The following is a 144,179-nucleotide window of genomic DNA, read 5'->3' on the forward strand; positions in this document are numbered from 1 at the left end:
ACAAAGGGATTAAACAGATTCCGCCCCCGTGGCTAGCGGGAGATGTGTTTGCCCAAAACACATATCTAGCTTGCCATGGCACATATGCATTATACTCACTGCAAGGCCGCTTCAGCAGCGGAGCGTTCTGTCGTTCATGTGCATATAGTAACATATAGGAATTTAGGTTGAAAAAGACCCTATCTCCATCAAGTTCAACCTTTCTAACTATCCTTTCGACTTTTGCTCCAAAATAAGGGAAAAAAAGAACAATTTAGCTATTTTTCGGATTTTGCCACGGGGGGGGGGTATGTAAAGTTCTCCTTGGATCAATAAGCTCTAAAAACATTAATGTTATGTTCTATCATTTACAATCCCCATTCTTTGAAAAATGTTATATTAATTATCTGTTATCTTAGCCAGCAGGTAGCTTTGACAGTGCTGACATCCACTTGCTCATACTAGTGACCCCGACAAAAGATGCTATGCTACGCGTCTAGTTATTGGCTGACCTATTGGTTTTCCTTTCATTTGGAAAGCAGCAAAGTTCCCATCCTGACAGCACACTACTCAGCAGCTCAGCCTTTCAGGCAATACAGCTGATGAAGACATAGTCTTGGTACCTTGCATTGGATCCTACATTAGCCACTTTAATGTTTCAAGCCATCTGGGCATGTTTTAACAGTGTAGGCATTCATTCAATATCTGTGATAAAACACATTATTTTCGCCTGCACGGGAGGAGAGTTTCCTCACACAGTGTGTGGGTGCCACAGCGGTAAGCTGCGGGCTCGCAATAGGTGGCCATTGGGCCACAAAGACATCTGTGTGGCCCCAGTGCTGTCTGGCTGGCCCCAGGACCAGTGAAATCTGCAACAGAGGTAAGAGAGTTTAGGGGCAGAAAGGCTGTTTAGGAGGGGCAGAGGTGGCACGGGCAGGCTGCTTCAGGGGCAGAGGCGCATACCACATCGATATCTGGCTTAGTGTATAGTGATAGGGTTATGCTGCGCTACCGTCAGTGTCTGGCTCAGTGTATAGTGATAGGAGTTATGCTGTACCCTATCTGTTCAGTAAATGTTATTTAAATTTCATTTATCTATAAGTTAATCATTTATTTTTCAAGATTTCTAGTTTTTTTCCAGTTTACATAGTTTAAAAGTTTGTGAAATAAATATTCTTTCCAACATTTATTGTGGGGGGTGTTCCACATACAGGATCCGCCCCGAGTGCCAAATACTGTAGGTACACCCCTGCAAATTAGAATGTTTTAACCCTATCAAATGAACGCATACTTGAGATTGTTTTGGGCAAGAATGGTCTAATGGAATTCCTGAATTGGCAGATTAGTAGGAGAGACAATACTTGATGTGGTGTTTGAATTTCTAGCAGCAGGAGGTAGCTATGACTTGCCAGCCCACATTGTTTGCTGTTCTCACATAAGCCCGGCCAGGATGTATTATGAAAGTTGACAGAGCTGCTGCCTCTCTCTCTCTCACCGTAAGGTAACATTGCTCTTATGTTCCAGAGTCGCTGGAAAACGGAACAGTGCGGAGGAACGATAGGTGTGTGTGCAGTATAGCGTTCCGGTAAATTAAGACACTGTATTTCTCGATTAAAATGTACGAATAACCTCCATCCTCAGCCAAGACCATGGTGATGACTAAGCAGCATGAAAATTGTAGCATGTAGCCTTATCATTGTTGCTGGACTACAACACCTATGACGCCCGGTGAGACCTTGGCTTGGGACACGATGGTTAAAGGCTCATGAGCCACAGACCTGTTAAGTACATTTGTGCTAATTGTTACAGGTGTAGATCCCTGGTGTCCCTGCATCAGAATGATCACAGGATATCCCCCCCCCCATTCATTCATTCATTTATAAGATCCAAGAAGCCTACCCAAAGGAAAGTAAAATATATATCATTTATATATAATGTATTTCCTGTGATATGATTTGGGTTAAGTAGAAAAATAATTCCAGTGTAAAGTGGAGCAATCAGCAAAAACATTTCATTGTTTACCATGGCAATTGCCCCACTGTTTGTCAATCCAATGAATCATCTGTATAAAAAACAAAAATCTAAGGCAACAGCTCCATTGCTCCCCAGTTAGCAGCTTCATCTTTGGAAACAGGGCCCCATAAACCCTACAGCCCCACACATATGGCAGATAAGCAGATTAATTGTAGAGTGTATGTACACAGAGTCAGACGTATAGACAGGACAGGGCCAGCCCCACCCGGTTGTAAAGGTGTAAAAGAGGTCAGGTGGATGTTACACAATACTTCCTCCCGTCTTAACTCCTTCACTCCCAGAGAACACAGCATACCCCTGCAATATGTAGAGCGCGGGCATCACCTGTGCTTCCGGTGTGACGGCACCCTTTCACAGGAGTCACACTGTTAACGGTGCATACATGTAACACCGGCAATGCTTTCACAGGGCTGCGCGGATGCAGCACGTTGCTGTTTGGTGCTGGTACTGATGGAGGATAAAGTGTCAGTTTGTGCTCCATTCGCAGTTCCTGCACGGAGAAGTTGTCGGCCTGTCAGCCGTGCCGCCTTTACACACGGCTGCAGGAACTGCTTCTAATCCGAATTCCCGGCGTAAGCAGGCCCTTACCTGAGCACAAGGAGCCAATAGGCGCTCAGCTCGGAATTCTGAGCCGGTGTCAGCCAATCAGCGTGCGGCAAAACAAGGGGCACCCAGTATTAGCATGGAGTGAAAGAATTTACCTGCACAGGTAAAGGTTCCTGACCTGGATCGGTCCCAGCACACCCCAGTGTCACCCTACAAGCAGGGAAGGGGCTACACAGTACACTGATCCACTCATCCTCCCAGCCTGTCCAGCCACCAGCGGTGAAAGGGGGAGGGCAGGAAGGAGGGGGAGAGGGAGGGGCTGTCTACCTGTCTCTTACCTTTCTAGCTTGGCTAGAAGGAGAAAAAAAAAAAAAAAAAAAAAAAGTAAAGGGGGGGAGGGGTGGAAGAAGAAAGGAAAAAAAAAAAGAAGAATTACCAGTAGCTCTAGTTCTGCCATCTCTTTCCCCTTACACACTCCACACACCTTTACCTGCACAGACTTGAAAGTCCAGTTCCACCAGGGAGCTAGGGAGAAGATAAAGGGAAAGTTCATTGGATCAAACATGTCACAAGAGACGGACAAGTAAGTGATCATACTGGTTTTGGGATCTGGTGGCAGAAGTCGGGAAACTTTGTATTCCTCCCTCTCGCTGTCGGACCTGATCAGATGGAAGTCAGTGTGGGGATCCTGCCAGATTCCTGCTGCTCGGTGCGATCTCTGCCTGTAGAGATCCCGTTCTTTCTTCTCCCCGTCTTGCTCTGGACTCTCTTGCCCGGGGAGTGTTCACGGAGGCCGGCCTGCTCAGCGCCGAGTGCCGGGAGAGGGGAGACTTTGGCTTTTGTGCGCCTCCAACAAAGGGCTTTTTCTTTTGCTGTACAAACGGCCATATTCTAGGATCTGTGTCAATGTGGCAGGGGAAAGCAGGTGGGCTCCATATAAAGATCAAAGCTCCCTTAGTACATGTTTTAAGATTATTTTTTTATAATTTTTAATAAATTAGTTTATTTAATCAGTTCTTTTGCAGACAATGTGTTGCTTGCATGGGATAAAATATCTTAAAGCAATTGATTTTGGGCAGAGGGTTTTAAATTTGTTTAATCCACTCTTTGCAGTTGGATGGAAACATGATGGACATAAGAAATCAGAGAAGACCAACCATATTTGTAACTTGATTCTATATATAAATATATATATATTACAGTCTTAAATTCTAATCATAATTTTTTATATAGCGCCATCATATTCTGTAGCGCTGCACAATTTAAGGTCATAAATGGGTAGTTTTCTCTGGAGTGGAAGCTTCCATATCATTTTGCTCAGTGTATATAAATGTTAGTGTCAGTATCGCAGTGCCATGTGATTTGCATTGTGATCACCTGCGGATAAATGTTATTGTATAAACCTAGAGAACAAGTAATCCAGGACTACATGTTCTAATTACACCCCCTGCTACTCTCTTGTATGTGATCCCGACACATTTATTGACTCTTGGCTGTCCCTTTGCCAGTCATGGCATGTCATCCATCAGTAGGCTGGACTTACAAAGTAAAGATTTCAATAAACTGATTGAATGCCCCCAGGCAAAGAGTCTTAGGATTTGGAGACAAGTCAGGACATTTAGTCTCTGTAGACTTTCCACCTTTCATCTGTTATAGGTCTTTCTTGTTTTCTTTTCCTACCTATTGTCCTTTTGGGAGCTAATTCAATACAACCCATGAGCTCTTGGTGGACATAATGTGTAGATTCCTGGTTGTCTCATAACATTTATCTATGTTTGTCTTAACATCACCAAAGGTAACATGTTCACGTAAAGTTGACTTCTGTGAATTTTCTGTTCATATAGTTTATCTTTTTTATAGTCCACCCATTTGTGCTATAAAATGCCCCAAGCATCAACAGACTCCTTTCTGATATGGCAGATTCTTAATGCAGCAAGCTGGGACAAGTGTATACCGAAATCACAATTTCAAGAATGAGAAAGGAGCAAGGAAAAGCTCCCAGGGTTGAGACTGTGGGATGAATCCGCCTTGGCTCATATGAGGTCATCAGTAACTCTTAGGGAATCTTAATACTAGTTCCGTTCCCCCTGTGTAGCTTTTGCTGCAGTCATACCGTAGCGGATACAAAACCTCTAATCATTGTTTTTGACCTTCACCCAGTCCTTCTGTAATGTATTTTATGAGCAGCTGCACAGAACTCAGTGCTGGAATAGTTGTCTTGCAGTGTAGAGGGATAGGCATTGAGCCTGTACTCTAAAATTACATGATACAATTCATCTTGGTCTGGCTCAACAAAGATGTTAGTAAAATGTATTTATTTTGCAACCTTCAGCAGAGGCCACATTACCAGGAATAGGGGAGAGAAATGTGATGTGTTTATAAGGAAAATTTAATACTGTAGAAGCAGAAAAATCAGTTTGCATCATTGATATTTAAAAATAGTATCCTGGATGCGACTGCCCATTTAATGCCTGGTTCAGTTTGTCTCTACAGACCTCTGCTCACCTATAGACATCGCCCTGCATAGGGATGCTGGAGTGCCGGCTGCCCCGAATCCATATGAATCAGTACAGCTTTTATGCCCTGCTAGGGTTGTCTGAAAGAGATACTTTTTATTAGACCAGCATAGAAAGCAATCAGGGGCGTAAATAGAAGCCACAGGGCCCTGGTGCGAAAATTGCCACAGGGCCCCCCCAACTTTGCAACTTGTCTGCGGCTTTTTTGACCCTTGCCCCCCCCTTCCAACATATGCTTTGGCACACAAATTACACACACTTACTCATACTCACTAACACACATGTACACATTCATTCTGACACACACACACTTACACATCAATGCTCACATACATACATATACAAACACATTTACATACATCCCTCACGCCCCTGCTTACCTCTCACTGCTCCTGCAGCTGTATCTCTGGCTGCTCTCACATCGTGCAAGGAGCCTTGGTTTTACCGCAGGGTCAGGTGACATCACGTGACCCCGCTATGCTCCTGTCTCCTTCCGACCTGGATCGGTGCAGTCCAGGTCAGAAGTGCCTTTCTAAACAATTTTGAACCGATACGAGGGGATGGGAAGAAGGGGTCACAGGGATTGCACCGGGCCTCCTAGAGGCACGGGCCGTGTCCCAACTGCGACCACTGAGACCCATGTAGTTACGCCAGTGAAAGCGATGTAGAGTCACATGTTTTAAAGACATCAGAGGTCTTTTCCTCAGATGGAATGAAGAAGAGACAGCTGAGGTTCTGAAAGCTTACGTAACTATATATTTTTGTAAATTGGCCAAATAAAATGTGTCCACTTTGACTACAGACTCCATCTTCTCATAGGCTAATACAGCAATATTAATTTTCTTTGTAGGCCGTTGGATCATTTTTTAACATCTGTGTTTCAATTAATTTTAACGATTAGTAATAACAGCAATCTATGTATTGCTGAAATGGCTGCTAAATGTTATTGGGCATTTGTAGAATATTGTATTCTAGATATCCAGTCAAATAGTCATTTCTTTCTCATGCTATAGCAATGTCTCATATCTATCTGTATCTCAAAAAACTCACAAGTCTTATAAGTTAACTAAGTTCCTGATTTGCTTCCCATCTGGTAATTTTTGGATACGCTGTAGCTTCGAGGAGGTGGGAGTTTAAGTACAGAACTCACAGGATCCTGCAGAGTTTGGCCTAGGCTCACGTTTAAGCATCTGTTGAGCTTAACTATTTCTGCTTCAGACATTACCTCTTCTGATAGCTTTGTCTTTCAGCCCAACAATTCAAGAATGTACAAGTTTTGCCATGAAGCAACCTTCAGCTGAAAGCAGGAATCTGTTCTGATCTAGATCTGCTTAATGTTCTGATGCACTTGATATTGGAGAGGTCAGGTGAAGCGCATAGTAACGTACAGGCCAAAAACACATTTAACCAACTACCCTTAGTGGCATTTATTTACTAAGCGATAATTGGCAGTTCAGTTTACAGGACAGTTGTGGATTCAGTTCCCTTACTTTACTATCCATTATGAAAAGCCAACGGTGACAAGTTTCTTCGGGATGAAGGGCTGTGATGGCCCATTTAAGTTTAATAGTATGTATATAACTATACATTATACAGGGCCAGACAAACTATTCCTGCCGGAGAAGCTCATGGAGGTTGGCTCTTAATTTTTATTGAAGTCATTGTGCTGAAACAGAACATAACCTCTCATGTCAACTTTACTGTCAACTGGAACTTGGTATGTCATTGAGGGCTGGAACCCAAGCCTGGCTCAACAGGAATGGAGGACCACAAGCCAGCTTGGCTAGCTCACCTACTCCCTTTCTGTTCTTCGGTCCTCATGTGCATCTGGAAGGGAAGGACCCTGGTATGCACAATATCCAGAGGGCTGTTTTTCTTATGCAGAGAATTGCAGGTGCATTGCATAGTCCTCTGTAGCAGACGGTGGCCTCCAGGTTTTAAGGAGCTCCTGGGCTTCTTGTTCTTGGTACACAGATGGCTTTACAAAGCTGACACTGTTGATAATGACCTTTATAATTCTATTTGCAAGACACCTGCAAGTGTTTTGTCATCTCATGCTTATTTACATCATAATACCGTATAGCAGACATAAGTCAGTACCAACATACCAGTTTGTGACCCAGCAATTTTAATCCAAAAACAGGGTTCATACATGGGGAAAAAAACTGAAGGTTTAGTATGCTGGGCAGACTTTACCATGGATCTGCTTATGCCCTGTCATGGCGGCCCCAGCCACCTCTAGCCATCTTCCGGATACACTTTATTTTATTCTTAATGGGCAGATTTGGTCATATATAGGTCTGCAAAAAATTATACTATCTGCCCAGACATTTTTTTTGTTTTCACATTTTTACATAGACTGGCCAATAATATTAAAGATCAAACACAAGTTTACTTGGCTGTTGTTTATTTAAAAGAATGTTGTTTTTCCCAAAGCTATTTTCTGTATTTAAGGTTTAATCCCCCAGTACTTATTTTTGTCAACATGAACTTAGTGAAAGAAGACTTGTGATAGGGTTCCGGAAGTCAATATTTGCCCGTGCAGCAGTGCGCGGTGTTTTTATGGAAAATTTTGTTAGGAATGATCAGTCTATGGTTTTCTTTTGCCATACACTATAAGACCAATCATTTCGTAATTTGGTATTAAGAAAAACAAGATGGAGTGATATCATATCCACTTCCTTCGTTCAGTACTAGCGCTAGTTAAAGGAGCACTCCAGCTCTATCTTCATGTTAAATGTTGAAGTGTAGGAATTCTTTAGTTATTAGAGTTAGGTGACTTCTGTCTTATTTAACTCCTCCCAATCCTCTTCTATTGAAAGTAGTGAGCATACCTAAGTATGCTTCTACCACGTGTCCAGTAGAAATCCCATTCTAGTCAGTAGCAGCAGCCTGTCACATGTAACATGTATGTGGTCTGATTCTGAACACGGATGTTTTGCCAGCATACATTGGCTACTACTATAATAATGTTTTAAAACTTTTGTAATTAAATGCAGCATTAGGAACACCATTCCTAGTCCTGTTGAACGCCCGAACCCATCGCATCTTTCAATCAAGGAGAGTTTTTCCTGTTTTGTAATTTTGATGGAAACATTTAATTGATTTGTGGAAGAAAAAAAGATACTTGTTATTGTCATAAGCGCTAAAAACTTTGTCAAGGTTTCTTTTTTTTTATTTAGATTTCAGAGGAAATACTAAAAATAACAGTTCTGCTAAAGTTTATTTGTTTATTATAATAGTACAATTCATGTTTTGTCCATGTGGCACGGGATCTTTAATCACATGCATGGAAGTGGCTCTTGTTGGGTCCCCCGGCAGCCCGCAGCGGAAGTCCTGCTTCTGTCTGCAGGTGGGATGAGCCACAATGGGTGACATTATCAGAGGGCATTAGGTCCACGGCCTGGAACAGTGTTTTTTGCTGGAATGTAATGTTAGGTCCTGAAGAGGTTAACATGCATATGGTGGCTGGAGTGCCCCTTTAAGCCTATATAAGCGTTTAATGATATTTAAAGAGTTAAGTGAACCACTGGTAGATGCAGACTGTCATTGTTTTTAAATGTTTGTGCCATATGATGAAATCTAATAATAATCTCCATGAATCATTAAACCGGTTTTATCTTGATCTATTAAGGCATACTCTTTAAACATGTTAAATCTGGTTTATTTTGACCCTTTTTACTACAGAGAACATAATTGGCAGCACTGATTAAAAGAAACATCTTTTGTGTTTTATGGGCATGTCAGGAGCACAGTATAATGAGGAATACAAGTCAACGCTGTTAAATAAATAGCTAACCCAAAACCTGCAGTTAGTCGCAGTGCTGGTGAAATGATCGAATGTAGTATGATCGTCAAGTGGGAGTCAATGAAATTTGGCCTATAATGACATTTTTAACTCTGTATACCTGCCAACTAAGGGAGAGTTGGACATTTCAACGCCCTCATTCCACCATTTGTTATGAATCAAGAACGGCTGGTTTCTGTGTGCATTAGTGGTGTTTGGGTTTTGGGGTTTGTTGCACTAGACAAGGACTTCTAGGGCTGTAGAATAATGGGATGCATTCATAGTCAGAGGGATATTGGTGAGGAAAGAGCAAGCACTTTGGGTGTGTGTTGTAAAGCTGACAACACTAATATTTATACATGCTGGAGCTCCTTATAGCCAGCTGGCTCTTCTTCTTTATGTTTGAGAATCTTTGGCTTTTTCTTTTTTAAACTAAACCTTCAGAATGACCTCCTTATATTGACTAACGTGAATTTTTTTATTTTTTTCTCAGGGGTGAAAAACCCAACAAAACATAGTGTAATGTATATAATATGTGCCTTTTATGAACTTCTCGTACCTAATGTAAATATTATTTTTAAACACATCAGTTTTAATTTCTGAATAGGACACTTCTCTCAATTATTGGTTAGTACCCCAAAATGTATTTCCATTCTACTTTACCTTTTTCCTCCGGCATCCACTTGCATGCCCTGCTTTTTTGTTATCCCAATGTATCGAGTAAGGTGTTGAACTTTTAGGGGTTAAAGGGATGCAAATTGAACCAAGTCTCCTAGGTAAGACAAAGCATCAGTGGTCCCTCACTTTCTGGGACAGTCCTGATTAGCAGGTTTATGTCCTAGCTGCTGGACGACCTGCAGATGTCCCGTTTTATGAGACTGCATGCAGGTTTGTCTTAGTCTGACCATTCTAGTCTTGTTAAACTCCATAAATATATGTATTGTATTGGCAAAGATAGTTAAATATGGCTTTTAACGTAAGAGTAGACATTCTTCGGAGGTACAGATCAACCAATGGTAATGATGGGCATTCATTTAAAAGCACCATGCAAGGAAGTGGTTGGGCAATTGCTGTGTTGGCTGTCTCTGCTGTAGCACGTTGGTGTGCACAGGAGTAAAGACGCTAATTACATTGCCTGCAACGTCAATTAACTAATTTAGTGGGGGTTTTTTTTTAGATATTTTCTTTTAAAGTCCAATATTTGGAAAAACGCCTGGCAAACTACTATAAAAGTGTTGGGAACTATTCCCAGATGGATATTTAGAAAATCATCATCCTTACATCAAGTCTATAAAACCTGCTATATGAAGACGTAAATACATTGTTTAATGAAATAAGAGCATGTTATAGCGCAAGCAAAACTCAGCTGTGCTTAGAAATTAATCAGAAAATGAAAGAGGACTGAATTCATTTGACTTGAATTTAACTGCAGTGTATTTTGGAAAAAATGAAATACATTTAATGTGGTTCCCAAATGTGCACAACATTTGCGCATGTCCAAACATTTCCAACGGCCGACGTGGGACTTCTTTTTGCGAGTGACTAGCTAGTTTCAGAACCTTATCAAGATGTTTTATGGAAATTTGTAACTTATTTATTTCAAAGACAAGTCTACTAGAATGGGCTAAGATAACAGAGCTAGAACACATACGACACTGAATACTCCACTGAATAAGACATTTAGTATGAACCCGTATGTCATCCATATATTAATGCACAATACTTTTTAAGACTGAATTATGTATTTGCGTGTAAAATAATTAATATCCACAATGAAATAAGCCAGTTGTGTTCCAAAAATATTTTAAGAAATGTTTAACCATTTCCAGACTGAATGTAAAGGGAGCTTTAAATCTGGGATTTGGCACAAAAACTATTTAGGGATTAACCCCTTGATACGAGTTACTTAAAGGGGCAGCAGGAACAGATACAAGACTACACATGATTTACTTACTATGACGATGATTACTCTAAACTACGCTCTCTCTAAGAAGCGTGTCTTCGTGAAGATTAAAGGATGAGCTGTGAGGATTAAAATATGTCTTAAATCATGAAATCTGTACAAAAAAGCTTTAAATACCAGCAAGTAACTGAAAACAACAATTCTTAATTTTGGCTTTAATTTGAAAAATATAAAATATAATGGATTTTTTTTTTTTTTTTACTAAAAGCACTTCTGTTTTTTTTGTTCCTCTAGATCCTTTTACACCCCATCCCCCCTCCTTTGTCGTAACAAAAAGAAGAGGGATATCACCAAATTTGAGAGTCTGCTGAGACACATTGATTAAGTGAAATTCAATAGTTTCAGGGTGACAACCCCCTTTTTAAAGTAACGTGCGGTTTAAACAGTGGTAGTGAGCTAGCTGTGTGTATGACATCATCAAGCGGGGGGGCATAGAGGCGTCTGAACACAATGCAATGCAAAAAAAAGAAAGTCGCACAATCATACGTGTTTTCTAATAAACTATCCCGCTATCTGATGCCATGTGATAAGAATGTTTAAAAAAAAAAAAGCACATTTAGAGGAGGGACATTTATTCATCTATTTATTTATTTTTCTCCTGCATGTAGAAGTCCTCCAGCAATTTAACTTTTCCAGAAATTAAGCTTTGACTGTAGTTAATAATTAACATTATTGGAATTGAATTGTGTTGTAGTAAAGCAAAACAAAGAGGATGCTCGGTGGTTGCGTGTGTGCAAAACAAAGCAAAGTTTACATTCAACAATACCGCACCTGCAACGGCGAGTATACGAACGTCAGGGGGTGATACGTTTTCTACCGTTTACTCTGTTACACCCAGAGCGAAGAAACTGTGGTTATTTACTTAGTTTCGAAAATATTTTAGTAGGGAGAATATATCGAGGTTTCTCTTGGGGAACAGTTACAAGGTAACGTATGTAAAACAATACACATATATGTATTTCCTCTACGATCAGCTGCTTTAAGCTTGAAGCAGGCAAATTATTTTTGAAAACCGGGGATCTTTTATTAAAATCTTTTTCTTTTTCTTTTCTAATACACAACCTTATATTTTGTCTGCTTCTCTAATATGCGAAACAGAGTAACGTAACCCGGAATTAATAAGCCACTTACAATGGCAGGGCTGAGCGTTATCTTTGTACAAGAGATCATTCTAGAGAAAGATGCTAAGACAGGTGGCTTTCTCCACAGTTGGCGTGAAAAGTGACCGTAAGAAACTCAACGCTCCTTCTCTTTAACCAGTTTGCCCAACATAACCCTCTATTGGAACACTGCACGCAAAAAATCGTTGCATAGATGTGTGTGTGTGTGTGTGTGTGTGTGTGATCAACACAATGGGTAGGGGAACCCAGGATTCTTTGTTACGTCTGTGTTTGCTGTGGTTTATCCAACATCTATTTTTATTTTCAAGTATTTTAATTTATGTGTTTTGTGTTTGCTTTAAGACACACGATAATGTTTTTTTTTTTTCTCTGCTGCTATCTTTAAGTAGTTTTTGTATCTGATAACAAATCCAACAACCTAGCATCAGCCTGGAGGCAGAGGAACTCCCCTCCTCGCTTGCAGTCTCTCACAGACTTATGCCACCTCCACCCCCTTTGACTTTCTACACTTTCTCAACTCCTCACACAAGCTGCAACACGATAACGGCTTCTTCCTAAATGCCATTCCCCACCCAAATCATCGAAAACGCAACAGCCAGACGTATCGCTAAACTCTGTCCCACTCCCTTCGATGCAAAATTCCCATTGCCTATGTCGATACTTGTTATTTGACCTGCATAAAAAGATGAACACAGACTATTGAAATGGTTAATATTTAAAAGAGTGTCAAAATCAACACATTTTGAGTTCCCAGGAATGGTATACTGTGGTATCGTTCCTTAGAAAAGGGGAATTAGATGGCCTTAACTTTATCTTATCATAAAGAAAGTCCCCCCCCCCTTAATTATTGTTTTTTTGTTTTTGTTTTTTGAATTTGATTACTTTGTATATGCTGCCTATCTATGAAAGGTACATTACTTATGTATTTTTGTTTGTGTATTATGTGACCATCAACAATTTGTGAACAAACCTACTTATAATTCCCCAAAAATGCTCTTAAAATGTTTGTCTCTTTCACATTATTTTTTTTTTAAATAGCTTTCCAATGTGAACTTTAGCAAGCTTATAAGGTGCGTACAAAGTTTCAGGGCCGACGTGGGGACGTTGGGGTCACCTGTGTAGGGTGACCACATTGGCCATGTTTTACGGGACACATATCATTTTTCCATATTGCTGACCAGCCCAGATAAAGTGCTGCCCTGCAGTATGACCGATGTACATACCTGGGAACTTCTGGGCTTTGGCTACCTGGAGCCTTCCCTTGCGGGACGCGACCAGGACTGCACGCTGATGTCGGCGGGTGGTCCGGCTGACGGCAGCGGGAAACACCCCCGTTTAAAGGGGAAATGGGCGGGGCGGGGCGTGTCAAACCCGGAGAGTTCCCAGGTATGCTGATGTTTAACTCAGGGCTCGACAAATCCCAGGCGCCAGGTCGCCGTGGCGACAGAAAATTTTGTCCTGGCGCCTAGGTTTTGTCAGCCTCTTACATCCAGAAAAAATTGTGGATGTAAGAGGCTGAGTCACCACACGGGGGCGCTGCTGCTGCTGTCTGCCCAGGAGTCTGGGCAGACAGCACAGCCACTCAGAGCCCGCCCCCGAGCCTGAGATCACTCCCACGGAGTGATCCTGTAGGCTGAAAACGCAGTTGCTGGAAAATCAGCACTCGTGTTTTCAGCTGCCACAGGCAGCTTCAGGGAAGGGGGTTGTGTGTTGATTGGGTCCCCACACAAGTGTGGGGACCTGACCCAACACCCCCCAGCTGTCTGATCGCTCCATGAGAGCGACAGTGCAGCGTTAACCCCTTCAATGCCGCGATCGCGGCATTTAGGGGTTAATTCCCGTTTTGTACGGGGCTCTGCTGCTGGTGGTCTGCCTGGAAGCCCAGGCAGGTCAGCAACAGCAAAAACGAGCCTCCATAAGCCCTTTGATGACTTCTGTAGGCATGGAAGCCTACAGCAGTCCTCAGAGAGACCCCCCCTGCAATAGCTGGTCTATAGACCAGCAATTGACTCCCAGCTGCCAGAGGCAGCTTCAGCGACAGGGGGAGAGGGTTCTTTGGTCTCCACATGAGTGTGGAGACCAGCCCCAACACCCCCCTGCTGCCTGATCGCTCCCTGAGAGCGACAGTGCAGCGTTAACCCTTTCAATGCCACAATTATGTATGACACATTCGTGGCATTGCAGAGGTTAACATTTGTCCCCACAAGCTTGTTAGGACTAAATATCAGTCAATGCTGTGCTCCAATGGAACATCAGCATTGAAAGGGTTAAAATAATAATAATAATAAAAAAAAAACCCAGCACTGACCTGAAAGTCCAGGGTGCTTCCAGGTCAAACGCTGTGAGTTTAGTAAGTGGGCTGATGATGATCAGATCACTCCTGACCAACTGTTAGTTTAAAAAAAATCCTGGCTACTAACTTTTTTACCTGGCGCCTAGATTCACAACAAATTTGTCGAGCCCTGGTTTAACTGACTAATTGTTCGCCTTCCATGAGTCTATACAACCCCCCATACTGAAGGGCAGCACTTTACCTGGGCTGGTCATCAATATGAAAAACGTCCACATGTCCTGGAAACCATGGCTGACGTGGCCACCCTGCACCTGTGTATCTTCCCCTACTATGTGTTGCTTGATCAACTGAATAACTGAGGAAAATAAGCATTCAGGACGGCATTATGGGAACGGGTCATCGATTCTGGACACGAGCCCACAAAATTGGGACTGTCCTACATGAATCAGGACAGATGCGAGGCATGGAAACAGGCAGGAAGGCCAGGAGATTCCAGCCTAAGATAAGACAGCTGTATCAAATTGCGAGAAATCACTTCTATTAACACGAGGATACATAAATTTTTTGAGATACCTAAAAAGTCATAGTTTGAGACCCCTGAACAAGTTTCTGGCATAACATTCCAATTTTCCCATTTATTAGGATGCTTCCAATGGAATTGCATATTATACATGACCTCAATGTCCTCTTGAAACTCTTTTCTATATTTATAATGTACATGTTCACAAAATTCATTACATTTTATAGTACTTGGTACAAATGTCCATTCTTCGTGGTCTGTGTAGAAGGTTCTTGAACGCTAATAAGGTCTCCAGAGTTTGACAACCTTCTAAACAGCTGGTATAGTCCAGATAGTAGAGATGTATGCATAGATTAGAGATAGGTCAAAGTCATTTGTGTTACTTGTACACTCCGCACAGGTCTCGTGACTTGGGTTTTGTCCTAGACGCTCTTGCATGAAGAGTGGTTGGAGCCTGGGCGTGAATGTGCTGCACCTTTAACTGAGATCAATATGACAAATCCTTTAAGGATTAATGATAATAACGTGTAACTGGAAGTCTAAAGCCAATAATGGGAACATTTCAGGGGGAGTGGAGGTAATTACTCATTTCAGACAATTTTTTTTTGCGTGGCGGGGGTTGGGGTGGCTGGGCAGCTAGAATAGTGAATGATGGCGGTGGTAGTAAATAGAACAGCTAATTGTCATTTACATGACATCCTTGCGTTCACACACGCATGAGTGGCATAGGGCCACAAGGTAGCTGCACAGGACAAGTGCCACCATTTTTATATATGGCGCTGTCTGGGCTAAGCTAACCTGGTTTATTAAAAGGGAAATAGAGGACATTTTATTACCCCTCCCCCCCAGCTTGTTATAGGCATGGGGGCAGGACAGATACAGGACAGATGCACTGAAATAAAAATGAATGTACCCACAGTAAGGAAATATTTTTAAAACTTGTTTTGTCTGAAAAATGTGTTTAAGGGTAGAATTCAATAAAATAAAATTGCCAGGGTTAGTAAGAAAAAAACTTTTGATCTTATTATGGGGGGAAAACCAAAAGAGATCTAGGGGTCTGTTCCAGGAACAAATTGAAACCAAGAGTGTCTTAATCTGGACATAGCATGAAGAAGAGCACTTGGTGACCTCAAAAGCTCGCAATCTATTGTATTTCAGTTAGCCAATAAAGATATCGTATTTATCAAATGTGCTCTTTTTTCTTTCTACGACTAACACAGCACAACTATATAGTGGATTTAAGCATACATTAGATTTTTTTTTCCTTTTCATGTACCCCAATGAGTCCAAATATTCAAAGAGTTTTTGACGGTTACAAGGGGAATTTGCATCTGGCTTCAGTTAACCCCCAGTTTCTAATTAATGGCATCCTTTATTTACATGCTTGCGTAACGTTGTCTTTTGTAAATGTTAGCCTTCTTGGAAAAGCCCAACTGTACACAAAACTATGTGACATCGTTCCAAGTTTAAAGCCAAAAAATATTTAATGTAGCCTGCCGTACTCGAGAAATGCTAAATCGCTTGCAGAATAAGAACACCGATGGACCTCAGTATATGTAGCTTGGAGGAGAGAAGAGAGAGGGGAGATGTGATAGAGATATGTAAATACTTAAAAAGTACAGGAGGGGAAATGTTTAAACAAAAATTAAAGGCTCAGATGTTTAGATGTAATGTAAGGAAGGTGGTAGATAAATGGAACAGTCTCCCATCAGAAGTGGTAGTGGCTAATACAATGAGGGACATGCATGGTATAGGCATACAGCGATCCTGAGCCTACGACCAAGGCCAAGAGATGATTACAATTTTAATCCTTACATCAGGAGAAATGAGCAGACTGGAGCCGAAAGGTTGTCGTTAAATGAGTTTTACAAACTAGAACAATCTTGGTGTCACTTGTGGAAGTTGAATCCATTTCCGGCCAAAAAGAGCATCAACTTGATCCACTTTATAATTAAAGAAGAAACAAAGCCCTTTAAATTTAATGTAACTGTTAGGGAGAATTCATTCCCCCGACCTTAAAGCTTAAAGATTTTACTCCTTTAGGACAAAGCACAAGAACAACACAAACATTTAAAAAGGCTTTTCAGTTTCTATGGCAACAACCCATTTGTGATGTCACGTGGCGAGTGCTTCCAGCAAAATGATGTCAACGTGTATAAAGTTAATTATTTCTGGGACAGGTTCAGGCATTCAGCAGTATTAGGAATGATACCTTTTAATGCTACATTTAGTTACACGTTTTAGACTTGAGACGAGGCGGACCAGCATCCACAGCCAAATAACTATAATTAAACTGAAATAAACTATTAAAAAAATAAAACTATTTGAATTCTTAATTCCAAGAAAAGCTAATATAGATAGTGTAAAAATGACACTGTTGAGAGCTTGCAAAAAATCTGGCCTTTGTGGGTAACTCATAACATCACATTTCCTTTTTGATGACTACCTTTTTATAATTTTGTTCATAAAAATATTAGTTTCAAGCCTGATATTCTGTGGAACACAAAGACGGGGCAGCCTTCAGCGTGAGACCTTTGTCTGATCATTTTTAAGTCCGAAGTTGTAGAAACCCTGATGTTGCACCCTACCAGTTTCAAGATAAGTGAGGTCTACACAAGAGGATTCCTTAAACATTATTTGCTCTCGTTACAGTCCAATCCCAGCTTGTAATGTTTTTCGTATGCAAACCACATGTATCTGATTGATCCCTTGTTTCTCGAGAGGAAATAAATTACTATGGATGAAGCTACAACATCTCAAGATAATTTATTATTGACCTTTATTCACCTGGTCCTACAGCATCTCCTGAATTCAATGAGATCCTTAAGAACCAGGGATCCTGCCCAGGTCATTATGATTGGAACTAGATTTAGAGTACATGTTTTATTTGAGATTAACCCTTTTTTGATTACTGAAGGAAAGGTCTGAGGATTCTTGAGTTAAACCAGAGGGACAGCTTCCTACTCACATTTGGAGACAGTGCCGGGTCTTATACATGTTGGATTTGATCTGATACGTAGCACCGGAATTTCCTACAACCTTTTCTTAAATTTTAAAATCAATGATCGGCTGGATCACTGTAGTAAAAACCTTTTGTTCAGCATCACTCGATTACAGCCTGGCGTCTTTCATTCATGGGGTAACATGCCGGAAGTTACAGTGATATCGCTATCGTTAATAATTTAAAAAGGAGCAAGGATTGGAATGTTTTTTTAAAATATTTGCTTGTATGTGCTTGTCTGCCCGGAGTAAGGCAGAGAATAGCTGCATACATCCAACTCTCGAATTGTTGAGATGAATTGTGGAACTTAATCTGTGAATACGACTTCTGGGTTATGTTACCCCATGGACAAAATGTGGCAGACTGTGTGGAGTGGTGCAGAATAAAAGTTCATGTACAAGGTTACAGTGACCTAGCTTATTATCGGTTATTGAAAGACGGCCCATGGATCACAACTGTCCAATTTGAATATTTGATTGCATTACTTAACTGTCTGCCCTGAATCTATCATCTACTATCCATTTTATTTTGTGCACGCATTTTGTTGTTCTTAATAATGATTTGATTATTGTGCTCCCCGTAACCTGCACACAGGATAATTCATATACTACATACCGTATATTGGCTCATCCTCCTGCCTCACCAATACATTTCCCAGCATTAATGTAATGATCGTAACTAAACTCACTGTTGCCACCGTAAGCGTTATCAGATGTGTTATGCATTTCAAATTTTCTTTTTTTTGTTGTTGTTGAATTATAACTGTATTCCAAACAAAGGTAGTTAAGACTGTCTGAAAGTATAGGATATTGATTTGCATATGCACGTTTTTACATGATCCTGCCTTTTTGCAAGAGGCTCAAGATTCCTTTTAATGAATCGTTGTTAATCATTTGCATAGAGATTAATAAAACTGCCATATTGTCATTGAAAAGGATTATCTTCTTGTATCTATCCGAGACAAAATTTGCATCACCCAGGAATGACTTTGAAATCCCCCCCTTTGCTTCAGCCTCACACATTATGTCACAATTGTTCACTTTTTCTAATTTTACATTACACTACAGTATTACATTTATTTGCTATTACAATTGACAACAGTTTCAGCACACACTAAGACAAAATCTATCTGAAACACGCACACAAAAATAACGCCACACATGATAAATAAAGGGGGGAATGAAATAAAAATGTTTATCCCCCAGCCCCCCTCTTGTTTAAGGTGGTTGCCATAAGCCTGTGCACAGCTATCCTCCTGAAGCATCCTACTTGTCCTGGTTCTCAAATAGAACAGAAAGGGTTCCTAGCCAGCCTGGGAAATTCCCAGCTATGATTAAAGTATACTATATAGGTATATATTTGTGTATATATCATTTATAATGTACATTTTTATCTAACTGTAAGTTTCATATGCTTTTCTAGTAAAAGGCTTGTGGTTGTGGTTCCCAATGAAGCAGCTTTTAATACCCTACGGTCCTACACCAGTGAAGATGAGGCATGGAAGTCCTACCTGGAAAATCCTTTGACCGCAGCTACAAAGGCTATGATGAGTATCAATGGAGATGAAGACAGCGCCGCTGCTCTGGGACTTTTGTATGACTATTATAAGGTAGGATACATGTAGATTCTCTTCCATGTGATTCCCTCCACTGGGCAGACTTAGCGTTTAATCTAATATACTAACCATAGTGGCTCAGAAACAATATTACAATCTCTTATGGGTGCCTTCCAACACTTCTAATGGCTGAAGAGGGACATGTTTGTTTTGGGGGTGCAGCTGTGGAGGGGTTTTAACTATGAGACCTACTGAAGTTTTTTATACACTCGATTGTTTAGGAAATACAAATTCGATTTATAATTGCATACAATTAGAATCCACTTATATTTCCAGCTATAAAAGATTGGGAGAATGATCTTCAGGTAATAATACATAGGGGCTGGATTAATGCAATTAGGCAATTCAGTATAGCCATAAACCTCAGAGGTTGCTTTGTGGCCGACGATAAGAAATGGAGAGAGGCATTTTGAAGCAAGAACATTCTAATAATGTATTAATAGGATTAAAACGCCTAGAAGAGGAAATGTAATAATACATGTATCTGGGGAATGGGAATGTAAAGATAGAAAAATGGTCTCCGCTGCACCTAAATATTTATAAAAATAAAAAGATTTTTGTACAGTATTTTATTGTGTTATATGTAATTTGTTATATAATGTCTAGTAAAACGAAGGGAAAAGGAAAAAATGATACGGGACCTATTGATAGCTATGTGAAAGAGTAAGGTATTTAAATGCAGACGGTATTTGATGACATATAATTATTTTAAAACATTTTCTGATGTTAATGTGCACATATTGTGACTTTGTAGGAATTTACTGTAGCATATTGTGATGCAGACCGAACATTCTCTTTAGCTTATATGTGACAACATATACCTTCACCCAAGCTATATAAATCTAACACCACACAAAATGTCATTTTTAAAGGAAATGAGGCACATCTGAATGTACAATTTATGAATATTTAAAATTGAGGATAATTTTTTTTTTAAATCCCCAGATTATGTTCTTGTTAGTCTGCATTTCTCATAATTTTAGTTAGTAAATAGTAACCGCAGTCATTTTGCTGTGGTTTACGTGGGCAGACGCTGATATTACCTGTTGCATTATAAGTGTATCACATACATGTATTCTGAGTACTCTTACATATTCAACAAGTTGGACGTTTGTTACGTAGTTTATCACTCACCATTAAACTTTTTTCTTTTTTATGCAATGCTTACTTGTATAAATAATATTGTATTGGTTTCAGGTCCCGAGGGAGAAAAGACTTCTGCCTTTAAACAAATTAATTGATGTACACAATGAACAAGATAAAAGGTAATCGCTTAATACCTTCCATACATGAAAATAATATATCTGGCACCAATATCCTCATTTTACTGACCAATTCTTTGTAATAATATCTAATAGTATGTTTCATATATCAGCCCTAACACGTATGGTGCATTAATTGATACATTTATTGGCTAACTAAAGTATAATCAATTGCAAGCTTTTAGATTTAGACTTTCAGATTTGTACGAATATTAATGAAGCTTTGTTAATTTGTACGAATGTCCCGACCCCAAACGAAACAAACAGAAAGCAGAGAATTTTCATTTGTATTTTGTTGTTTTTTTTGCACTCTCACTCACGCTTTCTCTCCCTATCTTTGCCTTTTCTTGCTCATCTGTCATTCTTTTTGGTCCACTTCTCCCCGCTATCTGCGCAGTTAACCTGGCCTCCCGGATCACTTCTGCAAAAGCTTGTAGCCTCCGTAGACACAGCCTCCCCCGATTGGACTGACGGGGAGAAGCTGTTCCTGTGGGGTGCTCAGTGCGCTCGCCCTTTTGCTGAAGTACTCCAAGAGCCCAGAATAAAGCAGATGGATCCACAGAGAAAGAACCAACTTCATTATTCTGGCTTGGTGTAGTACTACCGCAACATGGCGGAGCCACAGTGCTCATCCTCTTCCTCGATTGGAGAAATACCACACCAGGCCAGAATAATGAATATGGATGCGCAGGGAAAGTGAAGCATTTTCCATATTTCGTGTGAACCCAAAGGGCAGAAACAATTTTTTGGTGTTTGGTCCATTCGCACACGTCTTCTGTCTCTCTTCTTCAGACATATTATCTACGTAGTCTCGAAAGCCTGTAATCCATTATATTTAGTTATCCAATAATAGTAGCATTTTTACCAAGTGTGCTTTATTTCATTCTAGAACACTGTACCACTGTATACCTTTTATGTACATTAAGAGGCATTTTGGACACTCATATACTGTCTTCTGCACCGATTACAAAGCAAATGTATAGGATTTAAAGAAAACAGGAAGATAGTTTGTGATGGCAGACAGCGTACCCCATCGTTTGCGTGCCATTGTGTTGAATAGTACTGGCCATCAAAATGGGTTTTGGGGTATTTCGGCAGGTCTTGCCCAAGGCTGTAGACCTGTATTGTATAATCCTACAATTAATGCGTATGCATATCCTCGTAGCTTCTTCAAGTTGCAATATTTTTCTTGCTGTAGATATAATAATTACAGTCCCTTCCTATCATACTGAGATGATAAGGAGAATCATAAAACACATGAAAGCTATTCCGCTCATTGATGGAACTGAAAAAAGATACAGCGCTCAGTTTATCAAAGGTTTTCAAAAGCTTAACAAATGTCTCATTACCGGTACTGTTCTGAAATACAAACAAGCAGTAATCTAAAGACTCTTAAAGATATATGAGCACCTAAGATGATCTTAGACCAGGCGGTTTGTAAAAAAGTAAAACGGACTTTCCTTTAATGCTAAGCTCTGCTTACCAGTATTAAACTCAGATAGTCACAGGTAAAGACCATTAGTGTCTTATACTTGTTAAGTTTACTCACACGTACATTAGAAATACATAATTTGAGAATGCTGGTAAAACGTCAGATTATATTTCTGCTCATGCTTACTTTGGGAGATTTTATATATTGTTTGTAATTCCCTTCCATTGTATGAGAATAGTTAATATGGACCACAGCACAGCATTCTGGACTTTCATGTGTTGGAGGTTTCAAAGGATTTCTATTCTTGACTCTTTCTCTGATGCTATTACTGTTTCTATTTGTTGTTTTCTAGAAATTGTCTTCCAAACAATGAAACCCCAAATAACCTGAGTCCTGGTGAAAACCGGGTTCAAGTTTTGAAAACGGCTCCTGTCAACCTGTCCCTCAATACAGAGACCGCGGAGTCTACCAAGAGAGAGCAGTTCAACAACACCGTGCCTGAAAGCCCCACGTCTGCTCCGGCATCCGCAGTGGCTGTGGTAAAGGCGGAAGAGTTCACTCCGGTATTTATGAGCTCTTCAGTGCCATACAGGGCAGAAAGCGAGGAGCCTAGAGGAGTTATCTTTGAACAAACTCACTATGGAGTCCATAATGTTACTACCCATACAGGCTACCTCAAGGATGACCAGCGCAGTACTCCAGACAGCACATATAATGAGACCTTCAAAGAAGGAGTCACTGATGTAAGAACTAGCTCTTCTCCTTTTTCAGTTAAAAGTTTAATTATATTTTACCTATTGCCCTCAATTTTGAAAGATGGGTGCTATTGGGGTTGTACTGCCTTGTAAGCAGTTGCCCTGCTGGAAATGTTGTACAGATCAACGATCCAGACCATTATCCCATCGGACCACGCAGCAAACAGCCCCACCAAAAAGACACATTCGCTATCACAACCAAAATATCTCAGTATTTGTTCATCAGTTTTATTTCAATTTTATTAACTCCTTATTGCCCCCCCACAGTTAATTAATGATATTTTACCACTAATGATTTTACTAATATTTTTTACTTGTTATTAATGGTAGTTTCTCTATATAAAAAAGTGCGTGTTTCCTATTTGATATTCCTAGTAGGAATATTTCCATTTTTTAAATAAGTATTTATTATGAAGTTTTTTTTATTGTGTTTGTAGAAATATCGAAGCTCTTCAATAGGAGCTGAAGAATTCATGTATGATCAGACAGCGAGGTATGTTTTAAGATCTATATAAAGAGTTCTGTAAATGCTGACATTAATAAAATTTGCAGATTTTATATGAGATTGATGTCAGTGTTTGTCAAATTAATAAAAACTGATGTATTTATGGTATAATTACAAATCTGAAAACACTCTTAGAAAATGTGTCAGATATATAATATTGGAATCGAGATGAGAAATGGAGACGAATAAAATGCCATTTATTTTTATCAATTAGATCTGTTTCCACAGTGGATTTATAATCTTTGTAATCTTTATAAATCTTTCCCTTTTTTAAAGAATTTATGTCAAACTTTATTAACATCCATGACTTAACCAAGCACATTTCAGATTTTCTTACCATAGTTTAACATTATAATTTTTGCAATAATTAATTGCAATAAATTTTTGCAATAATATCATTTATAAACATTTTTGCAACAAATATCCAATGTTCTTAAAATATTACTTGACTGATATAAGCATCACGGCCTGGTGAAGATAGTATCAGGCGTGAAGATAGTATCAGGCTTGCTACGGATACTTTGCCTTCCCCGATCATGTCTGCCAATTAAGTCCCTGTTAGGTAATAAGGAAAATAATTTTTTATATAAAAAAAGTAAGGAAATAATTTTCCTTTTTACTTTTCTTAATCATTTTCGTTCTGAATTATTATGAAATAAAGTGAGATACCAAAAAATATAACTGCTGGTCGTTCTTGTTTCCTATGCTCACCATGTCACCACTTTCTGTTTCGCCATCTGAAAGTCAGGTTTTCTTGCAGAAATGGATGTGAAATTCCAAAACTAAAACTAAATTCCAAAACTTATGTTCTGCAGAAGACAGGCAGTCATTTTGTACAGAAGAACAGTCACGATGCCACATTTGTTTCTGTTAATGCTTTTTCTTGTCCTCGTTTGTAGCACGTTCCAGTATACTCTAGAAGCAACAAAATCTCTGCGCCAAAAACAAGGAGAGGGGCCAATGACTTATTTAAACAAAGGACAGTTTTATGCTGTGACGCTCAGTGAAACTGGAGCCAACAAGTGTTTCAGGCACCCAATCAGCAAAGTGAGGGTAAGTATTTATATTTTCAAATGCCTTTTGGGGTAACTTGTTATAAAACTATATTTATTGTTGGCCCTAATAGAATATTAGTTTCCAGGATCTCCTGAAATGAGCATAGGTGGATCAGGCAGTCTCCCCAACTTTCATTTAGATGTTTTACTGCCACGAAAGAGCTGATTGTGTGATAACCCGGGGAACCTGCACTGTAGGGAGTACTTTCAGTATATAAAGAAATATAAAGAAACTCTGCATGATTATTTGCAGTCATATACTACTTACCCATACCCGTTACACTCTGATACATTCAGAGTATGTTATTGTGTGAATTATGACTGCTTTATCTTTATATCTGAATGCTATACCAGTGCTTTACATACACACAATATATATTGTGCGTACCCAGAATTCCTTGTGGTTGTGGCAGCACCATGGGATTTCTGGGAAAAATCTGGTAGATGTGGATGAGTGTTTAATAATGCTTCCACTATATATATATATATATATATATATATATATATATATATATATATATATATATATATAATGTGTGTGTGTGAATGAATGAATGAATCTGGACTTAGCTTGAACCATTTTCTGCTGGAATGTTAATCCTCATGTGTTAGGTTATGTTACCTTTCAAACATTCCATATATCAGGGAGTGGTTGTCGTCTAGAAGAGGATTCATATAAAATAATTTGATGCCAGTATATCTGCAGGTTATTACATGACTAGGTGGAAGAGGGAAGGGTGGGGTATGCCGACTAGGTGAACAAAGATTGCAGCAGCTGCTTATGGGCAACACATGATTTTTTTTATTTGCTTGAACAAACACCCACCAGATAATTTGCCTTCGTAATAAATACATGCAAAGCAAATGAAACTGAAGCTTTTTTCTGACAATTTTTTTCCAATATGGCTGTGCTATGCTATAATTAGGTGTGCGGATGCATACACGTAACAAGCTGCATTATGCCCACAAGCAAAGTGATGCAGTACACTGCATTTATGTATATAGCGCCAGCAGATTCCATAGCGTTGTTACAACCGAGTCTGTAGAATAGAAACAAACTGAGTAAGGATGCACCAGCCGATGGATCTTTGTTAATAATGTGAAAAAAAACAAATACTTGATGCTCTGCGAGAAATGGATTGTGGAGCAGGGAGCCTAACTGGACAGGACATAAAGTATAATGCACCTGAGCAAAGGTCATTTGTAGGTCAGTCCCAGAGTGATCAAGCAGTAGTCTCCAACAGGTCGGTCACTGGCACCCATTGTGTATTATTATTAAATATAATAAACAGGACATATAGCAAGTGGTGCATAACGTAACAGGTTAGTAGGTCCTGCTCAAGGTATCTTGCAGCACCCCAGACCGACGCACTTCATGTCTAGAGAAGAAGACATAATATACGTAGCTTTTCAACCACAACTAACGCTCAGGAAGGAAAAAAATCTAAATAATAAATGAATAAATTGTTTCAAATATATCCATGTTGATACCTTTTTATTGGGCCAATGTAGAAAAAGATGAAAGGCACATAAACTTTCTGGACCTCAGAAGTCTCTCCATGATCTGAAAGCTTTTGTGACTTGAGATCTTTTCCTACATTGGCCCAATAAAAGGTATTAACTTTAACTAAAGACTAACGACTCCATCCTCTCTTGGGCTAATATGGCTCTATCCATAACCACTTATATGCACCTGGAAACGCTCAAGGTTTTGTCCGGAGACTACGGGTCAAACTCTGCTTCTCCAGGTCTACTTCTCTGAGTCTGTCCCCTCTCCCTCTCCCACCCTGTACAAATATAAGGTGGTTGGGGCTAGTCCGGCCCATAGTTGAATAGACCACACCCACTGACAACATCCACCCCACCCACCAATCTCCTTAGGCTACCCAAAGAGATGGGACTCTGAAAAGCCGGAGCCTAAAACTTCCGAGGTCGTCTTATATGGTCGATTCCCCAAAATGTTTCACAGCTTACAAAGGAAAAGGGTATCCATACTTTGGAAACATGGGGTTAAAACAGAACAGGTCATAGTCTGATGGAGCAGGCAGTTTACCCATAGGTATATATATATATATATATATATATATATATATATATATTAAAAAAAAAACTGACAACACATCTGTATACTGTATAAACATACTACTTTTTAATACATTAATTAGTATATTGTGATGCATTGGAAAGATATGCATAGTATAACTATATATATGTGAGGCCGTACTGTATTGATACACGTTTGTTAACATATATGTTTACAATATTTCTGCACAGAGTGTGATAATGGTTGTGTTCAGTGAAGATAAAAATCGGGATGAACAGTTAAAATACTGGAAATACTGGCATTCCCGACAGCACACGGCAAAGCAGCGGGTACTGGACATCGGTAAGTAAAAAACAGGTGGGATTAAGGGAAATGTCTAAATTACACAGAGAACCCGTGGCCACAGAACCCGTATAAATTGTGACTTGCGAAATGGTTATATTTATCCCCTGGAAAGTTCACACATTCTGCAATATCGAATCTGCCTCTGGCTTACGCTTTTTAAAATTAATTTAATCATTGGTTCTCTGGACCCAATACTTATTTGGTTCACATTCTGTGCTCCTCAGTTCTATGTATTGAACCCCTAGTGCCCCATAGTCAGTAGGAGCAGGGATTTCTTGGGAGAAAAGAATAATTGATAGACATGTGGGTAAGAGTGAGGTGTTCATTGCATATTTTAATGGTAAACCACATTACGCAGATTTTGACAGAGGTAGCCTCGACATCATATTCCAGCGCGCAGCATGACATGCCGGCACTGCAACCGAGATAGAGGCCTCGTGGAGGAGACAGGGGGGCGCTGAGCGGTTGCTGAAAACTTAATGAGCGACCGCTCTGCTCCCCTCTCTCCCCTCTATGTCGGGGAAAAAAAAAAAAGACGGCACTTCAATTCCGAGACAATGCATTGTCCCGGACTGAGGCTGCCCGGGACTTAAAGTCCCATACCGGGAATGTCCCGGGCAATCCGGGACGTGTGGCTTACTCCTATACCATCAAACAGCAAGCTCCATTGAGAGTTTCATCGATTGCTCAACTTGGGGAAACGATACCATTAGAAGGTTTTTGAAAATACTATTGTGGTTATTTAAGTCATAAAGGAAGCAAAATGCATGAAGCTTTGTAAATTATTTGTGTGTTTTACAATGTTTGCAGTTGATGACACACCTATGCCAGCGGCACCTGAAAAGTTAAATAAGAGAGACTGATCTTGAAATAACTTTTCTCTAAACAATATCTGAGTGTTCCCAGTATGAAACTGGAAATCCCAGAGCGATGTGACGTCCGCAGCAAACAAAGCACCGGCCCTGTTTACATTACGTGAACTGATTTCTTTCATAGGTTCTCATACAAACATTGACTATTGTATGTCAGAGGCTAAAGCAATAATAGAAATATGAAGCTCCACCTTTGTGTGCTGTTTTACACGTTCTTCGTTTTTTTCCCTTTCTTTGCCAATGACTGAGCATTGTGAGTCTCTTTTTGTCAGGTGTATGAAATAATCATTCTGGACAATACCCACAAACTGGTATTGCTACTCAAGACTGATACATAGTAACTTGCTTTGTGACCTCTCCTTTCTTCCACTACAAACAAATACAAGATAAGATGCTTATGTTTCTTAGCTGTTGTTTTTTTTTGGTGTGGTTGTTCATATTGGTAGATTAGTAAAAATATATGCTTCTTCCGTTTTCAAAGTACTCTTCTGCATGACTGCTATGTGACATGCACTTGTCATCAACATCAGCAAGAGGTACTAAAGAAAAAAAAAAGTATTCGATCCATACAATATGGTATAAATCTTATTTTGATTTGTTATTTTGTTTACTAGTAAACGGGTTAAAAAAAAATACCATCTGTGCCATGGATGTAGACAAAAAGCACAATATGTTGACGTCACTGCTCTAATCTTCAGCACTGCCATATAGGCTTAACCCAGAGCGACGGCAAAAGATGCCCCCTCCTCATAGTCCTGCTATGTCTGCGTGCTGGGAGATGACATCATATTCCACCACGCTGCCTTTTTCTTGGTGCTGAGCACTATGGAGGCAGTACCGACTTGGCATGGTCCTTGATAGTGTTAATGTGCCAGTTGGGGAGATTAGGGATCATTCCGTAATAAGAGACCTTTAAAAAGTGCCGCTACTGAGAATCTGATCACCCAATAGGGGCAGAAATCATGCAAATTCTGACAAAAGTTAAGGTACCTTTTCTCCAAGGTATATTTGTGAATTGGATTATAATAGCTATATATTGCTTATTTTAGTGTTTAAAGACAATAAAACAGTGTATTGAAAATGTAGTATTTCAGAAAAGTTACAAATCAACTTAAAGCCCTTCACGGCCATGGGATGTATTATTATATATAATCCTCTTGTTTTTGCACCGGTGGGGACATTTTTGGCGGCTCAATGACAAGAATAGGTCTGGGAACTTAGCCAACTGTTATCGGCATGATGAAAAATCATTTCAGACCAGTGATTGGTTGGCATCAGCAGTTTTGGAACATGCAGTACAAGAATTACCACAAACAAAGAGTAACTAAAAAGATACTTGCGCTGCAAAGATGTTATTGTACTTCACTGTAGGGCCGAACTGGTACCGAACTGGTACCAAGACAGATGGCACCAAAGAGTGGTCACTGAAATGTTTTATCCGGAAACTTTGAATGACCTATCCGTTCCATGTCATTACAGCCTGACATATATTTTGCCTGTGATTATAAGGAGTGCTAATTAATGCTTGTCAATAAAAAGTGCCAGTCATTCAAATAGCCTCAAAGGGAATTATATCCCCTTTTCCCCATAGTGACGGGACCTTATTACAAACATCTAACTTTGTGCCCAAGATCACCCATCTGGTTCCCTATATCGATGGACTACAACTAACAGCTTGGCCTAAAAAAGACAAAAAAAATTACGGCTTTGATTTTTGGTGCCCAGCAGAATTGTAGACTTGCAGGTTCTGGGTGTACATGACTTTTTATAGAAGGTAAAGTGGTTATTACACACCTAGCCTTATTTCAGGTCCAAGGTATCCAATGAAGTTACCCTAAACCAAAAGACTGTGTTGCCATCCTTCTGTCTCAAAGACAGACTTGGAAAAGGGACTTTATTGATAAAGATATTAAGTTTTATATTTGGCCATGACACCACAGGTCGGATTTAAAAGGCCAAATTAACTATTTATTAACTTTGCCCCTAAAACTACCTTGACCAGGATTACAGCCACAGTTTTGATAATGTATGAACATGCACGCTTACTACACTGAATTGGTTTGAGATCTCTCACCCCCAGAGCTATGGGAACATCAAGGATGATGAGCTTCTGTTGAACGGACTTTTAAAGCAGCCACCTGGGTGACTGTCGGTCATAAGATGAAACTGGAGGCTCCTGGAGATGTTACCTTCAGTCATTATGCGCTTCTAGCAGTTGTGAAGTCCTTGGACAATCAGCTTTTTACATCCCTGGTGCTGTCGCTGCCTTGTGCTGTCATACGGATGTAACATTCCACCTTTAATGTGTGGCCTACCTTTAAATTTACTTCTCTTTAATCCCTAATATCTGAATGAAGCTGAGGCAAACACAATACGAAAGGGTGTTAGAGTCATTCTAGCTGTACTATAGATTCGCAAGGCTAATTCGCTCAGTAGGAATGTTTATGTAATAATACAAATGGCATTAAGGTAATCTCATTAAACCTGATTTGTAATACTGTTTTGGCAGCAAAAGTAAAAACCAGTCAAACTAGTTAAACCATCGGTGTCTTTCCTGAAGTATAATGTGTGCATGGTGCCCATGTCTGTTATGTTTGTCCCACAATCACTCAATAGTTTTGAGTAAATGAGTTACTTTATCTAAACGCTCAATGCACATCTTACCGTTTCCCAAACACCAGATACAATTTTTTAATACTTTGTCAATACTCAGGTAAAGATACCCAATACGTTATCTTTTGTTTATGTAGTACTAACAGATTCCTCGATTCTTTACAATGCGGGGGTCACACACGATATTGACATTTAAATGCTCTGAGACAGAATTTGCGGTTGACCCTTGCTCCGGAGGTTACAATACGATCTCTGCAGCCACGTGGTTGAACAGACTCCATAATTTTATGTCACGCTACATACAGAAAGAAAGAGCTCCTAGAATTATACGCGCACAATAAAAAGCTACATTTTAATGTGGAACCTTATTACTTTGACAGCGATAATAATTCCAGACGTTTTTATTGACTGGTCTTGCTTCAATCCCACCAATTCATTGGGCCAGCTTGTTGCATCGCAGTATTGACTGCAATTGATTTCTTAAATCTACTACTTGTTTGAAACATTTGTGAATGGCAATGATAAGACCTCACGATACAATGTAAAAGATTCTTTAAACGCTGTAATATGTCATTAAAGTGCATATTTTTCAATTACAGCAGATTATAAAGAAAGCTTCAACACCATTGGCAATATTGAAGAAATTGCATATAATGCCGTATCATTTACCTGGGATGTCAATGAAGAAGCCAAGGTAATTGTCTTTTCTAAAGTGCCTAAAATTGATTGTGTCAAGAAACCGGGGTATATAACACATCTATGTACGTACCAGGGTATACCCTTGAATAATATATTTTTAATTCAGCCGTATGTGTGAAAGAAGGCAGTACTTTGCATACTAAATATTGCATGCAGAATTGGGAAAAAAAAAGAGAGAAAAAAAAGAACTGTATAAATCCAGATTGTGAACTCCAGGATAAATTACCGTGCTTTGGTGCTGAGTGAACTTTCCCTGTGTTTCTCATCTGCATTAGATCTTGAATCAGAATCCGACTTGTAACTGGTTCAAACCTGCCGTACTGCTGATGCCTCCTTTATAGTATGTACGGTGTTATCAATTTCATCATGCAACGGCCCATAAAATCTATGGGTGGGCCGCTCCAGATATATAATACCGGCCGGTGAAAGTTATGCTGTGGGGAAGCTTAAAGTGATAGTAACATGAGTTACACTCCTATTAGTTTAATGTTACTAGTTGTATTACTAGTACCAGATTAAAAATGTTTTCTTAAATATTTTGTGAGCTCTGCATGGACCCAATGGGAACTCTTTTGCCTTGTACTGGGCACGCCATCTTGTAAGAAGCAGCATCACACAGGGCCCCTGACTTTTTTTGTGATGGTGAATACCTTGATTGTTGATTGCTTCCTAAGCGTATTTTGTATTGAATATGGTAAATGTGACCAGTCTGATCATGTGGGGCCTACGCAACTTGGTGTTGCTGGAAACTACAATATAGAGGTATTGCAGCAACACTGTGCATTGATTGCTTTCTAAGCTCATTTAAGTCCATCCAGGGTCTGTGCCATCATTGCCCCCCAAGCAACTTGTCTGTGCCTTCTTTGCCCCTTGCCCTCCTTCCAACATACATAGTTCGCAAATTACACACACTTACTCATACTAACTAACACACAAGTTCTGCCAAAATAACTTAACTTCTTTAATTTCCTTCACACACCGGCTGGGAAAGAACCAGTGACAGAGAAATGTGAATTCTGCAGTTCATCTTTCATAGGAATCAGTGAAATTGGTAGAAATAAATCTACCTCCTCCTTTTTTTTTTGTTAAAACCCAACATAACCTTTTGATAAGGACCTGTAAGAAGTCTGAGTTGGAGAATTCCCGACAAAAGATAAACTATTCTGTAAACCGCAACAGGCAAAGCTCCAAAAGCATAAGTGGGGAGCACTTGCTTTTGTTTTGCTAGTAGACATTTTAGTGGTTTGGAAAGACACCAGTAATGGGAGTGCTTGTTTTTAGTAATATTTATAAAAATTGCCTGCCAAGTTGCATCACCGAAGTGTGTTGCATAAACATGGATTCTGGTGCAAAGTTTGAGAATTACACGTTTTATGGCGACCAATTGAGTATTTCTGCAGATTGATCCATTCCATTGGTTGAAATATTATCAAGATCACTTCTCAGACTTTATATGAATAATACTTAATGATATATGTAGGTATAAGTTTTGCTATTGATGGACAACTATTTCTAGTACCAATACTGCAAAACTAGACCTTGACATTAACTTCAATTGGTAAAAGTTAGCAACTTTTAAAAAAACCTTTACGTCACGTTTACTTTACTTTACGTTTTGTATTAGACATCATTCTTATTACCACCGAATGTGCAAAACCTTCCCAGAAATAATCCTGTAAATCAAATAATTACATGATATTTTGCCTTATTATATATCATGTATAACTAGAGCACCATATATACATAAACTAAATCTTGAAAAACTCAGCTTTATTGGAGAACAGAGAAATATGTTTACACTCTGTTGCTTCATGCTCCACCCAATGTTGAAGTTACGCAGCTTTTTTTATTGTGTAAATACAAAGGCCAATGTTTACTCATTACAGCAGCGCAAGTTGTTATTATACTTTTTAATTTCATGGTGTATGTGTTGTTTAGAGTGGCAATCTGATACTTTTAGTTTTACGAAACCAGGATATAAAACGGTCTACTTTACAGATTAACTATTACGACTTTTAGAAACTCCTTGAAGTATGACCTTTCTAAATCAACAACACAAGTAAATAAGGAGAAGAAGAAATAATGGAATGAGCTTTGCAGCACATACATAAGCATATCACATGTATGTATGTGTGTGTGTGTGTGTGTGTGTGTGTATATATATATATATATAATATATATATATATAATATATATATATATATATATATATATATATATATACACCGTATTTGCTCAATTATAAGACAAGTGAAAAATACCCCTTGTCTTATAATCAAGGCAGTCCTAAAATCAGACCTCAAATAGAGGTTTGACTATGAGACTAAGATCCAAATCCCCCACAGCGCTGCATTTTTGTTGTTCAGCCAGAATACCGAACATACAGATATGGCGGCGGCAAAATCTTCATGTTCGTCTTTGTTTATTAATCTCCCTGGTCCCTTCCCCATCTAGCCTACCTTATCTATGCAGCATCGCAGGGGTTAATGAGAGCGGAAATCCATAGGTTCACCGTCAGGAGTTAAAGGCCTGTGCAAGTGACTCTATTGGTCGGCTGCAGGGGCCTCCAATGGCATCAACCAATTGGTTGATGCTTGAGGAGGCCACTGCTGGTGACCAATAAAGTTGTTCTTATGGCCCTTTAACTCCTGACAGCAAACCTACGGATTTCCACTCCCGTTAACCCCCGTCAGGAGTTAAAGGGCAATAAGAACTCGGGCGGAAGGCGGAACTTGGCCTGGTGAGACCATGGTCTCCCCGCTCCAAGAGTTAAAGGTCCGTACGAGTGAATCTATTGGTCGTTCGTACAGACCTTTTAACTCTTGGAGCGGTGAGACCAGTGGTCTCCCCCAGCTAAGTTGTGGCACCAGGATTTTAAAAGTCTGTACGAGTGACTCTATTAAGTCTTTCATGGATTCTATTGGTTGCCAGCAGGGGGCTCGTAAATGTAATTTGGAAAAGGCATGCATACACGTTTTTATGCAAAAGCTACACCAGCTTGACATCTCGAGGTAATAATTTAAACTCCCTTATATAATAACGATCAAATCCCCAAGGAGGAGGAAACAATTTTTCAGTCCTTGAGTCAGATCATTTATAAAGTTCTCAGGTATGTCTATATTTAGTATATGGGGACCCTGGTTAGTGGCTGATTACCTGGTTAAATAGGGAATGAGAAATGTAGCTTCCCTGCCTAGATAAGAATCCATGAAAGACCCAAAACTGGCTGCCAGCAATTCTTAACACTAAAGTCCAAGTTATCTTGCAAATGATTACATTTAGTACTCTCCAATACTCTATCAAGCCATATGTTAAATGCCTACACTTTGAATGTATGTCTGGATAAGAAAATGTTGTTTTTATTAGAAGATGTGAAAAAGCTGGTCAAAATTGACAAAATATGGACACTACCAAGCTTAAAATTAATTTGTATTTTTTAAGTATTTTGTTTAATTCACTCTGCTGACCAAAAGACTTTATGTAACTAAATAAATCATATCATATCCTATGAATGCAGAAAAATCTTTATGAATGTAAAACGTTGTCCTTAATATTTTCTCAGGGAAGGCATCGTTTCATAATTGAGCCTTTAACAAGATGGTTTGAAAGAGTTTGTCTTGTTTGCACACCCAAGGAGAGAACAGGAGCTGAACATGATGGAATTCAAATTTAATATTTTATTTTTTTGTAGAATATCTAATTATTATAGACAAACGCACACCATCCAGCAACAACAATTCTGATGTATAACATTACCAACAGGAGCTGTGCACCATATATAGAATAATTGTTCTACTACAATTCCCATCATGCATAACTGAGATTGAGCCAAAAGCGCAGACGTGTGCGCGTGTTTTCACGGGTTCATTACCGTGTTGGTAAGCGTTTATAGGTAAAACTTCCCGCTATAGGCGTGTACGGTGCGTGCGGTGCTTAAAACGCAAGCATTTAATGGAATGTGGCTGTTTGACCTGTAACCATAGTGTCCGAATACTTTAGGTATCGTTACCAGGGTGTGGCACAGCTTAAAAGATGCTATAAAGAAATGTAAACATCTGTAAGAGGCTGTTGCGTTGTTATAAAAAAGACATAATAGCCTGATTGTCCCTTTAGAGTGTTCATAAAACTGCACTCGTTACGTTTAAATAGAAGAAGCTGCTTTAATCTGTCTCCGAAAAAGCATCGTCGGAGTTTGAGGTTTATTCTGTCTTCATTAACTCAAAGGTTCAAGTTTACTTACAAAGATACAACATAGGATACGTTGTTTGTGCCACACCATGAAGCATAAAGTGGTAGCTGCTGTAAAAATGGGGTGTAAATGTGCTTCTGTTTCTCTAACATGGATACATCAGAAAAGGAATAATATATGTAGTATGAAGTGTCTTTACTTTCTGCTGGCACTCGTATGAGCCCTTTCTTTTATTTGGATGGTCACCTGCAGTTGATTCCTAGTTGGTACACTTTCCACCGCTGCTCCTGAGTCTTTTGTTTCCAGTGGGTTTTTATAGTTTTGGTGATATGCGCTGGAAGGATACTGGGTACATGTTCATCTTTTGCCTAACCGCTCTCTCCAATACCCTTATGATGTGACCTAACCCCAGCCAGAGCAGGTGTGGAAATCATATGAACCCCGGGAAAAAACCCAGGTAGGCAACACAATCATAGAACACTATTCCGGGCACATATGATCTATCCTTTTAATGGCACATAATTTACAACCCAATATAAATTAAGTATGGGTTGTTGAAGGGTAGATGGTTTATTCCAGGACAAAACAGTGATATTTAAACTACCGGTATTTGGAAAAAAGAAGCAGCAGGTGAAAGGCTGTGTGTGTGATACTTGTGAGCTTCTGCGAGGCTGCATGGTGAGGGATGATGTCACATATGCCCCCCCTATTCGCATACTCATGTTTATCTCTTGAGAATGGGAACTGGCAACTCACTCACACATACTGAGTAACTGGTGAGTGAGGACTGAGGAGTGTGCATCTGTGTCTGCTGTATTACTTTGTACTGTATATAGTACTACTAATACAGTGGATATAAAAAGTCTACACATGCCTGTTAACCCCTTAAGGACAATACTGTTTCTTACTCGTAGTATATTGTGGGACAATGGCTCTTTTAAAATATTTCAGTGTTGCTGTTTAGCTGTGATTTTCTTCTTTCTCATTTCGTGCTCCCACACATATTATATATTTGTTTTTTTCAGGACAAACAGGGCTTTCTTTAGATACCATTATTTTTATCATATCATCTAATTTACTGTTTAAAAAAATGATAAAATATGGTGACTTTTTCTCACTTTTTAAACAAAATACTTTTACTCATCTGCAAAAACCAACAAAAAAACCTGCTAAATAGATTCTACTATTTGTCCTGAGTTTAGAAATACACAATGTTTTTATGTGTTTTTGCTTTTTTCTGCACGTTATGGGGCAATAAGTACCAGTAGCATTTTGCTATTTTAAAACCATTTTTTCCCCAAAGCTGGTCATTCTGCCCCATGTGCTATTTCTTTGAAGCCGGCCAATGAAATTTACCCCATCAGACCATATATTTTAAAAAACTAGACACCCCAAGGTATTTCAAATGCTGGTATTTTAACCATTTCCATGCACTAGTTCTACCATCAGCCTTTGTCAAACTTTATGGTAGTAAAAATATTTTTTATTTTTTTCACACACGTTGTACTCCAGGTATAAATTTACAGCTCCTGGTATATGTTACTGCCAAACAACACCCCAATATGTGTTCAGCAACATCTCCTGAGCGCAGTGATACCCCACATGCATGGGTTTGTTGGGTTATTTGGGAGGTTAAAGGCCACCTTTTGTGAGGTGTGTATTTTTTTTGCCATTTAGACATCTGATCCTCCTGCCCCATGTCCCATATTTGGGACATCTTTGAACCCGGCCAATTCAGTTTACCCCATCAAATCATACAGTACCTGCATTCAACCTGCAGGAGGAGCTGGAGAGTTCTCAAGAGGGTCTGGATAGACCCTCTGTGAACTCATTCAGTTTTTCATTGTTAATGCCATCGTGTGAATGACGGCAATGTCATTTACATGATGGCACTTGTGGTTGCTCTTCGGAGCAATCACAAGGCTATCGGGGTAGGGGGCTGTGTTGCTACGTGCCGCGATATCAAGGCATGTCAGCAACACAGTTTATGCTTAGAAAGGGATCCCGTTCGCTTCCTAAGCTGTTTTAGCCGGGCGCCACCGTGATCTTTGATGATCGGTGCGTCGGCGGCCATTTCTCTTCCGGGGAGGGCTTTCCTCCCCAAATCCACGGTCAGCCTCATTTGCGAAAACGCAGCGATTGCGACGATGCAGATATTTAACGGCAGCCAGTACATGTACGGGCATTGTCGTTATCACGTTGCACTGCAACCCCGTACATGTACGGGCTTTGTCGTTAAGGGGTTAAGATGCCAGGTTCTTGTGATGTTAAAGAATGAGATAAATCGTGTCAGAACTTTTCCCCCCTTTAATGTGACCTATAATGTAGACAATTCAATTGCAAAACAAGCTGAAATCTTTGAGGGGGAAAAAAAAAACAACTCACAATAACCTGGTTGCATGCCCTCTTATAACTGGGGCTGTGGCTGTGTTCAGAATTAACCAATCACATTCAAACGCATGTTAAATAGAAGTCAAGGATTAAGTTCCAAATACCAGGCAATTTTGGCACAAAACCTTTAGGGGTCCGTTAGGAAGAGGAAGTTCACTTTTTAGCTTGACAACAAGCCAAACCACACATCCAAATCCACAAAAGCATGGCTTCACCAGAAGAAGATTAACGTTTTGGAATGGCCCAGCCAGAGCCCAGCCCTGAATCCAATTGAACATCCGTGGGGTGATCTGAAGAGGGCTGTGCACAGGAGATGTTCTCGCCATTCATACATGAACTAGTTAATAAAACCATATAATTTCCACCTTATGGTTTTATATAGCTGTGAGTGAAATATGTGATGGAAAAAGTTAATCTTTTATAAACTTTCTTTCCACAGATTTTCATCACTGTGAATTGTCTGAGTACAGATTTTTCCTCGCAGAAAGGGGTCAAAGGACTTCCTCTCATGATTCAAATAGACACCTACAGCTATAATAATCGCAGCAACAAACCAATCCACCGGGCATACTGCCAGATCAAAGTGTTCTGTGATAAGGTAACTTCTCAATATAATCGTTTATTCCTTAAAGTGAATGGTTACTCTTGACGGAAAATTCTCGTAAGCCAAAACTGGAATCTCTATTTTAAACCTACGAGGAGGCGGAAAATTCCGTTTAATTATCACGGGTTTGGGATTTGGATACACATCCCCATAACTTTAAACCTACACTTGATATTAAGGTCAGGATGACTTGAGGAAGACATTGTGTTACTATTTTCCCATAATCCTCGGTGTCTCCAGGACGCGTCTCTTTTGTCTGGTGACTCTTTGATACCATTGCTGTCACATCTCTCTGTTTTCTGTGGCTCTTTCCCCTGACCACCTGGCTTTTGTTCTTTCATATATAATATTTCATACATTTTCTGTCTCTCTCCCTCCTGGGCAGAAGGTACACCATTATTAACAAGAGACTATTGCCTTTCCAGTTCTCTTCACCTACATGTCCTTATTGTGTAGTATTTCTTGACCTATTAATTCTGCTAAATAAATGCAAATCATAGTTTACACCTGTGTTTAGAAAATACAATAATGTGACTATTAAAATGTAGTCCTAACAGCTTTAATAATATTTAGCAACCCTTTTGGTACTATGTACAAAAGGTGGTCTTATCATCATCGTTACCAGTGGAATAGTTCAATCCAAAAGAGGATTCTGTTGGTTGCTATGGTGATAAGACCACTTTTCAAATTGTACAAATATGTGTGAAAATGACACACATGGCTCTCTATCTCACTAGAATCGATTTTATTAGGTCTTATGTTGCTCACATCTTCATATAAACCAGAAAAAGTATTCATTTTGGGAACTTTAGAAAGTAGTTTGCAACCAATGTGGTGCTCCGGCCTACTGGGCTGTTACCTCTTATAGGAAAAAGACTATGCACCAGAATTGCCCTCTTTTTTTATACATAACCCTCTATATTCATTCCTGCTTAAAATACAATTTTTTTATATGTATTTCTACACTACAAATGTCAGGATTATAGATCTGATGTCAGCACATCTCAGCCAATCAACTGCAACCAGTGGCCTGACGGATCTATCCGTCATTCACATAAATGCATACATAAATACATAAATCACGCCACTCACGTAAATGCATACACCAAGAGCCTTTTTTCCCCCTGTGGTTATGGATTTTAGTTTCTCTTGTCGGTTCTTGTTAAATGTGTATGTTACTAATAATATTGGGGCGGTAGGGGTGGTTTTTTTGTTTAATTAAAGCATGTATAACATTATTCAGAGCAGAGTGCGTTTCCAAGGAAACATTACATCAAATGATCAGCAACAGATTTTTTTATGTAATTTTCAATCTGTTTGATTCTAATAAAAGAACAAATTCATCTTTTGAAACAGAAGCAAAAGTTTAATTCCACAATTAAGATTGTGAAATCTGTTCGCCATTTTAAAGGATTTTGAAGTTTTTTTTTTACATTTTATTTTAGAAAGCATTACAATCTACTAGTAGAATCACAATTACTAAGTTAGCTCGCCTATCTAACTGTGCGATGCGATGAAGTGCAGCGTCTGTCTTATGTATAGGCCGTTTTATAATTGTATTCCTTGTTATTATAGCTTCCCAACGGAGTCTTAAAAGAAATCCAAATAAACCTTAATAGGTTATTTCCATCTTCCGTGAAACGCATCAGATCTTTTAAGAGTGCGGCTCATGTAGTATTTCAAGCAACATAAGAGGGGCCCCCTAGTGCCAAATACAGGGAATAAGCCATCTAAATAATTAATATCCTCCCAACTTCATTGGTAAAGCTAGGCTATTAAAGCATACAAGCTATTATTTCAATAATATAACATGATGATTAATTTGCTGTTCACATCCGTTAATATTTTTAAGTGGGCATCCTTAACCTAGAATTAATATGTGACTACTTCATATTAAAAATGCTAAAAACCGATTGCCCAGAGACTACACACTACCGTCAATGGTTCGTAATTTTACCACCGGTGTGTTGATCTTAAATAAGTCCTTATTAACTATGTGTCTGACCATTTTGGAGTCCCCCAATGCTGCTCATTCCCCCAACCTATGTTTAGCGTTCATTCACTCAGCAGGAAATGTCCACGAGATCTGTGTCCCTCCATCGGGTTCCTGACAGGCTTAACATCAAACCAGTTCTTAAGGTTGCTTTGTTATTCGCTAATATACACAGATAATAAATAGGATTTTTTTTATATATATAGTATTTTTTTTCCATTTTTTTTTTAGGGAGCGGAAAGAAAAATCCGTGACGAAGAAAGAAAACAAAATCGAAAGAAAGGGAAAGGGCAGGCTGCACCAGCCCAGGGCAATAACTGTAAGTATCATTCATTTCTATGCGCAGGGTGAGCCTTGAGATGCTTGCCTAGAGCAATAAGACGCCGTGAGTAATGAGAGGGCTGCATGGTCGCTGCCATTGTATAATAAATGGCCAGCATGGCAGGTGCCAGCTATAGCAGGGACGAGGCTGTCTAATGGGGGTCTGGTAGCCCCTGAATTAACAGCAGCCAGCGTTGCTAACAGTGTAAGAACCTTCTCGCTGTGACATTGAGATGGATTTAATTGAACTTTCGGCAATGTCGGCGAACGCTGTGTTCCAGTGAAACAGCCTGATAATTTTCATCAAGACACCGCAGGAGGGATCTCACGATGTACAGAGAATCTGTACAGATCCCATGGGGGTCTCTAAACTGGTCTCCCTTCCAGCTGGTCACATAGTTCAGCCCTGATTATGTGTTAGGCGGTTTTAAGTCTCGGAGGTAATATGTTCTCATGTCATTCAGGTAAAGGGAGTTTCATACGATGTTGACAACTACATTGGATTAATAGTTTTAATAAAAAGTCCGTCCCATTTATTTCAAGAAGGGGGCTTTTTCACCTCTTTATGATGAATAGTTTCCAGTTTTTAATTAGTAACAAAAATAAAGGTATATCTTGACTGTAAATAATAGAGAAACACAAGACAGCTGGTAGCCTACTGGCAAATCTTAATATGTAGGGGTCCTGTTCTCCCAGGGTGTGGTAACATGGCTCGTAAAAATGTGTTTTGGCCTAGATGTTAAAATCTGATTCATAAAGGAATCCATAAAATTAGTTTTTTTGCTTAGAAAAGATTACTTATAATATTAACAGCAATCTTCACTTCTACAGGTAAGTTTGCTAATTGGGTTGGGGTTCGTAAATACACCTCTTTATGATCATGTTTTGCTTCAACAAAATGCCCCATTTTTAAGCAACTATATTTTGGAAATCTAGCAACTGACGGGAAGTTATCAGCTGCATCTCTACAGAAGAAAAGTGACGTCACCTTCTTCAAGACAATGGCTGACTTGGACTCTCAACCCGTCCTCTTTATCCCTGATGTTCACTTTGGAAATCTCCAAAGGACCGGCCAGGTATTATCACATCTTTCCACGCCGTGCAAACACATGTCTGTATTTAACAATCATTTCCGGTATGAATAAAAGTATGTACAATTCTTCTAGCTTACCCAATTTATTTGGCATTTGTCTAATTCCCGGGAGTATTTACCTTTGTGTTATCTGCAAAAAAATACTTACTTATAAAAACATTTAAATATTCAAATTGAACCACAGCACAGATCTCTGAGATACCTTCTTATTAACCCGACTCATTAATAGTATCCATTTACTACATACCCAATCTGCACAATATTAGGTCCCAAGTAATTTACTGCCTATCAGATTCATCTGGATTATGCTAGAGATGATGTCATTATCTGAAATACGTTGTTATAGTTTACGCTGCTTTTAATCTTACCTTTCTTTAACGTAATTTCAAATTATAGATAATTATATCAATCGCTTATTTAATTTAACCATCAGAGTAATTATTTTTGTGCTACTTTATCAATATTTATCAACTTTATATCGAGCTACTAGATCAATGCTGTAATAATGACATTACTAAATCATCTGGGTTTTTTTCTTCAATAAGAAGCTTATTTGTTAATACTTGTTTTATGTTCTATGTTCCCACAGGTTTACTACAATACAGATGATGAAATAGAAGGGTGAGGTCAATAAAATAATTATCGCTTGGAAATCTTTTAATCGATTGCTGCCATTACAATTCACACTAAGCATTTAGCCGTGCCATAGTTTTCTCTTTTACCCCCTTTACCCCATCAAATCATTTCAGTGTGTGTGTGTGTACATATAACTGTATGTGTGTGTATGTATGTATGTATATATATATTATGTGTAAATTATGGCAACAACAGCTCAGGATTTAAGGGTGTTAATAGACTTCTATACATTTTTCTTGAATTCCATGTAATTCCGTGTTTACTGTTATTTAGAGTATAGTGATGCTGATTGATTGATGAAGATCGAATAATCTAAACCAATACTGCAATGATTGTACATACTACCTTCATTGATCCATACCCCCTTATAATATGCAATGTAATAGTTTTAATTTGCCAATAATCTATATTTTTGTTCTGTTGTGTTTCTTTAATTCATGTAATCTTTATTTTCAGAAGCAGCGTTTTGGTGAAAAGGATGCTTCGTCCTTTGGATGATGAATATGGTCCAACGCCACCAAAGCAAACCAAAGAAGGCCAGAAGAAAGGTACGGTACTCACATTTTAACTGAGTCTATTATATTCCCATGTTTTACAGGTTAACATTCAGACGGAGCAGCCATATTAACGTGTTAACCTGTTCTCAGGATCTGAATGATTAGTATTATTGCGCATTACATTTTCCTCCCTTCTGTTACTGTGTCTCTTTGGTGAAAGCTGATTGGCTGTAACCGACCTAGAAAAAGGATACACATTGATGTGCTAATTCTGCCACCAACATGTGCCACGGACTGCCACCAGTCGCAGCTATCATGGAAGGGACTTTTAAACTAAATCTCTCAATTACAGTGACTGACAAACCAAATGCACACGCTATAGCTCGGCAATGTATGTAGTTGTGTGAAAAATGTGTCCATTCCCCCTACTGGCCTTTTCATATTTGAATAACAAGCGACTGCGCCATATAATTGTGTATAGAACTTTCAACTATCTACACCCAAGTGAAACAAACAGTAGGATTTATTTATAATGAATCATTTGAAGTATTATTAATAATATAGCTTCAAAAAAGTTACTGAGAGCTTTCTACAGTACATATACAGTACAAGGGTACCACAAAACTAGAATTGACAGCCTAAGACAAACCGATACATTAGGTTAAGATGGCCGAAATCTTTTTTTTCTTATGAAAGTAACTCACTTTTGGTGGAATATCTTTTTTTAAATTCTTATTAATATGTTTCAGTTCTTCTCTATGTGAGGAAAGAGACGGATGAAGTCTTTGATGCCTTGATGTTAAAGTATCCTACAGTGAAAGGACTGTTGGAAGCTGTAAGTAGCTTTTTTCCCCCCCGATATTTAGCAGTACAATGGACACGTATGGCATATACGTATGGTATATGTTTAGGGGAATTAATCCACGTGCTGGTGAGTTTTATTTGAGATGCAGTAAGATGAAAAATCTCATCTTCATCGCATTTAAAATGCAAGGTTGGTTCAACTCTTCTTGCGGGAGAAATCTTTTGGGAGTCTATTCACTGACGGGAGAGAGGACAGGAGAGTTGTGATCAGCTTCTTGACTGTTCTATACATTATAAAGGGTCAACCCCAGCCAGACTTATATAATGTATAGTTAACTCAGTATGATTTTATCGAAGTCCGCTCATGCATTACTACCCCCAGGTACTTTAACTCCAATGAAACTAGTCTTTAATTCTAGTATTTGTATTCTTGATTTAATCATGATTTTGCCATGTTACAGGTAGAGGGCAGCACTATGTAAAAGAACCGATTTAAACCACGTTTGTTTTTGTTTGAGTGATTTAGGTTAAAAATGCATGTATCGCTTCTTGAAGAATACTTGAGAATGAGTGGGAGAGCACACTAAGTCATTCAATAAACAGTCAAATACGGAAAAAGTTAGAAATACGATATGCTTGACCTTAGAAAACCGCAGTTAAACACACAAATGTGTAAGCTTACACCCCACATTGTTCTTTTAATCACAATATCGACTAATGTTTTTATTGCATGGCGCCTGAGAAACACAGTCGGGGTTATTTAATTCTGTGCAAAGTACGTGATATTGGGCATTGTGCCTCATTGTATGCCTCACCTCCCCACTCACACGCTATGACAGGAGGGGGTTAAACGGGCCAAAGTAATAACAGTGGGTGACAAGCTGACAGGTTGATGTTTGGAAGCATTGAAATGTAACAAATAAGCAAAAGTAGAGGAAATTGGGAACCTTTCCACAGCACTGTATGTGCATAGTCAAAAGGATAACACAAATGCGATTAAAGGGATTTCTGCTCTGTGTTTGAGTGACAGCAGCGTATCTGAGATGTGATTGCAATGGATTTTCGACACTTCCTTTCAGAAAAGTAACTATAGTATTGAAGGAGTAGTTTGTTGCGTTCTACTGAACAGAAATTACATGGAACTCCTTTCAGGGATTAAAAGGTTTTTCAGTGGATACGCTCTTTAATTTATTGATTGGAACCTTCCAGTATAAGTTATTTCATTGATGACTTGGCCTCAACTTCCTGTGCCAATAATTAGCATCTAATGTTTTGATAGTTGCCAATACGGCTGATTCTTCTGTCCCCTTCAATGTCTTCCTTTTCTAGGAATACAGAATGTTTGAGTATGAGTGTATGACCCTAAAAGTCACAATTGTGAATAGAAATAGCCGGAAATAGGTTTAAAGTCTTGGTAAAGTTCTGTCCATAGTAAAGCATCTAGTCCACCCTGCCTTAAAACAAGTGATGTGCTGTAGGTAGATCGCAATATCCAGTTTCCATTGTTTTATACTGATACATAAAATGCTAAAGTGTAAAATCTCAACCCTGCTGTTCAACATGTATTCCAGATATCAGAGAAATATGGTATCCCAGTCGAAAAGATTGCCAAAATATATAAGAAAAGCAAAAAGGGGTAAGTAAATATATTACTGCGCAAATATGAAGGCATCTCCGTTAATACAATCAGAGTCAAGCCAGTATCTTGCATTGTCTTGTTTTTCTTTTTTCTGTATTCTTCCTTTCTTGGTCCGCTTCTCTTGGCTATCCGTTCTGTTGACCTGGTCTCCCAGAGCGCTTCTGCAAAAGGACGGAGCGCGCACGCACACACACACACACACACACACACACACACACACACACACACACACACACACACACACTCCTTTGATTGAAGGAATTGGGAAGAGGCTGACGGATTAGTGGAGAAAGAGAGGTGCAGAAACGCTCTCCACAAAAACAGCCTCTCCCCCATTCCACCGATCGGGGGGAGGGTGTGTGTTAAGGCTCCATCCTTTTGCAGAATCACTCCAGGAGGCCTGGATAATGGAGCAGATAGCAAGGAGAGGCAAGACAATAAGCCTAGCTATGTAATGGAAGATGGGGACATAAAAGTGGTTGGGGGAGAAGATAGGGAGAGTGTGAGTAACAGTCATGAGTGGAAAAAACAACAAAATACAAACAAAAATTCAAAGCTCTCTGCTTTGTTTATTTCGTTTAGGGTCCCTCCTCGTTTACAGACATTTGCACGAATTAACAAATCAGGAAAGTTTTGTGAAAATTAAACCTTTTACGAATCCGAATGCATACGTCTAGAATGTAGCAGATTTGTACTTTTATTCTTGTGTTTCCTGTAAAGCATATTTACCTGCATTATGTTTATTTATTGAGCGCCAGCAGATTGTGTAGTGCTATTACTATAAGAGGAGAGAAAAAAAATAACAATACCCTTAATATTGATGACTTACAATTTGACCATAAGATGAACACACAATGATTTACTGATATTTGTAAGGTTACAATCAGACAGAAGGAGGGACGGAACATTAGAATTTAACATGCTGTGTATTTGAAATGTTAGTTTCTTATGTATATACATTAAGATTTCTTGCTAAGCAGACAGGCCTTGATCTATCTGTTCACTTGACACAACCCACCTACACACAATCACTTTGTGTAATTATACGCCTCAAATAAAACTGGAAGAATACAGCCTTTGTGAAATGTTTGTCGAAGCCAAGGAAATTCAACTGCTGATGTATCTCTTTAAGGTGAAATACCTCGATACGGCAACAATCACACACCATAAAAAGCCACATGTGATCTTTCAGTCCTCTCTGGGGTACATTGGCCATGGTGGCAAAACAGCTATAAACCAACGTGTTAGCTGCCGTCGTGGCATCTCATCTGATAAGGAATTTAATGTCGATATTACCGCGTATATCAGTGGGGCTATCCATCTATAGCGGCCCCCATGTCACGTCAGTAAAAGACCCTTGTTGTTAACATATGCCCTCCTTTCAGTGTCTACCTATGTAGGGTACAGGGTACACGGCCCCTAACAGTCATTATTTAGGAGACAATGGGTTGTAAGTGTTCTATGGGACTGTACTGTACCGTGATATACATCATGTTTGAGATTCCCTTAATGGTGGAACACAATTGTCTTGTTGCAAGCAAAAAAAGGTTCTGACTTTTTCAGCACTAGCACTCAACGTTTCTATGCAAAGCATTACTATGTAATGCAGTAGACTCCCCCGGTACTAAAATAGTCAAGAGAATTCAAAACATATTTGTAGAATTCTAGTATAACCGTACAGTCTGCTGCCTTGCATGATGAATCATACAGATTAAGTGGCTGGTGAACGCATCAGCTTTTCAAATGAACAGTTGTTTACTTATCCAGAAATACAATGTTTTGGTCACCTCCTCAGACCTTTTTTCAAGCACTGCTCACAGAGAGAAAACAAATAGATTATTGGCAGACAGGAAGAATTTTGGGTTCATATCTGCTTTCTAATTCTTCTGTGAAATATGACCAAGGCTATAACAAAACAAATGTAACATACAGCTATGATGCAGATACTGGCTGTTCATCCATGGTGCAGGATATTGGGAAAAGCAGTATTAACTTTGCCACTTTGCTTGAATAACCTTTTATACTGGATTTACTACCCCTTTACTGCTGACATCATATCCCAGGACCGTGCTTTTAAAGGACATACAGAGCATGCTATGGGTGATGTGTCAGCTAGGCATAGTGTAAATGGGCCAGTTAGGGAGATCAGAAATGGGGCTGTCCTCACGGATTGCAGGGCTGGGGCAATAAGGGTTTGTGGGGGCCTATTCCCCCTTATGAAGAGGTATAAGAGATCATATTTCAGTGATCCACCTCATTCAACCATGCAGAGACCAATAATTTAGAGGCAAGACCCTCCAAAAAGCCTAGGGTAGAAGTTTTGATCACAGATGACCTTAGGTAGGCGCAAGCAAAGATCTCCCTTGTTAAACAACCCATTAAGCAGTGTTAGAGGGGCTGCCTCTGGGCTTGTTTTCTCATCCCTAGTCCATCTAGACCAGAACTTAGCACTGCCTGAGCAGGACTTCTGTCACAGGTTATTATTTGTGAATTAGATTCTTCCCTTATCCCCCCTTAAAGAGACCATCTAAATGTCCCATATGGGCCCCACCAACAAACCATGCATATTAAAGCATTTTGTAAGAGTAAAACAAAAGAAAAGAGAGAGGGACAAGAGAGGCAAAGAGAGAAGGGAGAAAGAAAACCGTGCATATCGTTTTGTGTATGATAATACTTGTCATGTCAAGCTTTCAGTTCATGTGATTTTGATGTTCAGCTTAGCTTAATGTTTGGAATACTTTTCTCTTCTATAAACATGGTTGGAACTCGCTGTGCTATGAATGTATAAACAGCACATTTCATAAAGTAACTTACTTTTCTACCTTTCTTGTCTGTTAGCATCTTGGTGAACATGGATGACAACATAATTGAGCACTACTCCAACGAGGACACTTTCATACTGAATGTGGAAAGTATGGCAGACCAAGGATTCAAGATCACTCTGACAGAGATCTAACACAGTAATGGACCCAATGCATGCCTGATGAGTTCTGAAAATATATATATATATGCGGAACTAAGAGAACTTCTCAACTTCTCAACGTCCCTACACTTATCAGAGACATTGATACCAAGACCATGCTGAAGAACTTCATTTGCTGTAATAAAATACACAAGACAGCACTCCTTTATTTCATCTAAATGTTAACCAGAGACTATTTGAACTTATTTATTTTATACCACTTTTGTGATATAATTGGGACTCACTGTTTGGGCAGATAAAGTTCCGATCGAGATTCAATTTTTTTTTTCTGTAAATCTGTACAGATTTTGTTTACCAGCAAAGAAAAATTTGATCCAACATGATGTCCAGCGGTTAGCAAGGATGTATATGTTGTGTTAGCTTGCATACACCTATTACAAAATGGTAATAAGCAGGTTATATATGAGCAGAAATTGTGTCTACAGTTATACTGTAGTGTATAAAAGCTTGTGGACCGAAAGTCTACAAAGAATATCCAATATGCAGATTTTTTGTTATTCATTTTTAAATCCATACAACAATAGTATGGTTTTCAAAATTGTATTATTTTGTAAGTTGCGTTTTTTTGCGTTTTGTCAAGCATTTGTAAATTGAATGTACAGAAGAAATAAGAATTGCTTTTTAAAATATTTTGTAAGAAATCTAAAAAAAAAAACACTTTTTAAAAACCTGTATAAAATGTTTTGTAAAAATGTGCAATATTATTTTCTTTATTCCCTTTGTTTACTGCCTGTATGGTAATGATTTAAGGATCATTAGAATGGATTAAATATATAGATATAGATATATCTATATATATATATATTAGAATCTTCACACAATAACCATTCCTACATATTTTCATAAGAACATCCCCTTCTAGGAGTGTATTTTTTATTGTTATTATTATTTTGTTTTGTAATGTAAGTTAGTAAAGGTTATACTTTATTTCCCAATATTGTTTCATCTCAAATATTCCAGGAAGATGATTTCACATTAAGTATTTTGTTAGATATTTTTAAAAATTTACTGGATTTCTGTTCATCCTTTACTTTTGTGGGTTGTTTTTGTATTCATCTGATGTGAACTAATATTATTTGTTTTCTCAAAAACTGCATACAATTTTATATATATATATTATATATATATATATATATATATTATATATATATATATATATATATATATAATGCAGTTTGTAATAAAACAAATATATATTATATATAATTATTATTATTATTATTATGTCATGAAAACTTATGGCTACTTAAGAGTCCCTAAAGATAAAATAATTATCAAAATGCCTATTCTGTGGTTTCCTGAGTCAAACACATCTGCCCCTGTAATTCCTAGAACACAAACACAAGATAACCAGATAAAACTATAGCTCACTGAAATCTTCTCCTTGTTTCAAGCATCTCCATATTATACGTTTCTATCCCTCTCGCAGCCCCTGGACGAAAGGGGCTTGGCAGAGTGTGACGAGATAACATAAATTGGATGTGATGGGTATTGTTGTAGCAGAGACAAGCCTGGTAGATGGAAATGTTTTTTCTTCTTCTTCTTTCTTTTCTGAAGCCCATTACAAGCCTCGGTGGAAGAAAGCAGACAAGGCTGACATTTTATCGACATCCACTGGTCATGAGTGAAATCCTGCCCCTCACTCCAGTAATCGCACAAAGAATTGTAAGGCTGTCATTATGTTACATAGCTTTCTCTGAGGATCAGGTAATGCCTTTAGCGCTCTCTGCTGAATCTGTGAACTTTGGCCATTCAATAAACTCTGGAAGCGAGCATATGCATTGTGCGTAGCATGTTAAAGAGCACAGGGGCTTGCTGCAGAGGTGTACGGGTAAGCGTTTTCTGAGATGCAATTATTGGTTACATGAGTAAGGAGCGACGCTCACACAATGCCCACCCAAGTACACAAATGGGTTACAATAGGTCATAAAGTCCAATAAATAGCGGGCTGTCTTCAACCCCTGCCATTGTATTTGTGCTACTAAGCTAAAATATACTGCTTTAGTCAGTACAGTCTAAATCTGAAGGACCTTGTTAAGTTTTTGTGTTTGTCCTATAAACTCAGCAATCAGAGATTGTGTAGGTAGACATTACAGGTTATTCGTGAAATTTGTTCAATATTTGGCATCTGATTTACATTCTAAGGACGGTTGCTTGAGTCATTTACAAGGTCTATATGAGAGACTTTCAGCTTAATTTAGAAAGTCCTCTGTTCTGCCTTCTTCATCCCGTCTAATTGTTTTAGAATTCTGCTTACATTCATTTTCCTACAACCACGCTTACTACTAACTATAGATGTTATATTTTATATATATATATATATATATATATAATTATATATATATTGTAACCAATAAATACTCGCTTATTCAATACTTGCTAAGGACTTGCCATACCTTAATCTGGCCTTGGATAAGAGGCGTTATGTCTCTGAATGAGTGTGAGGACATCTGGGACAATTTATCTGGCATCGCATAAACACCTTTTTAAAGCAATTAGAGCAGTTTTAACCTTAAATCATTTCATAATGAGTTTACTTAGGCAAGAAATTAAACGACAAGCGAGATCACTCCTTGTTCTGGAAACATTTTAGGCCCCCTTATAGTGTATAATGTGCTTTTTGCTATGCATGGGATAACTGATCAGCATGTAAAGCCATAACTCCCATCATGCTTAGCCAAGCCTCCAGGGAGGTTTAGTAAGCACGCTGCCCAGCCAGGATTGAGAGGTATTAGTTTCTATCATTAGAGCTGGATAGTAGCGTGAATTCCCGGGGTGGTGGAAATATTCTTCACGTAAAACAGTCAGTCCCAAATATATTAGCAGTAAATCCATCTCTGCCATGTGATTACTGAACATCTGATGAAATGATGACTACTGTGACCTCCTGCACTGTTATGTGACCTCCAGAAATGGATAATCCTGCAATGAACATCACGATTACAAGGGACTGCTGATTTATTGACTTATTTTACGCTGTCTGTAAATATTGTACCCCATGGAGTGAAATGCCATTAGTAACGCAATGTCTATAATCCTGGGGACATAGCAACCATAATAGAACATTTCTTAATCCGTTCTTCCGTTTATCACCTTCAACCTTCCATATTAATCTGGTTATAATATCTTCGTGAATCTTAGCTTCCAAACATATATGGCACGTTCGAATTTTTATTTTGCACACAAAATTCGCATAGACATCCAATTTACAAAGGAAGTACAGAAAATCTAGGGTGGTCCTGTAAATCCCTTGGAAATGTTTATTGAATCATACAATAGGAATACATGCGGCTCACCTACCAATGCATAAATGTGAATATTAAAAGTAATGAAAGAGGAAAGCTAAATAGATTTTAGGCTCCTACAAGAAACATTCGGACACATGGCTTGCGCAAAATGTTTACATATTAATATATTATTCAGGATATATAGTCGTTGTGCGTACTGTTCTGTAATAGCCTAAGGCAGACAGCCTTAGGCTATTACAGAACAGTACGCACAACGACTATATATCCTTCAGCAGAATAAAAAGTATTCAACCACAAATTAAAGGGACGCTATAGTGCGACACGGGACACGCAGCCTGCGTTGTAAGAACTCTAATATGCAATCTTAAACCTGTGAAAAATAATAGCATAGGTATAGGTACAAATACACATATATGGATCCTGCAGAATCCCATTGCAAGGGGCTCACAATGGGGGTTAAAATAGACCTGTCAGCCATTAAATGCATTAAAGTGCGCATGATGACTGGAGTGCCTCTTTAAAGATCTTTTGTGTATCCATCCATTTACACCGCAAAGGACTATGATTGGCGGCACAGCCTCAGTAGTATGATGTCCAGACCTTTACGTCCTTCTGAGGAAGAGTACCAAGATATGACGTTTCCCCTCGCTTGCGGCAGATGACTTGTGTCATAAGGAAGATGGCAGATAGGTCCCTTAGGAGAGGCTGGGGCACTGCCCTGGGTTACACTTTGTTTGAAATGTTTGTTTTAAAAGAAATGTACTCCAGTCCTATAAATCACTTGCCTAGGTCTCTCCTGACCATTCATTGATCCATGAGATCAATGGCGGCTAAAGCCAATATTTACCTCTTCTATAATACCAGCAAGCACAGACTTGAATTCAAAAATCCATCCATATTTACTGTCATAGTCCATCATATATGGTGGGTTGACACATGATAAGAATGAGTGATAACACGCATATATCAGTAGTTGCCAAAACTAATCCAAGTCATCACAACACCCATATTGTCAGGTTTAGCAACGCACTTTGTATGTTTACCAAAATGTTTTGGAATGCATTTATAAGGAGTGATACAGGATAATGAAGTCTAAACCAGATAGTTAAAGGAATTAACAGAATAATTGAATGACTTCCACGGCTGTTCGTAGACCAAATGGTCCCAGGCTTGCATACTCTTTGTTGACCCTTGCATTTGTTCACGTTTTTTGTGTGTTTTTACCCAATTATTATGTGTTTACACCATGACCTGACCCTAGTAAAACAACCAGGGGCTCCCATCAATAAGGACCTTACTTTTTATAAAGAATAAGCCACTACCCAGCACCTGCTTGAGTTGGGCATCCCAGGCAACTGCTTGGTAAATTGGTGCCAAGACCAACCCTGATGACCCCCCACTGATGGAGATCCAAGCAGACATTTTTGTGCAGCTTGTAATTTAGTATAGAGTGAAATTGTCTTTTTATATAAATGTATGTTTTTATATGTATACTTTTATATGAATCCCTATTTGAGCTACCTGCTCACTTTAATTTAAATTGTGAGCAACACAAACTTTTAATCTAAAGTTTTCTTTAAAAACTTGATAGGTGTCTATCATACATTGATTCAAATCAGCTATTTTGTCTTCCTGTGTTCAGGATCAGCATGATTATCCCTCCCCATTTCTCCCCTGTTGTAAAGGATCTGTTTAAGGCTTCCTATACAAGAATTTAGTGTAGAGGGAGAACATTTTAAGACATGAATTCATAATATGCAAATGTTGTATCACCCTTTGCCACAAATAGCTTCCTTGATACAGTAACTGACAAACCTAAAGCACAAGTTGTAATAAATGAATTCATCTGAATACAGGCTAAGGCGACGGTTTACCTTCAGATAACTCCATGTGTCACACTGCCAACACTCAATGTCTCGTTCTGCTTTAAATTAGGTGAACTCATTGCCTTTCCTATCTGACGGTAACAAAGATAGGCAGGGTTGTAGCAGTTTTTAGCATACGATAATTGCATCCAGCATTCTCACAAGGGGGCTGCTTCCTATGCCACAGCAGATTATACCTTTTTATCTCAAAATATTCCAGATAATTTTTTTTTCTTCTTAAACAACAGGATCCAAACCACAGTGGCCTCTGAAATGTGAAAATCATTGATTATATGATATACACCTAAAGTAGATTTGTGGTCTAGTAGTGTATGTTGTTTATTTTAATCTGTAAACACTGTTAAATTTAACTAGTATTTAAATGCAAGGGTAAGTGTAAGCCAATATGTTTGTCTGTAAGGGCAAGTGTGAATGTGTGTGTGTGAATGTGTGTGTGTGAATGTGTGTGTGAATGTGTGTGTGAATGTGTGTGTGAATGTGTATGTGAATGTGTGTATGGTCATGAGTGTGTTTGTGGATGGGCATGCATTTCTAAGGGCAGTGTATATCTATATATATTTGAGATGGATTAACACATGTTTAACCCAGGGACACTATTTAGTATATTTTTAAATTTAAAAAAAGAGTTCAGCAACTGTGAAAATGCCCACCATGAACCATGTTCATGCCTATCCCTGGTTAAAATGAATGTGTGTGTGTGGGGGGGGGGTGTCAGTGTACAGGATGAGAATAAGTGTCTGGGTGTCAGTATACAGAGTATGCATAAGTTAAACAGTGCATGTGTCAGTGTACAGTGTTAGAGTGAATGTATGTGTATGGGGATATCAGTCCGTGTATTATGTTAGAGTGTGTGTGTGTGCATTGTTTGAGTGTCAGTGAATGGTGTTAGAATGTGTGTTACCATATGGTGTTAGACCAAGTGTGTGTGTTTGCATCTAGTGTTAGAGTGTATAAGCCAGGAAGTGTTGGGGTGTGATGCAACTTGTGTACCTGGCTCAGCTGCCCCTGCATAAGAAATAATTGCTCTGCATCCTTCTAGCTGCTTGATCCTGCTACACTTTAAAAATATATCTCTGTAAGAGCATGGGGGACACAATAGAATATTCTTGCCTGGGTGTCATTTTGTCTAGGACTGGCTCTGATTGTCTCTTTAGTTACGCATCATTACCAACAAAAGACACACCAAGTTTTATCAAATCTTTATACTGAAAAGTAACTTGTGTGAGGCGATTCCGCTGTTTTGAAATAGAAAAAAACCAAGCAGTCATTTTTCTTGAAGTACAGTTGATGAGACTGAAATCACATAGTTGACAGATCCGTTTAAACTGTGCTCGCTGCGTTTTTCAGACAGAAAAACTGAATTCTTGAAGACAAATTTATTCTTACCTTCTTTATGTCATTTGCTTGTCCCGCAATAACAAATTTGCCATTTAACCACCGGAACATGGAGTAACAGAGGATGCAATCTATTTCTTCTATTATAGTTTGTGAGATACAGCTAACCTTGTTTATACACAGAAGTGTTTTTTGTTTGTTTGTTTTATTTTTTTTTTAAATATGCGGAAAATCTCACAGCGGCAAATGGACTGGACTCATGTAGACCTATTGGTTAAGCAGTTAATCCCCTATTGGGAAAGCTTATGTCCAAGGGTAATTGGCAGTAAATTAACTCACGTGATGATAGGATGATGACGGCTACAGAAGGATCCTCAAGATCTTATTTTTATTTTGTGGAACTGGAATGATGTTATTTAGGAAAATCACGCTTTGTTGAAATATAGCCACTGGAGAATAAAATCACTCAAATCAGCTTTTTTTGGGAATAATGCTAACAATCTAGCAGAAAATGCCATTTCTTTGATGGAAAAGATACATCAAATTGTCTAGTCCTTCTATATATAGATTATATGTAGAAGGTTTGTATCCCATTTTATTGATAGCATGCGCTAGAAAGAGAGAATAGCATCTAGAAATGGGTACAGCTACATCAGATTCCCTCGCTTTCTTTTCCCTGCAGGTGAAAATGATTTTCATTTAATTAATTAAAATTATAACGACCATCACCATTCGATTGTAAAGAAACCGGATCTTTCCCCATATGCTATGGTTTTAATATCGCAAATATGCGTGCAGTTAATGAACGTGAAATAATTGATGGTAACGTGTGTGGTAGTGACTGTGTTTCTAGATTTCTGTAAAAGCTGTGATTTTGTATTTTTCGCGGCCTTAAACTGCTTGACTCCATATGAGCCCAAGAGGAGGACTAGCAAGCGGGGGATGGCTGACACCTTCTGGCCCTAGGGGCAGGTACAATGACATCCATTTTCTGCGACATAAATGTCTACTAAATTAATGTCCCAATCTGATTTATTTTAAAAAAATATATGTATAATATGCCAGCACAACTAATAATAAAAATAGAGTATGGTCTCCAGCCACCAGCTACACAAATATAAACTCTGTTATCATTAAACCATAAGGATGATTTCAAATAATGTATGCTGTGCTAGACCTGACCTGGCGCCCCAGCGGCCCACTGTACCCGCTTCCGCGGCAGCTATCTGGGCCATGATGCTATCGAAAATGTGCTGGTACACCAGACTGTGTAGGTAGAGACTCATGACATATGACATCATAACCCTGTGTCTCTGTAGATGAGGAATACTGTAAACTGCTAGGAGGGAAGTAGTGGGGACACAATAACATATTTATACCACAACACCACATAATTATGCCACTGAGTATTTAAAAATATTATAATATTAATAATTAATGCTAGCAGGGTCCACGGCAGCTGCTAGGAAAGAACGCACTGGAAGATCGCAAATACGAGTTCCCAATACCGTTGTGAAGAATGACTTGTGTTGGGGAAAAAAAATACCATGGAAACGTTTTTTTCTTTACAATTTTTCTTTTTATTCACAAACAAAATGTTCATTATACCAATCAGGAAGCAAATTTAATTGAGGATTTTTTTTTTTAATTAAGAAATTCTGTGTGCGCTGGAGGATTTTCGTTAAATTATTACTTTAAATTTAAGTAATAGAATACAGTGATATCCTCGTCTTCATAAAGTTATCATTAAAGCCAGTCCTTAACACTTTGAGTGCTGGAACTTTGTACAAAGTTAATACAGCTAGAGCAGATTGTCTGATGTATTCTGTTTCTGGTTTGTATAAAACACACATCCCCAAAAAGTGAAAATAACATAATACTTTCGTCAGGTGCAATTAGTTTTTTTTGTATGAAAAGATACCATATCACATAACCATTTACAATACAAAAAGTCCCAACAATGAATAACGATATATTTTAAACATGTACAACGATACATATTTTTTTTTTCAATATTATTTTCAGACAATGCTGCTCATTTGTTTGGCACTGGAAATTTAATATCCCAGATGTGTTTTTTTTTTTTGACCACGAAATATTGAGAAAATTATTCTTAAAGTTTTTGCATTCTTTGTTAACAAAATCACAGTGGTCATAAAAAGTTAATTTTATTTATATTTTTTTTTTACCAAAGCATTTAAACAGTCATAATTTAATTATATCTATGGTTATAGCTGCAGTGCCACTTGTAACCTCTTATCGTATCTGGAAACGATATCGGGGGGAAGAGCCAAATTGAAATCATGGCTGTCTGAATTTGGTACAGAATCGGTAATAATCAAGTAAGCAACAGGTGGGCCATTCTAGGAAGAAAGTGGATTAGAAAAATCCTTTATTAGATGAAGAAGAATACTCCAAGCATTAAGAAATGGGTTCCGATGCCCCTGGGGGGTGTTTACGGCTCTAATTTTTGGTGTGAATGTTGGTTTTTGAAAATTTTCTAGCAAAACAGCTTATACATATAAAATATATATATATGACATTGTCTGGATTGCAACACATTTATAAGCCAACCAATTTTTAGTTTACAAAAAGAAGGCCTGATAATAGAATGGGTTAATTTGGAAATTAGCTTTTTAAGAATAGTAGTATCTCCTTCACATTATTTAATAATCTTTAAATGCAGGTAAAAGAAGTTTGGATACAGTGGCACTGCATGTTACAAAGAAATGAACTTCAATAATAGGTAAGAGACACTTCCATGCTATTAGTTTCATAAAAACACTTTTTTTTTGGACCTCATTAGAAAAACAAAAACTTCTTCATCATTCAACATGCAGACCTGGTACATGCAGCAAGCACGTGGCGATACAAGTCAGAATACAGGAACACGGAATTGTCTTTTTTTTTGTTGTATACACTGATTTAACCCCCCTGCAGCTCAATGGGTTAACAATTTCAATGCCGATGAATCTCTCAATGTATTGCCTAGCAATCTCCTGTACATCACTTGAGTACTTTAAGAGTTAAAAGCGTACAACTACCATTCTGTCATGCTCTTCTTATGTTTTGAGGCTGCATTAATTATAAATGTTCAAGTTAAACGCAAATTTTTGAGCTTGAGAGAAAAAAAACACTAAAATCTCTCCGCTCGAACTACAGTATTAAAGCATAACAGGGACTGCCTAATGGCAGCAATATAACGATAAAAAAACATTTTAAGATGTGTTCAACATTAATACCACCACTACTGTGTGTGTGAATAGAAATGTATGGATATGTAGACGTTTATTCAGAATACTTGTCAAGAATTAGAAAAAATGGTAGTAGGGACACCTACCAACACACCGAGAGACCAAAGCAGTCCCTGCTTAGAAAACGGGCTGGATTGACATCCCAGAGCACCCTAGGCAAAGGAGACCAGACAAAATATCTTTCGCATATAGGGGTCCCATTTACATAGGGGGCACATTCACATATTTATTATTCCTTTAACGGAGGACACTTTTAAAAGTTTTAAACATGCAGACAGCAGTGATTTTACCTGCTTATTGGAAGATGGGGCAAGGGCTGGGAACCAGGAGCAGAATTCTAAAAACCCCAGCTCTCCTAAAAAGTGGAGCTTTGTGCGTGTGCTCCATATGTGAAAAACCGGGAGATTTAAAGGGCGGCATGTTTGTACATTTACTGTCATGCTCGGCGCTGCACCATAGGACAGAGTCAGATACAAAATAGGCACAGCTGGTGGGTCTGTCCCAGCCGGGTCATGCAGTCAGCAACTATAATATATATATTTATATATATATATATATATATGTATATACATATCCGTAAACACTAGAAAGATCACACATAAGCGTAGCTGCCATGACCGCCTTCCAATCTGCAAAATGAACAGAAGCACAAAAGCATTGTCACAACAGTAGGCTTGCTTACGGCAAAAAAAATACAAAGTAACACCTTTACAAAAAACAAAACTGAGCCTTCTCCGCATCCATTCATTAAATGTCTAGAGGATCCCAGGAATTCTGTTTGGAAAACATGGAAAAAGTCACACCTGGTTTAAGTTTTGAAGCGTAAGACCCATGTATACTGTAATAAGTTGCGGCTTACATTTCCATTAACAGATGTCCTCAGTCTTTTTTTTTATATATTTACTGCACAGTAATAAAAGATAGGTCCCACAATTATATATGCATGCGTTTTTACTTATATGACAGCAATCATACATGCAGCAAGAAACTGTATTCATTTTATATGAATGCTTGTCATAATTTTTTTTTTAATACAGAATGATTTAACGCCTTCCATTTCTAGATATGGTAAATAATATGTCAATTCCAACAAAACTGATTCCAGTTTTAATTTAGTTGCAGTATTTGGGCTTTCCAGCATTAAGACGTTTTCACGTCAAACAAGCCAAAACCCCACTCTTTGGATTTTATTCACTAAAGTGGGAATTTGCGGGAAAGTTGCCATTTCAAATCTTCGGCCTCCTTATCCTTTAGGAATGGCCAATGCCTACAAGCGTGTAAATCAAGAAAGTTAAGCAGATTTTTAGGAAGTTGAATCTACTGCATTGAACGCACCTTGCCAAATTAAACTTTAGTGAATAAATCCCAGTTATGTTATGTCAGTATGGTAACACCCTTTAATATACATGATTTGGGTCCAGTTCAAACTTAATAAATGGGAAAAAACATTAGCAACAGTAAGCAGGGCCATAAATACATCCCACAAGGACAAATTATGCCAGAACTGGTGGTCCTGTGATATCGCTGTGATGTGTAATGACATCACAACGTCGCCTGCCTATTGTGGGTAGACCTGCTCATGATGTCAGGAGCTCTTTGAAGTTGGTAGCCATGAGTTTGGAAAGTATGGTACAGTGGGAATAAATGTTTCCTAAAACACATTTAACTAATGGGAAATATCCCCTCTAGCAGTCAAATTCTTTATATCTGACCCTAATTTTTGCATGTATTGCCAATTACGATATACCAAGCCTGGTTCTTTACTAAAGTCATAATTCCTTACAACAAACATGGATCAAAATAACTATTTCAATTTACAAATGTACTATAGCCAGAAATATTAATTTTCAAAGAAATAATGAAAATGTATCCAAGTCGATTCTGTTTCATCATTTCAAGTGGACAGCAAGAAAGCATGCGGAAACGTCACGTGTACATTTTAAAGAATGAGTAGCCAAAAATAACCCCACATATACTTAACTTATTGGGTTTTTAGCCTTTACATTAGTAGTTCTTTCCTTTTTTAAGAATAGGTAGGTGGTCCTTTACACCGCTCAATGTCTGTCTTTTAAAATCTATGCCTAAAATTATAATTAAGTAATGAGTCATAAACGTTAAACATGCCGGATGGATTTTTTTGTTTCAAATTATTTCGAACAGAGGGCTCAGTTAATTGCTGAAAATGAAGATCTCAATTTAAAATCACACGTACAAGTAAGAAATTTAACCCCTTAATGACAAAGCCCGTACATGTATTGGCTCAAAATGCATTGTTTTCAAAGGGTTTAGGAACCGCCCATTGTCCTTAAGGGGTTAAATTCAAAAAATGATGGCAGAATCCTCAAATGCATACACATATTTATGGCGCGTACATCCCATGTCTAATCAACTGTGCATTTAAAAATATTAATAAAAAAAAACCCTTATAACTGATGTTGGCTCAATTAGTTGGCACAGCAGTACCTCATTAAAGCCAACGCAGTACAGGTACTTTTCTGTTTGCACGTGATTGTTTTGATGTCTGTTTCTTTGTGCATGTACAAAGTGTTTATTTTATCTTTTCTAAGACGAGCTAAATTTATTAATTGTCTAAAAAATCATGGACATAATATGTTATGGTCTAAAATGGAATTCTAAAAATGTATCCGCCTTGAATTGTTTAGTGGTAATAATTTCTTATTGGTTTCAATCAAGCATTTTTAAGTCACAGTCCAACCTTTCCTGATTAAAGCATGGATGATATAGCTTTTTATAGCTGCTTATGTCTGTCGAAACAAACTTAAGGCAGAAAACTAAGGCAGCCAACGTTTATTTCTGAAAAAAACGGAAGCACTGGATAGTTGAATTTACAAGATAAGAAGCGTTTGATTCTGTAAACAAAATAAATCTCTCCTACCAATTTCAGCATATGTTTCACTTTAAATGCCATCAGTTACAGCTAACAAATCCCGCCGCAAACGAATACATAACCGAGTCCTCCTGTCTCTGTGAACAACTCTGATCCGGTACTCTATAGAACATTGGAGACATACAGATAATTATTACAAATGGAAGACGAATGTGTGTGATCCTGAAACAGCAGGGCGGAAAAAAAATCACTCATCTCTGATGCCGGGCAGAAACTAGCACATTACACCGTAGGGAGACTCCCACAAAAAGTGTCCACACACAACATCACAACATATGCAGTGTCTGCCACATTCACACGCATCAGTGCTTTAGCAGGACTTACAGTGGAAGAAGGCAAAAAAGCCAGCTCTTCCTTCGGAAGCATTTTGGAATATTTTCCCAGAAGCACTGGAGGGTGTAACATTTCTTTGTTTAAGTTCATGGAATTTCCATGTAATTACTTTATCATTTTTGCTGCCAAACTCCTAATTAAAAAACAATATTGTTCAATGGTGGAGCCTGATGGATGCGTGTCTTTCAACCTAATTAGCTATGAAACCATACAGCTGTAAATAGTGAACTCAATAAAAACATTAGGTGGTTATAATAAGACTTGACGTAAAGCTATATATAATTTTTCTCAATTTGCATGTTGCAACTGGTTGTTACCAAAAGGTGAACCACACAACATACAGGGTCAATAGCTGATGGTAAAGGGGGATTTTATTGTGGAACCACTTCATGTGTACACTTCATGCTCTGCTTTAATCCAGTAAAAACATTTGTCTAACTAAACAATTAAATGAACATGTTTTAATAAGGTTTTAATACATTGATTTATTAATTGATCGTTATTGATCAGCTCAATCAATAGGCAAGGACAGTAGATGGTGCTATGGCGGAGAAGTATCGGTATATCTTACTGATGTGGCACACAACAAGGTGGAGATGCACTTTATATAAAAGCTCTAATCTTTGTTTAATATCTGTTTGCACTTAAGCATACAAACATTAAAGAGGAAATGCCAGTGAATTGAAGGAAGCAGCCTTTTACGGTTGAATAACCGACCACAAAACGTTTAATTCTTAGCCAAGTGTAGTTGTTATGTGTTTGTGGGCGACTTTTTCATTTTCCTGTTTCAGCAAGTCAATAGTCTCAAAAGCTATCCAGATAAGTAGATTGCTAGTAAATGATAATAGGGTATAAGAATGGCCCCAGGAATTGGAGCATGGCGCTGGATTAGGAGATAAAAAAAAAAAAAAAAAACATCAATTCTGAATGGCAAGGAGGAAATATAATGCTTTCCTTAGGTGTCTGCCACTCAAAGGGTTAAAGCAATTTATTCATCTTAAAACTAAGTATGAATAAATCAGAAAAGAAGCTATGCATACATTGTTTTAGTAGAAAGGTGATTCAAAGGGCATTTCTAATCTTCCACCTTTTGTGACATCATCGTGCATCACCATACTGCTATTACAGAGAAGTTCATTTTTTCTTATTTTATACATTTGCTTAATAATCTGCCATAGGCCACATTTAGGCTACAAAAAAGTACATTTATTTTATAGATATGTTGTTAATATTTTTACAGGAACATATATTTGTCTTCTTTCTATGTATATAACGGTAAATTAGCGGAAATTGGTTAAGAAATTAAAGTGCAGTATTAATTTCATTGTATTAAAGTACAGATAGAGGCATGCAGATGGCCAAACACCACATTACAAACGGGCATCCCTCTTCATTATCTGCTAACCTTTGGTTAGAGAGCTAGAAAGAACATTTTTGCTTAAGTTTCTACTGTATCCTCGGGGACAGCCAAGACTCCCTGAGTATTTGTGCCAGCAAACCAGCCTTTTGCCAACAAGCTAAATAAGGATATTACCGTAATATTTTAATAAAACTTTTTTATCCATAGCCCGATGTATGCACCTTGATCATGTACAGTGTATGTTCCCGTTTGAAAACTCATAACACATCTCAGTGCATGGCAGGTCCACCAGCTTATAAGCATCACTATAAATCCTCTCAAAATCATATTTGTCAGTATAGTTTAGCACCTACTTCAATAACTCAAACTTACAAGTTCCTTAACAACTTCCTCTACCATGAACATAATTTCCTTAATTCAGGAACAGCTTCTTCATACTATTATCTACCATTGTGAACAAGAACTACATCTTTCTCATAACATTGTATAGATTATATATACAAACACCTGATAATATACAATACAATTATGGTGGCGATGTTCTACGGATTCCCTTCTCCACCACAGATGGTCAGAATGCTAATGCACTTGAGCTGTCCTAGACACCGCAGAAGGAAAGAAGCCTACTATGTATTGGGAGGAAACAGTCTAAAGAATATTAACTCTGACCATCAGTTTGCTCTAAATATCAAGGTTATATATTCAATGACATATAAATCAAAATGTTACCAGTTTGATAAATGTCAGAACTTTCACCCTTGTGCACAAACGCAATCATTAAACATTAGCTTCTTAAGAGGTCTCACGTCCAAAACATGGATGATAACTTAGATTAACCATAAATATATGAAGCTAAATCCTTTAATGCAGACCTCAAAAGGTTTGTCAACAGACTTTTGAAGAGTGGTTTGCAATCTGTGGGCTGCTTTACGGAGACAACGAACTCTAAGGAGAAGAATTTATTTTAAAAAAACAATGTGATATTACAGTAAAAGCGTAAATGCAACATATAAAATTATAACTGAAAAATTGTTGCATTTACTTCCCGTTTTATGCATATTTCTTCCCTACTTATGTTGTGGCATGGATCAAAGTCCACCACGTATGGTGGAACACTGGTGTTTTCTTAGCAGTATGAAAACTAGAACTGGCCAAAAGCAAAAATGGCCAGAGAGTAGTGCTGGCAGCCCTCACGAAAACTCCCATGGGGAAAAACATGGCGCCCACGTTTCTGCCAACATAAATGTAACATGCGGCAGGACATCTGTAAGTTTTCCCACTTTCACAATTCTTGTCATTGCTTCCATGAGCATTCATATATGTCAAAACAAATGTAAAAATTCTATAGCATATCTATAATATTTGCCATTTTGAGCCCACAAAACACAATCGTATGTGCCTCTCTGTGTTGACCCGTCATAGAAAGTGTTGCCATAATTCCAAGTTATGCGTCTCATTATAATTCAATGCTATGCATGACATAGTTATTGGCTTACACATAATAAATATCTGTGCAAACTGGTTTATATTCTACACTCCCAGGAATTTTCACTGCATTTTATCCTCGGATATTTATGGGCTTCTGTAGGAATATTTTGGAATACTCTAGACTAAAATAGAAAACACATCTCAAGGGATGAAAAAAAAAACGAATTATGTTGGCAAGAAGGGGAAATGGGGAGAGAAAGTGTTTTTTAGAAGCAGAAACATCCTCTGAGATGATTCCTGTTTAATTCACCTCCAAATTAAAATTGTGATCAGTCATATAATTGTGAACGGTAGGATTAACTCACTCTGTGATTTATAACGCTGAGGTATGACATTTAGCACAACTGGATCCAGGAAAGGAGAAGGTTTAATAAGTCCAAAGCCTGCGCCAAGTATAATTTATCAACACTCTCGTCAAATTCCATGAAGATGGTATGAAGGTTTTTAAAAAAAACATGTAAACTACATTTTTTTGAAGAATAAACTAGTAATGCATATGTAAATGTCTGGACAACAATTTTTCTACATAAACATTGATATTCACAGTTGAATAATTGTAGCACTTGAGCTGTAGTTGAAATTAAGGTTTGTGAAAGTAGTGACCAACAGAACCTTTTCCTCCCTGTTAACACCAATTTTCATTATTTGAGATAAAAATCCTATTTTTACGCAATAAGGTAAAACACTGAAAATGCTCTGTTACGGCTAATAAGCAATCTGAACTTTGCACTTTTATTCTCATTATCAAGACTCTATCAAGACTCTATAATGAAACATAATCATGATTATAATGTTTACGAACAAGTAATTGTCTTAATCAACAATACCTTCTGAGATTTCTGACAATTTGGAGGAACCCATGAACATGCCTGAGTTATCCTATGGCTCTGGCAACTCATCAGATGTGACGGAGGGAAGTCTGCTAAGATTTTTAAGACCCACTAATTCTCTGAGTGAATCGAGTGGGGTCACATTAAGCTCCAGCCAGTACCTTCTTATTTTTTTTACTAATTCCCATTTCCACTGGAGTCAGATTTTCAGATCAGGTGCCCTCTTGCTACACAAGAGAAGATGACTCTCCCTCTCTTTGTGGGACAGGGATGGGTGGAATAGACAAATAATGTTCTCATGAAATGTCATGTTCAAGATTTTTATGGGATAATAGTCTTTGTGAGCTCTCTCTAAAAACTCAGGATTGGTAAATTTTCCCCAATCTATAAAACAGTATTGTCAGAACACTGTACCAAGAGTAAAGGGCAATAGTTCTATGCTGGCACTAAGAAGAAGGCTTTATGTGATCTCCTTCAACCGTAAGTGTAGATCCATGAGATTTACTAAGTGGTCATAAACCGGGGAGGGTTTCCTCCAGTCCAAAATCCTAATTTTATTAATGATGACCAGGCACTATAAAGGGTTTTCACTCTTCTGAAAATGCTAAATGGTGGGCTCTGGTGGTTGGCATGATGCACAGTTACACAGGTTCACCCTTGCCAAAAGGTCAGTCTTCCTGAGGATCCCTAGGCAGAAGAGCCACTGTTTTTGAATGCTTTATGCCGTCACCAAATACTGTATAGGTTCTATATATTAGAACAGTTTCTTTTGTAAATGTAAAACTTCACACGATTATAGGAAACAGAGTGCGATCACCCAGAATTTTAACGCAATATGTTCTCAAATGGTACTAGGATTTTTGTATTGTTAAAATGCCAACTAACAGATAACCTCAATGCACCCAACATAAAATGAAGCACTCCTTTAACAGAATTGTGGAGGGTACAAGGATACTGAAACCCACCCATAGGTTGGTTTATAAAGCATCTTTCCAAGCATAAACCGTATAACAGAACTTAAACAATTTCAATCAAATTTTACCCACTTTTTATTTTTGTTTGGTGAAAGCCTCCAGTATGCATCGTCCTAGCATTACAAACATTAGTGTAATCTAATAAGGGTCCTGACTGTTCACAAACTTTGCTCTCCATGACACAGAAACGATTTATTAACCCTCCAAGTGCCCGAAGCACTGTGTTGCCTTGCAATAGGTCGAGCAAACTCCCAGCATTCAAAAAAATTAATTCCAAAAATATAACTACAAGGTTGTTGAACCAAGTACAACACTAAAACATTATATTTAACAGATTACATTGAAACAGCAGGGGAATTCAGATACTCTTTTAGTACATCCTGTGTCCTGCTCAATCAAACGCTGAATTCACCATTTTAGTCATCCCAAATAATATATACCACAAAAAAAGGATGTCCGGCCATAAGAAGCCTACACCATGACAAATGTAATTTTGGCAAAAAATAATATAAAACAAAAGTAGAAATGTACTCCATTAAAATAACAGGTTCAGAATTGTCCGGCACTGCTTGGGTCACACTGAAGGAGCCGGACAATGGACGGGTCACTCTTCGCCCCCTTGATGAATTCCTCCAATGATAGCTTTCCTATGGGGGGGAAAAAAGTTGCAAAGTCAGCTTAGTGATTAAGATTTTTTCTTTTGTACAGTTAAATGGACAGTCCAGCCTCCATGTGCACTTTAATAGTAAGATAATGCAGAACATATCACTGAGACTTGATCCTGGTCCTGGCACTAACGTACGTCAGAGCACTTACACACTCGAACACACTCGAACACACTCCATAACAGATCTGGCCCATGAGTGCCATTAAAGGTATGACAGCCCAATGGCATTTGCCCGATTAGCCCGATGGTCAGACTGGGCAAGGGAACAACAGAGTTGTTCACCCTATAGGGTTAATATGTGTAATCAGCTGGATTACTTTTCCCCCCTCTAATTAGTTTTAGCCAAGGGATTTTTATATATAGCTATATTGCTATGGTAATTACCACAAGTACTTCCGCTTGACTGGATCTAGTAAGAGTCAGTGTTAAAAAAAGAATACACTTAGCTACACTTTTCCAATGTATGTGTTTTTGTCATGGAACTGGCTATGTGTTGTGTGTCATACATTTGTTAAAAGAAAAGTCTCATGGAATGTATTTATCCAAGTTGTAAGTCTGAGATGATTCTATATGACATCGCTAATGGAGTCCATTTGTCCACAAACTTAATTACCGTAGTCAGCGTGTTGAGCCGGGTAACTAAAACGGAGCAATACTATTTTTTGATAAGGAGTCTAGTAGATTAGGCTAAAATAATACAAAAACAGTACCTAAACGCAGAATACACCTTTAAATCTGAATAACAGACAAATGAGCCGTGCCATTTAGCTCATTCCTGATGAATGTTTTTTTGCTGGATCAGATACATGAGGATAGGCGGCTTTGCTTCATTGAGCAGAGAAACAGATTTATCACACTTACAGTATGTCGAAATTATAAACAGTATTGGACAAGCACCAATTTCCTATTGTTGCCGACGTGATTTCTGCATCACCAGTTCTCATTTATGTTACTATGTGAATCACTCTGTGTATGTCCTGGACTCCAGACAGTATTAGTCTTTGATCTGTCAGTTTTTAATAACTTTAGGTGGCTTTTTTTTTTTTTAATATTTTTGCTTTGGATTAGTTACACAAAATGTTAATTAGTCTCAAGTGTAAATATGCACACAAATGATTAATATGCTTTTGGGGGAAGCAACCAGGTTAATCGGCTGAATTATATATATATATATATATATATATATATATATATATATATATATATATAGCGGTACACCAGGGGGGCCTGATGGGCCAAGAGGGTGAACTTTCTCTTTTTTTTGAACCAGAAGGGACTGTTGTTACCCTGGACCTAGGCCTAGTCAGCCTGGGCCAAAATACATAGCTAATTACCACAGCAACGCAATAAAATTCCATTGGTTGCTATAGTGATTTTTCTTTATGGTAATAAGACCAGAAACTCATTTTACGAATGCAAAGCTATCTTTCTTAATTCCTCTCTCGCTGAATTATCTAGAAATAAATAAAGGATCACATATAACCACCTGATGTATCTTTGTGACAAAAATGACAACATCAAAACGAATCATAATGTATTCTCCTTCTGTCAGAATGTATTTGTGTTCAGGGGAAGGCCGTGTCTGTACATTTAGTCAAACGTTCGTTACATGCCTGGAAATGTCAACATGATCGCTGCCCCAATACAGCGCCAGAGCTTAAGGGTTATCACAGGCGGTGAAGCAAGACACGCGTACATGTGCATCTCCTTAACCTGTAACTGTAACACGCATCATTCTGCAGCTTGATTTTGGTTGGTCAGATAAACTGAAGAGGTGCATACCAATAGAAATGGCCACCAGAGGCATTTCTTCAATGGTTAATAGGCAATACTATTGTTGCATTTTTAGTATATGTGTATAAATATGATATTGAATGTTTGTGGCCTTTTATGTATTGATTATGAAATATTATTTTGTTATTTTTGAAAACCAATAATGTTCCCCAACAATGTCTTCCATTCGTACCATCTTATTTAGCTGCGCACATTGCGAACAGGTGCATAAAATCAAGCACATAGGCAGCCATCTCCATAGACAAACATTGGCGGTAGAACTTTAAAGATGGCACTGTCATAGGATGCCACTTTTGCCCCGAGCCAGTTTGTCACATTTGATAAATTTGTTTGGAGGATGTCCCGAGAATGCTACCTGCTGGAATACACAGTGCCTACTGTAAAGTTTGGTGGAGGAAAGATAATGGCTGGGGCTGTTTCTCATGGTTTGGGCCCCTCACTTCCAGCTAAGGGCAATGTTAATGCTATAACATTCAAACACATTTTAGGCAATTTATGCTTCCAACTTTGCAGCACCATTTTTTGAAGGTCTTTCCTCCATGACGGTGCCCCAGTGCACAAAGAAAGGTCCATAAAGACATGGTTTGGTGCTTTGACCTAAACACAGCGAATTAGAAAGCTGATTGCAAGACAGGCCTTCTCATCCAACATCAGTGCGTGATTTTTTTTTTTGCCGGAATGGGCACAAGTTCCCACAGATATATCCCAAAAGCCTTCCAAGCTGAGTAGAGGCTGTTATAGCTGTAAAATGGGGGCCAACTACATATTATTACCCATGGCCTTGGAAAGGGATATCCAAAAATCTCATATAGGTGTGATGATCATGCGTCCACATACTTTTGGTCAGAAAGTGTATATACTATTCAGGTGCACAAAAGATGCATGACCTATACTTTATGATGCTTTTTTTCATTTCTCCACATTTAACATTTTTTCACATTAACTCTCATGGACAACATCCATTAAAAATAAAATGACAATAATGGGACTACACACAATGTAATTTGTTAAACCTAGCCATTTAACACAGCTCTTAACTCCATGCTGAAATACAAGCAGGAGAAAACAATGAAGCAATCCATATGTTAGCTTTTGTGACCTAAATACATATGGATATGTTATAACAAAGTACTCACAACACCAAACATTTTTATATATTTCTCTAAAATGTTTCTGTCCGGTTCTTATGGAGAAAAGTTGATTTCTGTTCAACGAAGACAGCCTAACTAAGAGATGAGAAGCATGCTATAAAAAGCTTGGTGACAGGTGACATGTTTTAGCGAGATTGCTTACACAGTGATGGCTTTCTTCAAGTAAATGGATGCTTTTTTGGTACAGTAATTGCACAAAATGAGTATGATTTTGCAAGACATTTTTAGACTGAACAAAGCAAATATGAGGATATTCGCACAGTTCCAGGATCAAAAGTTCTGTCTTTATTATAAAAGCCATAAAGAGTGGATGAAAGAGTGAAGTTAATCTAAAGTTTGAAATATTAGAAATTTTATGCAAGGCCTGACTTATACCTTAAATATGGGGGTTTACTAATCCACCCGGCATGGATTCCTGTCTTCTTAACAAGGGTCACCAGCTCTGCATCTTAAACACGGATACACTTTTGTATAATCTCCCACCAATTTCAGGTGTCCAAATTGCGTGTTGGGGGTATGTGGTGAGGGGCAGGGCATGCCCTAGAAGTGGGCATGTCAATGCAGAAGTAGGTGGAATGGGAGGTGCGGCCACATACCCGCCTTGCCCGAACAGCCACCTAGCGAAGTCAGCTTCCCGTTCCTGCTGATGTCATGAGACACCACGATTTAAGGTGGATATGGGCGGGGAGTGGGCGTGTCAAGGCAAAGGGGCAACTGCAGAGGACCATTGGTTTCTCACCTCCCTGGGCTAGTCAGGGGAGAGCTCCCTATCGTCCCATGCTCCCCAGTGCCCACAAAAGCAGGACGGCACTGTGATTTAAATATCCATGATTGGATCACTTATGTGTTATGCAGTTCCATTTGGGAAATGTGTGTTGAACAAGACTGGTAAGTTTCAATTATGTTTTGGGATGCCATATTACTGGGATACATGAAAGGTCTCATTCCCTTGGTTAATAATTCCAAGAAAAAGTATGAACTCTTTCACATCTCTGCCTGCCTTATCTACTTGATAACAATGGTGGCCATATCGATTTAAAAGGAGTATTGTTGTGGTAGCAACTCCCATTATGGTACATAAACTCTATAGAATAATGTAGAATTAGGGAACATTTCTCTTAATGGGTGGCGCCTCACCCATTTTTCACACATTACTATATCTCCCCGTTAGTGTGTAACTTCTTGATATGCAAATATTTACTTGTCCTTGTGGCCTGCAGTAGAGGGGGCAAAGACAACGTGTTTTAAAAGAATGATCTGGCTACCACACCAAACACGATTAATTTTTCCTTATCCCTCAAGTTTAGTAAACATTTGATAATTTTTATTTTTTATTTTAAGGATCTTAGTTTGCTTTTTGGAGGACCACTGTTTCTTTTTTAAGATAAATACTACTTACTTGCTTACTGGTGACTTTCTACTGACCTGTCAGTTATTAACATTGGGAAAGCATATTAATCTACCCAAAATAATTTTTCCTGGGGATTTAACACAGTGGCTCTATGCCTCTAGTCTAGACTTAAGAAGAGGGCTTATCCCTCTAACATTATTTATATATTTATTATAACTTTTATTAATTTATTAACAAGCAACCACATCTAAAAAAAAATCCTTTAAATTCTATGAGTAAGATTTTCTTCAGTAAACTTTTTTTCCCAAGACATCTGCGGAAAAAACTATAGTTTCCCTAGTACTATAGCATTTGTGGAGCTGTGTTTGCTAGCCACGTACCATCTCTGTTGGTATCCATTTGCCGAAAGATTTTCTCTGTTCTTTTTTCTGGTGTTGACTCATCCTCTGGCATTTTCATTACAGAAGAAACCATCTTATAGATTGCCTGTGCAGGAAGAAGGGAAAAAATTGGATTGTGAGGATGAAACACAACTTACATTAGGCATGGATTTATTCTAAGAATAATTCTTTTAGCAGAGGCTGAAATTCCTCCTTTTCAGTAAACCAAATCATGGCAATGTACGAGAGCTCCTCTGGGCAAAGTCCTTCCACTATATTTATAGAAAGATTTTTAGCCTGATGAAAATAATGAAAATAACAGCCGCCTCTTGAAATAGCTACAGAGCTCATCGAGGAAATGAAAGAATGATTACAAAAAGGTAAAAAAAATACTCATAGAGAGTATTAACCAATATTCCTTGTTATTTGCAAAAAAATATCTTCAAAAAAAGTTAATTATTTAAGTGGCCGTATGATATTGCACATGGCTGCCAGAAGCTCCATATGTATCTGCAAAGTTCTATATTCCAAAAAGGTCAGTTATCCTGTTAATGGGCACGTACTATCAGGACTAAAGTAGACAGAGATCCAGTGATACTTTATTTACATTATTTATTTATCTGAATATTTATTTATCTGAAGATTATACCAAGATAACATAAAATAAGTGATCTTTTCCTAAGAGTATGGTTGGGTGATATACCCTATTCGTTTGATTAGATGACCCTGATTATAAGACGACCCCCCAAAATTTGAATATGAATTTAGAAAAAAAAAGCCTGAATATAAGACTACCCTATAAGAAAAAAGTTTTACTAGTAAATGTTAATTCCGATGTAAACATGTCAATTTTGTCATACTTAATAAAAACTGATTAAGAATTTTTTTTTTGTTTTTATTTGCCAGCCTACCCCCAGTTATGCACATATGCCCCCACAGATATGCCACTCTGTCTCCCTGATATGCCACTCTCCCCACCCATATGCCTTATACCCATATATGCCACCCTGTCTCCCTGATATACCTTATACTCCCTATATGCCACTCTGCCTCCCTGATACGCCTCCCCCCATTTGCCAATCTCTGGCAGCCAGTGAACGTCTGCACGATGCGCACAGACAACCACTGCTGCTGCTAGCCGGTACTTCCGCCGGGGCTCCTATGGTGGAGCACCAGAAGGTCATGTGACGCTGGCGCTCCATCATAGAAGCCCCAGCAGAAGTGGCGGCAGTAGCGGAGGTTATCTGTAAGCACATTGTGAAGACATCCACCGGCTGCCAGAGAGGAGGATCCAGGTCTCCTGCACCGCTGCGGGGGATCTGGATCTTAGTCTTGTAGTCGGACCTCTATTTGAGGTCCGATTAGAAGACGACATTGAATATAAGAGGAGGGGGATTTTTTTTTTTAGGAGCATTTGCTCTGAAAAAAACCTTGTCTTATAATCAAGCAAATACGGTAATTCATAAAAGCATGATGAGCTATATGAGATCAATGTACTTATTTTCAATACGTCTACCTTTGATACCCAAATCCCAATGTCTCTATATTTTCATCTGATGACCCTCTTTACTAGGAACATGCCACCATGCTACCAATGTCCGACGACATAATGTCAGATTATATGGCTCCACCAAGATTTCTGGTGTCTCTCGGAGCGGTCAAATGTTAACAGTCATGTTGAGTCAGCCATATTTAAAGTATTGAGTCGGCCCTACTTTGAGAATCTGTATTGGCCTGGGGTTAATTTCCCCATCATCATTTGTGCTGGCCTGTCCCTTGTGTTTCTTCAAAATGCTTTAAAGAATGACATAAATATCAGTCTGAGAGGTAAATAAAAGGCCACCCACACCATCTAAAACATAGATGTTCCTCTTTGGCAATTTGAATGTTGAGAGGTATGGTCATACTGTACGTTAAAGGGTTACTTGTTTTGGCGTTTTATGAACAATTACTACATATATATATATATATATATATATATATATATATATATATACTTTATCTGAGGATATGGAGCCATTTTATTAGTGTTTCCTCAACTCCCTTATGAGGATTAAAAATATAGAGAGTTCCTTAACTAAATGGTATTATTTAATGACACATTTTTGGTTTACATAGGCTTACAAAGCTAGTAATATCTATCTAGCAACCAAACTAATGTAGAATAATAAATACGAGGTCTCACATAAGTGCTGGTTTTAGGTAATCCGAGATAACCATAGGATCTGCCAGAAACCCAGTATTTGAAAAGGAAGTTCTTCTAATTGCCCGAGCTGGCACAAAATATGTTCAGGACTGCATCTAGCAGACAATAGGTAATCAGTTATCATCAATCTCTGATCGCAGCAGCTGCTGCGGAATATTGAGGCAATTCTGGTGTAAAGTTTTAAAAGTGTTACCACCGCCATGGCAAAAATGAAACAAAACCGCATGCTGTGTTCTTACTCTTTTGCAGCATGTGGCCAAGCATATTGTGCCAGCAGCCTCACAATAAAGGTTGGCATCTGCCACATGAACAAAGATAAAGGTACATGGCAGGCACCGTCAGCCTGTGGTGGCCATTCTAGACTTCACACATCACCAGCCATTTCCATACCCATGGTTTTTTACCCTCTCTGTCGTCGGGATCTCCTTCTTTCCTGTTACCGGAGGTGTCCTACGATGTAACCTCGACTGTTCTAATCAGAGCGAGTAATGCCTACATTTTATTATATCTTATATGAAATGCAGCCAGGTCCTTTCAAGATTTTTTTAAAAAGAAATTCTATTGAATTTCAGAGCAGCATTGCAGTTGTTAGTTCACAGCTGAAAGCGCTGAGCGGCACAATGGGTCATTTGTGTATTGTGGCAGTCATATTGCTAGGCAGCTCTAGTTCAATATTATGTGTAATTTATTCTCAGCTATGCAGCCAAGAGTAATGAAACGCCCAGTAAGTAGTTAGCTGGAAGGACGGCTATACAAATACAAGCGGAACAATTATTCAAGGAAAGTAATGTTAATGTCTCTGGCGGAAAAGGAGACAAACTCAGGCGCGGCAGTGTTTGTGTGTGTGTGGGCTGTGGCATTCATTTAAGATTCCAAATGTAAATTGAAATGAAGAGAATAAGAAGGTGTAGATTAGCTGGGGGGCTCTAATACAGAACTGTGAGTCTTCGGAGAATTGCAGCACGGCATTGAAGACAAATTTGGCTGCTATTACTTTTCAGGTTCGGCCCTATAATACAAGCAAATTAGGTGATGGCCTTGGGCTAGTAGGGTGTGCTGCCCTGAGGTTCCTTCCTATGTCTGCAAGCAAATGCCTGCATGAAGGGGGCATCAGCGGCAGAGTTTGCAGAGGGCACTGATGCTACTTCATTTAACTCTTCTGAGTACCAGCGGATGTATATGTTTGGTTGAAAATTTGAATTATTCAAGAGGAAATAAAAAAGGGACACAAAGGGCAGTAGAAGGTTTGATTTTCGTTCCATGATTAGTTATACTGCTTACTTCCTTGGCAGCTGCTTCCTGACTTCAGACTGGCAGCATTTCCAAGTCGCGTGTGCAAGTGCAAGTCAGATTGTAATTTAATGTTTTAATGTGGTAGTAAACCTACCCCTATGACTTTAATTAAAAAAAAATATTATATATTATATATATATATATATATATATATATATATATATATAGAGGCAGCTTTTAGCATTAATTACTCAATACCTACAGCTTGCGCTCTTTGTGGATCAGTGAAATTGTGTAGTGAGATACCTTATTAAAAGTTAATGTCATGGAACCCGAGATCACTGGCAGTCTGTGGCAAAGCAGTCTTCAGGTCAAAAACTGACCTGAAGACTGCTTCCTTCTTATCTTCTCCTTACAAAGGCAGTGAACAGCCGGGAGAGATAACTTAATGAGGAGGGAAATCATGCAGCTCCATGTATGATTACCTTACTATAATTTGTAAATACCATTAACCATTATTAGGTTTATTTATATAAAATATGTAAAAGATCTGCTTTAAGAACTATTTTAAAGAATGTAGTACTGTCAAAAGCAAAGAAAAATAATGAATGTCACGTACAGTCAGGTTTTGTGATAAGACTTACTTGCACTATTTCCAGCATTTCTGATTTGCTAATATAACCATTTCCATCCAAGTCATACATACTGAATGCCCACTTCAGCTTCTGCTCCAGTTTCCCCCTGGAGGTCACGCTCAAAGCTATGATAAATTCTCGAAAATCAATTGTTCCATCTCCATTGGCATCAAAAGTGCGGAATACATGTTCTGCAAACTTGGAAGCGTCCCCATAAGGGAAAAAGTTCCCATATATTTTCTTAAACTCCTCCATGGTTAAGTGTCCACTTGGGCAGTCTCTCAAGAAGCCTTTGTACCATTCCTGAATCTCGTGCTCGGTAAAGTCTGTACTTTCTAGTAAATCCTGCATGACCTCAGGACGAAGTTTGCTGTTCTGTTTCCCCATGTTGATGTGATGTTTTCACCTAAACACAGACAAAGACACATTTACTCATTGATTACCAAAACATTAATCACAGTAACATAATTATTAAGAATCTAGCAGAGCTAGGTATATCGGAGTCTCTGTTCAAGACCCTAAAGGGGACAACATGAGATAATCACTCAGACCCTTTGAAGGAAGTTTACATAGCTGGTATAGTACGGTATATGTCTAAAAGTGGATTTTAATACATATATAGTGCTTCTTTTAATCTAAATATGAAAAATTGATATATTTATTTGGACCAACACAGAAAAAATGAGTTTTCAGGACCTCAGAAGGCTTTCCTTCAGGTGGAATGATCCATTTTTAGAAGAGAACTCAGAGGTCCAGGAAGATTGTATAACCCTTTCTATGTTATACACTTTAATCTATAAACAATATTACATAGGTTGTAGGAGTTGAATAGGAAAACTGAAAGCTAATTCTCATGGGCCATAGCTGTGCAGGGATTTCAGTGATATGCTGTTGATTGCTTGATTACGTTAATAAAACAATTTCTAAAATTGACAATTACGCATCTTATTTGACCCCTAATCACAAAAAGGCAAAAAAATCAGGACGTAATGTCTCCCTTGTTTAAAGTTCCACAATGTATATACTTATTGTTACAGTTATAAACATCCTGCTTTGCTAACAACGCATCCAGTTCTTTGTTCTATGATTCTTATCTTTACTGTTCTTACCAAGGATACATTCACATAGTAATGAACACCAAAAATATAGCGGTAAATGAGGATTATGGGTAATAATCTCTTATTATATAAAACTCTTCTCCTTCCATCCAAATGATTCAACATTCAAACCTGCACACGTTTATCACTCAATCACGGACCAGTTTCATGAATAATGGTATCTTCTGTTACTCTGGAAACATGCACATCTTTGAAGTCCAGATTCTTCAGAACATTTTGAAAACCAGTGCCATATTTATGGGGGCCACAGCCTGACCCAATGCAGTGCCCCCCAAATCCTGCAGAGCTGAGGTGTACATCCCCCTCTACTGTGCAAAGCACCAGGATAATGCTCCATATGCATGGACCTCCAATGACTAGGTTGGTTTCAAGGGAGATTTTTTGGTCCTCAACTAAGCCCATTGAGACCTGTCGTGTACCAGTGAATTTCTTAAGCTTCATTTTTTATTTGCATGTGCAAACCTTAAACTGTGCCCAAAAGATAGAACACATTAGCCCATTTCCCAGAGAAATACCACAGAGACTACAGCATAATGTCATAATGACGTCAGGGCCAAATCGAGTCCCTGCAGTGGCACAGAACCCCATACTGATTATGTGTCGCTAGAATCTATAGTCTTGGGCTGCAAAACTAATTCAGTGATAGTTTGCTATATAATCTCAAGATTGCTTGCGAGCCGGGCTCTCAACACCTAATGTATCGGTTTGTCTTAGTCTTTCAATTCTCATCTTGTCAGACCCCTTGAATATATGAATTGTAAGAAGCGCTGCGTAAATTGTTGGCGCTATATAAATAGAAGAAAATAATAATAATAAGACAAAGCACAGTGAGCAAAGACAAATATGGTGTAAACACCCTGCAGAATCAATTTTGTTTCATAGAAATAAATATTCATGATTTTTACGGAATTTCCGATGCGGTTTTAATTACTTATACTGTTCATTAAAACCTATCCCATAAACCTGCTCCGCACACCGGGGACACTGCATTATTACCTAAATGGGCTCCTTAATTCAGCTGCACTATTAACAAGAGTAATTAAGCAAATTCTGTGTTAAAACAGCCCAAAACAAAGAGTGATAACAGCAACGGGAATAAATGTCAGGTTTTTTTCCCTAAACAAGACAAGCCAGGTTGAAACATTTTGACTTCACTATCAATATGAAGGGGCATATTGAAGAGTTTTTCTTGTGACGCATATTTTATTTATCAATCATTTAATATGCTAATTTAATTCTTCTTTTTAAGAGAACATTATTGGTGAAGGACCTTCATTATGCATAGTTCAATTGTTCCATCTTGACTCAAGCACAGTTCACTATTTAGAGAATAAACCCCTTTAGCTATATTGTAAAAGTAGTAATAAATTCAGCGTGAAATGCGTTTCAATTAATATAGTGTTGCGATTGAAAAAATGTTCCATTCCTATTATTGCTTTATACACGCTAATGAGAACTTAGACTTTTAGTGTGCGATTCAATTAAGAGAAGAAGAAAAAAACCCTCTGACCTCTGTTCAAAACTGATTTGTTTACAGCTCAACAAAAATAAGTATTATAAATATTAGTTGACGGCATGCAATCGCACAATTAAACAGGACATTTAGATGCAATTTCAAAGCCGTATATATTTTACATTTTTTTATATGAATATTATAAATCTTTGTTTACAATCATACAATCGCACAATAAAACACGGCGTGTAGATGCAATTTCATACAGCTGTATATATTTTATATATTGTTTTCTCCAGCTCCAGCAACAAAGTTCCCAGTGCAATTTAATTGTGTTTGATAATAAATGGTTGCTGTTATTCTTTTCTTTATTCAATTCTTGTTCTTTAAATATAAAATATATACCGTTTCTTTTAAAAACAGGCCACAAAAAAATATATTTTTTTATAAATACATTTTCTTTTTCTCTTCCACACTCAGCATATGGTTCATTCTTACACCCTGGAGCATTCCACTGGTTTCCATGGCAACAGCTTCCCATTTACCACTATGTCCTCTTCATAAATATGGGCAACGGTTACAAGAACGCTTCTAGTGCGAAGTGCTAGATATGGGAATGGGAACCTTCCACTGGTTGCTATGGCGACTACCCCATCAATTGCTATAAATGTGGCTCATTGTGTTATGTTCTTGTTTTATTATACTTAAATGGGCAAATACATAGCTGTCATTTAACATTGCAGATGCTCCCTTAAATGTATATATTTATTCTTTTCAGTAAGGCTGCTTCTATAAAGCTGAACCACTTATCAAAGAGTTTGTCTGTATTATGTGTTATAATACATTATATTTATGTATGGGGAGTTTTATCAGTCCGCTCTTGTACATGATGTTCTATGGTAGAGCAGCCAGTGGGCCGGTAGTATCCAAACGGCATCTTTTAGTCTTGAGGATAAAATCTCTGCAGGTAAGGCCCAGAGAGAACAGTGACTTAATTGACTTTGGCTTTTTAGAAGAAATAAGGAATTAACTAAACCCTCTTATCTTCCCTCTGCAGTTCCTTGGTCCTAGGAGGTCCCAAACACTGGCGCACAAGTGGATCATTTGATGCTGAGACTATGGCACGTGCAAGTGTATGCTATCATATCACTTATTTATGTGAAAAATAGGCACCTATAGGCTACATACTATAATATATTACGAGTCACAGGCATTCAGACCCTCAACAAGATAGATACGAGGCGGGGGAAGCCCTTCGAAACATGTTTGCTCTTTGTAAGCGATCCTGGGTATTTATAAGACAATTGACGATGTCTATACATAACATGAAGTTAATCTGAACACCAAAAAAAAGTATATTTCTCTTTAAATGTACCATATAAGTGTTACACTTGGTAAATGCACTCATTTTCATTTTGACTTTAATTAAATAGCCACATAATCATCCAAGATCTACAAAACGTAAAAATACACAATAAGAGAAAGCATCTCTGCAGAAGGCCATGAACCGCAGCGTCCTGTCCTTTTTAAATGATAATTGCAAGAAATACCATATGCAGTTATAATGTCACTGACATCTCACTGAAGTACATCGAAATTATTTTTGTAGTGTACCAGGGGCCATTAAACTGTGCGTTAAGGTCATCCGTGCTCGCATACAGTTCCACTGAGAAGCTTACTGTAAGGCGCTGCTGAGAGGCATTAACGCTTTGATAGTGTCTATTCATCTTTGACCATGCTTCACGGACCAAAGTACTATAATTTACACCGTAAATGCTTTATAACGTTCCATATTGCCTTATTTCACTCTCCTCCTGAGAAAATGTATATGGTACTTACCATGCGCTACGAAAACATCAATAAAAAGATTTAGCTTTTGGCTAGCGCATGTGAACGAATTGCAAATAAAAGCCAACATTTTGTGAATGTACCTTCTGCCTGTTACATTGGACTTGCCGTAAACTCAAAATAATATTTTTTTTAATAAAAACATTTACCTATCCTGAAGAATTGATACATCAGCACAAATACAACGATGTACACTGTATAAAAAGAAACTTTAGGTGCACAAAAAAAAAAAAATACTAAAATGTTCTAGTATTTTTGCCCACTGTGGTTACATAGTATACGAGCTGACCACTGACACTGTGCGTTTGGAGGACCACCGTCATAGAGATTAATATATGGTCCAAAGCCGTATGAAACATTTCACATCAGATACATCCTCGAGAGAAAGCAAGCATACACGACTAATAGTCAATGGTACATTTAAGTAGATCAATGGTACATTTAAGTAGATAAAATTGTATATGGAACAAAGACTGTATGTGTATGTTTGTATCTTGTGCGGCTGCATATGATGTTAATCACACATCGGTTGTATGTGCATCCTGACACCATGGTAACAAGGTTAGAAGGAGAAAGTACAGACAATTGGGAAAGGCTGATTAGATGAATGAATTTATGTGTGGGCTGAAGTGTTCAGGCAAAGACGTCAACAGTGATACAACCTTAGGGAAAGCAGCTATTGGGAGGTGTTAATTTACAGTATGGAGGAAAAGATAAGAGAGCTGCTATGGATCTCCTTATAATACAGATTTAGTAATGCACAAACTAAGATTTTTTGATCCAAAAGAAGACAGAAAAAGCCCAATGAAGCTATTTTTGGTATTTTGCCACTTAGTGCGGAAAAATTCCTTCTTGACTCCAAAAGGCAATCAGATTTCTCCTTGGATCAAGAAGCTCTGAAAGATTAATTTTTATTCATAGCCCTCTATGTTCTGCTTAAGATAAAAAAAACATGTTTTCAAAAAAAAAAAATGCTTTTCTGACAAGCAAAATCAATTTGTATGATTTGATTTTGCGCTGCAGGACCAGCACCACCAGCACTACACCAATGGACACACATCCAGCCGCATGCTATGAGACCCAATTTCTCATATATGGGAACATTTTGATGAATTGCTCTCTCAGAGTAAGGAAGGTGATAAGGCAGCAGCAGCAGTAGTAGTAGGACACGGAGTAGACACTGGCAGATGCACACATCCAGACCCATGTTAAAGGGCAGTGAATTCCCCCCAAATCTAGAAAAATATTCAGAGAATTGATCCCTCAGATTCAGGAAGGAGATTGAGCCGCAGCAGCATTAGAGACAGGGCACAGGTCAAGCACCGACAGACAGAGATATCCAACAATATGGTGCAAAACTGACCCCCCTCCCAATTATTTAAATAAGAATACATACGGCCCCTTGCCACTTTACCTCATAAAAAAAAAAAATGGGTTGTAATAGCATCAAACATAGCAAATGAATGAACTCATTGTAACAACATTTTGGAGATTATGAGGTTTGTTGTCTTTTGTTTGGTTAGAGAACCTCCTCGTTATCATAGATTTGTACCGACGCACAAAATTGGCAAATGTCATTAAACATAGAGTTTGTTACCAATCCAAATGCACAAGTCTATTGTTGACCATCTATACCAAGTCTGGAGATTGTGGAGGAAACCTGAGATTCAAAGTTAGATCAAAAAAGCTACCTGTTACAGTAAAATATAAGCAAAGAGGAGAAAGGGAAGCTTAAGAAGATGGAAAACCAGCCAACCAACTGTACATAATGAGCTGATTCAACGGCAAAGATTACAGAGATACATTGGCCCAGGTACAATATCTGCAATTTAATGTCTCAGGGGCAGATTTATTCACATTCTCCTGTCACTGGCCTAAATTTTGTAAAACAGATTTAGATTTTTTGTCCGGACTGCGCATTACTGGGGGAATCAGTTAAAAGCCCTGGGAATCCGTTTTTTTCTGTTAATTTACAATTGGCTAATAATTGTCATTAAAAGGAAGAAACATGTTTGCCAGGGCATGGCATGAACATTCTGCGTTAAAGGGAGTATTCCTACCCAGTATTATGATTCAGTATATAAGTATAGTGCTTGGCTTCGATTTTCGCACACTGGTGTTAAGCCGACAGCAGGAATTCTGGCATAACATCCGAGACACATCCATTAACTGCTTTCCTAAGACAAACTAAACGGTGATGCAGGAGAAGCAGCTTCTTTTAAAACAAGGGTTGTCCAAACTACATCTTGGGGATTACTCAGTGTGAGACAAAAACAAACATAAATACATCTAATTTTGGAACAGACGGTTCACTATGGCCCTCCGTTCATGTTGTATCTGCTGAGCATGTGCCAAGCCTTCTCTCTTAGATCATGAAAAGATTCCCAGTTCCTGCAGAACAGAAACGTCCAGAGTGTGATATTACTATACGTGATATCAGATGCTAGCTGGGTGCGCATACTGAGCCAATTCACGCTCCCCACTGGGAAATTACACCAAAAAGCAACATGTGCTCATCCTGGTGCTTTCCCACATTTCCAGTATTTTTTTTTTACCGCTGCTATCCATGAACGTAGTTAATGATTCCAATTTAAAATGATTTTGAATGTTAAATAATCGATTAAATCTCAGCCACTTCCGCCATGTTCCAGCCCAGTCAAAGGTCTTTGATACAAGAGCTTTAGATCACTCACTTACTGACCAGATGAAATGTAAAAGCCTGGGGAATAAGAAAACAGCGTTTTAAGTGAGAGTGAGGATGATTACAAGGGTTTAAACAAGATCAGATAGCCATCATGACATATAAAGGCATGTACTTGCCTTGGATCGAATCAAAAATGTCAATGTCATTATTATTTAACAAATATATGTTACTTTGTGGTCTAGATGGGCATTCCATAAAAATCTGTAGATTTATTTGAATATCCTGGACATGAATAACCAATTATTTGACTTTAACCCCTTAATGACAAAGCCCGTACATGTACGGGCTCAAAATGCATTGTTTTCAATGGGTTTAGGAACCACCCATTGTCCTTAAGGGGTTAAATGACTTAAATGCCGATCACAATGTATTATAAAAATCCCTGCCAAATATTTAATTGAATATCCCCCTTAAACAACATATTAGTAATATGGAATTTTGGGAAAATTACGTACTGTTTTGATTAGGTCCACATAGAAACAGAATCTGAAGGCAGAAAAGAACATATTTAGAGTCTGATGGCAGATGGAGGTTAAACCAGAGAATACAATATGTACCAAAAATTGTACAAGGCTGGAGGAAAGAAGTCCAAAATATAGAGACAGGAGTATGGTTCACAGCAGGTGTCCTGGTGTCTTAATCATAGAGTATAACACTGCTGTTAGGGATGGTCATAGCCTCCGCCACTCATGCTGGGAGAAACAGATTGACAGCTCATGCATGTTAGTTCTGTCAAGAGACAGTGTTAACGCTCAATGGAGCATTGCACAAATAATGGTTAAATTAAATTATAGCCGTGTAAAGTTCCCAAATTAATTATTGGCACAGTATTCCTGGTATGGGCATAATGCAAAACACCAGGGCCCCACGAAAGCTTTCTTATGCGTTACTGCATCGCAATTCATGGACGTGTGTTTACTGTACTATTCCCTATGTGAACCAAAGTAAAGTTTTTTCCAGCATAAAATAAGCAATATTTATATATTAGATGAAGCGTAAAATGTCTTCCCCATGGAACAGCTCACTCTTCACACGATAATTTACGACTTGTGCATGTGCCATGTTATTATATAACACGCATCCAAAAGACATCCATGGTAAAGCTCTTCACATGTTAAAGAGTAAATATGGAAATACATAAATACTACGCTAATAATGGACACCGGTTATGGACCTGTGGCTTGGAGACCCGGTGCACCACAGGTCAATGGTTTCTGTCTAGTAGTGTGTACTAGGTTAAAGATCAGATGGATGGACGATGGATGATGGACATGGTATAAATATGTGAAAAGAATCAGTAATGGAGGAAAAGCTTTATTAAATGGACAACCGATCATAGAATATGAAAGTAGGAGCTGCTTTCTAAACACAGTTGTGTCCTGGTAGCTTTTCCCAAATATACCTCCTGCCTAAATAATCGCATACATTTTCCACTCAAAACCCATCCGTTCTCTACACCCTCCCAGGTAATAAATTACCTAGGTAATAGGTAATAAATTAATTAAATAAAGGTTAGGAGTACTCAGGATCCCCAAAGCCAATAGTGTGTATTCTGAAGAACAGCATCACCGAGGTAGCGCTTAGCTTAAAAGGTTTTATTGACATATTGTAAGTGATTAACGAGAGGGTAGCATGAAAGATGATCCCTTGGTGACAAGCTGGAAATGCAGATATCATTATGCTGACCGTCTATCTGTTCTCATTAACAGCCAAATAAGGTATTCATTATAACAAAAATCTAATGGTTAAATGCTTAATGAGCGCTCGCTCACCGAGATGCATCAAGCAACAACCTATTTAATCGTAAAGACGCAGTAAGGTATTGGCAGCTCAGACCAATTTGTATCACCGTACCAATCAGGAAGGTACATTTTCATGATTTTAACAATGTTTATAATATTAACAAATCACAATTGCAATATACCGTATTACGATGTGCCCTAGCATACAATTAATAAGGTTATTATTATTATTATCATCGATTGATACATTTTAGACATGCATTGATTGAAAAACACATATTTTTTAGTATGAGAGAGGGTGTGCATTATACACGTGTAGAAAAAAGTTACCTATATATAAACTCTTCCTGAAATCTTAAAAAATCTTTGATGAATATTTTACATGGGTGTGCATTGATGTTGAGTTTTTAATGTACTGTACACGAGCACGTGGATAAAGGGCAGACAGATGAAAAAAAATACGGATATCCATCATACTCAAGTTCATTTATAAGTGTTGTGTGTCAAATGCATAACGGAAATATATTAAATCACATTTGTAATAGAATAAATCTAAATGCTACACCCACTTCTGCATTGTTACTGCTCCCTTCAAGGGATGTGAAATGCTGCCAACATTTAAGAAAACAAGGCTTCTGGTTAGCTAATTAGCATTAAATGAGTGGTTTTTTTAATCATTATTATTATTTTTTATATGCAAATATAAGCTTTTTTTCTCAGCCTCATCCAATATGTATGTGGGGGGGGGGGCTGCTAGATTGTGTTGTGGGAGATTTTCAGCTACATCAATATTCAAGCAGGGTGAGTCACTGGCTGTGATGCAGAACCTTCCCGAGGTAATCCAGCTGAATTTTTTTGTTCTTCCGACGTGTAGAAATAAGATTTTTTTTTAGCGCTAGGACAGAAAAAGAGAGAATGCAAGAGTCTCTTCTATAGCCTAAGATGGTCAGTTATTTAATTATCTTTCTGTGTAAGGATTTCAGATATAAGTCCGGGTTGCATTTGAGTGTTCTTATTGAAGAACTTCTTAGGAATCGGAATTAATAAGCAGTAGTGTAAATGGAACAGGACTGACATGTCTTTTTACAAAGAGATGCTGCAGCGGCTTAATTATTTTTCCAAGTGTCTTGTGAGAAACATCATATTATGGTACAAGTTGGGTGGCAGTTCTCCTTGTGTGCATATAGAAAATTGGAAGGAAGCTCGCTGGCACCCCTGTGGAGGTCAGGTCAGGCCCCTAAGCATCCACCATGTATGATGAAAGCTATGCTGCCATGTAAACTGCAATGAAAGCTTTGAACCAATTTTGGGAACCCAAGAAGTAGCTGAAACAAGGAGTTGGTCAAGAGCTGATGGGGCCCTGGGGCAGAACTTTTAAAGGCCCCCACTGCCTTTGGCTGCCCTGTAAGACAAGTGCATGGCTTTTGTACTTCTACACTTATGGATTTTTTTTCACCCATAGACAGTCATAGCAAAATTCCGCTGGAAGTTTCATCCTTATGGGACCATCAATTGCTGCAATCAGCTCCTGGGGGCCCCTGCCACCAGTGATTTTTGCCCCATTGTCTATCCACCCCTACATATAACACGGAGAACATTTTCAGCTCTGAATTCCATGCAACACACCTTGGTACAGTTCTTTCCTTTCTATGCAAAGTTAGAGCATTGAAATTAATCTGTGATTTTCACATATACTGAAATTAACAGTTTAGTACGCTAAACAAAATGTAATGTTTTTACAGGAATTTCATATATATATATATATATATATATATATATATATATATATATATATATATATATACACACACACACAAAAAAAAGTCCAACCTTAGGACACTAATCCTAGCTTTTCTAGAGTAAAATAGCCCCTTGACCTTTGACCAAATAGCTTCAAAACTAATCAAGAAGTACAAAATATGTGTAGTTTCAGTTTTACTTTATGGTTAATTTATATTAACTTTTATACCCTCAGCATAAGGCGCCTGATCATATTTTTTGTGTTTTTCCAGTATCGGGCAAGATCCGTTCAGCTTTTCTTATCTTATCTTAAAAACGTAAATGCGTTTAAATATTGGAAAGTCACTTCTGAATGAAAATATGCACTTGGCATTTTAAGGAGCAGTCACCTCCACCCAAGAAAAATGTCACGGTAAATTCCAAACTCTGCCGGAATGTTGATATACTAACGTATACATTGAATTCCAAACATGCTCTTTTCTCTCAAAGACTGCAAACGCTTGAAACACAAGCTAGTGACCCTTTTGGCACGAGTTTCTGAGAGATTCAGGGGCAGTTAATAAAAGTCCACAGCAGCTGTTCAATCTGCTATCAGTCAGCAGCTACCACTGGGTTCAAAAACTTTCCAGAAGAATTTTCCATCCTGTAACAGTTACACCATCAGGAGGTTCCACAAAACATGCTGAATCTTGTACAATCTCTTAGCATTAATATTATTACTATATTTAACGTTGCTGTTTCTCTCTTGCACATACGCAGCAAGATCTTTGACTCCCTTAATCTGAAATAACGAATAACAAACTTCTGGAACTAATGAGATGTCGCAATGGATATGAAATGTTCATCCAGAATACACAACATATAAAATGAATCTGATAAAAGTATCGGGCTATCACACAGGGACGGGGATCAGACTTGTTTATGGCTGTTAATTGCTTTCTGCATTGCTGGCACAAACACACCCACTCCCTGCCCATTTCCCCTCCCATTCGTCACTTATTTAAAACTGTCTATGGTTGGCCCCACCCCTAAACACAGTTGCCCCGCCTTTAAGTACAGCTGGCTCTGCTTCCCCAGTAAAAGGAAGAGCTTTGGGTAGACTATGCTGAGAAGTCCCCAGTTATGGGTGCGTATGGGATAATACGGGATGACTGATCCCAGTCACTAAATTTCTCACACCTGATGTTGTTAAGCGACATTTGGGCATATGGTGGTAAATGATAAATACTTTTACATCGTAGCATAACTTTATCATGTTACGCTGTTTGTTTTATGGTTCACACGTTCTACTCGATATTCTGATTTGGTGTTCTGCATATAGACACCAGGGTGCCTTGAGTAACAAGGGCTTGAGGCAGCATCTATACCCTAACTGTACAGAAAGCCTTGTTGTGAAAATGCACATTAAAATAGCTATAGAGCCAATGTTATAAGAAAAGCATGACAAACAGCTGTGTATATCTGTTCCTAAATCTGTATCCAGTCAGGGATACTTTGGACAAACAAATATTCAAAAGACATATAACTCCGAATCCATATTTTGTTATTTTTCAAACACTATATTCATCTGCTGAGTTTTATTATTCCCATAACATATGAAAATAAACATAAAAAATGTAACCCAGTTGATAAAGAGGTAGAATTTGCATTGAATGCTGAAATAACAGATGGACCAAAGTTATTTTGGAAGAAATGCTGAAGGCAATGTCACTATACAAGCGGCTCCAGAGAGATCTGAATTATTTAAAGTCCCTTACATTGACAGAGACAAAGGGTCTTTTTCATATAAGACATTTGCAGAATTGAAGCTTTAGCAACAAACTACCGATAGCTAGCATGCAAGGCTGCTAATGTCTAGTGGTTTTCAATGGGTGCGCAAGAGATGGAAGGTCTCCAGTAAATATCAATTGAAATTAGCTGCACTTCTCTCCATTCGCAGGGTATGGGGAATGTGCCCATAGTGTTTGCCATTTGCAGAGATTTTCTTCACATGAGGTTATGTCTTCACATGAGGTTATGTCTTAAAGTGACACCCCCGTCATCATATGCACTTTAATGCATGTGATAGCTGATTGCCATCTTTAAATAAACATTGTTTTTGACCTCGTTCCCAAGCTATTCGCGTTGTTGGAGGTGCATTTGGCCATACACATCTCATGTGCAGCAGTGTACCTGAACACATACTCTGCACCAACCAGCTCAACAATGGTTTCCAGGATAGTTCTAAAGGTCTAAGGATACCCCTTTGTGTGCATGTGCAGAAAGTGTTCCAACTGAAGTAAACAGGAGCACATTCTTGCCAGTGGCTGGCTGCTTCAAGCAGTCAAAATTGGTTCTGAACATGGACAACAGAGGGGATATCCCAGAGCTGGGGCTTGGGCAGGAAAATAAATCTTTAATATGTATTTTTGTTGTTGTTGGTGTCTTACAAGGCATAAGACTATCCCTTTCAAGTCAACAACTAGACTTTCGTATTAGTACGAATCCCCCAAAACAAGAACAAAAATGTGAAGGGACCCCCAACAAAACAAACAAAAACAAAGCAATGAACTCCGAATTTAGGTTTGAATTTATTGGTGCTTTGACTCTCACTCACCCACTTTCTCATTCACTCTCTTTCACGCTCTCTCCCTACATTCTCTGACGACTGTTTCCATGTCCCTGTCTCCATGCCACTCTCCTATTTATCTTGCATCCTCTTTCTTTGACCACTGCTTCAAGAAGTCCTCTTTCTTCGTCTGCTTCTCTGTGGATAACAGGACATGGCCTCATGGTGAACTTCTGCAAAATGGCAGAGCTTCCGGGCACACTCTCTCCCCTGTTCGGAGTTCACGAGAGGTCATGTCCACAGAGAGGCGGACAAAGAAAGAAGACAAAAAAAACAAGAAGATGAGGAAGGATACATTCCTATAGAGCGTGAATGAAAGTGTGAACGACAGTGTGAAAAAGCATGAGAATGAGGGTGAATGACAACAAATTCTGGTTCCAAATGTAAAAAGCCCCGGATTTCCATCCAAAACAAATGGGCAGGAATTGGAATTTGTTATTTGAAAATGAATGGACCAAAAACGAAACGAAAAATTAGTCCGAATCATTTTTGGTCCATTTGCACAAGTCAACTAACAACCATAGACCAATATGTTCAAATCTGTGAAAACAATCCAATTTATCTTTTCTTTCTCTAAAAGCCTTGCAACATGTTAATGTAATATTCCTGTCTCAATATTGGATGAGGGTGATATGCAGACCACAGTGATTACAGAATGCATTAAGCATTTAGGTTACTCTAATTTCATTTTTTAGTCCTTGTTGTAATTGTGCATTTCAGAGTGACAATGGGTGGGAAATGTAATCATCCAATTTAAGCTTTGAGGCTTCTAAAAAATTACTTTCATTACTCATTCAGCTAATGGTTTTTCCTTATGCCATAAGTTCTCTGTGTTCTCCGCAGTAGCTAACACATGATGCAAGTCCCCAAAATAGCGCAACTAATATACATCAAAGTTAATTTATTTTTAGATTAACAGAAACAATTAACTAGAAAAACTGAAAAGAAGAGGCATTATTACCATAACTGTTTCTCATTAATGACAGGGGAGATAATTAGAAACGAGGACTCCATCACACACATGCTGGCAAGCAAAATATGGCACTCACAAACTGTTTGGGGGCAAAGGTGCTCCTCACAAGCTCTTTATGAGCAAAGGTGGCCCTGTCGGATAATTTGCTAGTTCTAGTTAGCCTGAAGTTATCTTACATTTTTTTACAGAGCACCAGCAATGAGAGGAACATAAGACAGTAATATAAAATATATACCGGTACAAAAAATAACCCCATCTTGGAAGCTGATAAAGTTCTTGTAAGTCTACACACATTGGTATGTATATACGTATGTGTCTATTTCTTATACATTGAGTGTTAACAGATTTACTCAGTTTACAGTTGAATAAAAAGGAGAGGTATAATAAGTGCAATTATATAATAAGTACACTGCCCTACAGACAATTTGATTGGGGTATAATAGGTATGAAAGGAGGTCCCTGCCCCATAGATCTTACAGTCTAAGTAACATTATGTGAAACTGCACACACACACAAAAAAAAGCGTGTGGAATTTGCCCCCTTGCTCCGTTACAAGCCCTCCACTTAATGGGTGGCTTGCAAAGTAAGAGACTGGACAAAATAGTTTCAAAACTGTAACATGAAACAAAATATAAACATTTTAGCAGTCTATTTTTTGGCGTAACTTCCTTAAACATGCTGGATACATAGCCCCATGGGCTTCAATGGGACCAACACAACACAACTACATCTATGAAAATAAACACTTAAGGGAGGGCTTGACAAAATACATTTATGTCAAATATGGATTTTAAACTGGGTCAGCCAAACCCTGGTGTGATTTGCACAAAAATTAAAAAGTATACTATCTGTTACCCAAATTATTCGCACATATTTCTATACAAGGCCATCTTCGCTCTCGGTGTCACCATCAGGAACCCATATGCTCCCAAATTGCATCTGCCATTTAAATATGAATATATTTTGATCTATATATTATCTAGTGGATAACACATACAGGATATGTTATGGTATTTGAAAGTCAGAGTCTTATGTAAGATGTATGCTTTAGTGAAATGCAAATATTACAGAAAACGTTATTTCACCATTCTTATGATGGCCCCGTGTTCATCTGAATGCAGACGTACCCCATGTGACGCAGTGAAAGTGTTTTTTTGGGGATTTGTCTGTTCTCAGTACGTTAGAGAATTCCTACAGACCTAAAACAGATTCCACACTTTAGTTACGAGATCATCACAAACCCATCTGGCTTTACGTAGTCATTTTATTTCGCAAATCATGCCCCTCACCCCAGAGTTTCTTTTGCCAAATTCCACGCAGAGGCAAGTCTCAGCTCTGCTACTCAAATAACAGCTAGCTGTTCAATCGTTTTATTGATTACGCAACAGGTTAACAAGCACAGATACATCTTATTTACATGCTTTTAATATACATGACCCTGGGTTATTTTTAACATTTTACATTTCACAAAAATACCTACTTTCAAGGACAGTCCCTCTTACCTCTCCTGATGTCAAAGCTCAGAATGTCTTATGGGACTGAATGTATCACTGGGTTCAACATCCCAAAGCAATGCGCATAGAATATATGTTTATAAATGAAATAGTGTAACTCAAATACATCATTAATGCAGTTACAGAAACAATAGTGAATAGGTCACAAAGTCACAACCCTATTAAGCAACTCCTAAAACAGGGCTATCCTTAAAGCTGTTTGTATTCTTTACCCTCTTAGATATCCCAAGATTACCGAGACGTGACTGGACCCTGGGCAACTGTTCAATTTGCCCTTTCCAAAAAGGATACGGCACACAAAAGGTTAACACTACAAAGGCTCTAACCCAGGAGCCATATGTTAAAGTCCACCTGTCATGCAAACCAGTGTGGAGTTTAACAAATGCGATTGAACTTTCATCTTAACAGCGTAATATACGACCATTACTAGCAAAATCGTTGATTAAATGATTTATTTAAATTATATATTATTATAAAACACAAATTACTATCCTGCCAGTCTGTGATCCTAGAGTATAATGTGGCTTTGGTTTACGGATGATTACCCAATAGTGGGACCCTAATATTTTTGCTTTAATCCACCCCCTGCATACTTGCCAAAGTTTCTAAGCCGCAGTGATGCCTACTAAGCCATCTTCAATGTTCCAGATGGAAGGCACGGCCTCCGTCCGCTTAATGCACACACACTGTATGTTTTGCTGCAACATACCCATTGCGCAAGCCAAGTTGCCAAGGGCAAGGAACATTATAAAATGAGTAGGATAAAAACCTCAGAAGGAAGAGATGCTGCCAGTCTGGCTGTTCTGACTAAAAAGGGACAGCTGGCAGCTATGCGTTACATTTAGTCAATGACAAATGTCACATAAAACTATGTTGTGCTGACAGTCATGAAAGAAGTTGCGTGTGACGAGAGTTTAACCAGCAACCAATGGGATACAAAGTAACTTAATTCCATACAAAGCCAGTCTGGGTTAACTATAGTAACAGCATAGTTTTCTATTTTATGCAAGGCTACTACTAAAATCATGTGGCTCCATTTTTATATTTGAGAGATTTCTTTCAGAGTTGGCCTGGGATATGAGCCAGCTGGCAAAAAGTTCTACCAAAGGAATTTGAGGAGTTTGGCTTTTTTTATAACGTACTAGCGTATGTATCCGTCATTGAAATGACGTGGCCAAAAATATTTCTCTTTCCATCTTTCTCTCCCTCCTTCTCTCTCTTCCGTTTCCTCATATCCATACCTCATCCAAGTAAAAGTCGACAAGTCTCTATAAACTTAACATTCAATTGTATAGAAGAAAATGCAACCAAAAGTTAACCAATTAGAGTTTTCCTAAACCGTTATTTTACTGTGTTTAGTTTCATGACCCAGCTAGTTTGTACCCATGCCAAAGTAAACCAAGTATGGCATTTCTTTAGTAATATACTGTGACAGCAATGTCAAGATCCATCACATGAACCCTCTATGATGAGCAATACAGGCATGTTGGGATTGGATAGGCACCATCAAAATTGGGATACTTTGATGTAGTAGAGGGCTAAAAATATGTAGTGTGACAGAATCCCCAATATTTATGCTTTTAAATAGCATTTGCAGTATATATCTGCTGAGTGTGCGCTGATTCCTTGCTTTGTTGTATGTACACATTGGTCATTTCAGCAGCACCCCACAGTTTGTGTTTACATGCGCTTCCCTTTTGTATTGTTTGTACATAAAACATTGCTCATCACACTGCTGATTTTTGTTTGTCTGAAAGCTCATACTGTGTTTGTTCAATCAGATGGAAGCCAGTGACGCTGTCAGTTTGAGGCTAGAGAGACTGATGAGGTTGATTGAAAAATGGTGGCTAAAATTATTTATTTTAATTTACTTCTCATTTCTAGACTAACAAGCTAATATATGAGGATATTAACAGACGTCCTGAATAAAATGCATAGAATATTGTCTTGGTCAAGAGATGAAGTGGTTTCCTACAGGGTCAGAACACGAATGGGGCTGCTGAGAGGCATGATTGTGGAAGCTGAGATTTTCTAAAAGAAAGTGTACCAGTTTACCCCAGTCTAGGCTTTCCCTAGAGCCTTTGAGTTTTCTATATGATGCAGTAAAGGTTTTGTGACATCACTGACGCTCCATACATACTGTGGTTAAGCACAATGCTCATGAAAAGACGGTGATGTTCCTCAAGTGTCATTCCTGCAAAGCTGGCCTTACATGGTGACTACATTAGGACAACAAGACCAGGGTGATAAAAAGTGCTAAAACACCGGTATTTCCAGCAGAATAAATTGATCTTACTCTTGTTACATAATTATTTTATTAATCAATGATCAAACAGTAGTCTTATGATACTCTTTCATAGATTTCCTAAAGAAACTTTTTTATTTCCATGAGATAAAAAGTTGCATTCTTGGGTATGTGCTAAGAAATCCAACGAGCATTAATGCCCAATTTTTAGTTTTAGTTTTTGAGAAACAGTGGTACAAAAGATTTCTCACCAAATACCACAACTATTACTTTTTCCCACTGTTCCTTCCATTTAGAAATGCTGTTATTTTGTTGTCTGCTTTAGAAAAGTGGATAATGTCTGTGTTTCTGACTGTGGTTTTCATAGAATTAACCTCTCAATATGCCTGAATTTGTAATTAGTATCTGCCCAAGGCTGCATAATTACCCCTTTTAACAACCTTAATTTGTTGAGCTGCAGAACAACGGGAAGGTCTGATCTACACAAACTGCCTGATACTATTTTGTATTCCTTTGAGATCTCACAGCTTGTAATTCACCTATTTACATAAGAGCCAGAAATGGGGCAGACCTGGACTGCTCATCTGATACACCGGGCAAGCTGGCTATGCCCAGCCGCATGCTCCATGAGCAAAAAATGTTGCATGCCACACTAACATTATCAGGTAGCCACCACCTTAAAGTGCCAGGACCCTCTTGCCATCAACAGTACGACTCTGATATCTGATATCTGAGGATCCCTGCCAGCTGTACTGTATTTTGTATAACATTAAACCTACACATGTGGTGAAAGAACTGTCCCCATGCTTGCCTTACACCAAACCACCAGGGTGTATGGAACCAGAATCTTTATGTCACTTCTATGTCCCTGGGGTCTCTGGGAACATACATCGGACACCAATGGTCCAAAACATAATGAAACATTAGGAAGTTCTCTATTTCCAACATATCAAAATAAAACATTGATAGTTCTTTGAAGGATAAACCTAGTGGTTACACATACAGTAATAGGCGACGCTATAATAAAAACAAAAGTAAAAACACACACAGTTCATCCATTTCAAGAACAAAATTCAGGGAGTGCTTAAATGCTATAGTTTATGCCCAATAGGAACTATAGATTGATTTAGTGTGTTAAAGAAATCAAACAAGAACATTTGACAAACACTGCCAAGTCCGCAGAGATTATTTACCATGAATTTCACGGAACAGCCTCTGCTCTCAGATTGCAGGCAGTGAAAAGCTATAGTTTCTGGTTTTTCATTTCAAGATTTCAATCAGTTACCTTTTAATGGCTTGTGTTTACTCAAAAGACCTGAGAACCCATAGCGCTCCATTAGAAACTCTTTAACTCCACCATATATGCCAAGAGTTTCGGCACCGTAAATGGGACCTATATCCATGTGTATAGTACCACTTTGTTGTTCCAGTTAGAACATTTGGTATGTGTGAGTGTGTCACAGTAATATGTGTAACTGCAATATATAGTCTGGGAAAATAAAATGCTTTCTTGTTTTAAATGACTCACAGAAGAATTCTTCAAACTCTGGATTGGGACGCTGGGTTGCTCTTGCTCTGCCCTCTGTTATCAGACTGAGCATTGTGCTGTACCATAGCAGACACACAAATTGCTGTTACAAAGAATTTCTAAAGAAATGATAAAATCAATAAGGATCAGATTACCTCTAGGTTTCAAAAGGTGTTTTAGTACCACTATATGAATGGGCTGGGCTTGAACCATAAGCCGAAAGGTATGTGCCCTCCACATACGCAGCCAAATGTGGTCACGAGTAGAAGTGATATTGTCACACTCGGTCAAAGGAAAAGAAAGTTAACTTACTGTGTTACATAGTGAATTGGTGGACTTAAGAATTTTCTGTAATAATCATCAAAAAGGGTACATAAATTTAAACAACGTTTCTCTAGGCAGATGTATATATGCCTCAGGTGCTGCTATAGGCTTGACCCAGGGCAGCGCTTCCCTCCACAGCCCCGACCTCATTGCATAGTGCCGAGATATGACGGCTCATCCTGGTTCTCTGTGTCATAAAGGCACCTTTTAGCTCATGCTATAGAGGCTGTGTCATAGAGTAAATGGGGCCGGACGGGGAGATCGGAAATCTCCCTTGTGACCATCCTATTGGGTTGGGTCACAACAGGGAGCCTAATCACCCGAAAGGGCCATCTGTCCCAGGTTTTACATCAGGGGGACTGACGTCCCTCGTCCTGCCTCCATAGGCATAGGCCGATTTTAGGAGGAATATTGCAGTAAATTAAGCCACTGATGTCGTAAGCATGGGAGTCCATTACCAATTCTTAAAGCAGATGAGTAATTGTTTTAACAAAAATTAATTTCCATATAGCCCCCCAATCATTGACACCAGTTAGCCCAAATAGATTTAGAATAAAAAACACACACAAATCTATTTGGTTCCAGAAGCGCTATATTTCCAGGGGCTCTTGTTGCTGTTGAACACCTGGCTCTGAGTGCTGGCAAAGGCAGCTGCCCATAGTGATGCCAGGGGTCATGTACCATTTGCAACCAAGAAGGAATGCCTTCTTTGAATGGAGGGGTCTGCTCTTTATCATGACTCCCTTGCCAATCATTTGTGATTTTTTTTTAATTTCCAAAAAGTTTTTAATAACTTTTTTTGCACAATTGTGTAAGATATACACATTTTTCAAGTTAACTAAATATAGGGAGACAGTTGTCGGCAGGTGTCTGTCTGTTTCTTGTAGCTCACAACATGGGTGTCCTTGTCCTTAAGATCACGTTATGTCTTCCTAGCCAGCAAGCCAATGAATCTTAATACTGCTTAGAGCTTTTCAGAGATCAGATCAGCTTGGCTGGTCTTCCCATCCTATATAGTGAGATAACATTCGGGCATAACAGTCCTTTATTTACCAAATTCCATGATGCTTATGGATGATCTGTGGTTGTGTTTATGAAAGACGCTCCTGTACTAACACAATGTTGGCCAATCCATTTAAACAAATTGCGCAAATCAAACATCTAGGTGTATTTTGGTAACAAATATTATTGTAACTGACTAATGAAAGGAATGAAATTTTGCAGCTACCACTATTTAAGGGGATTTAGGTTATTATAAATCAATTATTGACATGCCAAAGGCGAAGATATCTTTATATATCTTATATATATCTTTATATATAGTATATTGCCTTACCATTGGTCAGTTAGAACATGGGTGGCGATCAGGAAGATGTATATTATGCGAATTCCTAAGCAATATATGTCTTACAACACCTACTTAATTGGTTGGCATTTCACACTATGTACACACCAAGTGTTATGTGCATAGTGACACTCTATTACCAGCTAGCATGTTGTGCCGGATCCTACACGGGAAGAAGAATCTCCATTTGTGCTCTGTTCCAGTAATTCATCTGAGCTCTTTCTGTAGGTTACAGCTGGACAGGTCTTACCTCTTATTTTTATGACGTCCCCTTTAAACCGCAGAGGCATCATACGATCCTCTGCTATCGTTTTACGTGTCACTATTAGCCTCTGGGGAATTCATCTCAATGGAATTTATTCTGCTCTCCTTCCCTTACAGTAAGAAAAGTGTAATTAATATTGTGTTTAACTTCACAACCTTCTGTAGAATATGGTTTCCTATTTCAGCCATAAATCATGCAGCTGATGACAGATTACTTGACGTATTTAAAATTGTTATCATAAGGGAAAGTGTTTCTTGCATCACACATAGTAGCGGTATATATATATATATATATATATTTGCCTTCACTCAATAATAAGTTATACACAATTACTAAGCTACCTCATTTTTGTTTCTTATTTATTGCAATTAAACATATTTTAAACCACAAATAGAGAACTTCCATCGGTATTTTATCACAATATTACCCAATCATAATAATAATAATAAAGAGGCGATACCGTGACCCTATTTGCAAGGTGGTAGCATTGTCTCTTTTTATATAAAATTGTTTTTATTTTATATAAATCAAAGTTGTCTCATTATTGATCGAAAGACATTATTCAACATTTGAGGACAATATTGCAGAGTGTATGGATGCTTCAGTTCTTCATAACTATTGTTCCATGAATGAGAAATGAAATAAATGTCATTGACAAAGACACAAATCACAATTTTATATTCCTATGAGATGTTTAGGAAGGTCAGATCAATCTGCCTACTTATGAAGGATTGAAAAAATGGTTTATTGTGCAGAATTCACAGAATTATTACAGTCTAACACAATGATACCAGCAGGTCTAATAGGACTAACATGCAAATCGGAACCTAAAAACAGTAGACCAATCAGAAATGGGGCGGAGCATGAAGTAACAAATAAGGAGTGAGTATACAACTAAAGCACGAGAACAACAAAACATCATCTAATCACAGAGCTCCAGATGTTTTAATCATATGCGTGTTCTGCATGACTTAAAACTCGCATTATTTAAATTAAATTGTGTAAATGAAAATATATTATTGCTCTACATGCCTTACTCAATAATAGCAACCAATAGGTAAAAGCACACAGAAAATCTCCCTGAAAACAGAAGTGGGAAGAGCGAAGCTGGAGTTGTTGAATATGAATGGTCATTATGACGATCCAGGAGGACACTTTAAAACATCTGAGGACCCTTAAAACAGGTTCTGTTAGTCTACGGTGCCCGATTATCCAATATCTTACAGTCAAAGGACTCAATTTGCAAAACTACAGAACAAGTATTTCATGGCTGGGAAAACGAAGGGAACTTTTCTTAACTTTTTTTCATTTATCGCTCACAAAACTGGGTCAGTGAATTTACTGGTGCGGTGGCTGGATCCAATTGTGCATTAACTATGCATTTGAAGGCCGTGAATGTGAACTCATTCTGTCACAGCACTGAACTTGAGAAAGTTGAATGCTCACGCGCAGGCTGCGCCGTAAATTAATATTTAAAGGATCTTAGGGTTTTAGCAGTCGTACTGATGTGATTGCACGATTATATCAGTAGAATATAGAAGGGCATTAAATTTGTTTGCTACGCATCAAATGTCACAATAAGCATCCTTTCGTAATCACAGCAGCCAAAAAGCATTCATGTTTAAAAATTAAAGAACGCGGAAAATATTTGATTTAATCCATGTGTTGAAGAAACCATTTAAAAATGCACCTCACATCAAACCAATTCACCCAAACCACAAAGGTATGATATATATTAGCCGGCACATACGGGATGATAATAGTCCATAAAACTGAACTGATTATTGCATTAACTATTTAATGTTCGATCCCTAGGAGAGGTAGGAAAGCAGTGCTGTAAGGCTTGGTTACAGCCCATGGACAACTCGTCTGCTCCATGTTACGTTATAAAGGAGCTGGTATAAGGGAAGTCGGTACTGGGATGTAATCCTGGTTTCCCTCACACTTACGATGTTTGACGAACTCTACTGTAGGTTATGGTCAGCCTTTACTTTTCCCATCTTGTGTAGGATGGTAAAAATATGCACAATAGTCTCACACAATGGTGTTCCAAATACCCCTTTTAATGGTTCCATAAATGTTACAACAAAACCAAGAAAGCCTTTTTTGATTCAGTAGAGGATAAAAGATTTAACCCTTACGAAAAATTACTGCAGTTTTTCTGAAGTAATACTGCTATTTCTTGGACATGAAAAAACTGCAATACTGCACTTTTACTGCACATTTACTGCAGTTTTACTGCATTTGTACTTCACTGTACTGCAGTTGTACTGCAGTATTCCTGCACATTTACCGCACTTTTTTTTTTTTATATTGCAAACCTACAGTTGTACTTCAATATGCTGTAGCTTTATTGCATTTGTACTTCCGTACAAAAATAACTGCAGTACAACTGCAGTACAGTGAAGTACAAATGCAGTAAAACTGCAGTAAATATGCAGTAATACTGCAGTAAAAGTGCAGTATTGCAGTTTTTTCATGTCCAAAAAATAGCAGTATTACTTCAGAAAAACTGCAGTCATTTTTTTGTAAGGGAAAGAGCCGAGCAAACTTGTTGGATGCGTCCAGCCCCTTTACTGTCAGACCGGCTTTACAGTGAATATTGAAGAAATAGAGGCAGGTACGTTTGGGCCTTTTTTCTTCTTAACTCTTAAGGAAATGATTGTGTAAAGCTTAGATAACAGAGGTCTGCTTTTGTAAATGATTGTGCAAAGCTTAGATAAGTGAGATCTACTTTTGTAAGTGTTTTCTTAAGAGTAACGAAAAATACACTTAATCCCATTTTTGTCTGCCGCACAAATCATTAAGATAACAAGGAAATACTCTGTTAACTCCAGCACGAGAGCAGATTAGGGGAAAAGGTATGAAAATTTCTATTTCAAAACTGGGTGAGTCTTAGCGTATAGCAACACGTGAAGCTAAGAATAACTCCTGAGAAAAATCTCAATCAGTCAGTGCAATGTCCTAATCCAGATCTAATCCTAATAAGAAACAGAAGGCTGTGCGCCTGACTCCAAGGGTCAGCAAGAGAGCTCTCAATACTGAACCTTCAACCTTCCAGAGAAAGAAACAATTCAAGCCTATACCAATGTATATCTATTAGCGACTATCTATATTCTATAATATCTATAATATTTATTAGCTATCAATTAACAATAATCAATGTAACAAAAGGGGAGCGATATGTGATATAATAAAAACAGAGAACCTCAGAACAGGCTGTTGCCATACCATGCACATAAAGTGATTTTCTAATACATATACTGTATATACTGCTTATTTTAATTATTGTGTAGCAAACAGCAAAATTTAAAAAAATTAGGAAGTTTTAGGAAAGGGATAGATATTCCCTTAAAAAGTCTGAAGCGGGTCAGCATTTTGCCAGGACATTTTTTTTTATCAAAGCAGCTTTTACTTTGTAAATTTGCACCGTTTTAATAATCTTTTTTTTTTTTTTTTAAGTGTTTTATCTTGATGCATTCTAAAGGTCTAGTTTTTTTGAGTCATATCTAATCCGCATACTGTAATAGAAGTGATGGAACTCATTTTCAGCTCACAGTATATGTATATGTCATAACCCATGTGTTTAACTTCTTTATTGTGTATATATATATATATATATATATATATATATATATATATATATATATATGTCTATGCTCTAGACCTTTCGAGTTAAATCACTGTCTTAACTGAAATCTTCTTAGCATCTCTGAAAAAAACTGAAGCATGGAACCTTGTCAGCTTCTTAGGTTCTTGAGATTTGTTTAAATCTTCAAGGAATAGACGGTTAAAGAGACAGAATACCATGGGTGAGGATAAACAGAAAACCGCGGAATGAATGATTTGGTACTTCTCAGGTTAGAGGGCTAGCTATGCCATTTCACTGGCCTTCTCTCAAAGGGTTAATTGTTCCCACACATTGCTTCATTACTAATGGAAATTATGTCAGAGGAAACTAAACACCAAAGAATACTGGAGCCTTTAGGAGATTCTTATCTATAGGATGATTTGACAACTAAACACAAAAGGATTACACTGTATGTACTGTAAATGCGTATAAAAAGACAGACAGCAGACTATTTCTGGGAGAGAGGAAAGAAAGTATGCGGTGTATTAAGAGTAGCTCAGAGCCGAAGGAGAGAGAGAATGTGTGTGATGTGGTTTTGCTGCCATTTATATCATTTGCAGAAAAAGAAAACACGGTGTGAATTCTGAGAACTCACGCCAGCCTGCAATGCAACACACACTGAATTACTCAACGGAACCAAATCCATGGTGTTTCAAGTGATGGCGGCTCAGGGTCATCTTTAATAATAAAAATAATGAGTTCCTGGGTACATCTCCCCTAGTGGAACCCCACTATGGCCATTGTGCCTGAGGTGACACAGACCTCTCCACTGGTGATTCCTCACAGTCTGTATGTCGCCTGATGCTTTGCTCAGGATATAATGTCATACCTCCACTGCCTGGGATAGCCCTAGTGTCCCCTGGAAGCCGCTTGGCCCATGGGGCATCTCCTGTGGCCCCTTCAGGTAGGCCTGTGTTTGGGGCAGCTCTATGTTTCGACCTGTGTAAAAGAATGAGCTGATTTGCCTGTAGAAGCGAATGGAGTTCTAGTCCCTTGCATTAAGTTGCTCACTCAGAATGTGTTACAACTGGAGTAACAAATGATTATTTTGATTTGCTGCTTTATTTAATATTACCTAAAATGTTTTCCCACTTAAACAAATGTACTTAACTCTTTACATTTCCAAGAAATATCTCTAGTTAAAATGCTTTTTCCTCTATACTACTAGACGGTCTGATTAGTCAACTTTAGGCCAGAAGCAGTCGCGTTTTCTTTAATTTATCATCAATAACTCTTGATCCTGATCTGTTTCCTGCTCAGAAAACAAACATACAGATGTGGAAACATTTGTCTCGTGTGTTTATGTGAGGATCATGTAAACAGATCATTTATGCGAGGATCTCAGCTTCACACAGCTGCCAAATAAAGTCCACTAGGCACCATGGAACCTAGAACGGCGAGGGGCTTAAGGTCAGCAACACACTGACCTGATTTACGGCCTCTTATAAGTGTTGGGGCCCTGATAAACAGCACTAAATTCTGAATTATTATAGCTGAGTTTTGTGCAGTGCTGCAGAGTATTCACTAAAAATCCACTGATTGTCATAACACATGCAAGCCGGGTAGGTTTCATACTTTGATTTACCCAAGTGTTTCCTGGGCCGACCCCAGGCTGAATTTAGAGTTTCGGACTAAATAAAGGTGTCCAACATATCAGGTAGCAGAATCTACATTGCAATCCCATTAGTCACCATATGTAATAATGCAGTCTGTATTGCACTGTGAGCATTGTGTATACCCAACCACAACGTAGTCTTTTCCTAGACCTTTTTTTATTGAAAAAAAATCAAAAGTCACACGCAATGGATTCAGTCACACAAGCCCGCCAAGCGTTATTCAGGAAATACCAACCAATCAGCAGCCTCAATACAATCACTAATATCGTCACCAGATGCAACCGACGTTGGCATACGGAGTCCGCTTTCTTGGTTGGCACTGAAGGGTTCACAGAAACCAGTAATCTTAACATTACTCAAAGTCATAATCCACTTCATGCCAAAACTCTCTATACTGTTACTACGTTCTGTTAAGTATGTGCCTCAAAAGGTTGAGTAGAAAATAAATAGATAACACAGAGCTAATAAATTATTCAAGGCAATGGAAAAAACGAATGCACAATTTGTTAAAAGATTATATACCACATCAGCAATTGCCGTGGCAGCATCACAAATTCTCTATCTGAAGCGACGGGGGATTATGTAACCACAAAATAGTTTTCTCCCTGGGTCTTCCTTCTCCTTGTATATGGTATGAAGGGATGAAATGCTCTGGATACAATCTAAATCTGATCTGATGATGGACCTCAGTTTTTTGGCTAGAAGGATGAATGATAATAGTCAACCATTATGAACCAAATGTAAAAATTGATTTGTGGCTTTTAAGTGAAGGAAGAAAATTGACATGGTTTAAACGTCCGTGCTAATAAATGTTGACAGTTTTGTAGTATATATCATTGTGACAGTTGTAGTGATTTTAGCGTGCTAATGATAATAATTATAGAACACCAACCTTTTAGCCTAGAACCATTATTGACTATTATCATTAATAACCATTTAGGGTGAACAGCACTAAAACCAACAGAACAAAGTGTGTACCCCAAAACAGTAAGAATTCTTTATCATGGACTGTATCGGAATTGGCAGGCAGACAATCGCGGGTGACTGGGAGTGTGCGCTTTTTCTTTAGTTGTAGGTAGCGGGAGGGTCAAGAAAGAATGATTGGAGATTTGAGCTCCTGGCTACCCAGGAGTGCCCATTGCCTGCCAACTCTGGTACATATTGAGTCGACAACTGGGCGCCTATGGAGGTCGAGCTGTATTCATAACATAGTAATCTATTTGTTTTACCGCCATAGTCACAGGTCTATTTCTTTTTGGAACAATCCCATTAGGGTAGATTACATGGTTTTGTCCACCTTACAGGCTGGTTCTATTGGGTGTTTGATATCTCCAGAGCCAGTGGAGATACAAACCAGTGGGGAGCTCCCTTGGATTATACCAAAAAGCAGTCAAGGTTGTTTGGAGGTTTGGGCAAGATAAGCACTTGCTCACTCACTCTCCACAAGGAGCTTCACTACATAACCACTCTCATAACATGTTCCCACCCTCAAGGTGAGTGCGGATTAAATGATGATTCAGTATTTATCCACATACCTTAAGGAAGGCCTCAAGTAGGGTGAAATTCATTGTATGAGTTACTTCCTGTGAAAGACAATCTTAATGCTTCAGCATACCAAGACATTTTGGACAATGCTATGCTTCCAACTCTGTGGGGACAGTTTGGGGAAGACCCTTTTCTATTCCAGCATGACTGTGCACCATCACACAAAGCAAGGTCTATAAAGACACGGTTGGATAATTTTGTTGTGGGAAAAATTTGACTGGATTGCACAGAGCCCTCGCCTCAACCCCATCAAACACCTTTGGGATGAACTGGAACGGAGATAACGAGCCGGGCCAGGCCAAGGGTGCAATTATGCTATGATATTCTGTGATCTACTCCATCCTTTTCCTGTCTCAGCTATATTGTTCTACGCAGCCAAGCTTATACTACAGAAACCAATTTACAACCACACTAAATGGAAATTGGGTATATAGGTACCAGATGCCCACAGCAATAGCAATGTCACAGATATTTTCACGATACAAAATCATTAAAATCAACGTTCTCTATGTTTCCCAGAAGCCGTAAATGAATATGCCATGACTTTGAGTTACGGTTTAGACACAACTTACAAGATTGCTCCATATATATGTTGTATGTAAAGCTGAAAAGTACCCTGATACTGGATGTGGGGCAATAACATCACACCATTGTTACATGCTCTCCAGCCCTAGCATGTGTGTAATTATGCATAACAAAGAATGAAAAATGCAGTTCATCACAGCCTTTCATTCTTTACAATATCATTGGAATGTTAGCAAATCCCTCTATCCCAAAGTGCGAACTCGCAAAGATTTCCAGCAGGCAGCAGTCGGTAGTTTAAGATCATTCAAGTATCACATATCATGTAATAGCAAAGTACAGATTATCATCACTATCTTGACCAGCCAGCACGAGGGCAGTAAACTAAAGTGCAAGAACTATCTGCTTGTATGTACAGACTTACACATATCAATCAGCGGGACTGGACTATAAATCTTGGGCCAGTCATATATAATACAACCTTTATTCTATGAAGCAAAGCAACAGTAATTAAATACACATCACAGTTATCTATTTATATATACTGTGGGGGGGGCCTTATTGAACCAAAGTGTTGATTTGCAACCATCACATACGTCTTTCGGCACATGAAAGATTAACATGACCAAACAGGTGCAAGCTCCATTAGTCTAGGTGCATTCCACAAAATCTGACAACAAATCCAATTAATCAAAAGTAATGAATAAGCTGATAAAGATATTCGGCCATCTTTATCATTAAAAAAAGAAGCCAGATGCTGTATTTGAAATAACTAGAAGAAATATTCTTAATGTAACTGTGCCAAATTAAGCAGTTTTACCGATTCGATTTAAAAACTGTTACTGGAGTGTCCCTTTTTATCATTATTTTTTAACTCACACGATCAATACTAAACATTATAAGATATCCTGAGACCCGTTGCTTAGCAACATTTTCCAATAATTCCACTAATTATTATGACACTAGTTTTGTTTGATATCACATATGGTACATTATTCATAGTCTCCTTAACTTATTGAATGCTAGAGTGATATATATATATATATATATATATATATATATATATATATATAACATATTACACAATGTGATCCAATGCAAATTATTTTGAAACCATCAGTTCACTTTAACACCCCCCACCAATTAAGCCATCCATAATCAATAAATACCAACACACATCAAGAGGATCAATAGGTCTCTTTCTTGTCAGTAATTAATCACGCCACTCATGTAGAAGATGTATTTCTTCCAGATTAGAGCTATAAATCCCTTTAGAATACCTACTATATAGAAATAATTTACTGTTTATCATAATTTATAGGAATCTCTTTTATACATGTCAGTACTCAATCATTAACATATTACCATTATTGTAAAGTGCTTATTATATCTATCTATCCAATTTTCTGCAAAATAAATTATAAAGGGCTTCCTGCATACGCTTTATCTTTACCGTTTCAATTTCTCATTATTTAACTCCTTTGCTACCGCTCCGACAAGTTAAAATCTCCTGAGCTAACGTTCGTATTGCTATGGCAACCTCCAATCATTGAAACTGGGCTCAAGCAATCTCGCCTTTTCAATTTCTGACAGAGCTCACTGTGATCTCCTCACAAAGAAATCAATTGCTATTGTCTGTGCAAAGCAAGGCTGGCGGGGACTGACCCTTGGATCTGTCTGCTGTCCTCGTGCATTGAGTGTTCCAGATGTACTACATATCTACAGTGATGTGCGTGCAACTTGTATTGCAAATGCTAGGAATACCGTCAATGGATGGACTATAGAAAGGACTTTAATCTTGTACTTTTCTTCCGTTGTCTACAGAAAAATATTAAGTAGTGGTAACATATTTTGTTATTATTACTTATTTAATTTACATAACTGGGAACTTTGTAAATGGACCAGATCTATATATATATATAACACGTTCTTCACTCTGCCCACGACTTGCATCTCTCCCCAGCTGTCATCATTTCTTCCCACTCACGTCTCCAGGATTTCACTTTTGCTATACCTATTTTGTAGAACGCCTTACCAGTTGCGCACTAAAAAAAAACCTACCTGTTCCTTGAAGCTATATCCTCTGAATAGCCCACAACCTCCATTCCGGAAAGCTTTCATATCTCTTCTTCCCTTGATCTTCGCTACAATCAAATCACATCCCTGTCCAACCTTCTCTCTAAATCCCACTAACAGAGAGCGATGTATTCAGGTCTAGGTCAACTGTGCCTGGGATGGCAGGTCCATGGGGGCAGCAGTCTTCCTGCCACAAAACCGAGGGGGTATATTTCCCTCTTTGTTGATCAGGCCCCCTTGTGTGTTGCTACACAATGGACTAGTTACAAGGGAGATCTCTGATCTAGCCAACCAGCCCATTAACAATAGGGACGCTTGCGTTGAACCGGCATATTTATTTTTTTTAAAAAAGATGGAGGATGGAGAATGCAGGGGAAGCAGTTGAAGGTACTGTCTGGGTCAAGACTACATTGTAAGCTCATCTGAAGAGGGCCTTATGTTTATTCATGCTATTGCTAATTTTGTGTTCTCCTCACATCTAATGGTTCTCTATAAATAAAATGTATTTACAGCCAGCAGCTCAAATATTCTAGATTACATCACCTGTATTGAAGCAGGGGTTTCAATTGTCATTTTCTAGCGCGAACAGCCCCAATTTGATTGCCCAGATATTATTGACGCAGAGTAGAAGCTGTCAAGTACAGACCATGTAACCCAGAGAACTTACCCAATTATCCTCTGATTGGTATAAAAACCTTGAGACTCAGGGTCAAATCCCAAGAGTTCCCAGGTATGATAATTTATGTTACCATACTCTATATAGAACAAATTATCTCTCATTGTGCAGATTCTCTGCGTCACACATTCTGAAGATGTCCGAGCATCCCAACTGGGGCTTTTCTTACTGATTATTTCACCATTCTGTACACTATATGCACCCATGTAGTGGTATTTACAGAACAAAATAAGCTATATATTTCTATGAAAAACCCACCATATATGTATACCGTGCGGGAACCCGGGAAGTTATCTTGTTTTTCCTAGGATAAGCGTTATTTTTCATCAAGTTATCTCCCGACTTTTGTTACATTTCTGATGGATTCAGGCAGCAGTTGTAAGGGTGGGTTAAAAAGAAAGAAAAGTGCTTGAGAACATGTAGTCCGTGCGAGAAAGAAAAAATACACGAAATTTGTAATTTCATAACATTTTCCATAGATGCGTGACCCAAATTCCACTAAAACATATGATAATTTGAGCACAAAATCCTGCGGTGCCCTACACCAAGACGGAGTCATGACTTGGGATGTGATTCACTAATCCTCCCTCAGGGAACCACATGCATGAGTATGGTATGCGTGGTAATTATAGCTCATGCAATACACAAAGGACATAGGAAGACGAAGGGAATGGGGTCAAACACTCCCATTTCAATGTCAGTCTGTATTAGCCTGCGAAAAATTCAACTTAGAACACCCAAAATGTTTCGGTGCATTCTTTAAATGTTATTCTAAAGAAAAGAAAATGGTTTTCTTTAAAAAGTAGATCGATTATGTGTGAAAAGATGAAAGTGAGTCTGCTATCTTGTTTCTCAGATTACTTTGTTACTTCACCCATGCTGTTTGCAGTAATGACATCATTATTTGCTATGCTTTCCTGGGCATACCTTTATTGCTCTCAATGCTCATTCTCAAGATGATTCTACATAAGCGTTTGTGTCTTGTGCTGCGCTTGAGATGTTGACATAACGGGAATTATATTCGTAGAATTACAGTCCCAAAGGATGCGCCCATTGAGTTGAGGATTTGAAAGTTTGAAAATTGCAGTTTCACGGGAGGATTATAAAAATTACTAAAAGGATTTGCCAAATTTTTATTTAATGTTAAAAAATTTAATTATTAGTAAAAAAAAATCTGCTTCTTCACAATCCTCAAATTAGTATACTTGAAATATCAAAGGATGTAGAATTTATCTAAAAACTAGCTGTTAATAAACCACACAGTATTTCTCCTTAATTCTGAGAAAGCTAGGATGGTGTATATTACAGGCACACTTGAAATGGTTACCGTAAGTGACAACAGGACTTTGTCACTAAATGTTTCCGCAGACACAGGAAACAGGCATCTTGTTATTGTGGTTCCAGAAGGTGAACAAGTGTGTGTAGAATATATACCGGTATATATATATATATATATATATATATATATATATATAATGTGTGTGTGTGCGCGCGCATTTTTATCCCTTCATTGATAGATATCGATAGCTATAACATGCAACTGTAATACTGGAGAAAAAGTGCCACAAAACTCCAGGATTTATTTTACAAAGTATTTCTTTCTGTCCGTTTCACTTTTTTTTGGCACGGATGACACATTGCAAATGGAAATTATAAATAGGAAGCACTTTTACTCTGAGAATCTGAGTTACGAGGCCTGCACAGAATGGTGTATGTGTGAAAACCGTTCCACTTACTCATCTGAGCAGTGTGTCTTCTGACTTAAAAAAAAAAAAAATAGCCAGTTCCCTTATCAAAGTGAAACAGATCTGATTTCGCTAATTCACAAACGACTGCGGGTTACAACAAGATGAGGCAATCTCGTTAAATAATCCACAGCAGGGTTTATTTCAAAATTTGTACATCTTGGTTTGGCACTAGTGGATCTTATGTATTAGTAATTATAGATAAGCCCCATTTATTTTGTCAGCAGCTATATGCTCCGAGTCTAATCTTATGAAAAAAGTACAAAGGATAAGTGGCCATGTCTGCATGCAAGGCCACATCAGTGGCCCATGAACACATCTTAAACCTCGGGTGGATCACCTGAATTAAAAGGCACCTATTGCTCTTATATTATGTGAATACCATTAAGGCGATTATTTCCGTTTCAATAAAATCTTTAAACAGGTAAGATATGTCTCAACTTTTAAGGGCCGTATAATAGTGCTAGAAAGTGTCGAGGAAGTGGAAGAGTATTCTGCCTGAAATGAGAACATCAATCTTTGCTAAATCTTTGCTGAACCTTTGGTAACATTATAAACTGACAGACAATAACTAGGAAAGGAGGATCATATAGCATACATTTTCAATGGCATTAATATAAAACCATGAAATGATAGGGTTTGCTAATTATAGCCTGCAAAAAAAGAAAGCTACACATGACACAAACATCATTTGTAAGAAGCACGTATGATCCACTTGAGTGAGTCGTATCTAAACCCCAAATAATAATAATAATAATAATAATATATATATATATATGCATATACTGCATTTATTATACAACTGATTGTGAGATATAAGCCGCAAAGAGGATTACTGTACAGGTACACAGTCAGCTGCTGCCTGGGAAGACAGAAGTTTGCATGGTTTGCAGTGGGAGACAGTAAAGGAGGCTCAGTCCAACTGTTCTGCATGAAAGTAACACCAAGGGGTTTGGCAATGCCCTTTTGTTTTCTGTTTTCATGGCATTGAAAGGTTAGGTTATTTTCCAAAATAAATGAGCTGCATTAACCCCTTTTGTCCTCTAACATACTGCTCTGTGAACTGTCACCATAGAGCTCCAGCTGACAAAAGAAGTTAAAAAACAATGCAAGAATAACCAACATCAGTTACATTCATCTTAAACAGAGCTTGGGGGAGAAGGCTGCATACTTACTGCATTGCCCATCATCCAAATGATAATGGAGATTGCAGTGCAATAGCAAAAGAGTTCAAACCCTTTCATGCACTACAGTATTTCACTAACAATACTTACATCTTATAGATCCTATATTTCATGCTGCCTGTTAATATTATGTTAATCATATGTAAAATAAACTATGTGGATAATTATACATTCCCAGATTTTAGAGAAAAGGTGTAGCCCCATATTTATGAATTATATATATATATATATATATATATATATATATATATATATATATATATATATATATATACACACACACACAGTCAATTGCATGCATGCTGCCAATAGCTAATATATGTAATAAATGTTTAGATAGTGGTTATATGTAACAGCAGAATTGCCTTATAAAATCCATTAAAAAATATATAAAAAACGAAATTACCAACCAATTCCCACTGTGTTGCATGTGCTGTGCAGAAAATGGGTATATGAGTTTACCTCTCATGCAAAAAACATGTGAATCAACAGCTTCAATGAAGTGTCCTTTCTGCAGAAAGGTACTCATCACTAATAATAGACCAACATAGCTAAGGAACCGGTCATTGTAATAACAAATACACTTTATATGGAGGATATTATGTGGCATAGCTCAGTATTGTGGGGGGGGCAATATAATAATACACATACATACAGGCTGTGTGCCTGTTACAGCATGCAAGGCTCATCATTACATAGACTGTACTTCCTACTTGAAATTTAAACATTGTTAAAGTGTAAATAAACAGAATCTACAGAGTCACACTGTTATTGAAACAAAGTAACACTATGTTATTGCACTGAATCCACATTTCTGGGTGGAACCTCAGCGTGTGCAACATTTCCTTACAAAATGAAACTGTTACAAGCCACAAAGTGTCCACAGTAAAGTAACTTTCTGAGAGCAGCGATGCATTTTACTTACACAGACCAGAACAGGGGCTTCCTTCTCTCTGCTGATCTGGGCAGACAGCTGACAATCAATAGACAAGAAGACACTTAGCCCTGCATCTAATCCCAACTACCCACATCCAGGCTACAAAGTTTTCTTTTTGAAGCTATAATGGTGCATGGGGCATTAAGGGCAAGGAAGGGTAGTGAGGAGCTGAGGTGGTTACCAGATGCGAAGTCTAATCAGATGATTAATAGTCCATTTTCTTGCGAACCGTGAGAAGCAGCAGTGGGAGCAGGAGAAGCAGCAGAGACAGTATGGATCCACCATGCACCAGATTCACAAGCCTCTGGGCTGTGTGGCTTAATCCAGAAGCTCTGCCTCCCTATGACGTCAAATTCTCTGTCACATGGCCACATGAAAGCCAAGAGAGCACTGGTTGCCGTAGCAACTACAGTCCCTGCTCTGAAATTATTTCAATAGGTCATCCGTCATACTGTGTGCACATTTGGATCATTACAGGCTGCCTGACAGCCCAAACAGCCCATCTTATTTACATATGAGATGAGAAGTTGGGGTCACTCCTTGGCCCCCGAGCTGTTGGTTTTGTTGGCTCTCTAAGAATCTTTTTTTTTTGGGGGGGGGGGGTTATCTACTTTTTTTTAGCATTTCTCTTGGCACCTGCCTTAAAGTGAAATTATTAAAGACAAATTTATTAACCCTTACACTGCCAGGACAGCCTGTAATCAAAGAGCTCATCTCATTTCTTTCTATTGTTTTCTGTCCCCCCCTCCCCCACCCTTTTTTGTTCCAGACCAGAGTTTGTGGGACCTGCTCCCAGGTCATGTTAATGTCTGTTAAGATCTCAATATTCTGTATTGTGGCCACTAAGAACTAAATATGTCAGCCAGAAATGATTATTTGCTGATGAGGCATGTTGTTGGTGAGACACTTACTAAGGCTGGTATTATGAACGCATGGAACAAGGTGGGGCAATAGTGGGGGGTGCACAATAGTAAAAGGGGCAACAGAGACCCTTGGGGAAACCCTTATTTCTTCCATCCAGGTCTGTTGTAAATTTCACCGATTGGATCTATCCAAAAGCAGGGGTAGATCTATTTCAAACTGTTTTGCCTCAATTTCATTTAAAAACCAGGTCCGCTGCCACATGGACGCAGTGGATGAATCTTGCAATTCAGCCAAATATCAGAAGATTTCAAGTGACGTCGCGCAGGTTCAGTGCATCTCTGCGCACAGCCTACGCTCCATATCATTCTGATGTTGCCACATCCCATTGGAATTGGCGTGGCATGTTAACCCCACCCATGATCCACCTTATCCTGCCTATTTTACACCCCTTGGGCAGGATTCCCCCCCCCTGTAAACATTCTGTGGATGGCAATGTTTACATCACCAGTAGTTTTCAAGGGTTTTGTGCCCAGGGACCTCTATACAAAAGCAGTGCTAACCAAAGGCAATCAATACATTTTGCGTCATTAATAGCTCAAATGAAAAACAAAATGTTTCTGATGGCACATGCTCTCTTACACACAATTTTCATCATCCTGAGGCCATCTTGTAATTTTGTAGGGGCAAATTGTGGGAAGCATTATTCCACACATTGATGTCCACTTTCATTCCCATGAATTTCATGTGAACCTGCGAGTCCTTCCTCTCAGCAAGTAGTCCTAGATGGTTCAGCTGAGCCCATGCCTGGTCATATAGAAGGCTCCATGTAAATCCCTTGCAGAATGCATTCTTTGCATTGCAGGCCAGACTGGCCATTTGTCACACCGGGCAAATGCCTGTTGGCCGACCGCGTCACTTACCCTTACTGCAGATCCAGCGGAAGATTCCTGCAGTGTGTGGCCACCAGCTGAATAGACACAGCTTAGACATGTCCATAGTGGTATGAGTATTTTTAATTTGCTTGTCATCACTAATAAAACATATATTTGTGGAATGCTGTAAGAGGATGCAGATCACTCCACTTCACTTTTCTATTGTGGGGTATTACATATATTCCATCACTGCACAGGAAAGTAACTTGTTACTAACTATAAATAACTAATGTCGGCTTGTGTGGCTATTGGCAGTGAGTTTTGAGGAATTCAGAATGATCCAATCACCTAAAATAAAAAAAAAAACAACATCTGAACCCTAGACACGAGCTCTGCTACCGAACAAAGTTTTGATGGACCCAAGAATGTAGATTATACGTGGCAAAAGTTGTGAGGTATACTAAATAAAATGTTAATTTTTAATACTTTGTTTAGAATATTTTGCAGGCAATAATTGCCTAAAGTCTAGAATGCACGGACATCACTTTCCTCCTTTGTGATGCGTTACTAGGCCTTAAATGCAGCTGTCTCCAGTTGTAGTTTGTTTGTGGGTCTTTCTACCTTAAGTTTTGTTTTCAGTAAGTGAAATGCATGCTCAATCTGGTTGAGATCAGGTGATTGACTCGGCCATTGCAGAATATTCCACTTTGCTTTAAAAAACTCCTGGGTTGCTTTCGCAGTATGTTTTGGGTCATTGTCCATCTGTAATGTGAAGCTCCCTCCAGTCAACTTCCCTGAATTAGGCTGAATCTGAGCAGACAATATATCCCTATACACTTCAGAATTCATCCTCAATTGATTCATCATCAATAAACATTAGTGACTCAGTGCCACTGGAAGTCATGCATGCCCCTGCCATCATACTACCTTCACCGTGTTATACAGATGATGTGGTATGCTTCTGATCATGAGCCTTTCCAAGCCTTCTCCATACATTCTTCTTCCCATCATTCTGATACAGGTTGATCTTAGCTTCATCTGTACAAAGAATGCTTTTCCAGAACTGGGCTGGCTTTTTGTAGATGTTTTTTGGCAAAATCTTATCTGGCCTTTCTATTCTTGAGGCTTGTGAAAGGTTTTCACCTTGTGGTGAACCCTCTGTATTCTCTCTTGTGAAGTCTTCTCTTTATGGTAGACTTGGATAATGATATGCTTACCTCCTGGAGGGTGCTCTTCACTTGGCTGGTTCTTTTGAAGGAGTTTTTCTTTTCCATGGAAAGGATCCTACGATCATCCACCACTGTTGTCTTCTGTGGACATCCAGTGTTTTTTGTGTTGTAGAGCTCACCAGTCCGTTCTTTTTTTCCTCATAATTTACCAGACTGTTGATTTGGCCGCTCCTAATGTTCCTGCTATCTCTTTTTTTGCAGCCTAAGGATGGCCCGTTTCACTTGCATTAAGAGCACTTTTGACCGCATGTTGTTGTAGGTTCACAGCAACAGCTTCCAAATGTGAATGCCACACTTCAAATCAACTCCAGACCTTTTACCTGCTTAATTGATGAAGAAATAACGAAGGAATAGCCCACATCTGTCCATGAAACAGCTTTTGAATCAACTGTCCAATTACTTTTGATTCCTTGAAAAAGAGGGGGCTACATATTAAAGCTGTAATTCCTAAACCCTTCCTGAAATTTGGATGTGAATACCCTCAAATTAAAGCTGAGAGGATGCACTTTAAGCCCACGTTCATTATTTAACTGTAACTTGAATTAATAACAACATTTGTGTCAGTGTCTCATTATTTCCAGACCTAACTGTATATTATGAACTTGAAGTTACATAGTAGAATGCCCATTGTATTAATTAAATTCTCCTTTTAGTATATCATAAAGCGTATATACTACACAACAGCAGCAATGTTAGGATTAGATAGGATTTATCAAAATGTGGCCATACAATGAAATCCCTATTATTTATGCCTTGTTTTCTGGCGCATTTTGTAAACAGAAGGTGGTGTTTCTAAGACTGTTAAACTGGCAGATTTGATATTTTTTTGGGTCAGTTGTAGAGTCTCTGTAGGAAAAAGTTTATAGGCTTTTTCGAATGTGAAATTGTAAGTAAGTGACATTACTGTGCATGTGTGTGCACATATAACAATGGCCGCTATCTTGTGGTGCTTAAATCTTGTATATAACAGTTACATGCATGTGCTTACATGGTGGAACGTCTGTTATAATACTTAAGTTTGCCTTCTTTGCCTGGAGGAAGGGTGTAAGAGATCAACTAAAAGTCAGTCTATCCATAAAATTCAGTTAAGAAAGGGATGGGCATAGAGCATCTCTCCTTTGTAATGCGTGGATCTGAATTTCTAGCTTGCAAGTCCCAAGTTTATGTATGCCCATTAATTTTAACATCAATACCCCATAAGTTAAATTGAAAGATGTCTGCAAATGTATACAGATGACGGGAGTATTTGTCGTTGACAATGCATCCAGTAAAATAACTAGGTATACAATATATTGTAAAATTAGCAGAACTTATTCACTTTACCATTTTCCATTTTCTCATAGGACGTGGATGTCTGGGAGATCCGAATCGTAGACTGGCAGAGAAGACATCCATCCTTCAAAATGAAACATAACCATAATAATCTAAGCAAATAAACAAACATTAAACAAACATTAAACAAACACGTCTCCATCTGTCTGTTGAGTGGTCAAATATGGTATATGAATAAGATTCGATTGTAACGCTAGCCTCCAGTACATACAGGTCCTCCCCTGCCATGTCCCAAACATAGGATGGGTCAAACCCAGAGTGTCTGTCCCAAGGCTCAGGTCATACTATGCATATGGGGGCTCGGTTATGGACAGGTTGCATACAGTACCAAGTATACCACTGTATAATGTATATATGTCCTTTCACTGCATCTTTGAATGATATCTAGGCTTGCCTCCAGCCAGTCCAGTCTCATCACAATTGTTTGGTCTTTAACAGGGCCATTGAGGAGGGTGTCCTGGATCTATTGATGCAAAACAGATTTTCTCGCCGGCATAAATGTTCTAAGCTGAGTTTTGTTCCCCCTAGGGTTATAACGAGCAACATACAGTCTCTGTGTAAAGGGCTATTGGTAGCATTTTATTTGTTGCATATGCCGCATTAAAAATATCTTGCAACTCCAGATAAGGCAAGTGCTGCAATCAATGGGGGGGTTGTACCCAGAGGCCTTGTTCAGGGAGAAGCAGACAAAGAAAGAAGACCTAGGAAAGAAGACAGAAGAACCAGAGTCAAGAGAAGAAACGGAGCTTCAAGTCATCAAGTGAGAGATTGTGAGAGAGTGTGTGAGAGTGAGTGAGAGTTTGAGAGAGTGAGTGACAGTGTGAGTATGTGGGTGCTTTTACATCCTAAAGAGGGGGGGAGGGTACAAAACATAAGATCCACCGTGAAGGCCAAATGCTCAATGTACGCCCCTGTGAGTATAGGATTAGAAGTAACTGCTTCCAGCAATGGGCATACGCAGCAGGGCCGGGAGTGATTAGTCAACATAGATTTACTTGATCCCAATATATATCTGTATATTTGCTGCAAGTATGAATCCCATCAATGGCATAGCACATAAGTGGTCAATATTATAGTCGACCGTATATTGGATATTGGATTTCGACCGTTGCAAACGGGAAAACGTTACACTGGCTCTCTTGCGTTTCCATATAAACTGCGGAAAAACACCGGCCCAACATCTAACATCTTTGGGAGTGAGCCAGGTAGGCAAAATCCTACCACACGACCCAATGTATCTAAAAATAAGAAGAAGGTGGCCAGCGATATTTGCAGGTTGGCCACATGAAGCAATATTACATTGACAAAAGCTGACACCTTAACCTCCATGACTTTTATATCCTGTAACTCTGGAGAGTCAATCAGTACACAGTTTATATTAGTTTATATTAGCTTATATGCTTTTATTCTGACATAAAGCACTCATTTTCCCCAAAAGTTGCTTTTTTATTGCTAAATACTTCTATATCACAGGAAAACCTGTTTTGGTGCCATTTTTTAAAACTGTTGCCAAACTTCCTTCTAAAAGAAAATTGATCAACGAGTGAAATTTTTGTACGGCATTCTTTCCCAAATTCCTTTGGAATGATAACGTATTTAAATTAAAGCTGCTGCATGCTCTCATTCAGAAGTCCATTATGCCTTTAAACAATAAGCTTAAAGCTCCTTTGGCTTCGGGGAAAAGAGTAGCATTGAGATTGTTAAGGAAGAATGATCTCCCCAAGAATTATTAAAAGAAAAAATAAGAAATGAAAATTGTAGGGAGATAGCAGAAATTTCCCAGGAGGACAGTAATAATGTGACTGCGAGATAAAATGTACGATTATGAAAAAGGACCAAAAATTCCTTAAACAAAATATTTCTAGCGCTAACAGGAAAAGCCTAAAGCCTGTTCCTGTCTGTAACCTGAAATTGATAAAGATAATTATTGTCACTCGGTAGCTCCCAGTCATTTTCACAGTGTCACTGAAAAAATGAAAATTCAGAAATGAGATAAAATCATAGCACTTGTTTTGATGGAATGTGTCCCCAACCATTCTGACTGATGGGGATTAGACAAAAAATGTTTTAAAAACCTAGATGTGCGAATCCTGTTGAGTGAGATAGACATGACATGCTGTATTTCCATTTAGTGACACTACAGGTAATAGTGCAGTATGATATGATATGCCAGGGCAAGAGGAAGGGTAATACATCATAATGAAAAATGGCTCATCACGAGCATGGGTGTAGAAAACACAAGGGACAAATTACTTTATAGCGAAAACATGTGACAGCACTCCCGAAATAAGCGCACTTTGTAATGAAAGTAAGTAAGTCTGTAAAATCCACAGGTTTTTCTAGGTGTTCCTAAGCAGAGCAGCCTTAGGTGTTCTGGCGCCCTGTGCGGACTACTCCTCTGGCGCCCCCCCATCCCCAAAAAAGAAAGGGAAAAAAATCCTGTCACTATCTATCCCCTCTCCCCCTTTATCACTATCTACCACCTCAGTCCCTTCTCACTGCCTTCCCCCCTCTGCCCCTTCTCACTGCCTTTCCCCCTTCTGCCCTTTCTCACTATCTACCACCTCTGCCCCTTCTCACTGCATTTCCCCCTCTGCCCCTTCTCACCGCCTTTTCCCCTCTGCCCTTTCTCACTGCCTTTCCCCCCTCTGCCCCTTCTCACTGCCTTTGCCCCTCTGCCCCTTCTCACTGCCTTTCCCCCCCTCTGCCCCTTCTCACTGCCTCTTGTCACTTCCCATCCGCCCCTCTCCCTACTTCTCATTATCCTTACTTACCTTGTTGAGTCCTGCGGTGGGAGCAGGAGGCGTCCGTCTTCCCGTTCTGCTGCAGTGCGTGCTTCACAGCTGAGCGTGAAACGCCGGCACCGTGACAGGACTTAAATTAAAACATTGTGGTTTTTTGTTTTGTTTTAACTTTATTTAACATCCTCGATTTTAAATAAAGTTAAAAAAACATAAAAAAACAAAACAAAAAAAACCAATGTTTTAATTTAAGTCCTGGGCAGGCGCCCCTGTTGCCATGGCGCCCTGTGCGGCCGCACAGGTCGCACACCTCTAAGGCCGGCCCTGTTCCTAAGTGCATAATACCACAACTGCCTAGACTCCTTAGATACAAAGCAAATTCTATAAAGCGATAACAACACTCATGAGTTATCCAAAGCGGGTGGTCTCTGCTCTGGGGGAAACAGTCAATGCATTCTTAATTCAATTCTCCAGTAGTACCACAAGGCTAGTAATACCTGATATCTTGCTCAATAAAAATCTTACAGAAGCCATAACCATGCCACAGATAAAGGCAATACCTGTGAGCTTTGAGCCACATTGTACGCAGGGAGCCTGATTTTTCTCATATATATATTAAACTTGTGATCAATTTTATTAAAATTTCATTTTTATGTTTTTCTATATTTATTGTAACAACACAGGAAACCAATTTGAATTTTCTATAAACTAAACAAGTAATACCTCAATAACAAATGGATGAAACTGAAAATGGTTATTTTTAAGTGGACATAACCAAAAATTTAAGAACTAATGATTTCCCTTCCCCTTTCATATCTTCATCCTCTAATTTAGACCATTTCATGCATCCTACAGTTTTACCCTTTTTCAACATTATTTAATAGTCCACCGTTTTTAAATGTTCATTATTTTAATGTAATCATCTCATTACTTACCTACCCCCTCAAGTACTGGGGCATTCAAGGAGAACCCCCTTCCCCAAACCCTATCCTGGTTGCAACCACCACACCACCTCTCATTCTTTCTCTGTGCCTTATGTTTGTCACCCCATTCCCTCAAGATTGTAAGCTTGCGAGCCGAGCCTCTCTACCTACTGTATCGGTTTGTCTTAGTCTGTCAATTCTCGTCTTGTCGTACCCCTTGAATAGATGTATTGTATTAAGCTCTGCGTAAATTGTTGGCACTATATAAATAAAAGATAATAATAATAAATATTTTTTTTACTATAGCTTCCACCATTCTCTTCCCACCACTAGGATTGTACACCAGAGAAGCTGTGACGCAAGTGTCCTATGGAAGTTTAGGGAGGACAGAAACAAGCTGATTTCCAGTTGGAGACACGCAGTTGAGATACAAAGCTGTCACTTCTTGACACTTTTTAATTTCTTATCCATTGTTACATGTCCTCCTTTGTTTAAGTTTATATATACTTTATACAGACACTCCAGCTTTTTCAAGGTAGCAAGTTTGTCCAAACCCATTTTTTGCAACACATTTGATACTCACCACCTGTCCCATGTCTCAGCTGCCTTTCCAAGCATCTGTTTCTCCCAGTATTTTTATGAGATTGTAAACACGAGTTTAAATAATGAATTGGATACAGTCACTCCGGTCTATAATGCCTAAAATGCACTAAAACATATTTGCAAGATCTGACCAAATCTTAGGGTTAAGCATCACCACACACGGCTGCCTCATTAATGGTGTCCAGAGAAGCCTTTCATGCTATAATACCTGATAACTATTCTGTATTATTAAGTGATATCTCCCCATAGTGCATGTGAACAGCGCTGAATACGTTTTTAACATCTTACATCTGACTTCTACTTTTTCAAACCTGCATTTGAGGATGTCTGCATAGGATGCCATTGTACAGTTTGTCAGAATATTACAGTGATATATAAACCAATAAATGAATTTATTTGCACATTTTTGTGTCAGACTGTAATTGACATGTAAATAACACAATGACACTAAATAGTTAAAAAGTATTTAGTACACTTTCAAATAACTTTTTTTTCACATTTTTTTATATTATAAGGATAATATACAGTACTTTTAATTCATGTTCATATTTTTAAGGAATCATTAATCTAAAACGCAGGGATCCTCTTGGAATCCCTGAGACTGTTTTCAGTTAATTCATGCATCGTAAGACTTTGGCAATGTAAAGGGAACTGCATACAATAAAACAAGGCTTCCATTGTTCCAGTTCATTTTTAGAATCTCTCTCTATGGGTGTAGCAGACCATAATTAATTGGTTGAACTGTGCCCAAAAAGACATGAATTTCTTATGGATTTACTGAAGCGCGTTTGACATAAACAGTAATACTTAGTATACTTTCTGTACCTTCTGTAACCCTACAAAGTGGCTGAATTAAAACGTGTCAAGAAGAGTGAAACAAAATTCCTCCACAGTGATGTAAAAGACTCATTGACAGCTATTGCAAACGTTACTTCAAAAGTTTGGGGCCACTAGACATGCAAAATGGACCAAAAATTATTTGGAGGGATTTTTGGTTTCTTTTTGGACCATTCGGCTTTCGGAAAGCGAATTTTGTTTGCTGCCCTTTCGGTTCAGACAAAATTCGGAGGGCTTTTTCCTTTTAGAAACAAAAATTTGTTGTCATGAACATTCACTCTCTCATGCTCTCTTATGCTCTCTCACACACTCTTTCACACTCTCTCTCACGCCCTTTCCCTACCTTCTCTGCCGACTGCTTCCATCAATCACAGACATAACCATCAATGAGACCACTCCCATTTTTTTGGCGAACTCAGTCATTGATATGTACCCACCCACACACAGCCCCTCCCACTTTACCTCATCAACGAGCGTCAAAATGGCTCGTAATGGCACCAAAAGGGCGGCTACAAGTGGCAATGAATAGACGAATCCTAACGATTTTTCAGCAGTTTTGCGATTCGTTTTTTTGTTCGGAGATCACCCTTATTTTTGTTGATTCATACGAATGCATGGAACAGGCAATTTGCATTAAAAATAAAGTTGATATGAAAACAAATGCAAGTCTAGTTATTAGGGCTACGTTGTTTCAGGATGCAGGGAAGGATGTATAAAGAAAATGGACAGGGAGGTTGGGGGATGTGTTAGTGCTTGGTTTCAGAAGGTGGCTAGCACACAGCTTGGGGTGTAACATAAAGGCTACAAGAGAACAAAGAGAGGTGAAATAATAGAAAGTTCTTGTATAAAGGCGAGGAGTTATGGCTTGTAGGAGGGCAGAGGGGGAAGGGAACAGGACAATGGAGTGTACATTTTAAAATGTGTATACCAACATTTAGCCAAAACAGAAACAATCTCCCCAAAATGTATATTTGGTACATATACGGGAAAACATACATAGTTATACAGAATATGAATTAGCAAAGTTGCTTGCAGATCTCGCAAAGTAGTCCAAATGTGCTTACCCACTTTTTAGAAGACAGCAGCACCTACTCAAGCGCTCAGAAAGGCTGCACACGTGTTGGGTCCCTAGCTGAATGTTTCTGTGTTGAAATGCTCTTCATATGTCTTATATGTTTCATATGTCTCCTTTAAGCCTAAAGAGTTGGAGCCAAATGATCTTTCAAACCTGCAAAGCAGGACGAGACGAGGGGCTGGTAGAATTAATGTAAAGGAACAGTCATGGCAAAAGAAATCAGACAATTGTTCCTTTAATCATGTGCTTTCTCCAGAATCCCCAATATGCAGTTGCCCCTTCCCCTGCCCCAAATATATTCTGCATGCCATATGATTTATTTACCTCCAGGCAGCTCCAGTGCTAGTTTGGTGAGACCCGCGTGTATGCGTGGTGAGACATATTTCAAAATGTTTCTTCATACCGATATACTATTCATTGTTAACATTAATAAAAATGTATATGTGGGAAACATAATGAGGAAATAACTAAAAAGGTGTATACTGGGTGTGTCTGAGTGCATGTACAATACCATAATAAGAACATTTACAACACAGCATCAAATGATGTTAAATACAGAATATCTATTTTTATGTTGTGAGTAAAGATGACTTTATAATGATTGTTTAATTAAATATCAAAGTCGTGGCTAAATATTCCCTCTGGTGTTAAGGACAAACAGTCCAGCTACCAAAATAAATATTTCTTTACCATGGCGATCTTGGAAAATATTTTTCATAGTTGCATGTTTTTTGTTTTTGTTTTAAGAACACGTCATTAATTATCTTTGGTCTTCATGACAGGCTCTCATAATTTGTGTAAATACAGACTGCGAATGCTTCAAAGGATTGGTTAACATTTTTTTATTAAAAAATTCAGCCTCTGCAGCCTCCTTGTGCCCTGTTGACTAAGCTGATCCCTTCTCCATGTATTGACAAAATTAGCTTGTTTAGAAAACACAGTTTGCTTTACAATCACTTGAAAGTAGACTGAACGGCCTCTTTAAAATACATTTGTGCACTTTGTAGGGTCAGCCACATGATGGGCCTACCTGTATCCCAAGGCCCGATTGATCAAGGGAGCAATAGCTCCGATTTGGTTTAACTTAATCAATCAGGGCTGACCTGACTTGAACGTGAAGTCATAATCTAAAACTAGAGAGTGCAAAATGTAACGTAAAGAAGTTTTACTTTACTGAGAGGGTGGTAGATAAGGTGCACAGCCTCCTGCTTGCAGGACCCAAAGCCTCTCCACAATATTGGCTATGCTCCCCTGATGGTGGCCCTGAATACCTACTAGAATCCCAGTTGTCAGAGGCCATGTATAAGGAGTGTGCACATTTTCTAGAGGCTGTTTCGTGAAGCACTTGATTTTCAAGATGATAAGATTTCAGACTAAGGGATTGGTTACCACACTATGTTACTTGACCATGTAATATCAGAGCCACTTAACAAGCCATTTGCCAGTTTCCTGAGCCATTATGGTTACATTTTGATATCATCAGAAACCGTGTGACAACATTTTTTGTTTAAAAACAGGAAAATATTGGGAGTTGCAACAAAATCCATTTACAGCATATCTACAAAGAAGCATTTTATCATATTTAAATGACTCTCCAACCACATTTTACTTACTTCTCTTTACTGGAATCCCACTTTAGTAATTTTGGTGTTGGGTGGTATCCTTATTTCTATTGAGCCAGGGGATTACACAGGGTAGTATCAGAAGGATTAGAAGAACAATAGAGTGTAGTTGAAGCAACATGGACAAATAGGTCTGGTTAACACCAGGGTTTATATATAACATGTGATTAGTCATAAGGCAGCAGGGAACTGAAAAATCTTGTCTCGCCATTGTTTAAAACATTGAAATATTTTGTGTACCTTTTATTTAATGACTATGTTGCTTATCTGTATTACTATACTGTGTGTAAGGGAAGTGTGCGTCAATGAATCACAAACATTTCTGGATTACCTTCTCTGGCACTAGAAATGCCATAGCACAATGTTTTTGGGTCGCTAGCGATGAAAGGTCAATTCAACCTGTTTCACGTTACATTAACTTACTTACAGTTCACCGGGTAATATTTGAACCCTGGTTTACAGTATGAAGAGACCGTATCACCAGCGTCCTCCGCTCTGTTTAATAACATTTTCAGAGAACAATGGTTGATGTTTTTACTGTCTTGGTTTAAAAGCCGTGCATTTATAATGCTTTGTAGAACATCAGAATGCCATTGGAACTATAGAATGCTTTGTGCACCTGAGTGGAAAAGCAGTAATTAAACAGTACGGGTAAAAACAGTCAGCCTTGGAGCTATTTATACGCCGCATGTTTACTCATACTATTAAATACCATAAGTTAATTGTTTTTCAGCTCAGAACCAAAATGATATAAGCCGTAATTAGTCAGTCCTATGCTACTATAATTACCTGTCATGAAAATGTTCTGCCGTATTAAGTGATACAGAGTAAAAGGCTATATACTGAAAGGTCACCTGTAATGTATTTTAGCATTGACCCCACTCAGTATAATCCATTTAATGGTATTTTCCTCAGGCTTCCTTCTGCATCATATTTTTATGGGCAGTAAATTTATGTATACTCAGGGCCGGACTGGGACTGAAAAGCAGCCCTGGAAAAATTTGGAGACCAGCCCCATATAGTTTATCTCACGGTCGCGCTCTTTAACCACACGCACCCCTTATACACACCCGAGTCACACTATTCGCCATTCTTTTTATCTCATTATTTGTATTAAAATGCCAGAAAGCAAAAGTGTTAAAAGGCCCTAATAAATTAAATACATTACACATAATAGGATCAAAACATTTACTACAGCGAACATTTTAGATGAAAAAGTTCAGTGGAACAAAACAGTGATCACATTATTCTTCACGATATTCTGGTAAGAAACTTTTGTTTCTTTATTAATTCATGTAGACTATTTTTTTCATATTTAATATAAGCTATGATTGAGATATGTTTTGTTTTTTTTCCTTTTATTTGCCAACCTACCCCCGAGTTATGCACCTCTGCCCCCAGGCTTGCCACTCTGCCCCCTGATATGCCTTCTAACCCCCTATATGCCACTCTGCCTCCAGAAATGCATTATACCCCCTATATGCCACTCTGTCCCATGATATGCCTTCTAACCCCCTATATGCCACTTTGCCTCCAGAAATGCATTATACCCCCTATATGCCACTCTGTCCCATGATATGCCTTTTAACCCCCTGTATGCCACTCTGCCATATAGGGGTCAAAAGGCATATCATGGGACAGAGCGGCATATAGGGGGTATAAGGCATTCCTGGAGGCAGAGTGGCATGAAGGGGGTTAAAAGGCATATCATGGGGCACTCTGCCTCCAGAAAAGCCTTATGCCCTCCTATATGCCACTCTGCCTCCCCGATATGCTTTATACCCTCCTATATGCCACTCTGCCCCGTGATATGCCTTTTAACCCCCCTTTTTGCCACTATACCTCCAGATATGCCTTTTGACCTCCTCTATGTCACTCTGCATCCAGAAATGCCTTATACCCCTATATGCCACTCTGTCTCATGATATGCCTTCTAACCTCCTATATGCCACTCTGCCATATAGGGGGTTAAAAGGCATATCATGGGACAGAGTGGCATATAGGGGGGTATAAGGCATTTCTGGAGGCAGAGTGGCATAAAGGGGGTTAAAAGACATATCATGGGGCACTCTGCCTCCAGAAAAGCCTTATGCCCCCCCTATATGCCACTCTGTCCCATGATATGCCTTTTAACCCCCATATGCCACTCTGCCTCCCTGATATGCCTCAACCCTCCTATATTTCCCTCTGCCCCGTGATATGCCTTTAACCCCCTTTTTGCCACTATACCTCCAGATATGCCTTTTAACCTCCTATATGTCACTCTGCATCCAGAAATGCCTTATACCCCTATATGCCACTCTGTCCCATGATATGCCTTTTAACCCCCTATATGGCAGAGTGGCATATAGGGGGTTAGAAGGCATACCATGGGACAGAGTGGCATATATGGGTATAAGGCATTTCTGGAGGCAGAGTGGCATAAAGGGGGTTAAAAGACATACCATGGGGCACTCTGCCTCCAAAAAAGCCTTATGTTCCCCTATATGCCACTCTGTCCCATCATATGCCTTTTAATCCCCTATATGTCACTCTGCATCCAGAAATGCCTTATACCCATATATGCCACTCTGGCATATAGGGGGTTAAAAGGCATGTCATGGGACAGAGTGGCATATAGGGGGGTAAAAGGCATTTCTGGAGGCAGAGTGGCATATAGGGGGACACACTTACATACACACACATGCCGATTTTTTTTGTTTTTAACACATTCAAAAAAATATTATACATTTTGTACAAAAAAATACATTACTTTACTCACCTTCTACTTCTCTTGACTTCCGTCCTCTGATAGCCGCACACTGTTCTCTTCTCTCTCCTGACAGGATGTCACTGACCTGACATCCGGTGCTGCAGCAGGCTGATTGCGAGGGGCGGAGCTTCCACCCCTTACGCTGCTCCCATCGCTATGCAGCCATCAGACTGCTGGGAATGTAATCTGAACGGCCGGTGCGTGCTGATTCCCCCGGCCGGAGCTACTTTAACACTTTTTTTTTTTTAAATTTATATGGTAAGCAGGATCGGCTTGCCATATAAAGTAAAAAAAAAAGTATTAAAGCAGAGGCGGCCGGCGGCATCAGCACGCATTGGCCGTTCAGATTACATTCCCAGCAATCTGATGGCCGCATAGTGATGGGAGCAGCGTGAGGGGTGAAAGGTCAGTGCGAGGGGGCGGAGCTTTCACCCCTCACGCTGCTCCCATCACTAAGCGGCCATCGCACACGGCTGCTGGGTGCCGATGCGGCCGGCTGGCGATACTGTAATACATTTTTAAAATTTAATATGGCAAGCCGGACCAGCTTGCCATATTAAATTAAGAAAAAAGTATTATAGTAGCGCCGGCCGCATCGGCACCCAGCAGCCGCTCAGGTCCCAGCCCGCCCCTGGTCCCAGCCCACGGACCTGCCGGCCCACCGGGAAATTTCCCGGTATCCCGGTGGGCCAGTCCGGCCCTGTGTATACTGCAAAAAATCCATTCGGCACAGGGATCTGTAATGATGGAATATTTATTTTCTGCTTTAACATGGACTGTTTTGGTAAAAGGCAGTCCCAACTTGAAAAAGTTTGAAGATAATCTTTAAATAGAATTATGGAAAAGGAAGAAGTGAAAAAGAGTAAAATATAAGGTACGATGAATGCAAAATGAAGAAAGGGCTGTAGGGCATCGACTGGGAAGCTCCCAAAATTTCCACGCACCAGGATCTTAGAGACCTGAAATGGACTACTATAATATATAAATGATTAAAACATTAAATCTTTCTAACATCTGTTACATAGATCAACATCTCCAGAATGCTACACATTCTCAAATCCTACATTCTTACAAACCAAACCTGTCACAAAAGCACTTTAATAAATGGAGTTCAAATGTCTTAGTGCGGCTCTAATGCTTCCAGGGGACAGTAAGTTTGGATGATCCAAAATGTCCCTCCCTGGGACCCAATTCTTCCCCAGATCTTTTTTTTTCTCTAGGAGCTTGGAATGCTTGCTAGAGCCATGGAAGTCAATAACATGAATAGAAGTAAAACAAAAATTGTAAATAAAATACAATAGTCTTCTTCTAAATGCCCTACTAAGATTACTTAAATAATCATCTGTTGGTCACAAACCCACAAAAAAACCCTTAGTAAGACCCCTAGCCTTAGCAAACCAAACCCCCTAAAATTAATGCATGAATGCCTTTTTGTAACGGTACATTTTAGATTATTTTCTTGCAATAGACTTCTGCTTCCGTCCAGAGCCTTAACAGTACTGTGAACAAACAGCTGCATTGTGAGAGTACAAGCCGCCATCGTGTCTATCTTTCAAAATGGCAGAACATGGCCTTTGGACTTCATGGGGCAGAACTAGCGAGCACCGATGTCAGACTGACCATTGCTGAAAATCAGCATTTTTGAGCAAGACAATGGCAATAGGGCATCAGACACCTTCTGTAGCATCTATATTTATGCAATTATGTGGAACACTACGTTGAAATAAGTTATATTTATTTTTTTATATACATACTATTTATGTGACTTCTAGCTAAAGCATTAACTTATGTACTCTACTTTGTGTTGGCTTTTAAAGAGATGTGCGACATTAGTAATTCTTGTGGTATTAAAATAATATTCTTGGAATAACTGCGGTGTATATCCACTATTCTTGTGTTCTTTGTGAAATCAATGCCGCAGTTATATTAGTGTTAGTGTTTCTCCCTATTATGGGTATTGTGGTTAGTGGAACACACACAGTCTGAAACGTAGTTTCTAATTTTATGTACCCGTACGTATGCAGAGCCCATAAATTGTTGGTGCTTCATAAATATATAATTATAATAAGGTAACATAAACAAACTTACCTTATGTTGGACCCACTGAGAAGGACAAGTACTGTATTAAGGCAGAAGACTACTCTGTATGTACTTAGTAAGAACAATGGATATAACCCTATGGGTCCAAGAGAAGATGGAATCTGTAGACAAAGTTTATACTTTTTTATTGGGCCAACCTAGAAAATGTCCCACAGACTTTCAGAACCTGAATCTTATTCAGATCTTCTTCCATCTGACAAGAACACCTCTGAGGTGCTGAAAGCTTTTTCTATTTTGCCTGAGATCCAGCAGCTTGTGTCTACTCGGTGGGATAGGGAGCAAAAATAGGCCTGGACTTTTAACGCATACGAGCCCACAGAAGTCCTACCTTACACTGATGTCAGATCCACTTCCAAAAGCGACACTTACAGTACCTTGGGCAGCTGCGCACCTTGGCCCAAGGACAAAAAAAATTGCCCTGCCACTTTAAGGCCAGCAGCCACCATATGACGATCATGTAGCTGCGAGCTGGATACACCTGGTTGTATGCTACACACTCACACTCATGAACTCTAAGGGATTACATCTGCTGCACAAGAGACCTGAGCCCACCCAGACCTGCCCATAGAACGTACAACTCTGTAACACAGAAGTCTATTCACTAAAGTGCAAATGCTTGCGAGTTGGCAAACAAATGCAGAGTTGCAGCTCCAAACTTGCATACATTTTACAAAAGCCGCAAAATTGATTATAACCAACTGGCGTTAGCACTTGAAAAAAGTAATTTAATAATGTGCATACACTGGAATACAAGTGATGCAAGCAGTCATGCATACAGGCAGCTCGCCAATTCATTCATCTGAATTAATCTCATTTTAAATGCAAATTGTAACTTTAGTTCCAGTTTAAAACTTTACCTCGCAACCACAGAGTATAAGTATACCTGAATATATATTTATATATATATATATATATATCATTTATTAATGTCTGTGATATATACAATCAATGTGTGCCTACAAAAACCTTAGGGAGTTCTGTTAAATTTTTTTATCATTATATGACACAAGTAAAAATTAAGATATTGGTTTTGTTTAAGAATTTATGAAATGTATTTTGCAAGGAACCCCCACAATATAAAAGATTAGCTTTGTGTGCCAGCTGTGGTCTTAACAAATGCATAACTTTTATAGAGTTGAATTCCCAGTCCAATCCTTGAGCTCAAATCAGGTTGCAGTTCTCCATGCCATTCATAAGGACATCTAATCCATTAATCCTTGTACCATCTGGAAAGAAAATAGTGAGATTACTTTCAAAGCTCTTGTCAGGTGGTTGACAATAACGGCAGTATGTAAGAATGGACAGATATAGATTTTCCCACTCGACTACCATATCTCATTACTGTAGTTTACAATGTATAGGCTATGGTTTTATTGCAGTCTGCTGAATATTAGGGCATCACTGCAGCCACTACATACAACCATCACTGTAGCAGACGGGATAGCTGAACAAGAAATAAAACAATAAGATTGAGAAGGTAGATCCGGACACCTTAGAGTATGGAAGTTACAGGGTTAGGCACCAACATTTCTGACGGTGGACATTCATTGGGGTCTGTGGTGGACAATTTAATGATGTTCTGTGGACCTTCACAAACCTTGCCATGGACACTGGCGTCCTTGTACAGAAACATTGCCTATCCCTGGGATGTTGGTAAACTAATAATAATGCCATGATGGTGTACATTGCCATATGCTGGAAACAGCTGCTTGCAGTTGAAAATAATCATTCTTAAAACCTTCCATGAGTATCACTTTTTATACATAACATCCCCTGTATTTTAAATATTATAATGTTTACAACATATAATCAGGTGTTATCCTCAAAGAGGTCCCAACCTGCTAAAGGATAAGGAAGAAGAAGATCTGAGATAGAGTAAGCGGAGGAGTAGGAATACTTACAGCACTTAGTCTATGGGTGATTTTGAAAGACCAGATTGTAAGCTTACAAGCCGAGTCCTCTTTACCTAATGTATTGGTTTGTTTGTCTTAGTCTGTCAGTTCTAGTCTTGTCAGACCCTTTGAATGTAGGGACTGTAAGAAGTTCTGTGTGAATTGCTGGTGCTACATAAATGATAATAATAACAATCATAATTCTTCATGTACATAAATATTTATTTTTCTAAGTAGGTTCTTCCCATTTGACGTTCATGCATATTTGATCCTGAACGCTGCTGCTTGGTGAGACACGATTAGGGGTGTTGCATATAGATGAGCTGCATACCAGGACGTTTTTTAGGAACCTATAGATGTCTACAGAACTCTGCCTTGCGCATTGACATGTTTTAAATGACATGACTCATTAAATATGTCAGATAAATATTATAAGTAGCTAAACTGCCAGATGCAATAAATAATTTTGACTACTTGGACACATGCTTGATGTTTCCATGGAAACCTCAACTTTCAGCAAACGAGTCCTCTGAAAGCTGAAACGCTATGCATTGCATTGGACACTTAAAGCAAGTTTTCCACTTGAAATGTATTCTGAGAGAGAATCCTGTAGTATGGCTTTTGTATTTTAAGACTTGGATTGAGTCCCAAATTCTGTTGGTAAAGTTCAATGCAACAATAGCCGTTATATGAATTAGTTTCTACCCCTAAAACCATTTCTGACTAATATTTTAATGTGAAGGATCACATGCTGTTAAGAGGCTTACACAGAACCTATGGGATTAATACGTAAAACGGGAGGTGTATGAATACTGTAAAGATGTGGCCCACAAGACTCCAGTCGGCCATAAATGCCATATAAAATATCCAAAGTTGTCATTTTTCTACAGGAATGATCTTATCACCATTGGAATGGTGCAATCCACTAATGCAGGGACATTTCTCTATTAAACTTTGTCTAGGAGGTCTCCTCACCCCACTCCTTACAAATATATTCCATACCACAAAGGAATTATAGGATTGCAACATCACAAGAGCCAAAGATTCATCATCGCCATTTATAGCATCTCTTGGTACCCAGCTTTCTAAACCAAAAACACCTTCTATGGTAAAATCTCCTCAAGTGACAGCGTTTCACTTAGTTAAACTTAAAAAAATAATAAATCTTTCTTTGTCCTTTCTTTAATGTAACTAAAGTGAGGAATGAAGCTTCTATAACAGCCCAAAGGCACATGTGAGCCTGTATGCAAAATCACGTTTCCCAGTTTTGTTATTCAAACAAAAGTACAAGTCTGGGGAATCTTCCAAGCCAGGACATTCTAGTTACCTTAAATCACCTGATAGAAGATATTATTCACTTGAAATTATGAATGACTAAAACAAGTTGTACGTCGGGCTGTATGGGGTGCTGTAGTTGATGAGAGGAGGTAGGACTTTTGGATGCAACATCAAAACAGTCTTCATCTGGAAAGATTGGTCGTTAAGGGCCACCACAGGAAGGTAAGCCTGGTCTAACCACAATTTGCAATACAATTAAAAATAATAATTATACTTATTAAGCATAGAGGTACCTTGATATAGTGCATGTTAGGGAGTTAATTTGTTATTCCTGAAATAGTACTGTGGTTTAAGTGTCTGTACTGGAATGATTCTTTCCACTGTGATGTTCTTTGAGTCTTGTAATCATTTGAATTAGAAGGCAATAAATGTTGGGTATTACTTATCCAAAGCACATCACACTTCTTCCCCACTGCTGTTAACTTTCCTGTATCTTTTGAAGGGTTTTATGGTATTTTATGTCATGTTAGAAATGTCATACGATCTCAGACAAAATGTCCAACTGAGCCTTTGAAACCAATATCAACGTATTCATTTATCGGTGCTGTCTTAGAGCCAAGGCTCAGGTATGAAGGGGGAGACGTGTCCCCAGAATTTCCGTAGCCTCATTGAGTTCCACTTCTATTAGATTGAAAAACGGCTTCAGCAGATGTGTTTCGGGACTACATTTTGTGTCGCAAAGGGTTGAAATATAAAAGTGCCAGAAATAGAAGATACAGACTGCAAAAAGGTAGATTTTGTTTATATATACTAAATCTTAGTAGTTAGGGTTATTTAGGATATTTTATCATTTGTGTTTTGTATTATTTTGGTTGTCTACTGTATGAAATAAAATGTTAACGAGTATCAACAAACATGAACTTTACCGGAGCTGTGGAGCTAAGCAACCAAATTTATAACCCTTATAACATCTGAATAGATAAATGTTAAATTGTTTGGAGGTTTTCAGGTTGAAATGTCAGCTGCTGGAAGGGAAATGAATCTTCTTGAAAGTCTTAATTAGGAAATATATGTTTCCCAGGAGTCACCTATTTTTATTCAAAGTATGTGTCTGTGGCCATGGCAAAAAGTAATTAAGATAACATCTAGCAACTAGCAAGTCCCTGCGGTGGGTTTAATGCATGGCACACCAGTGAGCTGCTAATATGGCTCGCTGTAGAGGTATCTCTGGATCAAGTGTTGGAGTTCCTAACACATATTTCAGGATCAGACTTTAGATGGCTGGTTGGGATTTATCTTTTGCAAGATTTTTAATAAGTATATTCAATTAGGGGGCATTTCAAACACCTGTATTTGTGTAACCTTATCCTTAATGTGGTGGTCTCTATAATGATTTGAAACATAGACAAGGTAGGTGAGCTAAAGATTGGAACAACTATGTATGGATACAACAGAGATGACACAATTTTGAATATGCAAGTCAAAAAGGATAGAATGTTTTAATAATAAGGTGGAACTAATCAACGGAAATCAGCTGGAACAGTTATACAGTTATATAGCACCCATCCTAAATCCTAGTTTCTCTGTTCCTGTGCAGTACTGCAGGGGGAAATGATTCCAAATCATCTTGATTTTGTGCCAATGATTTAATAATAATAATAATAACAATGATAATACTAATAATAATAGCAAGAATATATTTGATTAACAATTAAAACACAATAAAGTATCTAATAAAATTAAGTCATTCTTCATTCTGGTCCACATGTAAAGATAAATTAGTATTTCATCACTGAATCACTGATTCAGTCCATAACATTTTAATAAATTACACATACTCCATTCTGTTCTTTATGTAAAAATATATAGTCCACAAGTTCATGGTGCCAACAGAAGTCCTGAGCATCGACTATGTAAAAGATTCACCAGAATATCCCAAGTAAACCAGAAATCACTCCTTTATGGTCTTACTAGTCAATGTCTGCTTTAGGTACCACAAGTCTCCAGGAGAACATGGAGAGACAGAATACCTGGCTCTCATTTGATTTCAACAGGGGGGAAGGTGTCCCCAGAAGAAGATTGGGGCCACGGTATCCATCTGAGCCCCCACAATGGCACAGGCACCATCACCATCTTCACTGATATGGTTAAAGCACAACACCTCTGGCCTTTAACTTAAATCACATCTCTATCCTTTGGGAAGTCATAGTAAGTACTTCCTAAAACCACCTTCTGTATAGCTGAGTGCTCAGTAGAAAGGTATAACCAATTACAAGAAATCTGTTATAAATATTTTATTTGCATTATTGTTATTATCTTTTATTTGTAAAGGCTCCGCAATTCACGCAGTGCCTCTAACAGCACATTCAAAGGGTATGGCAAAACTAAAATACTAAGGCAAACCGATACATTGGCCCTGCTCTCAAGCTTGCTATCATTACATTTGTCGCCTAGTCTTATATTTTAGTACATACCCACTCATCATTCCACCCCCTTCCAACCATCAGGACGTCTGGCCAAAAGATCAATTTAAGTTATTTTTAAAGTTAATACTTTAGACTGTCTGCAGCTCTCAGATGGTATAAAATGCCATCAGTCACACCACAATGTAATTGTGAAATCTGGTTCTGTCTCCAAACGCTGGGTTTTCTTCTTTTCTAAAAGTAGATAAGTAAGTATGCTGTGTAAAAATTATTTATTGCCGTTTCACATAAATATGCACGGAGTGTGCCTGCTAATTTGAAACTTCTTTATAAAAGTCACCTGGAAAACTAAAGTGCTGGCTATTTATAGATCTCATTGTGCCTTAGCGATGATTTGATATTTTTCAGACAGGAATGTAATGTTTTTTTGTAAGATACAGCCTTTATGTGTACATTACTGATATCTGGTAAAGCAAAAAATCATGGTGCGGCAAATCCAGAGTCATCTGCTGTAAATGTCAAAAAGTATAAATGTATTCGTTAAATGTTAGCCTTATATGGGGACATTCTTATACCGGGACACGGAGCCGATCACCATAAACTGTGTATAGGCATTCTCTGTCTATCACCCACTGTGAATGAAAACTCCAGTTAAATTCTAGAGCAAAGGTTTAAAAACCATAGCAACCGATAAAATAGTCATCTCAGCAGGAGCCTTCCGCTGGCAGGGCTACTCTACACCTACAGGACCAGGGCAATTTTTTTTATTTTGCGACGTTTTATACTTGATGCAAATAATATATATTTTCGGGGAACAAGTAGGGGGTTCAGTCGTATATAAATACCGTGACATTGAACAGCATCAGCTTTCATATGGATTTTGTGCACAGATGATGTGCTGATCATGTATGGGCCCCTGAGGTGGATCATTTGGAGAACATCACGGGTCACTGCTCCTTATGAATGGTTTGGATGTCCAAGTCGGGTTTGCGTGATGTACAAACCTGGTAACTTCTCGGCCCTTGCCGGACACGGCCAGGACTGCACACTGACATCGTCAGGGAACAGTCAGGGAACACCCCCATTTAAAAGAAAAAATAGACAGGGAGCGGGACGTGTCAAGACCCCGCGACCCGGAGGATTCAGGTCTTGACCCGGAGTTCCCAGGTATGGTGATGTAGTCGGAGATTCTCATGCTGGCCACAGGAGCAGGGCATGGATATTTAAACTCCCTGAGTTCCTCCACATCTTAGCTGGGCAGAGTTAGTGGGTATTTGGGCTAGTCAGTTTAGGCCAGCAGAGTATATGCCAGAAAGGGCTCCTATAGGAGCTAGGCTGTATTTTAAAATATTTGTAAAAAATTTTATTCATTGTTCTACTTTTTAAAACTTTTTTTTAAAATGTGTTTAAAGAGGAGGAAACCTTCAAGTGATCTTATATGTCACTAGTCACAAAAAACACTAGAATAGGTCTTTATACATAAGTCTATCTCCATAGTTTATTCATTAACCTCTGAGTTAAAGAGATTTATTCCCTGAATTCACCATTTCCTTATAAATGTCAGGCCCAGAAAACCTTTCCTGCAAAAAAAGGATTGAACCCGCCTGACGGCAATGCCCATGCAGCGTCTTTGTTCTTCTGTCTGTATCAGTATATCGGTAAAATATAATTATCTTTTCTATGAATTCTGCAAAGCTGATGACGTTATACATAAACATTACATATATAAAGTAGACATAAGGTGGAGAAGGTCTGGCTTGCCAAAGCCCAAAGACTACATGAAAGTAGGGACCTGATAGACGAGGGCTAAAATTGGTTTATTAATGATATCTTTATATTACCAATGTAACTTTACATTCAGTTTTATAGAAATCAGAGGGCATATAATAAGTATAGCCCAAAGCCTGGATGTGGGTGCACGGCTGCTTACAGAAAACATCCAGGTTTATTCAATATGTTATTATTCTTATTATTTATTGTTTTATGTAGCGCTGTACAATGTGTCAAAGTAATTAATGTTAATAGGGGTGGGCATGTGTGTGTCTCACTTTTAAATCCCCATTGCAGATGGTGAAATTGTTGTGTCTGTACTGCATCCAGAAAATATCCAAAGGTTTATTTATTTGCCACAAGGAGCTGAGGGGCTAATTTGCAGCTCTCACAGTTAATGCAAAAATGGCCACTGTTTCGTTTGGTTCCTATCCCCGCTGACAGTCCTTTTACGCAATGCACCACTAGCTGGACACGGCTCGTTTTGAGAATTTCTCCACCGCAGACATCCCGTTCCCTATATTTTAAACTCTTGTTTGCGAACACAAGCGCCCTCAAGTACTGGGAGATGCCTCATTAACTGTATCCGTCACTTGGTCGGATCCTTGGAATGAGAAAAAAAAACATATCATAGAAGAAATAAAAACAGTAATGAGACCATTTGTAACATGGAGAATCAATCAGTTACCAATTAAACAATTAAGATTTTTTTTTATAAAAGTAGTTTGGGATGGCCTTTATTGTATAGCACAGGAGCTGTATAGTATGATAGAAGAATGTAATTTATCATATGACACTTGTGCGGAATCTTTAAAGCACTGGGTTTCAGTAACAATTAAGCTTCTGATAACTCGTTACATGCACTGGAGCTGGGACACTAAAGTGTAGCCTCTTGAGGTCCTGGATTTACATCCAAAAAGCACTGCACTTCTAGTTGATGAGAATTGGCATACCCCAAAGAGTTACAAAAAGGACTTTGTGGACTACCCAAGGGGCAGATTCTAGTGAAGTGTATTTGTTCCAAATCCAGTTTTTCCCAAGCCTCAATGCCCACACTTAAACATGCTCCTTACGAAAAAATTACTGCAGTTTTTTGGACATGAAAAAACTGCAATACTGCACTTTTACTGCAGTATTACTGCAGTATTACTGCACATTTACTGCAGTTTTACTGCATTTGTACTTCACTGTACTGCAGTATTACTGCACATTTGCCGCACTTTTTTTATATTGCAAACCTACAGTTGTACTTCAATGTACTGCAGCTTTATTATTCCGTACAAAAATAACTGCAGTAAAACTGCAGTACAGTGAAGTACAAATGCAGTAAAACTGCAGTAAAAGTGCAGTATTGCAGTTTTTTCATGTCCAAAAAACTACATGTTATCAAACAACACAAGACCAAGTGACATTGTTAGGAGCACAAATTAGTTTATTGTGAAATAGAGTAAGAAATGCAGAAGCAATATATATTTTTATTCAGGGAAGTGGTGGGCAGTGGAAAGTCTTCCTGCTGTGGCATTAAAGGTGAAATTCAAACTTGAAAAATTCAAGATTTATTGACTAGATGCTCTTATCCGCATTATCAGCCATTACAGCTGGCAGAAATACATTCCAGTACTTTTTTCTCCATGTTTTGATTTTCAGATTTTCATTGAAAGTAATGGTACGATGATAAATGATTTTGTTGGTAGACACAGAGTAGAAAGACTTGGTGACGCTACATGTTTAGATATTCCTGTAAGGGCTGAGGGACTCTGCTGCTTTAACACATACGCGATCTGAAATGGTGGGATAGTTACACAAATGATAAATGTACAGCCTTAATAGCATATTCAATACAGTAAAAATGCTTAGACCTGGTTGCCATGGACAAAGCACTTTACCCGAGGGTCATTGCCGGGCAGCCTGCACAAACGTCCACAAGAAAGCATAATCACCTTCTAATAAGGCAGGTATTATATCTGTAAAGTCTATTACTTTCCTGTTCTATGAATGTATAATACATTTTTATGGGCTCAGCATTGTCCCGATGTTTATTGTCTTTTATTGCCCTGGTACTGGAATGGACTACCCTTTCCTATATTTTTGAGTATTGCCCCAAAATGAATACCCTAATATGGTGAAACACTGATGAGCTGGGAATCTCACCCACCCCTAGTTACTTATCTCCATCTGTATTTATTATATACAGTTTTTGATGTGTCACTTGGAATGTTGGATTAACACAATGTAAGGGTCATTACAAGCCCACTCCAGTTGGTTACATCATGAGCACAGTCTTCCACGTTGGAAGATATAATAATTGTAGGATATACTGTTATTGGAGAATAGTATCTTAATAAGCAATCTAGGACAGGCTAATTTCCAATTAACTTTAGCTCATGGTTAAAGAGTAGACATTAGCTGTTGTCATGACAACTAATTGCATTATTGCACTGTAACTGGTTGATCACACACCTGCTTATGTAATGAAGTTTTCTTGATCAAATGTCATTGATGTAAATATATTTTTCTGTTTATGTATAGTTATTGAAATTCAATAGAATTGTATAAAATAAACTAGTTTGTATTAGTTGTTAAACATATTCTTTGTTTTAATCACTGTTAATGTAAAAGAAAATTGTTGTGAAGTAAGACAAGAATGAGCAGAAGTCATCTACTAACTTATGACTGCTCCAGAACTAATCATTCTGCCCCGATGGTCAAGCAGACATACAATCAACATAAGCTGCAAAACATATGGAGTGGTATCACCAGAACACATGGATGTCCATCTATTGACCAGGGCCTTAACCAGGGCTGTTGGGTCAGACGCAGAATTGGGGGACAGGGGCAAGGTGAGGGGTGGCTCTAGCATGCCCCTAACTAGATGCCCCATTTAACCCATGGAAGTTAAGAACCTGCTATAAATGCAATTAAAAAACCCACTGGTACCATATAAGCTAACTACCAATGGGCATGTTACCTCAAAACTAGTGATAAATAAAGATAACTACATTAATTGACGGGCAGAAATGCCCAGTGGCAGATTCGGTTCTGCAGTGTACGGCCAGCGGCACGATATGCCCAACATTATGCATGAGACCCATTGGATCTCATTGACTTACTACTTTATATACCATCGGCTTGCAGACATTATGATTGTGATGAATTACAAGTCCAAACCTTATTAGAATATATGCATGAATATATTTTGCATTCGTAGCCTGACTAGCGCTTGTTTGCAGCCGTTATACTGGATGCTGTGAATGTTTTCTTCCAGTTGGTAATTGCCTATCCTGTCTCTGTAGGTGACCTCATTTACTTTTCTAATCTTTGTAGAGTGTCTTTGATCTTTGGTCTCTGTGTATGTTGACACTAGTAAGGCGGCAGGAGTAAATACACTCACACAGTTCTCACATTTGTTTGATCTGCAGAAAAAAGCCCACTACAAGCCAGTCAATTATTTATATTTTAATCTCATTCTATACCATGTCAACCACAGTGAATAAACTGGGATATGCTTCCCAATCTCTAAATTCTAAGTTGTTACAAAGTACACAGGGAACAGTTTTTTAAATTTGTTAACACTCTCTCTTCCTGGCTCTTTCAATCCTTAAGGTTAACCTTTAAGGGACACTCCAGCCATATCTACTTTAATGCTTTTGAGAGCTGCGTGGTCCCTTTAGTTTTTCATGATGTCCCCCTTGTTCAGACCCTTGTGTACATGCAAGCGCTTTCCTGACACTGAGTGGCTGCTTCAAAACTGTCAATCAAGGCAGCTGCAGTTTCCCTTTAATGACAATTGACGTGCCAGGCACGTCATGAAAAAACATCCCTGTAATGACAATTGATGGGCCTGGAACGTCATGAGGATAAAGAAGCTTAAAAAGCAACAGCTGGTGTTGCTGCAATACCTTCCCTTTGAGGCATTCAGCAATACCAAAAGAAATTTACAGGGGCACCATGTGATTGCTCTCTGGAGCAGAAGCTGTATGCCTTTTAAATACGGTGGTGTCAATATTGAGGCATTTCAGCAACACCATAAATAAGCTTCCTTGAGCGGTCACAAGCCCCATACTGGAAGACAGCATGCATTTCCCAAGATGGCGTCCCCCTTCTGCTGGCTGGAAACAGGCACAGTAAAAAGGATCCCAGATGGTCTGTCAAGGTACTGCAATCAGCAATGCAGGGCAATTATAAAATATAAAAATCAAAAATTTTAAATATAAGAATGGCATGATCAAAATAATGGTATCTAAAGAATGCACTTCTTGTCATGAAAAAAACAGTCAGTACCGTAAATGATAACGTGAAGATTTTTTAAAACAGTCCGGTCACAAAGGGGTTAAAGTACTCATAGAAAACTTAAATACAGAATTGTCTTTAGTAGGGCTCTCAGGGATCCCAAATTGTCCCTTTAATGTTCTGAAAGGACATTCCATCATAGCATCCCCTGCTGCAAGAAAGAATGAGTATTTGTTAAAGTACAAAGATAAAAAGAAAGCAGCTGTGCCTCCCCTTTAGGAAAAAAAAGTTACATGCACGTAAATAATTAACAGGATATGAATTAATATTAGAAGAACTTTCTTTTACTGCTTGACACCTTTTTCATTTCCTGAAAAATTACTGTTTGCCAGTTTTTCTAATGAAAGCTTGATCTAAATGCTTGTACAAATCATACGGTTTAGCCCTTTCCTAGAACTGTCAAACAGCAGTAGATCTGCTCATTTCTATTGATCACAAGTTCATAAAAGAGGGCATTAGCTGTCCATAGACAGATAACTGAGTAGATAAATGGAATGGAGTGTATCGGTTAAGGACTTATTTAGCAAAATGAATCTATTCATAAAAGCCTAAGAACTGTTCTCTTTAATAATAACTGAATCTCTATACATAAAAAGTGGCCTTGGCAATCAGTGCCGTATAATGAACCTTTCTACTTAATGTATACATTAATCAGAGCCTAACATAATATGCTCTGCTGTATAATGGTGCATAATATCTCAAACCTAAGTATATCTTTTAGCATTAATGTGAAATTGGCATTCACAAATAACAACTATAATAAGGCTTTTATTGGTATACCATGATGTGGAAGCTACTAAAACAATTATTACATACGCAATTAAGACAACATGGGAATACACATAGGAAGAAAAGGCTGTGATCTCTCAGAAAATGTGTATTAGAATTGAGGACCATGTTTATGAGAGCTTAAAAAGAACTTGCTGTTGGAATCCAAACTTAAGTTTTGATGTTACCAAAGTCTCCAGAAACCTTTATTGCCTGACTGGATCTCCTTTAATATCTGATTTAAAAATCTGATGGGGAAAATAGCATCTATATTGATAAAATATTATTTATAATGAACTTAAAGTTTTACAGGACACCCCTCTACCTGGGATACAGGACAGGACACCCCTCCGTCGGGGATACAGGAAAGGATACCCCTTTACCGGGGATACAGGACACCCCTCTCCCGGGGATACAGGACAGGACACTTCTCTCCCGGGGATACAGGACAGGACACCCCTCTACCGGGGGTACAGGACAGGACACCCCTCTACCGGGGGTACAGGACACCCCTCTGTCGGGGATACAGGAGTTCATGATGCAGAAGCGGAGCCACAGGACCCAACAGGAACTAGCCTAGGACTATAAGATAACAATTGGAGATTCCGTCACATCTTATGGCCATAGTATGCTTAGCCCACCACTACGCCAAAGTACTCCAATATTCATAGTTCCTAGCACTAATCCCTGCCCACTGAATAACTAAAGCTGAAACTGAAGCCAAGAACAGGACTGGAAGCCAGGAATCAGAGTTTCAGGACAGAACATACGGAAATCCAGAAATGGACCACAGCAAGACAGTAAAACTGTAGCAAGACCGGAACAAACAGAAACATGCAGCTCCGCAGCCTGGGTAGAGCATGACACTCTCTCTCTCTCACACACACTCTCTAAATGTTTCCCAGTGACCTCCTCTCCCCTGTTTTCAACAAAATGGCGGTGCGGCAGTGACGTCCTCCCTGATCCTCCAATTGGAGGATTGGGGACGACGCCACCGCAGCGCCGACGTTTTGGCGAAAGTTGCCAGGTTATGTCCACGGAGATGCGGATGAAAAAAGTAGATACCAGATTAAGGATTGATTATTGAAGATAGAATGGGGAAGAGAAACATTCAGAGAGTGTGAGAGAATGAACGAGAATGTGAGTGTGAGAGTGAATGTGGACCCAAGAATTTCGGATGAAAATTCTGACCTTTTTGCTCCGTTTTCATCAGATTTGTGGGAGGTATGGCCTAATTTTTGGGACTTCGTATGAATCACAATTTGTACAAATCAGAATGCACAAGTGATGACAAATAAATATACTTACATTGCTAACATTGACTTGGATTTTTGGAATATTTTGTTAGATCAGCTATGAAAGGTTGCCATAGATGTGATGCTTGTAAAGCATGTCAATAAATTAGAACCACCAAAGAATTTGTAGGTATGACAGATTATAAAAAACATTTATAGTAAAACTGGAGTTGTATACTTAACCAGCTGCACCCGTGGGTTAGGAAAACAATAAACTTAGATGCAGGCTTCTCTGACAACGTAATTCTGTTTATGAAAATGTGCGTACCTATCGCTCAGTATGTGAGAGGTAATCATAATGGTCATTCAGCTTAATTAAAGAATCCACAAAGAAGAAAGTACTAACAATTTTTTTCAAACATGAATTTTTTAGATATATAACCTGGAGACCTTTAGGATTCAGTGAAGACTTTTTATTTGACCTATTCATTTTAAGGTTGTTATATTGTAAATATTGTCCTTGATACTACAAAGTCTTATTTTGTATTTTTTAATGATAAATCAAACTGCTTCAATAGAGTTTTGAGGGGGGGGGGTATAACTAGACATAGTAACACAGTGTGTTCACAATTCATTAATGGTCATTTTATCAACATTGAAATTAATTGTGGATATTCATACCAGAATGTGGACTTATGCTCTGAAAATCTACCATATATTTGGAGGCCTGGACTGGCTTATTGGGATATTGGAACATTTCCAGTTGGGTTGTCTGCCCTTAGGTCACATTGTAAGCTGGCAGCCACATAGATCTATTGCTGGTCCATGGGCAGTCACATAGCATAATGCAACCCTGCATGTCTGGAGTGTATTGGTGCGGACATTAATAACATATATTCAGTTGTTTATACCATGATGGACTACTGGAAGTGCATATTAAAAGGGGCGACATTATATCGAGCATTGAATAAATACAACTGGATCATTTTTTCTTATATGTATTTACTGTCCCTGAGGATGATTTGACATCTCATCCCATTCATATGTTATTATGCACCTTATGGGTATGAGATATCTATATATTTTGATGTTCACATGATTTTCATCACAAGTACTCATTGTTGGTGTAGGTATTGATATACCCTTGTATAAGGCACTATTCTTTGTTAGATTGCATTTATCTATTTAAGCATGCAATGGTGATTTTTTTATTTTTTATGTTTATATTGGTAACTATTACACTTGTGATTCATATGAATTGCAAATTTACAGAATTTTGGTAAATTTGACGAATCCGACAAAAGCAAAGATTAAATATCTTTCATGCCTTCATCCATTGGTGTACAGATCTGTGCATTTTAATAAAACTAAATATCATTGAACAGTGAAATTTGGCTATTGATTTAGTTATATTTTCCCACATCCTAAAATGTCATAACCTGGAGTTTAATAACATGCCATATCTAAACAGCCAAGGGAAGCGCAAGCCAGCATGTTGTGTATTTATAGTAATAAGGATTTCCTGACTGCATATAATGCTGTGTAGCATAGAAACAGAGGGGGGAAAATAGCTATACCTTGGAAAGAACTGGCTTGTGGAGAATGTGTATGAGGTCCAGGATGTATTTTACAAACCAAAATGTTTATTTACTTATTATTTGATTTCCTTATTGTTTATTTTCCAGTTATCTTAAGGCATATGAGCATTACATCAGATGTTTCGGCTTTCAAGGCTTCCACGAGGAAGGAAGGAAGCAAAAAGTGAAGGAAAGAAACCATCGCTGAACTGGATATTACACTATGTTTTCTGGATCACGTCCAAAGTGCAGATTTTTACTGTCTACTCCTTTTTCATTTAAATTGTTGTTCCTTTTTGAGTGCAATTGATGAAGCTTTAATAATATGTTTATATGGACAACGTATTTATCTGGAAAAATAATAGCTTTTTTTTATTTTTCATAAATTATTAAACGGCAATGTTTAAAGGTAGAAGGTAGAGATCCAGGACAGATGTCGTGTAAGGCACAATGGACAACAATATTTCCATCCATACCACATTTCTGTTTAGACCTTTTATTTGTCATTGAATCCAAAAACGCTCTTAGATTAATTTGCTCATCAGATCTGCAATCCATACCCCAAAGAGTAATTCTGGCATCCTTTAGGATATTTTCAAATGCGGAACTTATGTCCCGACCCCCATGTGTCTGCAGGACCTTTTGTAACTGTGCTATGTCCAACTCAGACACTCCATGTAGGCAATATGTTGACTGTGGCCACCACTTATTTATCCGTTTCCATCACTCAACTTGGTTGATTAAAACTACAACTGCTGCTGCTAGGCATTCCCTTATCTGTAATATGTTCACCTTCACCTGTTTCCTCAACTTACTGCCCTGCAGGATGGTTCGGTGCCCTCCAACCTGCCATATGGGATACTTACTCTGTCAATCTTCAGACTTTTCCTGCCCCTCGATTTTCAAAGCAACGCTCAAAACTCACATCTTCAAAGAAGAAAACTTTCTGTGAGCAGAGTTTCTGGAAAAATCAGGAAAAAAGGGCAGACTAGATGGGCCAAGTGGTGCTTATCTGTCATCAAATTCTAGATTTCTAATGCTGTTGATTCAGTCGGCCTTTGTATGTTTGTGTGGTGAATACGACCGAGAGAACTACAGGCCTGGAAATTGATTAAACACGCTAGTTTCCCCATGTGATGGCCTTTTGTGTGCATCCCACAAGTGAAGGAGCTTTTTATTCCCTTTCACAAACTGTGGTTTTCTTTAACCCTGTCACGGACTGGGTCCAAGCTGGTGACTGGAAGGACCCAGCGCACCCGATGGTTGTTTGCAGGAGTCACGATGCAGCAGTGGAGTCTGGGGCAGGGCCTGGTTGCAGGGAGACCACACTCGCCCAGGCGATGAGCACCTAGGAAGTGCAGCCTAACACCAGCGCCCTGATATGGCAGCAGATGTAGTCCAAGACAAAACGAATCCTGCAGGCACCCTGGAGCAGGCATGAAGCATAGCACATGGATCACGAGCAGGATGCTGCAGGCTGGGAGAATAGAAGCTAGGCAAAGGGTTAATATAGCAGA

General features: G+C 38.5%; 2 protein-coding genes across 3 annotated transcripts; one reads left to right on the forward strand and one right to left on the reverse strand.

Annotated features, from left to right (window-relative positions):
• Positions 1-2,993: 2,993 nt before the first annotated feature.
• GRHL2 (grainyhead like transcription factor 2) lies at positions 2,994-48,799 on the forward strand. 2 transcript variants are annotated; one of them, XM_053467092.1, is made up of 16 exons: positions 2,994-3,142; positions 19,183-19,369; positions 20,573-20,640; positions 22,422-22,812; positions 23,262-23,317; positions 24,229-24,382; positions 26,659-26,770; positions 30,858-30,952; positions 37,977-38,135; positions 40,366-40,453; positions 41,392-41,531; positions 42,138-42,169; positions 42,641-42,732; positions 43,431-43,516; positions 45,057-45,121; positions 47,963-48,799. In XM_053467092.1, the coding sequence occupies exons 1-16, from the start codon at positions 3,123-3,125 to the stop codon at positions 48,078-48,080; spliced, it is 1,863 nt and encodes a 620-aa protein (XP_053323067.1). In that variant the 5' UTR covers positions 2,994-3,122; the 3' UTR covers positions 48,081-48,799. The 2 variants fall into 2 exon arrangements, with proteins under 2 accessions (XP_053323067.1, XP_053323069.1); XM_053467094.1 differs by having other exon boundaries at positions 42,644-42,732.
• Positions 48,800-65,774: 16,975 nt separating this feature from the next.
• On the reverse strand, positions 65,775-110,798 carry NCALD (neurocalcin delta). The gene is made up of 4 exons (XM_053466305.1): positions 110,661-110,798; positions 75,150-75,546; positions 71,067-71,172; positions 65,775-66,370 (listed from the first exon to the last, which is right to left on the reverse strand). The coding sequence occupies exons 2-4, from the start codon at positions 75,525-75,527 to the stop codon at positions 66,273-66,275; spliced, it is 582 nt and encodes a 193-aa protein (XP_053322280.1). The 5' UTR covers positions 75,528-75,546; positions 110,661-110,798; the 3' UTR covers positions 65,775-66,272.
• Between the last annotated feature and the right edge of the window lie 33,381 nt (positions 110,799-144,179).

This window comes from Spea bombifrons, chromosome 5, assembly GCF_027358695.1.
Source record: "Spea bombifrons isolate aSpeBom1 chromosome 5, aSpeBom1.2.pri, whole genome shotgun sequence".
Taxonomy (NCBI): Eukaryota; Metazoa; Chordata; class Amphibia; order Anura; family Pelobatidae; genus Spea; species Spea bombifrons.

Coding starts and splice junctions, on each gene's coding strand:
- GRHL2 (XM_053467092.1), top strand. CDS start 3,123: ATGTCACAAGAGACGGACAA. Junction 20,641..22,421: donor CACAATGAACAAGATAAAAG/GTAATCGCTTAA, acceptor GTTGTTTTCTAG/AAATTGTCTTCCAAACAATG. Junction 41,532..42,137: donor ATCTCCAAAGGACCGGCCAG/GTATTATCACAT, acceptor ATGTTCCCACAG/GTTTACTACAATACAGATGA.
- NCALD (XM_053466305.1), bottom strand. CDS start 75,527: ATGGGGAAACAGAACAGCAAACTTCGTCCTGAGGTCATGCAGGATTTA. Junction 71,173..75,149: donor AAATGCTGGAAATAGTGCAA/GTAAGTCTTATC, acceptor CTTCCTGCACAG/GCAATCTATAAGATGGTTTC. Junction 66,371..71,066: donor AATGGATACCAACAGAGATG/GTACGTGGCTAG, acceptor TCCCCCCCATAG/GAAAGCTATCATTGGAGGAA.